The sequence below is a fragment of the Equus przewalskii genome, chromosome 8 (genome assembly GCF_037783145.1).
Source record: "Equus przewalskii isolate Varuska chromosome 8, EquPr2, whole genome shotgun sequence".
Classification (NCBI taxonomy): Eukaryota; Metazoa; Chordata; class Mammalia; order Perissodactyla; family Equidae; genus Equus; species Equus przewalskii.
In genome coordinates this window covers 54972255-55116433 of record NC_091838.1, presented here as the reverse complement: position 1 = coordinate 55116433, position 144179 = coordinate 54972255, and the positions used below count along the sequence as shown (strand labels likewise).

The 144179-nt window shown below is 38.5% G+C and overlaps 1 protein-coding gene and 1 long non-coding RNA gene across 2 annotated transcripts; one reads left to right on the top strand and one right to left on the bottom strand.

Moving 5' to 3' along the window:
- The first annotated feature begins 34314 nt into the window (after positions 1–34314).
- LOC139085330 (uncharacterized) lies at positions 34315–57276 on the top strand. The gene is made up of 3 exons (XR_011543613.1): positions 34315–34643; positions 35867–35922; positions 55456–57276. It is a non-coding gene; the product is annotated as an uncharacterized lncRNA (long non-coding RNA).
- A 15040-nt stretch (positions 57277–72316) lies between these two features.
- On the bottom strand, positions 72317–114466 carry TRHR (thyrotropin releasing hormone receptor). Its single transcript, XM_008519325.2, has 3 exons — positions 114221–114466; positions 112825–113698; positions 72317–79621 (listed from the first exon to the last, which is right to left on the bottom strand). Exons 2-3 carry the CDS (start codon positions 113611–113613, stop codon positions 79214–79216), a joined length of 1197 nt encoding a protein of 398 aa, XP_008517547.1. The 5' UTR covers positions 113614–113698; positions 114221–114466; the 3' UTR covers positions 72317–79213.
- Positions 114467–144179: the final 29713 nt, after the last annotated feature.

The following is a 144179-nucleotide window of genomic DNA, read 5'->3' as shown; positions in this document are numbered from 1 at the left end:
AGCCCACTTCAATGTGTGAAGCAGGCCACGTGGAAGCCAGATAAGCTGGACATAGGGATTTATTTTATGTAGATTTTCCCAATTTTAAGTGTTGGCAACTAATTTAATTTTAAAATGATACTGTGCAGCCCAGACAAAATATATTTTCAGGCCAGATTTGGACCACAAATTCCAGTTTGCCACCACTGAGCCGAAACCTTCACTGAGTGAGGGGAGTAACTGGGACTCTGGTATATGCATCACTGAGAAGGAGTAGCAGGTGATACAAGGCCACTTTGTGACAGGATGGATCAAGGAAAAAAACAAGAGCACCCTGTAATCATGTCTGAACACAGACAAAACATGGAAAATGATCAAACAGTCTCCTAGGCTAGCTAGTATGAATGATTACTACTTCTTTATTAATCACATATCTCGTCTTGCTTCATTCCTTCCAACTCATAGATAAGATTCATTAAGATACCCAATCACAGAACTACTTTTGCTTCCTGACAGCATCCATCCCAGAGCAAAGCCCTTCTTGCTTGGACATTCCCAACACATGCTCCAATACTTGCTTGAACGAACCTAACACAAGATCAAATTCTATAGGTCCTTTGTAAGTCCTGCTTACTGAGATGGCCCACAGTTCCACGTGGCATATAATCTCCCTCTTAGAATAAATCAATAAACTCAACTTTGTTCAACCACAGGTGTGTTCCTGGTGGTCTTTGGCCAGGGGGCACTAACATGACTGTCTTGCGTCTTATAAAATCTTTTCTCCCATTGCAACATTCAATTCTCCACTACTTCAACTACCAAAGGAGCTATACACCAAAACAGATTCACTGTCAAAAGAGATGGGAAGAATGAATTTCATATTCAGTATGGCCTTGGAAATATCACCTTAATTTCTATGTTTATGTGGGTGATGGTTTCAAATCTTATGACATATAGCACCAGTCTATGAAAAATGAAGAGTTTCCAGATGGATCCTCATTTGACTTGATTTTTTGGCACTAAGGATTTCATTGGAACTTCCCTATCTCTACCATTAATTGATTTGATGAATTTTTTAAAAATCAAAAAAATTCCGTGTGTCACTTAGGATAAAAGTAAGGGCAAAAGTTCTGAGACAAAATCAACTATAATTTGTCACCAATTGGCTCTGTCGGATAAGGAGACTCATTCCTTGCCTCATTCAACAGTATTTATTGTGTCTTTATCATGTGCACGGCATTTTTGCAGTTACTGGAGGTATAATGACAAACAAAGCAGATATCTTATAATCTCTTGAGGATGGGCATGAGTAATGAGAAGATGGATAAACATATATGCAAATAAATAATATATTTTCAGATGATAGTATGTACGACGAAAGACATAAAATGAATTAAGGAGCTAAAGAGAGATGGAGGCGAGCATGAGGAAAGCTGCTCTTGACAGGATGGTAAGGGAATTAATCTCTAAGGAGGTGACATTTGAATACAGATCTGAATAGTATGAATGAGCATAAGGGTCCTGATACACACATGAGTCTAACATTTTTGTAGCAGGAGAGTGGTGTCCAAGGGGTAGATGATGACGAGTGGCAGGTGACGAGGTAAGAGGTATGTAGGGAGCAGGACACGGAGGGCATTGGTGTACCATGTTAAGGATTGGGACTTTATCATGGGTGTGATGGGAAGATATTGGAGGGATTTAAGCAGGGGAAGAATGGGATCTGATATACATTTTAAAAGATCATTTTGGCCAGGTGTGGAGATTGGAGAGGCAAGAGGGAAGCAGGGTCGTCAATTAGGAGGTGATTGGAATATTCCAAGTTAGAGAGGATGGCGGTTGTACTATGTGAGGGAGCAGTGGAGTTGGTGAGAAATGGCCAGATTAGGAACTATTTGAAGGGAGAACTCATGTGACTTGCTGATATATTAGGGGCGAGGTTTGGAATGAAAAGAGGAATCAAGGCTGATTCCTAGGTTTTGACCTCAGTAATAGTGAATGTTTGCATTATCCGTTGAAATGGAGGAAAACTCAGGGCGAAGCGAGATTTGTGGGCAGATCAAGAGCTGTCTTGGGCTATCCTGTGTTTATAGGATGTTCCAGGGCTATGCCTAATGTTGGAACACAAAGGGGAAGAAATATTTATTTACTTTAGTATATAGAGTACGAAGCCACCTTCTGCTTGTACTTCAAAAACTCTAAGGAAAGTTAGTTACCTCATTCACAAAGACTTAAGCTTATTCATGAGAAGGCAGACCATGTCTACCCAGTCACTTCCAGCTAAGAAGTCTCTTCCAGGTTTTTAAGGAGAAGGGCTTATTATAACAGATCCTATTCCATAATATCTGAGTCCTTTCTCCATTCACCATGACCTCCCCATTATGCCTGGTTAATACGAATTTTGGGCATAATTGAAACTTCTCTAGGCGTGGGTAACCCATTGATTTGATAAGCATGGGCCCTTGGATTCATTTGTCCTGCAGACATTGTCCTCTGGCATCCTGCCTCCACCTGGAGGTTATTTATGTTTTGCTTCGGGAATGAGAGTTACGTACTATGACAGTAATGCTGTGAAGCAATGTTCTAAAAAATGAGGAACTTTGAGAACTGTGGATTTAGAAGTGGGAGCTATATGTCAGAGAAATTGAAGCAGAACAGACGAGACTAAGGCACAGTGAATGCAGACCTGAAAAAGTCTATTCCGGGAATTCAGGAGCTGCATTCTAGCAAACACAGGGCTCAGTAAGGGGTCATTTGACTAGGAGGGGACAGTTTATCTAAATTAAAGGACTAGATCTGGAGCTTAGAAAAGGAAGAACTCTACTCTTTTTAAAATTTGAGTTCATAATAGTTTACATCATTGTGAAATTTCAGTTGTACATTATTTCTTGTCTGTCACCACGTAAGTGCTCCCATTCACCCTGTGTGCCCACCCCCTGCTCCCCTTCCCCTGGTACCACTGAACTATTTTCTTTATCCATGTGCTTGTTTATATTCCACATATGAGTGAAATCATCTGGTTTGTCTTCGTCAGTCTGTAGAGCCCTACTTCTTTAAAGACCTAGCTTGCTGAGAAAGAGCTCAATTTGGGCTCGAAAGTAGAGAGAACCAATAAGAGTGGGGCCCAAAGGTGGGATCTTCTAAATGGAAGGGAGTGAAACAGAAACTATGTGAATGAGTTCATGTTTAAGCTAATTGAGTTCTATAAGACTGATAGCAAAACTAGTCATCCACATCTCAGAGAATACCATTCTTCCTTTTAAGGTCTAGAAAGATGAGTTTAAATGCCCATCACAGGACATGTGGAAAGTTTCACTGCTCCCTACATATTTCTGCAGTTTCTCAGGACACTTACATTCTCATAATCCTCTTTGATTCTAAGTTCTTACTTCTGCTGAAGAAGCAATTCAGTAAAGCAGTTGTAAAAGAGCAGGACTCTGGAGTCAGATTACCTGGGTTCAGATCTTCTTCTGCCACTAATGCTGTGTGTCCTTGGGCAAATTACTTAATTTCTCTGTGCCTCAGTTTACTTATTTGAAAAATGGGATCCTCACAGGATTGTAATGAAGACTAAAAAAATCAATATACATAGACGTCTTAAACCTGTGCCTTGTGTGTTATTACTTAGTTTGTGATGCCATCTCACTTGTGCTGTCCTTGATTTAATGCCTTTTTCTTATTTCTCATCAAAGCCCACTCACACAAAGGTCTTTGAGTATGTAGTGGGCTTTACTGGAGCAGTACTGTCCAACAGATGTAGGACTATAAGGTGAACTACATATATAATTTTAAATTTTGTAGTAGCCACATTTTTAAGAAGATAAAATTAACTTTAACAGTATGTTATATTTAACCCAATATGTCCAAAATACCAATATAACCAGTTTCAATCAATAAAATGTAATTATTAATGTGATCAATAAATATAATTATTAACATAGTAATTAATAAAATAATTTATTGAAATATAATTATTAAAATATAATTATAGTCAAATCGTATATATATAATTTTTTACTTTCTTCTTATTAATACAAAGTCTTCAAAATCCAGTGTAGATTTTACACTTAGATCACACCTCAATTCTTTCTAGTCAAGTTTCAAGTATTTAACGGCCACCAGTAGCTTAGTTGCTGCCATAATGGACAATGCAAGTCTAGAGTGCCAGACAACTTAAATTTAATTATTAGATTATTTTCGTTTCCAAAAGTCTTTTCCCTGAGGAATTTTTAAAGGCCCTGGCATTCTATGGGGCATCCTGGCCTCTTAATATCTGTTTAATTTCTTTCTCTTCTCTTCTCTCCCTGTGTTCTCAGGAGCAAAAGAGAAAGAAACCAGATGGAAACGAATCCATCCAAGTGGATTAGGTAGAGCAAGTCAGCTTTCTTTAACCCTGAGCTCAAATTCCAGCCTCTCCTTGAAATACAGGTAGTTCTTTATTTACAGAGCATTATGTCAACACAGACTTGTGCATATGGGAACTGGACACTTGCTTTGTATGTTTCTTTGGTAACTGAGCTAGGAATGCCTGTAGTGTTTTTAAGGTTTTGATTTCTTAGGCAAAGACCAACCTTCTTCTAGTCCCTATGGGATGAGTGGGTGGGGAGAAGGATTTTGTTCTTTTGCTTATATATTTATTACTCATAATCTGATGTTTCTGTGCACAGATTTAAAACTTCTTATTTCCATGTATTGATTTAGTGTGCTTTGTATGGCTGGAGAAGTACTAGAAAAAGAATTTCATTTCAGATGAAAAACTGTGAAGTTGTCCAAGTTTCAAAGAAATGTCACTTTTTTCCCTAGGGTGAAGGTGGCAGAAAGTTGCCCACCTAATAATGGGGAGTCTCATTTGGGCTTCCTTAGGCTTACCCATTTTATCCTTTCTCATTATCAAAGGAAACTTAAGATGGTAGGACTAATTAAAAGATCTCTATTTTTATACCCGAGATAAATTTTTAAATGTCATTAGATTGTAATCAATCATATTTGAATCGTTTTAAAAGATAATGCATGATCAATCAATCAATCAATCAAATTAACAATGAACTTTTACTAAGAGCTTTTGTATTTAATGGGATTCCAGAAGATGAAATTCTAATGATCATATTAAACAGATCCTTGACATAGCAAAAGCTAACTTCATTATAAATGCATTTCATTTCTAGAGGATTTATTATTGTACCTACTCAGGAAGTTCTTGTGGCCAGACTCATTTGTCTTCTTTGCTCAGGTACAGAATAAATTATGGGCTAGAATTTTTTATGTCAAAAAATCCAGTAAATTCCATGCTTTGACACATTCCTAGTCCAATAAAAATTTATGGTCTCGATGATGACCCTAAGGAATTCAAAATCCCCATGTGCTTTTTGAATTATTAAAGGGAAATTAAATGATACGCCTTATGCTTTCTTAAGAATTTGAGACTTTATAGTTCTTTAAAAATTATTAATCCAAGTATATAGTACATATTATATCTTTCTGAAATGTATAAATAACTAGATCATTCCATTCTGTTACCATAATATATAAAGTTTATTGTAAAAATAAGAGGACTAAAAATTAGAAAGGGTTTTCATACTGTCACTATTATAAAAGAAAGTAGAAATGTGCTTCAATATTTATAATTGAGACTTTTTGGAGAAAATATTTTTTAGGAGAAGCATTATCCTTTTTGTAATACTCATTATAATATCTGTCAACTCAGTCTTTTTTTTTTTCTTACACATTCATCTGAACCTCAAAAGTGAAAGAAACTAATTGAGATAGAGAGGATAACGAGGCCTTCTGTGCTGTGACATCTCACCTACTGGACATATAGAGTGAATCAGTTAGTGAACCGTTTTTTCTCTTAAAACCTCTTTCATTTTCTTTGTTTCTTTGATCTGCACTATGTAAACAATTCCTAATCAATAGCTAGCTCTGATCTCTCTCCTGGGCTCAGGTCCTTCATTTCCAACCACCCAATGGACATTTGCATTCGGGCCGCATCAAAGCTCAGCATGTCTACGGCAAGTCTACAGTTAAATTCCCATTCTCCCAACCCAACATTTCAATGGCATCATTCTCCAGCTTACTTTGACTTGAAACTGCAACTTTACCCCCAAATTCTTCATTTTCCTTCTCATCTCTATCCATTAGCCAGTTGACCCTGCTATTCCTTTGAAAAGTCTTTAGTAGCTTCCTGTTCACACTGTTTTCATTCTAGTTGCAACTCACATCTAGGTGTGAACCATGACAGTAATTTCCCATCTGGCCTCCTTGTATCATGTGTTTTTCTTCTCCAGCCCGTGCTATTACTTCCACCATAATTAAAATCCTAAAGTAGTCAGGGGGCAATGCAGGCAGTTTGAGACCAACCAGAAGAAACCAGGACCAGAAAGGGTCTGGCTGATCAATGTTGTAGGATGGCCAGGTGAGAGGTCAAGTTCAAAGAGGCACAGACTGGGTGGAAAAATCAGTGGTTTTTATAGGCTGAGTAGGGAAGAAGTTGAAGCTCAAAAGAATCTGCTGAGTCAGAAAGGATCAGGTGGCCAGGCCCAGTTAAGTTCTAGAAAAGGAGAATCTGGAGTCTCAAAGTCAGAAATGGTACAAGTGAACAGGAGGAATAGCTGTTGTATCCCAAATAGATGGCCAGCTCCCTCAAGGCTGGAACCGTTCGCTAAAGATCTTGGCACTGTCCCCTCTTGTCTAGAGCATGCCTCCCACGTGCACAGAGCTGTCATTCCATGGTAGAAGGTGCTCATCTCAGCCCTGTTTACTTCTCCCTGCTGCTGCTGGATTACCCTGGACCTACTGTTGCTAACCATCACCAGACAGCAGTGAGAGGACTGGGCCTGAACTTTGCCCGTAACAGACTAACTCTACTAGTTTTACCTGGAAGTCCCCCTAGAGGTGGTAATTCCTAATTAACACCTTTCAGTAGCTCCCTATTATCAACTGGATGAAGTTCAAACTTCTTATCTTGGCGTTCAAGGCTCTTCAGAATCTGACTCTGACTTAATTCTCTAGCTCTATCCTGCTATCACCTAGTCTTTCTACCTAAATGCTCTCCCACTCTACTTTGCCTGTCAAGGCTTATCATGTTGATCTGAAGTCAGACTGCATGGGTTGAGTCTTTACCATTATCTAGCTGTGTGATGTGAGAAAATTACTTAACCTGTCTAAATTGTAATTTCATCGTGTGTAAGAAAGTAATGATAATAGTATCTACTTCACAGGGTTTTCGTACACGTTAAATGAAATAATAAATGAAAAGCATTTAGTACATTTCCTGGGACTTATGATAATGTAAGTAATAAAATGTTAGGCTTATACTATTGCCTAAACCTCACTCATCTTTCAAAGTCCAGATCAAATACTACTAGCTAATATCCTGTGTGATTAGAAGTGTGGGCTCTGGATTTGCATCTTAGCTCTGCCACTTAAACTAGCTGTGTAACTGTGAAAATTTCCTTACCTCTGCAAATGGTGATAACAGTATTTCCTACTCCATGGGCTTATTACTGGGCTCTGACATAGGCGGAAGCCTGACCATGGAGCATGTTATGACTAGGTTGCCTAAATGCACATTATTATCTAGTGTTATATGAGCTGCTGAATCATAAAAATATTGGACAGGAACAACAACATTCTATTATAAAGTGGGAATAGCTGAGAGGTATTGGATCTAAGGAGATCCAGAGGCACAAAGAAACTGCATAAGCAGGTGATTCAGAGTCATGTTATCTGCTTCTATCGCTTTGCTGCCTCTCTCTCAAAATAGCTTTGGCCTTGCAGAGAATTCCTGTGACTAATTTATGGAGAAGGAAAAAAAATGTGGGCCTTACTGATCTATCTCCCTGATATACTGGCATCAGGCAGGAGTGGATGCTGTCGCACTGTGGTCTCACTTTAGGGAGACTCCACAGACAGTAATGAAAGTGTATGGGTACCACACCAATAGGCAGAACTTTAGGTGAGACTGGTTGCTCACTTTGTATGGAAAGGGAGAGCCTGAGTTATAGATCTAAACTGACTTGTGGGCAGGGGCTAATGGGCTGGCCAGGTGGTCAGTGCTTGGAGACACAATTGGAAAATTGAAGATAAGGAAAGATATGTATATGGACCTCTTGGAAGGGCTTCTTCCTCTTTCTGGAATGTTCTTCCCCATGATCTTCACATGACTACTCATCTTTCAGAAGGACAATGTTTAGAACCCAGGCGCTTCTCTTGGATGCTTGTTAGCACGCTAGTGTCTAATAGTTCTGCTCAATGGAAATAGCAACAACCCCCAAATGACAAGATGATCAAGTACTTGGATGCTACAGGTCACTCTACATAAAAATCCCTCTGTGATTGTGGTGTTTGCAGATGGTAAAGGACACATGAACTGGGTAGCGGAAAAAGGCAACTTAAGCCTCTTGATCAGCTATGGGAGTGGGGACTGAAGCAGCTATGTTTTATGTTAACAACTTATGGTCTGTCTTTTTCATCTTACTGACTAGTAGGAAAATATGTCTAATGTTTTAGATTTCAAGTGGTATGATAACCAAATTATTGGCTTATGATGAGAGTTTAGCTACCTGGGTTGAAGACAGGAACTCTTCAATTGGATGAAGGACAGGAGTAGATGCTTAAGAGCAAAAGCAGTGGACTTTGGTGGGTATTATCTATTTGTTCCTCCAAATCCACACCCTGCTGCCCCCTGGTCTATATCCTAAGAAGCTGACCTGATCTCTACTCAGATCCTCAGCCAGAGCAGTAAGGAACAGAGTCTAAAACCAGCGTTTTATCCAGAATATCATACATAGTTGCCTCCCTCTGAAGATGCCTTTGTTCTCTCAGCTCAAGGATAGGAGACCCAACTTAGCTGTTGGGGAGGGGCTGAGGTACCCCCTGGCAGAGGTCTGCAGTAATGGATGCAGCTAGTGGCAACGATGGCCAGGTACTGTAATGATATCCAGGGGCAGAACTGCTGTATAGCTGTGTCTGGTGGTGATGTCCTGGATTATTCCTCCTGATACTTCTCCCTCAGAGCCTTCTTGGTTCCAGCCTAATTTCCCAACCTGCTCCTCCAGCTTTCTATCAGCTAAGCTGAGCCACAAAGTATCTTTCAAACTGACTCCAATATATCCATTTTTGTTTTAAATTGCCAGATGCAGATTATATTCTAGTGGGTGGAAGGGCAGTGTCAATAAACAAACAAATAAGCAAAAGAAATATCACAAGGTGATAATTACATGTAGTAGATTGAAACATGTTTATTGAGAGGTTATTTTATATCAGGTATTCTGGGAAGACCTCAGTGTAGAGACGACATTTAGGATGAGATCTGAAAGGTAAGAAGGAACCAGTCATGTGAAGATTATGAGGAAGAACATTCCATAATGAGGAAGCAGCTACTGCAAAGGCCTCTTGGTGGGGAACAAACTCAGTGTATTCGAGGAACCAAAGATAGAGTAATAGGGTCAGAGAAATGAGAAACGGCAGGAAAGGCAGGATTATAGGACTTTATAGACCAGTGAGGAGTCATCCTAAGTGTGATGGGAAACAATTGGAGGGCTTTAAGAGGGAGGGTGATGTGATGGCATTTACATTTTAAGAATGATTTCTTGGGCTACTGTGTAGACAATGGATTAAAGAGAGAAAAGAGTGGAAACAAGGAAACTGTATGAATTAGGATCATAGCCTAATGATCTCTACTCAGAAGGTTCAAGAAATTTAATGAAGGAATTACTTATAGAAGAGTGAGGAGGTTCAAGGAAACCCACAAAGGATATTAAGGCACCCAAAGACCAGCAATGGCAGAAATGTTCAGGCCTCCTCCAGGCCTGAAGGAGAAATGGGAACAAATCATGTAACTAGCCCTATGAAAGCTGTGAGGCGGAGTTGCTCCACAGAGACTGTGGTCAGTGAGAGACATGCCTCCAGCCAGAGATGTGGTCCCAAGGAGGAAAAGGGGAAGAAATACCTTGACTTTTCTTTTCTTCCACTTCCTGATTTCCTGCTGGTGCCTCTCTTCTGCCAAACTCAACCAGAGTCTGGCCAGCAAGGGAGTCTAGATGATGCAGACTGTAGAGTCAGACTTCTGGGGCATAGAGCAGAACACAGAAAGATGGAGACTGGATCTGGAGGAGGTGGTGGGCATGGGACAATAACTAGCACAGAGACCAATTCGGAGGCCATTGTAGCAGTGCAAATGAGAACAACCGTAGATTCTTTTAGGGACTTTTAGTGTAAGTAAAGAGAAACAGATGAACTTAAGATATTCTCTGGAGACAGAAATAATGGGACCTGTTCACTGATCAGATACGGTGGAAGGGGAATGAGGGAAAGGAAGGAAGAAAGAAAAAAGTGATAAATCAATAGTGCTTTACTAAGAAACAAGGGGAAGGGTGTCTAGGGAAGATTTTCAGATAAGCTAAGACCAAAATGAGTTTCCCTGGATATCCCATAGCAGTTGGGCTCTCTGGGGGTTTTAGAGCACAAGCCCTTGACTTGGAAGCACCAACATCAAGTAATAACTTAAATATATTTCCCATGACAATTTATTAGGAAGGGTGTAAGCCCATATGGTAAATCAAGGTGGTACAGCTCCTTCCAGAGAATTAAAGATGACTTGGAGATGTCTGGCTCAAACCGGAGTATTAATTTAGCACATTTCATCATAATTGTATTAATATGTTTCTCTTACTAGCTGATTGAAGGAAGGCTGGGTCTTACTTATCGTTTTCTATCTAGTTCTTCACCCATTGTTAGTGTGAACATAAAGTAGGAATGGAATAAATGCTTGCTAAATGATCTTACATTGACTTTGAATAATAATAATAATAACGATAATAATAATAATAAGAAGAAAGTATTCCTATTTAGTTGCAAAGGCAAGTAGTAGAGACCATTTAACAACCACTTTCTCTTTTTCTTATTTGTGTTTTCTTTTTTTCCCTTACTTTCATTTTGTGTCATTTTATAGATGTAAAATGATTGAATATAGCAAGAGAGAAAGGAATCATGTATTAGGTGTTGGAGCAGAAGCTTGTTTTACCCTTTGCAGGACATTTTTGTTTGCTATTTTGCTTTCTTCTTTTGACTGAGAAGAAGATAAAGAGAGATCAAGATGAAGAAGAGGGAGAAAAGAGCAGTGGGGTTGAGGGAGAGTCAGAAGTGAAGATAGGCATATAGAGGAGAAAAGTGAGGAACAGAAAGGAGAGCTGGGACCAAGAGATGAGGATGAGCGTACAAGCAACCTGGGAGAAGCTGGGAAGGTACAGGAACGCCGGAGAATACGGACCTTCTCCTTTCCTGTCTTGCTCTTCCTATGGCCCCATTCCTGTGCTGCTAGTCTACATACGTACCCACCCACATACACAATTTAAACGTGAAATCCTTAACGGAACAAGAGACTCTTGGGTGCAGGTGGTATATCTGGATGAAATGGCTAAGTGAGAACTAATAGCCTTTCAATTTTGGTTTCATAGCTTCAATTTAAACACTCCTGCTGTGCTTTCTGAGGACTAAATATAGTCAGCATACCTGTTCCATCGCTTCTCAGTTATTAAATGTAAATTTGTCTCCATGAGGCCATGCTACCGGCTGTCTCCCCTGGGCACCCTGTGGAGAGAGATATATGTGGGAGTAGAGAGACCCATGCAAGATGTTGTGGAGGTGTGAAGGTCACACACAACTTGAACTCCTATGAGCTAGAGAGGAATCTTCTTTCTCCCCTTTTCCTCGTTTTTTCCATGTAAAAAATTAAAGCAAAAAGGATATTTACAATTCAGGTAACAATGTTAATGGCTGTATTGTTTGGCATTCAGTTGTGGAAAAGATTATCTACTCTAGCTGTATAGCTAGAAATCTACTCTAGCCAATTTATGTAAGGATGTATTTATTTTAGGGTCTCAAATCGCTTACGGAATTGTTGGGTGGGATGAGGCAAAAAATTCTACATTGAGCTTTCAGGAATGAATCCCAAAGCCATATGCAAAATTGAGCCTTTAGAAATGCTGCTGCCTTTTCTATGATCAAGAATCTGTTGATTTCAGTCCAAGTCACCTTGCCACAGTCAGGGTACCCGACAATCAGGAAGCTGTTGATACTGCTGCCAGGGCCAGACCCATACCACCTCTTACAATCCGTACCTGTACTTGTAAAATGGTTGCCCAATATGTTGCTTCTCAATACTCACGAAGGTAATGACTGGACTTTGGGACTTTTTCTAATATAGCCAATGGAAAAGCAAAGGTATCCACAATCTTGGTTGACAGCAAGAGCAAAAGCAACAGCAGAAGCAGAGGAGGAATAAAGAGTACGACATATCCCTCGTTTTTGACTTTCAAATTTTAGGCAAGTTCACCTTATTCCAAGACTAAATCACCTCCAGGTCTTGGCAGTGATTTCTTTGCTATGACACCAAAAGCGAAGGCAACAAAAGCAAAAACAGACAAGTGAGGGGTGGGAGGTGGGCACAAAGGGTGAAGTGGTGCACCTACAACTGATTGAAATTTCACAAGGTTGTAAACTATCATAATCTTAATACAAAGTAAAAAAAAATAGGCAAGTGGGGTTACATCAAATCAAAATCTTCAGCTCGGCAAAGGAAACAATCATCAGAGTAAAAGGACAAACTATGGAATGGAAGAAAAGATTTCCCAACCATATATAAGGGGTTAATATTCAAAGTATATAAGGAACTCCTAGAACTCAATAGTAAAACAAACAAACCCCAAACAAAAACCAAACAAACAAAAACCCCAAATAATCCAATTAAAAATAGGCAGAGGACTTAAATAGATATTTCTCCAAAGAAGACATACAAATATGTTTTTATGAAGCTTATCCTATATGCTAGGTACTGTGCTAGATGATAGATAACCAACAGGAAAACAAATAAAAACAAAAATGTGGTACCTGCCCTTGAAGGACTCAGTGTCCAGCAGAAAAAGATTAAAAAAAAAGAGCCAATAAAAAGGTGCAGTTATGTAGGATAAATAATTCTAGAGATCTAATATACAGCATGATGACTATAGTTAAAATTCCACTGAATACTGGAAATCTTCTAAGAGTAGATTTCAGGCGCTCTCACCCTACCCACACACACATAAGTGGTAAGTGAGGAGATGGCATGCTAATTACCTTGACTGAAGTAATCATTTCACTAAGTACGTGTATATCAAATCATGTTGTACACCTTTCACATATACAATTTTTATTTAAAAATAAAATTTAAAGAACAAAGCCAAATGAAATCTCACAGTTGGTAATGAAAAAAACAAAGAACTAAATCTCCTTCCGAATTCTGTACTCAAGGGATTGTGGGAAATAAAGATTTTAGCTTTCCAGCCTCTGTAGTAAATAAAGGAATAAAGGGAGCTGTGCTAAGAGGAGGCCGGAATGATACTTAAAACCAAATCACTGTCTCCACTACAGTGTTTCTGGTCTTCCCATTTGGCACAGATGTTATTACACATAGGACACAAAATGAATTTCCAAAAAGGTAATTCCGATGGCAATTTAGAGTGTGATGGAAAGGGAAATGCCTGGGACTTGGAATAAGACACACCTGGTACTCATTTTCTTTGTGATCCAGTGCAAGTTATTGAACTTCTCAGAGCCTCAGGTTCCCCATCTGTTAGAGATCATAAACCCTATCTTGCAGTACCAAAGAGAAAATTAAATGTCTGTCTGTTGGCATATTAGGAGTGTTCAATAAACAATTACTAGCTGTTGTTGTTTTAATAAACAAAGAGGGATGTTTAAGGTTAAGTTCAAAGCTCTTATATTTCTAAGTTCTAATGGAATCCCTGAAAACTGACAATTCTTTGTACAAGACATTCTTTCTTTAGAATCAGCTACTCTGATTGCTTGGTGCAAAAATGCAGTTCTAGCTCCTACATAAGGAGCGGGCTCTATCTATTCTCTCCTAAATCTGGGCTGGACTCGTGCCTTGTTCATATTAATAGACTGTGGCAGAAGTGATGTTGTGCCAATTCTCCAGAGGCTTCGAGAGCTTCCACTTGCTCTCTTGGAAACTTGCCCCACTGCCATGTGAAGGCCAGCCTGCTGGACAAAGAGAAACTGCCTGGAGCAAAGACTACCAGTTCCCGTGGAAGCCATCTTACCCCAGTGCCCAGTCAGTTCTGCAGCTGACACGTGAATGGGCCTGTCTGTGACCTGATGAGTCACCCAGCTGAATCTCACCTAAATTAGCCAGGCCATAGATTTCGAACTAAATACATGATTGTTGTTTTAAACCACTAAAATTTTGTGTTTTGTTATACGGCAAAAATTAACTGATTCAATAGGTTATTATTGTTATTACTTTAGAGGGAAGGATAATTGTCAAGGGAAGTTGCTCAAGGGGAAAGCCCTTTTTTAAGATTTTCGTATTCTTCGGCTCCCACCAAAACCAAATTGCACATCGTTAATGCTCCAAGACTTTGCCATTAACAGAGTCTCTCCTTCCCTTTGGTTTCCTTACTGCAATTGCCCCCAAGACTTCCATCACCATCTCCCACTTTCTTGGCACACCCTTGCTGCCTACTTCCCCAATATTTTGGCTTGCACATCTCCTTTTTTTTAAACACTACTTGGACCCAGAGAGAGGATAGAAAGACAGACAGTAGTGAAGAGTCAGTATGGGATTTAAGGCAAGTGATCTCCCCCGAAAAAAAATAGGCCTGAGGACTTCAACAAAATGGGGACTGGAAAATGGTTGCAGAGAGGCAGCATGTTTGTTGCACTAACAGTAAACTTTTATATGTATTCTTGGGGGTGTGTAGGGGCACTGGCCTGCGTGCCTTTTAAGAGCCATGTGTCCTTGAGGCACCTTGTCTGTGCTATGTGCTAGCACGCATGATGATAACAGTCCTGGGCTTGGCCAACCCAGCTGTTTCTAGTGGATAGTTAGCATAAAGACCACTGTGGTCAGAGGGAACATGGGGACCCCCTGGGGCGAGCTATGGTCCTTGGAATGTAGGTCATACAAGGACAATCCCCTTTGGCAAGCCTGCAGACCTTGTTCCCCTGCCTACCTAAGCAAGCTTCTCTCAGGGGACGGGAGCAGTGCCCAAACTGAGTCTACCCAGCCACCCTGGGACTCTCCCTGTACGTAAGTCCCAACAAATCTATATGTTTTGCCTGCCATCTCCAGTTCCTTTCTTCAGTCTCTCAGCATGATACCCACTGTCTTAGCCCAGCTGGGCGTGTGGCCAAAACAGTGTGACAAGCAAAGCATGGATGTAAATTTGAAGCTGTCTCCTATTCTGAACCTTCAAAATGTCATCATTTTCTGTATGAGAGATCACAGACAAGGTGAAAAGAAAATGTGCTTGGGCGTTTAACAGATGTGGGTTTAAATTTCAGCTCCAACACTTATTGGGACCTTAGATAACTTTACCTTCTCAGATCAGTTTCCTTATCTGCAGAATGAGTATACTGATAAACTTAAAATGCAAATAATAATAGTCTAAGGATAATATCTATCTTACATGTTTATAGTGAGTAGTCACCGTGATAAAGAACATAAAGGGCCTGGGGCGCAATGTGCTGGGCACTTAATAAAATAGTACTTGCCTTGTTTCCAAGCACCTACAATTTTTATTCTTTAGAAACTTAAAGCTTTTGCATTTATCACCTATTTGCACAAAATCTTTTGGTGCTTACCAATAGACATAGATCTATGTCTTGTTCACTGTTGAATTCTAGTTCTTGGTACAAACTATATGTTTCATAAACATTTATTGAATTGATGAATGAATTAAGAATTGAATGAACAAATGGTTTCAAGTTAGTTGTCCAAAGTACCAAATTGGCAGTGAAGCAAAAACAGGATTGAATTTCAATGACTTTTTTCACACAGACAACAATTATTTGATGTCTTGTAAACAGGCATGTATTTAAATGTTTGCGTTCTTCTACAAAAAATGAAAAAAAAAGATTTAAATAAATGAAAACAAATTATATGTGCCCTACAAAGGATTTGCAAGGAGAGTAATAAGATACCAGATGTAATTGAACGTTGAAAGCTTTAATGTCTAATGTAAGAGCAATCCACAATGTCACTATCAGTTTACAAGATAAGAATATAAATACTATTTTTATTATCTTCATAAATGTATTAGGATGAATATTGTTTGGGGGCAAAGTTGTTCACTTAACAAATATTTACCAAGTGCCAACTAGGCACTGTGCTTGTTGTTGCAGATAAAGAGCTTAAAGAGGTACAGTTTTTACCCTTGAAAACCTTACATGCTGGAAAGGGCGACAGACATAGAACCATGCAGAGGAAATTTCAGTATTTCAAATATTTCTGCAAGGCTCTCTTTCCACTTTGAATAACTTGTGGTGCCCTCACTATGCCTTCTTCTCCATATCCTGATTATAGGTGCCTTTGACCTCATCGATTTAATTTTCAGTCATTGGTGGATGGTTTTAAGAAGAGATGCTTGTTAGAGGTTGACCTCACAATCCTTAGTGGCTGTGAGGCTGGGCTTCTGACTCACACCTGGGTGCCCCTAAGGCTTGTCACCTAGAGTAGACTCAAGTTCCCTCAGATTGCTCATAGGGGTCGTGCTTGGTGTCAGAGACTCGACCCAAACTATGCACTGGAGAATAGCAAAGAATATTGAAAGGGTGGGGCTCTGACCTTGAGAAAGTTTGTGTGCGTGATGTTTCTTGATGAACATTTCACCTTGGTTTCTTGATCTTACCAATGTGAAACCTTGTCTCAGCTATGACTTTACTCATTAAACATTTACTCATAAACTTTTACTTGCAACTCCTGGATTTGACATGTCTGTTTATAACAACAACAATAGCAATAACGACTACTTTTATGTGCGTACTCTATGCCAGGTATTTAGCATACGTTATTTTAAGCCTCTCAAAAATTCTATTAAGAAATAACTTTTTAGGTGGGAAAACCGAGGCAGAGAAGTTAGGTCATTTGCCCTAATTAACACAGTTAGAAAGTAACAGAAGCAAGAACTCGTATTCTTAAAACATGTTTTCCCATGGATACTCAAAAAAATGTTTTTTGTCAAACTATGTATCTTCTGGCACATTTTTAGGTTTACATCTATTTTTAATTTAGTAATTAATTTTTAATAAAGATTATTTTTAAGAACAGTTTCATCTTTACAGAGAAACTGTGGAGATAGTACAGAGAGTTCCCATACTTCTGCAGCCAGTTTGTCTTGTTATTAGCATCTTACTGTTATTACGGTACATTGTTTACAATTAATGAACCAATATTGATGCATTATTATGCTTACCTTTTTCAGATGTCCTTGACTTTTGCGTATGTCCTCTTTGCGTTTTGGAATCCCATTCTGGATACCGCATCACATTTAGTCATCGCATCTCATCTCGGCTGTGGCAGGTTCTCAGATTTCCCTTGTTTCTGATGACCTTGACAGTTTTGAGGAGTACTGATCAGATGCTTTTCAAGATGCTCCTCTATTGAGATATGTTCATTGTCAGGATTAGACTGGGAGTAATTAACTTTTAAATATTATTTTTAGTTAATTTTTAATCATTAAAGAAATGCAAAAGATGTAATTTTTGAAATATTTTGATATTTATATTTTAAGCAAAACTAGAGAAGTGCTTTTTTAAATGTATATATCATCTAAAAACTCTAGCAATTTCATAGCCACCACCATTCATTTTAAAAATACAGGAGGGAACCAGCCCTGACGATCTGGTGGTTAAAGTTTGGCACGCTCCACTTTGGCTCCCCAGGCACCGTACCTGGGCTCGGAACCACAACGCTCACCTGTCGGTAGCCATATTGTGGTGGCGGCTCACAAAGAAGAACCAGAAGAACTTACAACTAGACAAAACTACGTACTGGGTCTTGGAAGAGGAGAAGAAAAAAAAGGAGGAAGATTGGCAACAGATATTAACTTAGGGTGAATCTTCCTCTGCAACAAAAAATTAAAAAGAAAAGAAAAATACAAAAGGAAGCTCTTTTTTATTTATTTATTTGTTTTCTTTCTCTTTTTTTGCTGAGGAAGATTCGCCCTGAGTTAACATCTATTGCCAATTCTCCTCTTTTTTTGCTTGAGGAAGATTAGCTCTGAGCTAACATCTGTGCCAGTTTTCCTCTATTTTGTATGTGGGTTGAGCCACAGCATGGCTGATAAATGGTGTAGGTCCATGCCCAGGATCCAAACCTGCGAACCTGGGCTGTTGAAGCGGAGAGTGCCAAACTTAACCACTATGCCATGGGGCCAGCCCTGGAAGGTCTTTTTCAATTGTGAGAGATGGAACATCACTTTCTTCTTTAGCTCTAAATTTTATTCCACTTCCTCCACAGTTTTATGTTAAGAGAAAATTTTTCTTTTTTGGTGAGGAAGACTGGCCCTGAGCTAACAAGTGTTGCCAATCTTCCTTTTTTTGCTTGAGGAAGATTGTTGCTGAGCTGACATCTCCTCCAATCTTCCTCTATTTTATGTGGGACACTGCCACAGCGTGGCTTGACAAGCAGTGCTAGGTCTGTGCCCAGGACCCTAACCTGTGAACCCTGGGCTGCTGAAGCAGAGTGTGTGAACTTAGCCACTACACCACTGCACAGCCCCAAGAAAAATTATTTTTATGCTTAAAATTCTTTCATTGATCTCCTATCAAAGCTTGTTTTTAACAAAGCTATAGTTATAAATTTAAATTAAAATGTTTTATTATATTGGAACATATGTTCTGGATCATGTTATCATTGCATTATGAGCATGCAATTTGGTTAAAATAATATACATGTGTTATAATTTTTGATAATCATTTAACAAAGACAATTTAATTAAGTACTTATGTGATGAACTGTACTTTTCCCCCCTAGTTAGTTACTGTAACCCTAGATGAATACTATTTATTGCTTGAGTGGCATATGGAGGGTTCAGCATCAATTCACATAGGTAAGTAGATGAGAATGAAATAGATTTTGTCATAGTGATTTCCCTTAATTCTTTAATACTTTCTGAATCTTGTGCCAAACATCTCAAAGTGGTTTAGCATCAAAACTAATTTTTAATGATCTATTAGCTGAACATTCTATTAAGTGTGCCTTCAATTTTGTTGAGAGCAAAGAATTAAAAATTAGCTCACTTGCAAAGATTTGTTACCCAGTTGTTGGAGTCATTCATTTTCTCAGTTTTTGGGAACTGTACCAAAAATGCTTTACCAATACTTTTTAAACGCCTATTTGTTATATCTTCTGTTTTTGCACTTAGAGGCATGTGGCACCAATACACTTAGAAAGAACTGAGACATGAAATAATAATAATTTCAATATACATTGTCAATATGATAGTTTGATAACTATAGCTTGTATCTCCCATAATCCATATGCTTTAAACATGTTTTTGTCAAAACCTTGGAGCTTCAGGTTTAGTACATTTAATTAATTGAAAATTTCTCCTCTGTAATCTAATCAGCAAAGCCTGTCTTTGTTGAGAACCCATCAATCAAATCAAGCTTACCTGTTGTTAGAAAAAGTCTGGCTTTATTTTTTAATTCAAGTAAATGAGTTAATGTATGTGCTTCAACAATTGTTATAAAAAGCACTGAAAAAAAAAAGGGGCTGGCCCCGTGGCCGAGTGGTTAAGTTCGTGCGCTCCGCTGCAGGCGGCCCGGTGTTTCGTTGGTTCGAATCCTGGGCGCGGACATGGCACTGCTCATCAGACCACGCTGAGGCAGCGTCCCACATGCCACAACTAGAAGAACCCACAATGAAGAATACACAACTATGTACCGGGGGGCTTTGGGGAGAAAAAGGAAAAAATAAAATCTTTAAAAAAAAAAAAAAAAAGCACTGAAAAAAAAATTATGGAATTCATGTTGTAAGATAGATCACCAAAAGCAGTCAAGTCTTATTTAAAATGTTATAGAATCTAATATAATTAATTTTTCTAAATCGTGAAATAAAATATACCTATATGTTACTATGTTTTAGTAGATTTTATTTTTTAGAGCAGTTCACAGCAAAATTGAGACTAAGGTACAAAGATTTCCCATATACCCTGTACTCCTATGCATGCATAGTCTCCCCCATTACCAATATCCCCCACCAGTGTGGTACATTTGTTACAATTGATGAACCCAATTGATACATTATCACTCAAAGTCCATAGTTTACATTCGGGTTCATTCTTGGAGTGTACATACTATAGTTTTGGAAAAATGTATAATGATATGTGTCTACTATTCTGGTATCATACATCACTGCCCTGAAAATCCTCTATACCTATTCATCCCTCCCTACCCACTAACCCCTGGCAACTGCTGATCTGTTTACTGTCTCCATAGTTTTGCCTTTTCCAAATGCTATACTGTTGGATTCATAACAGTATATAGCCTTTTCAGATTGGCTTCTTTCACTTAATAATATTCATTTAAGTTTCCTCCATGTCTTTTCACGGCTTGATAGCTCCTTTCTTTTTAGAGCTGAATAGTATTCCATTATTTTGATGTACCACAGTTTATTTATCTATTCCCCTATTGAAGGACATCTTGGTTGTTTCCAAGTTTTGGCAATTATGAATTAAGCTGCTATAAACGTCCGTGTGCAGGTTTCTGTATGAAATATTTTCAAATCCTTTCAGTAAATACAAAGAAGTATGATAGCTGGATTGAATGGTAAAAGTGTGTTTAGTTTTGTAAGTAACTGTCAAACTGTCCTCTAAAATGGCTGTACCGTTTTACATTCTCACCAGCAGTGAGTGAGAGTTCCTGTGGCTCTACAGCCTCACCAACACTTGGTGTTGTTAGTGTTTTGGATTTTGGCCATTCTAATAAATGTGAGGTGGTATCTTCTTTCAATTTTGTTTCCCTGATGACATATGATGTGGAGCATCTTTTCATATGCCTGTTTGCCATTTATATATCTTCTTTGGTGAGATGTCGATTAAAGTCTTTGGCTCATTTTTTAATTGACTTGTTTGTTTCCTCAGTGTTGAGTTTGTATGTTTTATATAACAGTCCTTGATTAGATACTTCTTTTGCAAACATTTCCTCCCAGTCTGTGATTTATCTTTTTATTCTCCTGGCAGTGTCTTTTGCAGAGAAGAAAATGTTTAATTTTAATGAAGTCCAGCTTATCAATCTTTTTTTCATGGATCATGACTTTGATGTTCTATTTAAAAAGTTATTACCAAACCCAAGGTCACCTAGATTTTCTCCTATGTTATCTTCTAGGAGTTTGTTTTGCACTTTACATTTTGGTCTATGATCCATTTTGAGCTAATTTCTGTGAAGGGTGTAAGGTCTGTGTCTTGATTCACTTTTTTGCACATGGATATCCAGGTGTTTCAGCATCATTTGCTAAAAGACTATCTTTTCACCATTGCGTTGCCTTTGCTCCTTCATCAAAGATCAGTTGACCATATATATGTGTGTCTATTTCTGGGTTCTTTCTTCTATTCCATTGATCTATTTGTCTATTTTTCATTAATACCACACTGCCTGATTATTGTAGCTTTATAGCAAGTCTTGAAGTCAGGCAGTGTCAGTCCTCCAACTTTGTTCTACTTCAAGGTTGTGTTGGCTATTCTGAGCCTTTTGCTGCTCTATATAAACTTTATTATCAGTTTGTCAATGTCCACAAAATAACTTGCTGAGATTTTTATTGGGATAGCATTTAATCTATAGATCATATTGGGAAGAACTTATATCTTGACAATATGGAGTCTTCCTATCCATGAACATGGAATATCCCTCCTTTTATTTAATTCCTCTTTGATTTCTTTTGTCAGTTTTATAGTTTTCCTTGTATAGATCTTGTGCATATTTTATTAGATTTATACATAAGTGTCTCATTTTTGGGGCTGCTAATGTAAATGGTATTGTGTTTGTAATCTCAAATCTCACTTGTTCATTGCTAGCATGTAGGAAAGCGATCGACTTTTGTGTATTAACCTTTTATCCTGAAACCTTGCTATACTCACATATTAATTAGTTCCAAAAGATTTTTTGTCAATTCATTTGGATTTAGACAATCATGTCATCTGTGAACAAAGACAATTTTGTCTCTTCCTTCCCAATCAATACACTTTTTATTTCCTTTTCGTGTTCTATTGCATTAGGTAGAACTTCTAGTATGATGTTGGAAAGGATTGGCGAGAGGGGACATCTTTGCCTTGTTCCTGACCTTAGTGGGAAAGTTTCTAGTTTTTAACCATTAAGTATCACAGTAGCTGTAGTTTTTTTGTAGATGTCCTCAAGTTAAGGAAGTAGTCCTCTATTCTTAGTTTACTGAGAGTTTTTTTTAAATTTTTATCATGAATGGTGCTGGATTTTGTCAAATGCTCTTTCTGCATCTGTTGATATGATTATGTGATTTTTCTTCTTTAGCTTGTTGATGTGATGTATCACATTAGTTGATTTTTGAATATTGAATCAGCTTTGCATACCTGGAATAAATTCTACTTGGTAGTGGTGTATAATTCTTTTTATGCATTATTGGATTTTATTTGCTAATATTTTATTGAGGATTTTTGCATTTATGTTCATGAGAGATATTGGTCTGTAGTTTTCTTTTCTTATAATGTCTTTGGTTTTGGAATTAGGGTAATACTGGTCTTATAGAATGGGTTAAAATTATTTCCTCTGTTTCTATCTTCTGAAAGAGATTGTAGATAATTGGTATAATTTCTTCCTTGAGTATTTTGTAGAATTCAGCAGTGAACCCATTTGGGCTTGGTGCATTCTGTTTTGGAAGTTTATTAATTATTGACTCAATTTTTTTAAATAGATATAGGCCTATTCCAATTCCTATTCCAATGTGCAAGTTTTGGCAGATTTTGTCTTGCAGGGAATTGGTCCATTTCATCAAGGTTATCAAATTTGTGGGCACAGAGTTGTTCACAGTAGTCCTTTATTATCTTTGTAATGTCCCTGGGATCTGCAGTGATGTACCCTCTTTCATTTCTCATATTAGTAATTTGTATCCTTTCTCTCTCTCTTTTGCTTAGTGAGCCTGGCTAGAGGCTTATCAATTTGATTGACCTTTTCAAAGATCTAGTTTGTGGTTTTGTTGATTTTCTTTATTGATTTCCTGTTTTCAATTACATTAATTTCTGCTCTAATATTTATTATTTCTTTTCTCCTGTTTATTTTTACTTTTATTTATTTATTTTTGGTGAGGAAGATTGGCCCTGAACTAACATGTGTGCCAATCTTCCTTTATTTTATATGTAGCATGTCACCACAGCATAGCTTGATGTGAGGTGTATAGGTCCATGTCCAGGATCCAAACCTGTGAACCGGGGCTGCCATAACAGATTGCACAAACTTAACCACTACTCCACCGGGCTGGCCTCTTTTCTTTTGTTTGTTTGTGATTTAATTTGCTCTTCTTCTTATAGTTTCCTAAAATAGAAACCCAGATGATTGATTTTAGATCTTTCTTTTTTTCTGATATATGCATTCAATGCTATAAATTTCCTCTGAGGACTGCTGCTTCTGTATCCCAGAATTTTTATGTTTGTACTTTAATTCAAAATACTTTTAGTTTGTTTTGAGATTTCTTTTTTGACACATAGATTATTTAGAAGTATGTGTGTGTGTGTGTTTTTTTTCAAGATTGGCACCTGAGCTAACAACTGTTGCCAATCTTTTCTTCTTCTTCTTCTCCCCAAACCCCCCCAACCCCCACCCCCAGTACATAGCTGTATATTCTAGTTGTGAGTGCCTCAGCTTGTACTATTTGGGATGCCACCTCAGCATGGCCTGATGTCTACGCCCAGGATCCGAACCAGTGAAATCCTGGGCTGCCGAAGTGGAGCCTGCAAACTTAACCACTCAGCCACAGGGCCGGCCCCAAAAGTGTGTTGTTTAATCTTCATGTTTAGGATTTTCCACTCATCTTCCTATTATTAATTTCTAGTTCAATTCCACTGTTGTCTGAAAGCAAGCATTGTATAATTCTTATTCTTTTAAATTTGTTAAGATGTGCTTCATGGCCTGGAAGGTGGTCTATCTTGGTGAATGTTCCAAGTAAGTCTGAGAAGAATGTGTATTCTGCTGTTGTTGCATGAAGTAGTCCATAGATGTCCATTATATCCAGTTGACTAATGTTGAGTTCAACTATGTTCTTACTGATTTTTTGCCTGCTAGATTTTTTCATTTCTGATAGAGCAGTGTTGAAGTCTCCAACTATAATAATGGATTCATCTACTTTTCCTTGCAGTTCTATCAGTTTTTGCCTTTTGTATGCTGATGCTGTTGTTAGGAATATTCATGTTAAGGATTATTATGTCTTCTTGGAGAATTGACTCCTTTATTATTATGTAATGCCCCTTTTTATCCCTGATAACTTTCCTTGCTTTGAAATCTGCTCTGTCTGAAATTAATATAGATACTTTTGCTTTCTTTTAATTAGTATATCTTTCTGTACCCATTTACTTTGAATCTATATGTGTCTTTATATTTAAAGTGGGTTATTGTAAACAATGTATAGTTTGGTCTTGTTTTTTCCATCCTGACAGTCTGTGTCTTTTGGCCGATGTATCTAGACCAGTGCCAGCCCAGGTGATCTAGTGGCTAAGATTCTGTGGCACCATGGCTATGGTTCATTTCCTGTTCAGGGAACCATATCACCTGTCTCTTGGTTGTCATACTGTGGCAGCTGCATGTTGCTGTGATGTGAAAGCTATGGCACCAGTATTTCAAATATCAGCAGGGTCATCCATGGTGGACAGGTTTCAGCAGAGCTTCCAGACTAAGACAGACTAAGAAAAAAAATCTGGCCACACAGTTCTGAAAAAATTGTCCATTAAAACCCTGTGAACAGCAATGGAGCATTGTCTGATAGAGCACTGGCAGGTAAGAGGATGGTGTGAAAAGAATGGGCAGGATCAAGCTCTGCTGTCCACAACGTTGCTAGGAGTCAGAACTGACTCCACGGCACTAACAACAAAATGTAGACCAGCGACATTTAAATTGATAATTGATATAGTTGGATTAATATCTATCATATTTCATTTTTCATTTGTAGACCTTGTTCTTTGTTCCTATTTTCATCTTTCACTCTTTTTCTGCATTTTTTGGTTTTAATTGAGCATTTTATATGATTTTATTTCCTTTCTTAGCACATCTGCTATAGCTTTCTTTTTTTTTTTTTTTACTTTTTTTAGTGGTTGCCCTAGAGTTTTCAACATACACTTACAGTGAATCCAAGTCCACTTTCAAATAACACTATGCCAATTTACAGGTAGTGTGAGTACCTTATAACAAGATAATCTTAATTTCTCCCTCCTATCCTTTGTATCATTGCTGTCATTCATTTCACTTATATAAAAATGTACGTAAACATATATATAAAATATATAGGTCTGAGTTTCTGATCTATGTTATTTTCCTTCTCACTAAAGAACATCTTCCAACATTTCTTGCAAGACACATCTACTGGCAACAAATTCTCTCAACTTTTGGATTTTTTTGAGAAATTCTTTATTTCTCCCTTACCTTTGAAGCATAATTTCACAGAGCACAGAATTCTAGGTTGGTGATTTTCTTAACACTTTAAAATATTTCATTCCACTCTTCTTTCTTGGTTTCTGAGCAGAAGTTGGATGAAATTTTTATCTTTGCTCCTCTATAAATAAGGTGTTTTTTCCCTTTGACTTCTTTAAGGATTTTTTCTTTATCTTTGTTTTTCTGTAGTTTGAAAATGATGTAACTAGGTGTAGTTTTCTTGGGCATTTTCCTCCTTAGTGTTCTCTGAGCTTCTTGAATCCATGGTTTGGTGTCTGACATTAATTTAGGGAGATTCTCAGGCATTATTCTTTCAAATATTTCTTTTGCTTCTTTTTCTTTTCCTTCTAGTATTCTCATTATGTGTATGTTACATCTTTTGTAGTTGTCCAACAGCTCTTGGATGTCCTATTCTGGTTTTTGTTTTTTTTCTCTTTGCTTTTCAGTTTTGGAGATTTTGATTGTGATATCTTCAAGCTCAGAGATTCTTTCCTCAGATGTGTCCTTTCTACTTATAAGTCTATCAAACGCATTCTTCATTGCTGTTACAGTTTTTGATCTCTAGCATTTCTTTTTGGTTCATTCTTAGGATTTCCATGTTTCTTCTTACATTGACCATCTGTTTTTTCATGCTGTCTGTTTTATCCGTTAGAACCCTTGGCACATTAACCATAGTTGTTTCATATTCACAGTCTGATAATCCCCGTATCCCTACCATGTCTGGTTCTGATGCTTGCTCTGTGTTTTCAAGTTGTGTTTTTGCCTTTTAGTATGCCTTGTAATTTTTTCTTGATACATGATGTACTTGGTAAAAGAAAGTTCTCTAAATAGGCCTTTAGTAATGTGCTGGTAAGGTGTCAGGGAAGGGAAACATTCTATAGTCCTAGGATTAGGTCTCAATCTCTTAGTGAACCTATGCCTCTGGACTGTGAACTTCATAAGTGCTTCCCATTCTACCCCCACCTCCTTAGGTGGAAGAGAATGGCTAGAGTGGGCTAGACGTGGTTATTTCCCTTCTCCCAGGTCAGTTATGCTCTGTTAAAACCCTAGCAGATTAGAATATGGATGAATGGTTTATCCTAAGGGCAGATGTTGTTATGAAGAACAGAGTTTTCTGGCATATTTAAAAATTTTTTTTTCTCCTCCCCCTGCTGGAAGCATGAGGGGAATCTCTCTCCAATATTTACTGTGAGAACTTGGCCAAACTCTTGCAAGTAAGACTCAAAAAATTGTGGGAGATCCCTTTATGACTTGGTCCCCCTGGAGATTTTAACTCTTGGAACTATCCATTCTGAGCTTCCAGCAGTTTGTCAATTACAGCTCTGCTTTTCCTACTGTGGTACTGGCTCCCAGGGAGGTTTCAACTCATTTGTTCCTGCTCAGTTGTCATTCTCTGTGTTTGCCTGTCAGTCTCTCTGATTTTGGAGGCAGTAGTTTGCCTTGTGACCCTACTTCTCTCATAGATCTAAGAAGAGTTGTTGATTTTTCTGTTTGCTCAGCATTTTACTTCTTGTTAGGAAGGAGTTGCAACTTCCAAGCTCCTTATATGTGGAACTAGAAACTGGAATCTATGTGTTATTTTTTATTATTTAATTTGTATTAGTGCAATGTGATAGATACCTAAAATAAGTAGTTGTGAGGAGTATAATAAATCAAATATAGTGTGATTTTCCCAAATGGGTTTTTAAGCATGCATTGAACTGTAGTATCAGTTTTTGGGAAGTGTTAAATGAAGAATCATACATAAATTTTCAGATTAACTCAATTTTTTGATATAATGATAATGTCTTTCTATGTACTTTATGAAAGGAAAATATTTTTATTGCTAAATTTACCTGACAACTAGCATATAATTGTATATTATGTAATAGGGGATAGAAAGTATGAACCACTTTATAAGATAGACTAATATATAATTGGAATAAGTATTTTACAGTCTGACTTAGATATACTTCGATGACTTTATTGAATAATGCACTTGAATCTAAAGAAAGCATGAAATCTTTATTTGTGGATACACTTTCCATTATGACTAGCAAAAATTGAATAGTCTTGGAAACTATTTCAGCTACTCTTAAAAGACTCAGTGTCACCAAGCTACACTGCTTTGACAAAAAGGTGCTTTTCTTTCATGAATACTATGAATATCTGAAAAAAATTGCTCATTTTATAAAAACAATTTTTTGATTTTAGTATTTTCTAACAATGTTCTTTTCACTTTGTTCTCCTCAGATCCTCTCTTAGGGAGCAATGCATAGAGTCTGGGTAAGGAAAGAGGTGAACACTGCCTACTCTATAATATATGTAATTTTAGAACATTCTCACAAGGGCAAACACACTCCATTTCTAACACCATATGCTTAAGTTTTATCAGAAATGTGTGTAAGGCAAAGGTAGACAGGAAGGTGGAATCTTGATTAATCAATAAAGGAGGTTTTCCTGCATACACTATTTAATTGTCTTTTGCTGGTGCCCTAGATGTTTTTCCACCCTAGAACAGTGACCATTAGAATCAGGATGAGTCATGGGGGTGTCTTTCTCATATAAAATGGGAGAAGAGGGTTTTTTTTTTTTTTGGTGAGGAAGATTGGTCCTGAGCTAACATCTGTAGCCAATCTTCCTCTTTTGCTTGAAGAGTGACCCTGAGCTAATATCTGCGCCAATCTTCCTCTATTTTGTATGTGGGATGCTACCACAGCATGGCTTGATGAGCAGTGTGTAGGTCTGTGCCTGGGATCCAAACCCACAAACACCAGGCCACCACAAGGGAGCACGTGAACTTAATGACTATGCCACCAGGCCAGGCTCCCCACCACACCCCCGCCACGCCTCAAGCTATTTTGAAAGGGGATGTGGGGGGAAGGGAATCTACTTGATGATAGGAGAGAAGGCCTGTGAAAGTTGAGGAATTGAAAATGGATTCCCTTAAAATCATACCCCCATACAAAGACCACATTTTAGACCTCTCCTGTCCCTGTCACAATCCCAGCTTGGTTTCTGCCACAAAAATTTTATCTTACCATTGCTCTCTCAGTATGATATTCCAATCTTGTTCTATTTCTTGCTTTGTATATTTTAGCTTCATCTTTGAAAAACAGAGAACAAAAGAGCCAGTTCTAGTCATATATTTCCTGGACAGATAATGCCCATTACCTCATATTCAGGGTCCCTAGCAACATTGCTATTCTTTATAGTTGTGCAACACCCTGGCCCTTCATGGGCACCATAGCAGCAACTAGAAATTCTAGTATGACCAAATCAGAGGGCTAAGCTAATGACTATAGATTGAGTACATCCTCTTTTTTAAAAAGAAATCATAAAATACATGCACTTAATAGCATGTATTTTAGAAATCAGAAATTAGAAAATGTAATAGGAAAGAAGATAAATACTGTCACTTAGAAATAACTGCTGTGAATATTTTGAAGCATATCTTTCTCTATCTTAATAAATCTATCTTTGAAATTATACAATGCAAACTGTTTTGAAATTTAAGTTTTAACTTGCCAGAACATTAAGAACATCTTTCCATATTAATAAGTGAACCTCTACAGCATAATATTTAATGGCTGCAGAATGTGTCATTGTGATTGAATCACAATTTAATCGATCAATCCAGTAGAGTTGAATGTTTAAGTTGTCTTCAGTTTTTCACAGCTCCAAACATTACATGATTAACATCTTTGTAGCTAAATATTCTCATTCTCCCTTAGCTATTTCCTTGGAAATTATTCCTAGAAGAGATAATTCTGTTTCAATATTTAAGTCTTTTGATACATAACCTCCAGAAAGGTTGTATCAACATATACTCCCACAAGCAGTATATAAAAGTCTTCTTCAAAAGATTATATGCCTCACTTGAGGAGAGTTAACATACCCAGCCTTAGTAAGGAGTTTGTGTTAGAGGTAAGAGAGTGTGTAAATTGTATAGTGATTCATGTACATGTAAATAATCTTTTCCTAGATGGAAAATTATAGAGACCTTTGATTTCCCTGCCTTGAAGTTTGGTTTATTTTCCTGTTTGAAGAAAGTTTGCTAACTTGAACATTAGAAAGCAGCAGAGGCAGATTTAGAGAGGAAAACTATTTACATAATGCAGAGGAAAACCTGGTTTTGTGTTCTTTATTTAAATAATTATGGGGCCAAAGCACCAGTGCTCCCAGTGAGTCCAATAAATAGTTGTCGCCTGAAAAATTTCCTGGTAATGATGGTGATAGAAATAGGATATTGAGACAGGTGGTAACATTCTCTTTCCTAAAAAGGAATTGAATGATGACTTGAACTGTCCATAACACAGAAATTGTTTTCTTCCACAGTTATAAGTATGTGAAAGGGACACTATGAAACAAACAATATGGATTGGTAAAAAGACTGTCTAATGACAGAATAAGACCAGGGAGATGTATGTGTCATAGAAGAAAGAGACTGGACATGTATTTGGCCTTGAGTTACTCATTTTTCCATCCATTTAACAAATCTTATTGAGTATTCGCTATATTCCAGAACTTGAACTAAGTGCTTGAATACAGCAGTGAGCACACTGACATAATCTCATCCTCATAGGCTCAGAGTTAGGCAGAAAAAGGACATTATAAAGTAAATATGTTTTTGGGTCCAACATGTAAAGAGGTTGAAAGTCTTCACTCTCATCATTACCAGAACTGAACAAACTGAACATTAATGACTTTTCTTGGATCCATCAGAGAAATGAGGTCACAGGGCTGGGTGTCAGGCTGAGATTTGGAGAGACAGGTAAATTTGGAGAGTCACAGCTGAGATCTGCTTACCTAAAGCAGAAGTTAAACTGGTATGAACATTTAAATGGTGATTTTGACAAACTTTTAGAAATCCTTTAGGAGGTCAGCAGACCATCGGATGGAATGCAAACTCTAACTGTATTATAAATGTATGAAACAGCCTCACTGAAGGGATTGAGGAAAAACTGGGGACCTAAGTAGCATTGGAAATGAGCGGAATCTGTAAGACTAAAGGCAAAAAGAACTGAACATAAGCACTGTACTATAGTTGATAAAGTTGTTTCCCACAGGGGTATGAGTTAATAATTCTGGCACCACTATACGTGTACATCGGAATTGAACAACTAAGTAAATGGATGGTAGATGGTGGGATCCTGGTTTCTCACTGTTGCAGTGGGGGGTTATAGATAAGCAAGGAGAGGAGGCTAGAATAATCCATGTGGTAATGGATTAGAGTTAGAGATATCAGTATGAACTCATGTTTAGTTTAATATAGATACAGATGGTTATATAAGTATGTATACATGTGTATGTGTTTGCGCATGTACATAGGCTAGTATACATACTAGTATATAAGCTTTTTCTTATTCTGTCAGCTGAGAGGGCCAAGAAGCAATGATACCCCAACAGCAATAAGCACACCTAGCACCCAGATGTTGGTTTCTAATACGATTTTCCAATAAAAGGAATTAGGACTCCTTGAAGAAATGGCTGATTCTAGGACTGGGGCAGGAAATATACAAGATAATCCTGGACTATCTTGTAGTGCCAGAAATAAGGAAGAAGTACCAAGAACAAAAATAAAAACAACTCCTCTCTACCCCCCAATACACTTTGAAAAATTGTTGAAGAGTTTTAACCAAGGCACTGACATCATGTTTTTGAAAGGATTTCTGGCTGAGGTATAGAATGTGAGTGAAAGGAGGGCAAGAATGTGTGTGGGCTAGAACAGTTAAGAGGCTGCTCCAGTGGTCCAGGTGAGAGACGATGGCAGCTTAGCCCAGAGATGCGGAGCAGGAGAGAGAGCAGATGGAGTTGGAATTCCAGCTCTAACACGAACTAGCAGTGAATCGCAGTTTGAACATGAGTAAGTCATTGACCTTTCCCGCCTCTAAATTTCTTCTCTTTTAAAAATGTGACATTCAGGGCAGAATCCAATTCATAGTTGTCTCTTAAAAAATATTAACTTTCTACAAAATACTATGTTTGACTGTTATTTCAAAAAATAACATTATAGTTTATGTCATAAAACTTGAGAAGTAATTTTCCTGCTTAATAAAGCATCATGTTCTGTTTCGATCGTCACATTTTTAAAGAAGTTTTTAGTGCTGAGATCTTAAACAGGACCAATGAAGACAGGTTAAAGGGGTTGAAATTATTTATTTTACATAAAAAGAGGATTAAGTGATGATTTGATGATATCAAACTATTTTCTGATAAGAGACAAGTTATAGAAAAGAAGGCAGCAAATTATTCTCTCTTTCACTCTTTCAGGAGTTTTAATGAGAAGAAATGGCTTAAATTGCTAGGAAGGAGTTGGGAAGTATTGTGGACTATTATCAGTGATAAATACTAGCGTGGTTTATAGAATTTCTGTGCCTAAAATCTATGAAACTAGGTCAGACAATGATTCGCGTTGTGTTTTGAATTTTCCTTTATAAAGACAGGTGGTTGGACCAGAAAGCCCCTGGAGGTCTCTTTCAACCCTTTCATTCCACGAAAGAAGGGATTAGTATCTACTGATTCTCACTTAGTGAGAGCTGTTTTCATCATGTTCCTTAATCCTTACGATAATCCTATGAATTTGAATAATTATTCCTGCTTTATAAACAGACATTTCTTGTCCTTCCTTCTTTCTTCATGCTTCAGAAAGATCATCTTTTTTGATGTCAAGGTAAGAATAACTGGGCCCTGAAATCTGCTTGTAAATCTTTTTATGTGTTAAAAGGTTTATAGTCACAGACCGAGGGTACAAAAATAAAACCTATTTCTCATTTCTGCTTGGTGGTGAAAAATGTACTTTTGCCTAGGTGAGGAAACTCACTCATTTGCATTTAGGGCTCAGTGTCTAGTCTGCCTCCTGCCCTTTCTTCCCCTTACCTCCTCTGGTGGCATCTGGGATTAGGGTCTATGTAACACCATGGGGTGAGGTGATGTGGGGGATGGATTCCGTGGTAGTCTTCTGTCCTTACTTGCCAGTCCTGATGGGTGCCTTGTTCTTGCAGTTCCTGTGGGGGTCAGCACCTGCTGGCCAGCTGTATCAGCTGACAGTGTCATTTCCACCATAGCCTTCAGTTATCTGGGCACCACAATCTGTATCAGCCTTATGTCAGCTATGAGTTTTCCTTTGGCCTACTGGTTAATTTCTATGCCTCTCTTGGGACCTAAGAACCTTTAGATACTTTGCCATGTGATTTTAGATCTGGAAGACCCTTGGGGGGATGTATCAGGCCCATTTTTTCTCTCTATCCTTCACCCATCGCTCCTCCACTCTCTGGTGTTTGGATGCAGAGCTTCTCTCAGAGGTTTGTAGTTTCTTTGTGCTAAACTATGAGAAGAAAGGCCGTATCATCAAGCCCCAGCATTCCTCTAACTGGTGGGCCAGTGGGATTAGAATGGGGTGGGGAACATGGCAGAGGCTCCTAGGCTCCAAATGCACATCTAACTCTTTTGCTTTTCTCTTTGAATTCTTCCTTAGTAGACCATAAAAGATTTTAATCACCTGTCTGGGTGTTAAGAAAGCTATTCTTGTGTCATCACATGTTCTTCTCTGCTCTATGTTTTGAGTTTTCTAGGCTTTGCTCCTAATCAATAACGCCAAGCATTTAGAATTCTCCCAAGTCCACTGGAAACTTCCTACAGAAAAATCAAGCCACATACAAGCCATTTTCTTTTAAATGCCTGGTTTTTGTAATGGAAAGCCACTGCTTTCAAGACTATTTTGGAACCAAAATCCAAAAATTTGACAGTTTTTTCTTACTGGATTGTTTTATATTCTCTCTTCTGGGGCAATAAACCCCAGCTTTATGGTCTACGGTTTTGTTTTTTGCTTTAAGTAATTTTGACAGTGAAACATCACCTACATATAGAAGAGTGCAAAAAAAAAGTGTATAATTTATTGGCATACTACAAAGTAAACATCAGTGATACCACCACCCACAGCAAGAAATAGAACATTACTAGCACCCCAGGAACTCCTCAGCCCCCTCCCAGATACTCTTCTTCCTTCAAAGGTAACCACTGATCCAACTTTTAATACTGTAGGTTAGTTTTGCCTGTTTTTGTATTTTAAACAAATAAAATCATGGAGGATGCATTATTTGTGTCTGACTCGTTTAGCTCAAATTTACATTTGTGAGAATCATTTCTATTGTTGGGAATAGCAGCAGTTGGTTAATTTTCACTGCTGAATATTCCATTACACGCATATTCCATAGTATATTTATCCATTTCATTGTTGATGGATATTGAAGTTGTTTCCAGTTTTGGACTATTGTGGACAATACTTCTAAAATCACGCTTGTAAATTTCATTTAGCACACAAGGTTTGCATTTCTGTCGGGTAAATTCTTTGAAGTGACAATCTTCATCTTTTAATTGGAGTGGTTAGTCTAGATACATTATCATTATTTTAATAGCTTCCTATCTTGTCTTCTTGCCTTTCTGTAATACCTTCTCTACACTAGAGAGTACTCTTTCTAAAAATCCAATCAGATCCCATCATTTATATTCTTAAATCCCTTCAACTGTGTCCTATCGCCCTGGGAATGAATTACAACCCGTTTACATGGCCCACTGGGCCTTCTACAATTTGGCTTCTGCTTGCTGCAGCTTTCAGTCTTTGCTCTAGCCAAACCTGTTCACCTCTCCTTCATGTGCTCTCTCACAAACTGCTTCCTCTGCTATAAACCCAGTTTTCTGTCACTTCTACCTCACTCCATGATTTTATCTGGCTAACTCCTACTTACCTCTTGAGTCACAGCTTGTCATTTCTGAGATAACACTGAAGGTTGAATTGTCAAATTCAGAGCACACAGACAATTGGAACACTCAAATGAATCACGAAAAAGTCTGAGCCCATCAACAAAGTAATCCAAGTCTGTTCTTGCCATATTAGGATGCATATTAGAACATATGAGGTTCTAAACGGTGCTTGAATAATCTTCACAAAGGGAACCATTTCCGTTATGGAGCATCTCCTTTATACACCCTGTTAATTACACAGCTTACATGACATTTTCTGATGAGCTATAATTTCAAGTTTGGTTATAATAAGCGAATTAGGTAGATCATAGTTAGACCATCTCATAGAAAGGACTCCCCGACTCTTGCCTGGAAAATACCATTAGGTCTCATGTTTACAAAGGGATTTGACTGTGGCATCTGTTCCTAGGCATCCCCCAGAGGAAGAAAATAGATTCCAGACCTGCTGCTAATCCTCTCCTTCCCAACTTCCTAAGGTAAGCATTTCTGACCCTCTAAATCTGGACAGGTGTCTCCATTAATATTTTCATATTTCCTTGTGTTTCTCCCATCCAAATGATTTCTGATATATTATAACTTCTTGGTTACTTGTTGCCTGTAGGCCCCTCAATACTGTGAACTCCATTAAAATGGGGATTATATATATTTTATTTACCATTGTACGTCTGATGCCCAGCACTGTTGCTAGAACATAGTAAGGATTCAATAACGTTTGTGAATTATTAAGTTGCCTAAATATATCTGTGCCTTTAAAATAAGGTCATTTGTTTACTCTGTATGACATTGTTGGTTTTTAAGCTTGTTTGAATAAAGCTTATATGTAGTTAACTTTGATGAATGATTCTAGCATAGCAGGAAGGAAAAGATTTATGGGTTTCCTGTACAAACCTTGTCATAATAATTAGATTTTATATTCTCATTGAATATAAGGCATAATATGTTTTTGACCTTTCCAGAAATGTATTATTTATACCCAGACTTATTTCCGCTGACTTTATCTGTTTCATTGTCCTCTTTTTTTGTCATTTTGTCACTCTTCTCCATTTCTCTCCTATTTTCCATCCACATCTATTTGCAGTGTGCATTTTCTTTCTTTCTTTAAAATCCAATCTCTTCCTTAGCTTTTGTCACTTCACAGAGATAATTTTAAAAATTAAATTTCCCTGCATTTGAATTTAAAGTAGAAACAGTGAGCTTCTTGTTTCCATAATTAGTGGCTTAGACCTACCTTTGTTCCACAAAGGCTGACCTCTAGTTTATCTATGAGGTTGATGGTAAGATTATGATAAGACTAAAAAGACTGAAAGATTATGGGCTTTGTCTGTTTCTAAGTCATGCCAAAACATCTCAATGAAAAGGGCTATATTCACTCTTTTATTTGGATTCAAACAATACCTCACTCCAATGCAGTTCATAATAATAATCAGTTGATGTGACAGCTGATGTTTTCCTTAAACTAAAGTACCATTCATGAAGAGATATGGTTCCAGCTGCTATTACATGAGTTCTTTTGAATTAGACGTGTGTATGCTTTCTTGTGGCCTGGAACGGTTCAATTGTACCAGTCCTTTTTCTTTAGCATGTTTCTCTATTCAAATTACTACTAAATCTCTATTCCAATAGCATGTACAATCTCATTTGGTCTTCACTAAGAATATGTCACTTACGTATTTATCTCCCTCTATTCTTATCCCATTAGCCATTCTTCTCAGTGACAATTCGAGTGCTACTGCTTGGTGTCACATCATTATAATCGTAAGTGCAAATGAAATTATCTAGCAAGTCAGCAATAAGTTGGTCATCTGGATGTTTTAGGATAAGTTGATAGTAATTTTTTTCAGATAATTATCAAAATAGATACACAAAATTTAAATTTTGGAAGTAGGGCCCAGAAATCTGTGTTTTAGCTTTTTAGTGATTCTGATGCACATAAATGAAAAGTAGGGTAATATGGCTAGGTGTATTCTAAAATATGCACATGACTTGATGTATATGGCATGAATCATTTAATAGGATTCAATCTCAGCTATATAATGGGGCAAGGTTCTTATCAGTTTAAAGATTTTATTTTTTTTTCCGTTTTCTCCCCAAAGCCCCCTGGTACATAGTTGTATATTTTTAGTTGTGGGTCCTTCTAGTTGTGGCATGTGGGATGCCGCCTCCGCATGGCTTGATGAGCGGTGCCACGTCCGCTCCCAGGATTCGAACTGGCGAAACCCTGGGATGCTGAAGCGGAGCCCGTGAACCTTACCACTCGGCCACAGGGCTGGCCCCTCTTATTAGTCTAAAACACCAGGAAGGCAGTAGTAAAATAAGGCTATTCTAAGACTGGAATACAGGGAGCCACGAGCTGGACACTAATTCTTATCTGTGAAGATAAAATTAAGCCAAGAGAGAGTGGGGGTCAGAGAGTGTGGACAGTGTGTGTCAGAGAGCAAAGAGTGAAATCCCAGGATTGGGAATTCAAATGCAGTGGCTATGGACAAACCAAACCTAGGTTCTAAACCAATGGGAGACAATAATTTGGTGACTTTCTGCTGCTGTGGAGAATTATTTGCACCAGATAAGATGCTGTTATTGTGAGAGGGTGTAACTCTATCACCTTTAAAGCTATCGTGTCTTGACAATTATGGTTTAAAGAGATATCTTGAGGGCTATTATATGACATCGCATTTGGGAATGTAACAGAATCTTAAGATGAATGACATCCATCTGGCCAGCACCTTCGCTCAGGATTTGGTGTGCGCTTCACTTCTCCAGGCAGATTTTCCTAACCATAAAAGGACAGGTGAAGTGTGCCTCCCCTGTGCTCCACGGTGCCCTGAAGTTCTCCTTTCACAGAAATCTCATTCTGTAACGTAAGGGCCTTTTTACCTACCTGTCTTCTCTAGTAGATTATAAATTTCGTGAGGGACTATGTCGAGTCCTCAGGACTCCCCCACTTTTGAAGATTCTCTAGGAATGCTCACGAGAGTCTTCATATAGATGTCCTCGTGAATAAGATACATTACAACTGTGTAATAAGGATACACAGCTAGATCAGAAGGGAAAAAGACAGGCAGAGTTTGTGGGAATCCGTGTGCAGGCTTTCTTATGTTCTTTCTATGCCATCAGGGGTCACACAGAATGTGCTCTTCCCTCAGCAATGAAAATGCAGGAAACTGCATGCGATGTTTCTACCCAGGGAAGCCCATTAGAGACACAGTGCCCAGGACGTTTACGGACCGTTGGTCCCATAGGCATCCTCTGCAGAGTACATAACAAAATTCTAGACTCCCAGAAGGAAAGCACGTGTACAGCACTGTCTGGCCAAATCTAGACCTTATCAGTTAACTGTTAACTGGGGACACTCCGAGTGCCAAGTTCCCAGACGCCAGGCAAGGCCCAGCTCTGCAAGCAGGCCCTTCTAAGGATGGCATGTCAAACTTACTATGCTAGCTCTTTTCCGCACAAGGACCATGTCTGTCATATTCCTTGCTATTTTCCCAGAACCTAGCCCATCGCCTGAGACACAGAAAATCTTTGGAAACACTTGCTAAAGGAATTTCCTAAGGCAAAGCTGATAGGAAATAAACAACATAGTTCTCGAAGCTTTGGCCTGAGCATGCTTGAGCATGCACACACACACACACATGGCAAACACTAAAAAATTGACTATAATCCTTTGTTAAGACTTACTTAAGTGCCATAGTACTATAGAAGATTGGGTTTCCAGATAATTTGCTATCTGTTTGAGGGTACAGATCACTGACTCACTGGAGCTCTTTTATGAACTGACAGGGGACCTAGGGCCTGGCTCAAGCCTCAGAGTACCCTTCAGTGCGGCCTGGGGTTAAGGGTGGGGATGGATATGTAAAAGCATAAGATGGAAGCCATCCTCTCTTTCAGCATATTTTTGAGGGCAATAAATCTCTTCTCTCCTTCCTTTCTTCCATCCCTCCTTCCCACTTGCCTGCTTTCTAATCTCTTGCTTCCTCTTGCTTTCTCTCCAATGCATGTGGACATGTCAGATGTGGGGTAAAATGAGTATCTATCCTTGTTGACCATTAACTCAAAAGGCATCCCCACCAATGCTCTCCAGCCAAACACCAGGAACACACCTGGAGTTCATCGAACTGGATTTATGACTTATTGACATGAGGGAGGGCACGCTTTAAGGGGTGTCTCGGTAAAAGGGTATTAGGTAAATTTATTAGAAAATTTGGGGAGGGTTTAAAGAAGCAGGATTTTGCTCTTGATTGGATGCTATCAGGAATCAGGAGTAACTCTATGATTTTTTATCTCAATAGATCTTACTTAGGAGAAGGAGTTTGTGTCTCAAAGAAAAGAAGCGCTGCCTTTGTGTCAGCAGCAAATAGTTTTCCTACAGTCACTTGGAAAAGCAGCTTCAAAGATGTTATATTGTCATGGGTGTGTGTCTATGTAAAAGGGAGGTCTAAGCACTGTTCTTGACTCTGCTCGTTGTTCTTGTCCCATCTTCGATATTCCAGGCACTGGAGTGGGGTTGATCAAGTACATAAAGAGCTGCTCTGTCCTGCCTTGGACGACAGTCACAGTGAAGACCCTTACATTGTCTGCCTCGTATAAGTTTACCAGTCAGCAGTGGAAGAACCAATCAGGGGAGTCTCAATGTACATTAAGAAAGCAACAAGACTTAAATCCTTTCTGTAATAATGCCTTTTCTTTATTTTCTGTTAGACACTGTACTAGGAAACTGGGAAAAAATGATGGGAATGATTTGGTCTCTGCCCTCAAGGAACTTAAACTTTAGTGAGAAAAACAGGAACGAAAAGAAACAGATTACAATATGATATGATAAATGCGAAAGGGAACTTGCAGTTATAGAAATAGCATACAGGAAGAACTTTCTTCTTTACATAGGAAGGCTTCAATATGAAGTTATTTCTAAACTGGGTTTTAAAGGATGAATAGAAGTTGTCCAAAACCAAGGGAAGGTGGAGGGTGGGAGGGAGGAGTTAAAACTAGGATCCTGGTCATACCTAAAACCACAGAATGAGGACTTCTCCTTTTCGCAGTATTGTGGGCTAAGGTGCTATTAGAGCTCTCTTCACCACAGCAAAACACTTCTAAAATGATGCGTTAAGCTCACAGAAAAGTATGTAAAATCTTGAAGGGCCAGAAAATAAGAGAGAATGCTGAAATGGATGAACAAAACAGCCATGGAAGCTGCCCTGGGGACAAAAGTCTTATCCATAAGTCAGAGTTTTATGTATCAATGACCACTAGGTGGAAAGACGAAGTCTGGGGTATATGACTCCAGTTAGATAATACTCACAGATTCAAAAATACTGACAAAAGCAGAAGACTAATTCTAGACATTATCTTTCTATGCAAATCTCTTTGCAAAAATGTAGGACAGAATAAGTTTATGGATAATCAACATAAAATGAAAATACTATGTGATTGATTATGAATGTGTACTCAAATTTCTGTCTTGTGTGATAGTCAATACTTTGAAATTATAATAGCAAGTATAAGAACTAGAAAATAGGAAAGAACATAACTAGGGGAGGATGAAAATTAGAAAGGGGTGCTAAAACTAGCCTAATAATTCTAGTCCTCTGTCACAGTCGGGGGCTTGGATAGTAATGAATTTGTACTTCCCAATGCCACAAACTTTTTTTAGGAATCAAAATTCTTCCCAAAGCTAAGATAAATAGTAGTTCCCAAGACAACTCTCTGAAGCTGTGCAAGCAAACCTTTTGAAGAATTCCCATAAAGAACAAACGATGACTGGAAAAATGAGTCATTTAGAGCCCACGCAGGAACATAAATGAGGATAAGTGAAATGCTGTCAAAAGTTACAGAAAGTAGCTGCAGGAGTTAAGTCATTAAAAGGGGGGAAAGAATAAAGTCTTTGAAGGATTTTCATATTGTAGCTGAATGTATGAATATCACAATTTGCTCTTTTTGAAAGAAAGATATTTATTCATTCATGCTTGAATTCATTCACTTAATAAACATTGAAAGCTAAGTATGTGCCAGATGCTGTGTCAAAAGATAGAGATACAAAAATGAATGGGACTCAGTGTGTGCTCTTCTGGAATTCTTAGACCTAAGGTAAGGCCTTCATGTAACAAATGATTATAAGACCATGAGATAAAGGCTCTACTCAGATATAGTGGTGACACTCACAGCCTGGGATGGGAGAGTGGGGAGGAAAGTATATCATCTCTTTATCTGAGAGAACTGTGTGAACTGAGCTCCCGCTCAACAAATATGTTTAAGCGTTTAGTATAGAATGATAACTCAAAAGACTCAAAAGTCTCCCTAAGGACTAAATTAAATGTATTGTTCCCTGTGATGAATATGTGCTTATTCCTATGATCTTCCTTTAATTTTTGGAGTGGGGTGCACCAAGTCAGTGAACAAAACTATTTAAGATTCCTAAGTCAAGGTTAAGAAGCGATCTTCTCCTTCAGTCACAGAGAGGCCGTGCGCACTCTGTACACATCGTCCATCTCAGAGAGAGTTTTGAAGGAGAGAACCTAGGGAAGAAATAGGTTTAGGGGCTTCTGAATCTCTTTCTAAGCATTATAAGTGAAATTTTATACAAGTTATATTGCTTTCTAGGTATACTCCAGCCGGTGTATACATAATACAAGAAGAAAATAAAAACATAAGAAAACAAAAACCAAAAAACAGTAAACAAAGATAAATTGAGATATACAATGGAAATAAATTAAATTATATGAATTTTTGTACATGAATCTATTTCCATTCATAGTATCTTTGTTTAGGACTGGGGTCACACAGATAATTATAAAGAAATTACTTACTCAAGAACCTGCCGTGTAGGGTGATGATTAAAAGTGTGAGATCTAGAATCTGCACGGTTGGGGCTTAATCCAGCGGGGACCTCTGACGATGCCTCAGGGACCTCAAGCACAGTGCTTAATTTAGCAAAGTCTTAGTTTGCTCATCTGAAAAATGGGGATGTAATCGCAATTTTTCCTTCATAATGTGATTTTGAGGATTACATATTGCTTGCAAAGAGCTTAATATGTGTGATGACAGTGATAATGATGAAAAGCCACTCAAGCTACAGGAGTGGGGTCTGGCCAGGGGAATACCTTGGTCCAATGGCTCTCAAAGTTTTCAGCATATTAGCATCCTGTGGGGCAGAGCCAGCTTCATGGGTCTGTGATCTGTGCAGTCAAATGCGACCTTTTCCAAGGAAGGGCTTCGCACTTGCTTTCATGCTCTGCTGTTGCCATCTGAATATTTTTAGTTTTTAAACAACAGTCTTACATCTTCATTTTGAAATGCGCCCTGCAAATTACATAGCTGGTCCTGCCTGGGGAACATTTAAAAATCCCAATGCCTGAGGCCCAAGCTGTATCAATTAAGTCGGAATCTCTGAGGCCAGGACCAGAGATTCTTGCTATCTTTTAAAGTTCCATACATGTGAGTCTTATAGACAGTCAAGGTGAGAACCAGGGCCTTGGTTTTCTGGTTGGCTGCTAGCAGTCCAGGGGACTTTTTTGCCTCGGTGGCCTATATAACCTTGGTGGGGAAACCTTGTTTTTAGGTATGAATTCCAGTCGCAAGAGAATTAAGGTATATTCTCCAACTTTGAATCATGTCTAGAACTAGGCTGCACATACTGGGAAGTCCACCAATATGACTGCATGATGACTGGCCCTGGAGTCAGAACGTAGGACACTTACTCTGCTTAATCTATAAAGTGGGGCTTAAAATAACACCTACATCTTATGGTTGTGTGAGAGTTAAATGAGATCATTCATAGTAAATGCTTAACAGAAAGCCTGACACATAAGTGTTCAGTAAATGTTCGCTATTATTAACATTATGCTTCCTACAGGTTGTTTTGGTTTGACTAGTAATGGGATCTTTTGATTACCTAACAGACTCGTATCACAGGAACATCAAGGTACTTATTTCAAAGCCCATATTTAGCTATTCTTTAGAGTACAGAAGTATAGAAGGCATTTAGTCAGAAGGGGAAGAAGCATAGAGGCTTGAGGCAAGCCACATGACAGCACAGGGGCAAGTTGTCAATAATTTACTCATCCTGACAAGCTGTCAAATTACTGAAGAGTTTCCCAAAGCAGCATCTGACTCAGTTTCTCAGACCCCCCTCTTTTAAGGAAGACAGGGCTAATTGGAGGAGAAAAAATATCTTCAGTCCTCATGCCCTGTACACATCAAAACAGGCCATCTGTCACTTCTCTCCTCTCAGTTACTACCCTGGCCAATTAAATCTCTCCGTCCTCAATTGATGTACTTATATTTGTTCCTTGATCATTATTGATCATTATTTTTTTTTGTTTAGCCCGATGCCTTTCATTTTTGATATTAAAATGATAGAATTGATGCTACAATTCACTTTGTTTAGAGCCTCAAATACTGCTATGATGTACATAGATAAATTTTAAGCTTAAGAGGAGGTTGAGGGCAAAATATAAATGTTGTTTTAAGGCATAAATAAGCCATAAACTTACCACCTTAATTTTTCACCTTGAAATTTTAATTTCCTATTTTCCTTCATTTGAGGGATTACTTGGCATTTTACTAATTCCACAGGGGGAAATAGTTATGAGTGCCTTTTTGTGGAGAATTACAAAGAACTACGCAAATGCTAGTTTAATTAGAATTCAGCAAGAAAGCCAAAAGCCAGAAATTATTTATAGGCCTGACACCTGGTTGACATGTTTACTTGGCATGGCGGTTCCTAACCTGGCAGCACTTCAGGATCGCTTGGTGAGCTTAAAGAAATTCACACTGAAGCCCTGGCCCACCCTTGACCAGTTAAAATGGAATCTTTGGGCATGGAGTCTGGGGCACCATTTTTTTTCCCTTTTAAATAAACATTTTTTTAGAGCATTTTCAGGTTCACAGCAAAATTGAGCAGAAAGTACAGACAGCTCCCATATATTTCCTGCTCCCCCAAAAAACAGCTTCCCCCACTGTCAACATCCCAGAATAGAGTGGTACCTTTGTTACAATTGACATACCTACATTGACGCAACATTATCGCTAAAAGTCCATAGTTTACATTACACTTCACTTTTGGGGTTGTACATTCTATGATTTGGACCAGTGTACAATGACATGTCTCCAAAATTGTAGACTCCTATATTTCTCTGCCCTAAGAATTCCTCTGTGCTCTGCCTATCCATATCTCTCTCCCCACCAACCCCTGGAAATCCCTGATCTTTTTATTATCTCCATAGTTTTGCCTTTTCCAAATGTCATATATTTGGACTCACACAGTGTGTAGCCTTTTCAGATTGGCTTATTTCATTTAGTAACATATATTGAAGATTCCTCCATGTCATTTAATAGCCTGATAGCTCTTTTCTTTTTAGCCCTGAATAACATATTCCATTGTCTGGATGTATCACAGTTTATTAATCCATTCACCTATTAAAAGACATCTTTGCTTCCAAGTTTTGGCAATTATGAATAAAGCTGCTATAAACATCTGTGTGTAGGCTTTTGTGTAGATGTAAGTTTTCAGTTCATTTAGGTAAATATCAAAGAGCACAATTGCTAGGTCATATGGTAAGAGTATGTTTAGCTTTGAAAGAAACAGCCAGATTGTCTTCTAAAGTGGCTGTACCAGTTTTCATTTCCACCATCAATAAATGAGAGTTCCTGTTTCTCTACAACCATGCCAGAATTTGGCATTGTTAGTGTTCTGAGTTTTGGCCATTCTGATAGGTGTGCAGCAGTATCTCATTGTTTTAATTTGCATTTACCTGATGACATATGATGTGGGGCATTTTTTCATATGCTTATTTGCTATCAGTATGTCTTTTTTGGTGAGGTGTCTGTTCACGTCTTCTGCCTATTTTTTAATCAGGTTGTTCATTTTCTTATTGTTGGATTTTAAGTGTTCTTTGTATATTTTGGATAACAATTCTTTATCAGATATGTCATTTACAAATATTTTCTCCAAGTCTGTGGCTTGTCTTCTCTTTCTTTTGATGAGGCATCACATTAAAAAAAATTTCCCAGGGTGATTCTAACATGTAGCAGGGTTGAAAACATGGAGCTCCTGCTGTAAGGGAGAGGGATTCTTGTAGAACTCTCAAGGGCTACATGCTTTAAGGTTTTGAGAAAGTGCAAAAGCAGTTAAAAAAAAAAAGCCCTATTTGATTCTGATTGAACTGTATCTGTAACCAAACGATAATGTTGATGTTTGGTTAAAAAAGCACTCACAAACATACCTTCAACCATGTAGGCCCAAGTAGACTCTTTGATAGTAGAAATTTCTCAGTGCTAAAAGCAACCTCAAGGCTTCTAGCTCCATGGCCCTGAGCAAATTTGGTGCAAAACACAGTGTGGCTTCTTTTTTCCATTGACTCTCACTTTTAGGCTCTCTGCATTTAGCTCAGATGTGTGGAATTCCCCTTGCACACCTCAGTTAGACGTGAGCTCCCCCGAAAGGCAGCCACATAAGCCTTCCTTCATTCCCCAACTGAACATGGGGAGTTTTTCTTCATTATTGTCTCTGCAATGCAACCGTACTCACTGCTGCCTTCAGGTTCCTGAGGGACCTGATACTGTCCCTGAAGAAGTGAATGCCTGTTTCCGAAAGAGACTTCTACCTTGAATCGCTACCTGTAGAGAACTGCCTGCATGATGTAGAAGGAAGTGCAAAGGTCTCCTTTACTCTAATTCCCAAAAGCCTACATCAGTCTAGAACCTGCTTACTTCCTCTCCGTGCACCATCCTGTCCTCTGTTAGATTCTGAAACAAAACAGTCCCCTTAACTACAAAGGCAGCTCTTGCAGGCCAACTCCATGTTGGGAGTGACTCTATGAAGGCAGAGTAGGAAGAGGAAGGGACAGAGGTAGAAAGCATTTAATTATTTAATAATTACTTAGAGTGAGTTACCCAGTGTAAATAATTTGGATTAACAAGGTATGAAGTCTCTTCTTCACCCAGTAGCTAGTCTTCGTTATGTAAGTCAGATCCTGTCACCCCTCTTCTCAGAAATCTCCAGTAGTCTCTCAACTCACTAGGAAGAAAGTTCAAAGTTTTTTCCAAGGCCCACAAGGCTCCATGGGAACCACACCCCATTGGGTTCTGCATCCCAGTCTCCTGCTGCTCACTGACCTTTGACTGCCTTGGCCTCCTGGCTGTTCCTAGGACACACCTAGCACTTCAGTATTAAATGCCATTTCCTGGGTCTGCAAGGCTTTTTCTCCAGAGGTCGGCATGACCCCTCCCTCTCTTCCTTATGGGAGAAGCAAGCTGCCTCTCCCTATTTAAACACCATCTCTACTCACCTCTCCCTCTCTCTCTCCCCTTACCCTGCTTTATATTTCTTCATAGCATTTATATCCACACACATCATGGGAATCCTTGGTTTACTGTCTGTCTTCTCCCACTAAAATGCAATCTCCACTATAGCAGAGGCCTTGTCTTTTCCCTGACTACGTTTCCAGTGCCTGGATCAGTGATTATTAAGCCTACGTTGGTCTCAAGTACCGTTTCAGAAACATATGTGCAGGGATCTTTCAAATGACACCTCTTAGCAGAGATCTCTCTCCAGAATGCTAAGGACAGCTGTCCGACATTTCCACTTGAATGTCTCAGTGTGTTAATAGATTGGAAGCCACAGCAAGGCAGAGACTGTATATATTGTTTTGTTCACCAATTTCTCCTCAGCACCCAAAACAGCGTGGGTCTATAGCCTGTGTTCAATACATATTTGTTGAATGAATGTTCAAAATGAACCATCCCATCCTCTAGCCCAACCATAAACCTGGGAGTCAACCCTGACTTTTTTCTCTTCTTCATCCTGTGCATCAAATCATGTATCAATCCTCATGGATTGCATCCCATGTATATCCATGAAACATATAGGACTCTTTCTAATCCTATGGCCATTACTCTAGTCTAGGCTTTGCATATCTACAATATTCCTAGTCAACAGGATTTCTGATACAAAAATATCAAAGATTATGCATTCTGGAAAGAGAACTAGGGAACCTCTATGGAGATGTCTCTAATGGAAATAGTCTTAATTTTCAATATTGGAGAATTTATGGTGTGAGTTTTAGCTATTTTAATGTAAGTCAAAGATTAAGACTTATTTCAGGGTGGTGGGGGTCAGGTAGATATTTTATAAACACTGCCTCAGAAGATGAATGTTGAGGAATGACCAGTGGATGTATTGTGCATGAACGTGGACAGAATGCAACATATCATTCTGATCTGTCAGCCTATTGAAAAAACTGGAAAAAAACCCCCAAACTTTCCACATAAAATGTGTATTGAATTTTCTGAAGCTCAACAAGAGAGAGAAAAGAAGCTGACTTCCCAAAAGGCTTTCTCTAAGTTTTGAGTAATAAGCCATTTGGAAAGAACATATACTGCATCTAAGAGTGGACTACGGGGAGCAAAAACATTCGCTGAAAAACAGAATTTGAACCTGTGTCAAAGGCAGTTTCACAAATAGTTTCTAAGACTAAAATAAAAAGAGAATTAGATTCAGATCTCATGGTTACTAAACCAGTGTTCTGTTGCATCATGCCAATTTTATTGTTTTTGTTCTATTATGAGTACTGATCTTTTAAGTTCTCCTGACAGAAACAATTAGAATGGAATTCTGAATGTCTTTCTCATTTGATTACATGTCACCCAAAACCCTGTTCCCTAAACCTGGCACACACATGTATTTGTTTTTCTGAACTGTAGTTACATTGAAAATTGGAAGACCACCTGTCTTAAACTGACTCTTAGTGGCATTATTATGTGATGAAAAGATAGTAGGCTTTGCAGTTGGGCCTAAATTGAATCCTGTTTCTGCTACTGATAAGCTGTGGGAATTTGGAGTTACTTCCCTTCAACCAAATGGAGTTGCCTCCCATGTAACATTGGGGACATGATATCTCCCTCCTAGATCTGATGTAAAGAATACGTGAGTATTTGATGTGCTCATTACAGAGTAGTTCTAAATGTTTTCCTTTCTAGCTTGACAAACTCCAGGCCAACTCTAATACAGTCTCCTCATAAATATGGTGGAAGGCAGGACAGGGACAAAAAGTGTTATTGATGGCAATGCATCTTGCAGTGGTCCTTGGACGGTGGGTCGCCACTGTCAAATTCTGTGTTCTGATGAATGGTGTTTCAGAAGGGATCTAGTGTACTTGTTAACCAGCTTAGAAGAAAAAAGCTCATTAACCTTTTGTTTGACATTTGATTGTTCATAAAAAAACCAAATAGGGGGCTGGCCCCGTGGCCGAGTGGTTAAGTTCGCGCGCTCTGGGGCAGGCGGCCCAGTGTTTCGGTGGTTCGAATCCTGGGTGTGGACACGGCACTGCTCATCAAACCACGCTGAGGCAGCATCCCACATGCCACAACTAGAAGGACCCGCAACGAAGAATATACAACTATGTACTGGGGGGCTTTGGGGAGAAAAAGGAAAAAAATAAAATCTTTAAAAAAAAACCAAATAATTAAGCACTAGTATGCTACTTACTTTCAGTAAGCACAACTCTGCATGTCAGGGCTTTCCTCTGTAAATTAGGGATGATAAAATACAACCTAAGTCTGGTTGTTTTGAAGTTTCAATGAAATATTGTATAAAAAGTGCTGGAATCATGGAAGTCATAGTCATAGGGAAACCCTCGGATGCAGACCTGTGCTTACGGAAACTAAGTGGCAGATTCAGTGTTTAAACCCAGACCTATCTGATTCTAGAACGGGGCACGTTGACTTCACCACTCTGCTTTCCTAATGCTTTTTTGAAGTGTATTAGTGTTTTGAGGCTACAGGATTATTTAACACACCCTAATTATCTTATTCATATTATAATTTTAAGAATTTACTTTTCTTTGCTCCTTTCTACATTCATTTCAACACCTACATATTCTTTTATTACTGTAAAAATTTGATTCCAACTTGATGTCTAAATAACCCAAACTCATACTTCTAAATCATACTCGTCTTTCCATTCCTTTGTCCCACCTTCCCTTCTCCTCTCCTTCTTTGGGTATTGAATATTATATACGCATGTACAAATACGTATGTATAGAAATGTATCAAAAAATTCCAGATGTCCAGGGAAGAAGTGACGCTAAGACAAACATAGCCTCCTTCCCAGTTTCACCTGTTACAGCTCTGGCCATGCACCATTCATCTTGTAAAATATGGCTGGTATCTCTGAGCTACAACAGCCTGGATCAATCCTTCTTCCATGTCCTCTCTGAGGTTGGGACATGTCTGGTCCAAGAAACGAGTCAAAAGCCCTTATAATTTTAGATGTATACCCTCTAAACAAAAGAAACAATATATAATAAGTTGACTGGCAGCTCTTTACTCTTTTTCCTTCTGCAGAAGCACATTTTATCTAATTTTCTTCTATTTGGAAACATTTCACTAGCCATTGAACTAGAGCCTTTGGGGTTTATTCATGACATACCACATGAAGAGCTGGAAAATACTCTGGCGTAAATCACCAGAAAAGGCACAAAGGTGGGGAGAATTGCTGAATGGAAAAGAATGAAGGGTCAACATATATAAAAACTAACTGCAATGAGGTGAAGTGAAATGAATTCCAATGAAAATGGATTCCCATGGATATATGTGTTCTGGTTCTGGACTAAGTTTTTTAGAAAAGGAAAATAAGCATTTTAAATGATAAATAATTAAGGAAACTTTTATATAAAAACTTTAAGAAATTAAGATATTAGTTAAAAGGAACTTTTTCTTGCCCTTTTCTGTGAGCATGTCTGCCTAAGGTGATTTACTTGGCTTACTGGTTCCAAGGCTTCTGTTTATTTGTGTGTTTGCTTAGAAATCTTTCATTCACATAATTATCACCTGTGGGATAATTTAATGAGGTTATGCAGAGTAAACAATCACATCTGAGCTTCTTTATGCTGCTGCTGATGTCCTAAATGTATATGCTAAAGAATAGATATGCAGGGCCAGCCCCATGGCGGAGTGGTTAAGTTTGCGCGCTCTGCTTCGGCGGCCCAGGGTTTTGCCAGTTCGAATCCTTGGCGCGGACATGGCACCGCTCATCAGGCCATGCTGAGGTGGCGTCCCAAATGCCACAACTAGAAGGACCCATAACTAAAAATATACAACTATGTACCGGGGGGCTTTGGGGAGAAAAATAAAATCTTTAAAAAATAAAAAGAATAGATACGTTATAAAAGTATGTACCTAAAAGAGTACATTAAAGAATATGCTAAAGGCTAGGTACGTGGTAAGGGTGATGCTCTAGTTGGTAGCATCAACTCACCCTAAAAATGATGGAGGCATATATGTTACTAGAGTAAAATCCTCAAAAACTGTGACAAACGTGCAATAATTACATGCCCTATATTTCCAACACAGTCTTTGTTCTCATATCTTCTGCTCCCATATCGGATACCATGTATATGTTATGGCAGATGTCTTAGGTTTCAGATTAGGAAATACTATCACAGTACATATGGATAAAATAACAATAAAACAAACAAAAACCCACAAAAGTATCCAGCTATTTCCTGTTTACACGAGACCTATGCAAAGGAAAGAAAATCAGGACACAGAAAGGCTAGAAATGATAAGATGAAAAAAAATGTACTAGGAAAATATGAACAAAGTAGAAGAGAGTGTGGCAATATTAACAGAGGAAAAGTACATTTCTGTGAATTACTATAATGCATCTTTCTGGGATGAGAGTATTAAATGAGACAGAGATATTGCATATTTTAGAGGACAAAGAGATTTTATATCAAACAAGTAGATATGGTCTGTATACATCTAAATGTATAGCTATGGAATATGTAAGGCACAAATATTAGAAATATAAGAAGAAATGGGCACACCTACAGTTGTTGCAGAAAAATTTAACATTTTTCTCGGAAATTGATTGATAAAGAATAAAAAAGAATATAGCAGATTTAAATAATTAGCAAACTATATCTAATAAACGCATAAAGAACTTTGTATCCATGAACTGAGAATATGCAGTCATTTTTCATATACACGGATATGGAAAGTCTCACTAAGAAAAGATATTACATATTAGTTCACTAAATATAAAAATTATTTAAAAACATAGATGTAAGAAGGAGTATGTTATTTCATCATAAAGAGATCAAATTAAAAAAGATCTTTATAGCAAAAATCTAATCACTTAGAAATTGAATCCTTTCTAAATAAATTTTGGGTTGAAAAGGAAATCAAGAGAAATCAAAATTTATATTATAAGCAAACACAAGTGAAAACGTGATTTGAGCACAACCCTGACATCGAAACCAGGTAAGAAGAACACATAGGTGCATACACATCCAAAGACTGTTAGACCACTAACACAGAAGATATAACTGTATTTATTTGAATGTAAGATTGGAAAAGCCAAAAAATAATAATGAAAGATGTTAGTGGTCTAGATTCAAAGTCAACATACAAAATTGGTGTCATTTTCTATACATCCAGAATAACCAATTTAAGAAGTCAATGGAAAAGAATCTCATCTACACTAATATAAAAAAATCTATAAGTTCTTAGAAAATAACAAATAACAAGTGTTCAAATCCTATCTGAAGAAAACTATACTACTTCAGTGAAAGACGGAAAGGGAGACTGGTATAAATGGAAAAACACACTGTATCTCTGTATGGGGAGATTTAGTACTGTACAAGTTCACAAACAAATTTATAATTTGATTCTTTGTCAATTAAAATCACAATAGAAGTTTTTGTGGAATTTGATAACTGGATTCTAAATTTTTCTGTAGGAGAACATGTACAGGAAATTTAGTAAAAGAAAAACAAGAGGGAAATAGCACCCCCAAATTTCAAAACAAGGTATAAAGCTAAGGTAATTAAAATAAAATGGTTTTGGGGCAAGAAAGAGAGAGGTTAATTCAGATGAGGACTCAAGAATCCTGTACGTGTGTGTGCATATATATATATCTCCTGTATATATACCTCTCTCTCTCTCTATATATATATAAAATCCAGAACCTAACCTATCCTATACACACACACACACACACACACACACACGTCTTGTATATATACATCCATATATGTGTGTGTGTATACATATATATTATTTGGGGAAGTTTTAAATATTAAGGTGTGAGCCCAAATGAATTGTCTCCCAAACAGCTGCAGGAGAAGAGTTGTCTGATTTTCTGAAGGCTGATATCAGAGGACTTCACCTAGGGGGAGATGTAACCAAGAGTATGAATAGTGTATATGATAAGTTAGCATTTCCAATCACTAGAGAAATAACAAATTATTTCATTAATATGTTACAACAACTGACTTTCTGTTGGAAAAATTATTAAATCTCATTTCTCTTACCATATTCTGGACATGTCAAAATGCAACATTAAAAAAATAGCACTAGAGAAAAACACAGGGAAATATTTTGACTGCCTTGACATAGGCAAGACTTTCTCAAGCAAGGCAGAAAACACAGAAATTATAATAGAAAAGATTAACAAGTTTTACAACTAAAGAATTAAAAACTTTTGTACAATAAAAGATACCATAAAGCATAATTGACCAAAGGGAAGAAAAGACAAATGATCAAATGGGAGAAAATATTTACTATGAATATAACAAGAATAAATATTAAAAATATACAAAGAGCTCCTATAAGGCAGTTAGAAAACTCAATCAATCCAAAAAAAATGGACAAAGACCATGAAAAAGCAATTTGCAGGAAAAAATAATAAAAGCTCCAGAGAGAGAGAGAGAGCGCATAGCGTTATTAGTAATAAGGAAATTGCAATTTAAAATAACGCGATTTTTTTTGCCCATCAGTTTAGGAAAACCTTAAAAGATTGACATATTCAGTGTAGGTGAAAGTGTGGAGGAAGCATTACTCTCGTGCATTGTTGGTTGAAGTGTGAATACGTATAGTCTTTTTGGAGGTCAATTTAGCATTATACACCAAAATTTATAGTGCGTATGCCCTTTGACTCAGTAATTCTTTTTTTAGGCATATATCCTATAAGATTGCTGGGAAATGTGTGTAAAAATATCTTCATGGTGATGCTCATTGAAGCATTGTTTTTGACAGTAAAATGCTAGGAACAGCTCAGCTGTCATTGCTAGAAGAATGTAATTAAATCATGGTGCAGCCACACAATGGAATAGTATGTCATTGATCAGTGTTCTCCAATTTGCATAATGTATGGATCTTCTCTAACGGGATTTTTAAAAATTAATTCCCAAGGAGGCAAGAGGAATATCTATAAGTACAGACTTTAAAGATATAAAGTTATCTTAAACAAAAAAAATCAGGTTAGAGAATTTCATAGTTAATAAAACGTTTTTTAAGAAAACCAACAAGCTATATATTTGTTCTCTTTTTCTCTGTGAATGCATAGAAAAGACTGATAATACATATCCAGTCATTAATAGTGGTTACCGTTAGGGTTTGGATAGAGATAAAGAAACATGGAGCAAGCCTTTTCTTTTTGGTTTTTACTCTATATAAGTCTTCTTTGTTTTATTTATGTTTCAATAAGATTGTGGTTTTTAGTTAATTTAAAAAAATAAAAATAATTTTAGAAAAAGAAAAAACCTTATTACTCTAGAATTTATTTTAATCTCAAAAAATTTGCTCTGGGATGGGAGTTATGAGATTGAAGAAGCAGATTAAGCCATACTTAATTCCAATATATCAATGTAAAATGAATTTTTCATTAGGGATCTCTGGAACCAAGTATTCAAATCATTATAGGCATGAGAAAGTTCGGCATTCTTTGTTAGCTTTTTGAAGCGTTGTTTGTCACTGTAGCTTGCTCTAAAATATTCAATTACTTCACTGTTTCATTCCATGTGGTGCTGTGAACAGAAAAAGTTCAGCATTCGTTTTGTCACATATGAAAAGTGCTCCATGAGAAAGCTTAATAGTATGAGCCAAGGTACCTCAAAACTCACTACAGTTTGGGGGCCCAGGAACAAATCAGAGATGACAAGGCGGGTCAAATTCCATGCAAGCCTACCTTTTGCTCCTGACATAAAAATTAAAATATACAAATTCCTAATTTGGAGGGTAGGAATTAATGTCTTCATTTTACAGATGAAACTGGAAATTAGAGGACTTCAGTGAATGAAAAATCTGAGTAGCTTACCCTGCCAAGTGGCATTTATGGTTTCTTATTGGTTACAAAACTCACCAAAACACCAGGAATCGGGGGAAGGAGTGAAATGTACTGAAGAAGGATGCTTGTAGTGGTCTGAAAAAAAGTAAGGTCAAATTAGTTGAGTAACAAATCACATCGTAAGAACAAGGTTATATCAAGAATTTAGTCAATTTTTCAGGGCGGGCAGGGTTAGCATGGGGTAGTGATGGGGTAGGCAGCTATCAACATGCTGTGATGAAAGGGGGAGCAAAAATCCGCCTGCCCAAAGAGGTTTCTTGCAACTTTTCTGAAAGTCCTCTTGGAGCCATTTGTATTGTCATTGTCTCCAAGTGGATCAGGAAAATGAATCAGTGGCTCAGTGGATGGCATGATCCTTGAATCTCCTTTATAAAATGACTGTTATTTGGATATGAGTATCGGTGTCTGGTGGACCTGGGGTGGGGGCTCTACGAGCTGCAGCATGGTCAAGGACCATCTCAGGAAGTGACTCAGGCAGGTTAACATTCGTAATCTACTGATGATTAATAATTGAGTGACGGAATAAGGATTCAAACCTATGACTTTAGAATCTCAATTCTGTTCTTTATCGATTTCTACGCCATCTATCCATTCCTTTTCTTCCTTTTCTTTCCTGAAATCATCTTAACAATTTTTCTGCCCATTAGCATTCTTTGACATTGTCATGCTTTTTCATATTTTGTGCTTTTGCCCATAAAATTCCCTTTTCCTGAAAATGCATTTTTCAGCTTTTTTCTCTATCTCAAGATTTTACCTATTTTAAGGACCTTTCTTAAATGTTACCGTCTTTGTAAAGCTTGTTCTGATATCTTCAGGAAGAATTTACCACTTAGTCGGTGTGATTCCAAAGCATTTTGAAGATCTCTAGGCTAAAAAGCATATTTCATTGTGCCTATACGTATGTCAATCCACAATTGAGGATAGGGATGGCCTTGACCCAGCACAGTGCAGGGCACATTGTAATAAACTGTTACTTATATTAATAAATTATTAATTATATTAATAAATTATTACTTAATAAATGAGCTTTCATTATTCATACATTCACTGACTCCAATAGGCATGGGTCTATGAATTGGAGAATGTAATCCAAGCTAACTCTCAGAAGCTCATATTTACAGGAGCTGATATCTGATGGATTTATAATCTCAAATCATTGCCTTAGATCACAAAGTCTGATTTAAAAAACAGCCTTTGGGGCCTAACAGGCTATGCTTTAAAAAATTCATATCAATTCTTCCATTAAGTGAAATGGATTTTAGCTTGAACAATCATTTATTCAACTCTCTGCAGAGTACAGCTTAGACTTGGATATATGCAGACTCTTCAATCGTTCCGGGTTAATTCTACTTTTAATGCTGGAGGCTGCTGACATAGTGGGGTCTCAGAGGGGGACCTATGCTACGTACCCATAGTGGGTTCAGGTTCAGGCATGTCCAGCTGTGTCTGAATGGCTGACAGGGTAGGGTCACCAGCAATTGATTTTCTGGAGATGATCTAAAAGCCTCATTATAAGGAGCTCACCTACAATGAAGGAAAAGTTAAGGAATGAAATCTCGGTGTGAGTACAATGAGGTATTTTGAATTTAGCAGGAGTGTGACTTCTGGACCAACCCTACCGGCATCAATTAAATAATCTGTGAACTCAGACCATAACCATTTTTCCTTTTCATATTACTTGCATATTGATGATGGAATTATTTTTAGACTTTTAGAAAGTAGCTCTCTCAAGTTGTTCAAAATATAGAGGTGCCCCTGTAATTTTGTGTGTAAGCTACTCCCAGCTGATTCTTGGTCCACAGCTTCTCTCTTTCCTATACCCATTTCCCCAGAGAAATAATCTCCCCACAAGACTACTAAGCCAAGGCCTGCTGGCTAGTTCCCTGACATTCATGGCTCCTGCCTCCTTGCTACCCAAATCCTGATTTTACTCAGGTATCCATCCTTGAACCACACCATCTACATGACTAAGAGAAAACTGGCACAAATCCCAGTACCAAAGGTGGCTAATAGTCAGCCTAAAAGACTCAGAGCATGGCATTCTCTTGGCAACCGTTACTGATGCAGGAGTGGGATTTTGACTTTAGCTGGCTCAATCAGACTAAAGTGAAAGACTTATATTCCAGCCTTGGGCAGTAATTTTTTTTCTCTCTCTCTCCTTCTAGATGTGAACAAGACCTCATGATGCTATAGTTGCTGCTGGCAGCCATCTTGTGACCAAAACAAGAAGGGCTTTTAGGATAAAGGAAACACTCTAGACAGCAGAGGAGAAAGACAAAAACATCTGTATCCCTGATGTCATAGCTTGAGCCATGGAATCAAATCACCCTGCAGTTGGCTGTTGTACTTCTTGCTATGTGAAATAATACAGTTCCTTATTGTTTAAGCCTGATGAGTCACGGCTTCTGTTATTGCAAGTGAAACCATACCAACTGATTTGTCATAGGGACTGCTAATTATGAAGACTGAGAACACAAAATATTGTGTTGTACTCAAACAAAACCTAAAGTTAACCTGACTCATTTAGTGATTTATATAATTGTCATGCCACATTAATTAGATATAAATTATAAACAATGCACACAAATGACTCATTTTCCAGGGAGATGGTGGTAGAAGGTGACATGGAACAATGAAAAGCAGACGAGGTTCCAAATTGTGAATAGAACTCTTCTACTCTGCTAATGTCTGAGAAAAGGAGCTCCACATAAATTTGTTATCAATAATCAGTTTCCAGTTAGAAAGGGACTGCTGTTTATTGAGTACTTACTGGAAACCAGGCTCTATCCTGGGCACTTTTTACACAACTGGAATCAAGCAGTCATTGAGCAGTAGACGTGGAGTCTCTCAGAACTGGGTCCATTGGTGCCTGTGCTGGAGCCAGCCAGTTCTGAATTGAAAGAGCAGAGAGCGTGCATGTCTTCCTTACTCTGCTTCATCCAAATTCCACACTCGGATTCCCACGATTAGTGTTTTCTTAGTTAAGTCACTGTTTCTCAGTGCACAACCACTATGCCCCAAGGGGCTGGTTTCAGAGGAATTTCCAAAATCAGCCAGAGGCAGTGTCAGAATCAGCCCTTCCACACAAACTCTTAGGTTCCGATGTTAAGGTTTGATCTGAAGCCTAGATAGCTACCCTTTTCATCAAGATAAATGGATTTCGGGTGCCCCATTGCGATTTCTTGCCCATGAAACCTGATTGGAGTAATTCTAGAAAGCCCCAGCAGCTCTCCCTAAATTCTCATTCAGGGAACAGAGTTGGGGCTGCGATCTTTGTCTTCCAGAAGTCCTCTGGGTCCCTAGGTAGTTCTTCTGAGATCATGATCTGATCAAGTTGGAAAGGTTTGGTTTTACACTAACTCAAGCGTGCTTTTCCCACACTGGAACAAACAAGGGGGCTGCTCAAGTGATTCTTTGCATGATAAAGATAAAGGATTGCTACAATTTATATATATTCAAATTATATATATGCATGTAAAATCAGATCATTACGCAATGTTGATCTATATCTTTTTGATGGTCCCATGGAATTCCATCTATAAGAATACCATAATTTACTTAATTTTCTAATGTTGAATTTTTAGATTATTTCTAATTTTTCTCTATTATAAATATTTCCTTACAATAAACCCAAGATGCATAAGTTTAATGTTTCTGTACTATTTTAAAAGGTCTTTTTACAATTGTGTATCATTCTTCTTACATGAAGTTCCTGGAAAAGGCCAATTCACAGAAACAGAAAGTAGAATGGAGGTTACCAGGGGCTGACGGGGAGGAGGAAATAGGAGTTAGGTTTTAATGGAGTTAGATTTGTACAGAGTTTGCTCAGGATGAAAAAGTTCTGGAATTGGATAGTGGGGATGGTTGTACAACATTATGAATGTTCTTCATGCCACTAAATTGTACACTGAAAAATGGTTAAAATGATAAATTTTATGTTATGTGTATTTTGCAACAAAAAATTTCAAATATGAAAAATAAATAAATAAAAGGCTTTTTCAAACTGAAAGACTGAACTCGGGGAAATCTGGGATCATTGTAGAATGAATTTGGGGGCTGCTTTGGAAAGTGGCACTAAGTCTACCGATGAGATTATGAGTGAGAACCATATAGCTGTTTCTTTTCAGTGCAAGTACTCCCCAAAGAATGGACCTTAACTCCTCTTCCTTGACTGTTTCTTTGCCCCATCATGTTGGACTCCATTTGCCCCCCACATTAACTTCCTCAGTCTTTTGTGTCTGTCTCCTCCTTGCTTTCCCCAAGGTGACCCTTGACCAAGGCCTTGCTCAGTTTCTGTCGACCAGGCACTGGGGTGCTTCTAAGAGCCCAGCCCAGTGCCCTTCTGCTTCCTTCCTCAGCCTTCTTTAGAACTGACAGCTTGCACCAGCCCTGTTCTCTGGTGAAGCATAAAGAGGTGAACACACGAGGCCTTTAAAGTGTTCAGAGTAGGGCAGGAGTTACGGGAAGGATGAAGAGCAGTGCTGAGGCCTGGAATGTGAAAACTTAGGGAAAACCCACTTTCAGAGCACAGATCCCACTTTTTTCTTAAGTGCATTTAGCCATGACATTCTACTTCCCCTTTCCGACCCAGACTAATGTTTCAGTGACTGCACCTGAGCTGCAAGGTTCACTCATTTTTTTTTTTTTGGAAGATTAGCCCTGAGCTAACATCTGCTGCCAATTCTCCTCTTTTTTTGCTGAGGAAGACTGGCCCTGAGCTAACATCCGTGCCCATCTTCCTCTACTTTTTTTTTATATGTGGGATGCTTACCACAGCATGGCGTGCCAAGTGGTGCCATGTCCATACCCAGTATCCGAACTGGTGAAACCCGGGCCGCTGAAGCGGAACGTGCACACTTAACCACTGCACCACCAGGCTGGCCCCGAGGTTCACTCATTTTTATCTTCTACTTGCAAGCATCTGGGCTTCTACATTTTACTGAGATGCTCTAGCTTCGGACTCTATTCCTCCTTCCATCCCTTCTTGGATCTCCTGGAGACCCAGGTGCCTCTCCTGCATCCAGCTCTCTTGGTAACGAAGAGGCTGTGTTGCTCTGTCATATATTCAGTCATTCATATTCATAAAAAAGCATGAAGACAATTTTCTTAATTACAGTACTTGATGCTGCGATGTGTCTCCCAATTTTCTGTGTGTGGTTTCATCTGTGTAACAGGCACTCTGCATGAATTCAACACTTTTAATTGCTGGGGAACTTTCTCTAGGAGAGTTAATGTGCAAAAAGGGAAATGACTTCCAGGATTTCATTTAAAGAATGCTTATTTGACTCTAGTCTTATTGGGTTCCTGGGGACTGGCTGAGCTGTTGCTTTGTGATTTGCATGGACAAACCAAAATTAAGCTTCTGGTTTGCATTCTTCATTTGCTAATGAAAGTTCTGTTTTGTATTTACCTGCGGGTGAAGATTTAGACCTCACTCCCCCTGAGATCACTGTGAAAGGAGGGGATGAATAATTTGATGGTCTCTAGAACATGAAGAAAGGCTGCAGCCTTTCACCATAAAATTGAATTCTGTGAATCCATCAGTTAACAGTTAATGGATTGTGGGAAAATTACAGCGTAGACTCTGTGGCCTCCCTCCTAATTCACTGAAGAAATTGAACCTGTCTAGGTTTGTTGGGCTGAATGCCTTGTGAGCTCAGTCCAGTCTATAGGATTTCAGAAGAACAGCTGGAAGGAGAGTAAATACCACTGAAGATATTTGCTTTTATCATCTTAACAGCCAAATCTCCTTGTTTGATTTCAAAATTCCACTTTTCCCAGATATCAGCTGGTCAAACTAAGCAGATTTTTTTCTTTCTAGTCATTTACAGTTTAATGACAGCCAAATACATTTCATTCTGGCTCTGCCCCTCACTGATGCCATCTGAATGCTTGAGGCTACCGCTGATTGCGAGTCTGAAGCCCTGAATGATCATGTCTGATGTTGGTATTAGTTCCTGCTGGGGTGGGGTAGAACTCAGATTAGAAGTAAGCTAGGGATCCTTTGAGGTTTTTTTGCCTTTAACATTTGCTTTTTCCAAGTCCCAGAAAGAAGTAAACTAGCATGTTTAATTTGTTCCTCACTTAATCTGTCTTCATACAACTGTAATTTTCACTGAACCAGAACTGGAATTCAGTCTTCTGCTCTGGTGGCCCAGCGCCCTTCATTATCTGCATTCATGAATTGATTTATATTAAAGGAGAAAAAGATCTCAGAGGCTGAAGTTCTGTGATGAGTGTCTGAGAGCAGAGATGAGGGGAGGCAGAGGACAGTATGATGTTTTTCCTCAGCCTTGCACCAGGCTGGATCTGATCTTCTAGCAAGAGAACATTTGCAGGTGGAAGCTGAGAGCCCATTTTCATAGGAATCATTGCCACACACAGAACATTAGCAGTGGTGTGAACCAAGATTATTACAAAAGATCATGCAAAGTAAAGGAGAGAGGGGTATTTTACATGGACCAGGGAAAGAGATGCAGTTCTTTTTGGCAACTCAAAGCTTTGCACCTTTTGAAGTCAAAAGAGATAGTTCCTTGGCAAAGCTACATTATCATGATGAGAGCCGGCAGCCACGGCAGTTAGGAGATGCCATCCTCTGGTAGTTTCACACCAACGAGGCGGCTGAGGATGAAGACCAAGACAAAACAGGTCCTGAGCAATGTGATACATTTGCCAAGTTTTCAGGAAATAACTGAGGGGGAGGCCGATGCCCTCTGGTTACGCTGGTAGGTTGACCAGCTGGTGAAATTGTGTACTCATGTTTATGTGACTTCATTTGTGTCCGCAGACTGGTGAAGCCAGAATGCAGAATATATTTGCTTCTATTTTAGACAGCACAAAAACCTATTTGAGACCTTGGATTTCAATCCATTTGGAAACAGAGACATTGCACTCTTGCCTGAGGGCACTTTGAGTTAATGTCAAATTATTAGCAGAGATCATCCTTTTTGCTGCATTTCCATTATTTTAGCATACTTGCACCTGATGTCTTTTTCTAAAATCTGATGAGAAAGACTTTTCTATTCTTTCTGTGTTGTATCAAAAATAGGAGGTTGTGGAAAGCGGTATCTTCCTTGAGTTGATACAAACAAATGTAAAAACTGCCTCTTGGCAGAGGATACTGTGTAGAGTGACTTAGTTGCCTTTTTAACAGAGAGGTGAGAATGAGGATGAGGGATGTAAGAAGGGCGACCCATAGAAGGAGTTTTGATGAGACTTCTAGAAAGTGAACTTGCAATAAGAATAGTAGGAGGAAGAACTGTGCCAAGAGTAACCATTAAAGAAAGCATTTAAATAAAGAATTTAAGTAATCTTTTAGCAATTTAAATATTCACATAGCTGCCTATCTGTCTGTCTGGGACATCTGTCTATCTATGTATGCAGCTTTGTATCTATGTATGTGTCTATGTATCTATGTATGTATGTATCTATCATATATGTCAATCTTTAATAGAATAAGCATCTTTTCTTCAATTTATAGTGCCAGAAAAAGAAATTGTAGCTTTACATTTACATGTTTTGATGTTAAAAATTGTATATTTAATTTCTGGGTTATATTGCTTTTTTGGGGGTCAAAGCAGTGGTAAATTGAATAAACTTTTAGGATCTTTTCTGGGAAATAACCCTAATCAGAGTAAGAAGAGTCTCTAACAATGAACTCCTTTGCTCCGTGCTGATGTTTTAGCAGCCTGATCTTAATAATGCTCCTGGAAGGACCAGGAGGAGAATGAATAGAGAAAATGAGACTGAAGAAGAGAAAGAGATGGTAGAAAAGGATGTAGAGAAGAAGGAGGAGAAAGATGATGAGAAGGAAGATTGCAAACTATTTTGAAGCTTCCTCGAGGCAATCGTTTTAAACAGGCTTATAGATCCTGGGGTATTTTGATGTAGCAGCTTGTCCCAGTGGTTTTGAGCAGTCACATTTTGACTCAGTCTGAGGCAGGAAAAAAAATCATTAAATAACCAGTAATTTTTATTACCAAGCAATGTATGAAACAAACGTCCTGGCCCCCATCTTTGAGTTTCATCTCATGAGTTGTGTATTGGGCGTGAGGAGAGGGTTGGGATGGTTTGCAAGAGGAGAGTGAAACTCAGGGCCGAGGAAAGGAAGAAGGTGGACGTTAGCCACCACCTCTAGACAAGGCACATAACACCAAGAGAGAAATGCTTTCTGATTTGCTATTCTCAGAATGCGTCATCAATCGTTCCAAGCAAAGATGCTGCTCAGCCACAGAAAATTTGTTGTAATCATAAATGGTCTCTATGTCAAAATGCTTTATTGTGACAAGAAATTTTCACATGTTGAGGTATATGGGGTAGGTACTCTGGTTTAAAACTGATTCGGCTTGAACTGAAGAAGCCTGACTTATGGCCTATCAAACATACATTGTACATCTGCTTTAACCATTAAAGATAAGGATGCATTAAACATTATCTCAAAGTAAAAGAACATGCTCTTTGAAGATAAGAATGCATACTTCCCTTCTTACAACGCTGCCAGTATGGGTAAGCCCGTATCAGTACTCCTGAAGATAAGTCCCTTTTCCCAGACATCAGGGTCATGTTGGCCTGCTAATTTGCAACTGAATACTTATCTGAAACTTTGATGAGTATGTACCCTGGGCATGTTTGATGTATGTTCTTTGTTCTGAAAAGGTACGAAACTGTACTGAAAACCATGCTTCTCTGGAATGCTTTCTTCCTTTGTGGAGACTGCCTTCCCAGATTATAGTCTTCGCCCTGGCTCAAGGGGAGGTCACCTTATCTCTCTTATCTATAGAATAGTTATTGGCTATTTACGTCAACAATGGTTGTACTGGTCATACTCATTTACTTACAACCAATGAAAAGATTAGTAGTAACCAGAATTTTAAATTTTGTATTTGATAATCTAGTTAGATGGTGGAGACAATCCTACTATTTGTAGGCTTTTTAGTTATGCTAATCTTAAGTTACTGGTCATATATTAGACACTGAGAGAGGAGGGTGGGAGAAAGAAAGATACTGGACTTCAATATAGCTCTTTTTATTATTTCTAAACTATATGGGAAATCATCAACTAAATATCTTAACAATTCTTAAATAATGTGCATGCATTATATTTCTTATTCTAGTGCTCTATCCTTACTAGTTGATGGGAGAGGTGAGGTAATCATTACCAGCATCTACCAACATCTAGATGAGTTTATAAGAGTTCTTGACATCATATTAAAATTGTATCTTCTAATCCATATGTAGTCTACAAAGGTATGAGGATTTCAAGTGTGGTTTCTCTTTGTCATCACCCAGTTTCAAAAGGGCATGAGTCATTTGATCTCAGCTCTTGGGATATCACGATTATCCTTCTTGGGTGCACTAAAGAACCGAAACTACCTCCCCATTTTGAAAATACTATACTCTTGTCAACCATTCAGTTCCTTTTGTCTTTTCTTTTTCTCAGCCCCCAGTTCCACTGTGGATGTGCTGCCTCAAAGGGGGACAAGGTGGAAGGCTTGATCTCACTAGAGGTTGACCTGCAAGGCAATCAGACTTAAATGTTGTGAAGATAAACGTTTTATTCACATATCTCCTGGTGATATGAGGCTGAATATTTTTTGTTGTCTTGCTCTGTCTTGAGTAATGTTATCAGATGGCCTGTTTTGTGACCTTTGCCTCAATAAAGTGTCACACCAAAAGACTGGGATGGGTGTTTATCAGGCAATGAGAGATGGACAGGTAGGCGATAGGAAGAAAGCCTCATCTCACTACATATTTAATATCATTAGAACATTTCATAATGGTTATTTTGTGGAAAAAAATGTACTCTTACAGATTAATATACTTTTGAAGATTGATTTTTTTATTTCTTTTGATGAGGAAAATTAATATAATCCAACGAAAAGTTCCAATAATACAGACGTTTTTAAAAATATGAGGATTGAAAATTCTGTGGTTGTGAAATTGGGGTCGGGGCTTTCTTTTATGCATGTTACACAGTAGTAGAAGAATAGTAGTAGTAGAAGTAGTAGAAATGGTGGGAGTAGTGGTTGCTGTTGTTGCGTACTAATACAGCAGTAATGTTGTGTTATGGGAGAGTCCTTTTCTTGCGGATGCAGTCAAAGCAGAAGCCATGTCACGATGACTGTGTTAAAGGGTACCTCAAGATGTTCCGTGGAGGGGAGCAGGAACCAATAGACGATGGGAAGGGTTAGCTGGATCGTGCTAAAGAAGTGAGACAGATAACTGTTAGACCCGTGTGGGACTTCAAACTAAGTTAGTTAAGCATGTGCTCAAACATAAAAAAAAGTTTATTTTATACACCCCGAAATAGGTTTTTGACATGGGAAATGTAGGAAGAAATTATTTTAACTTCAGCATACATGTAGATTTGATTTTATAATTAAGAGTAGTTTTAATTTTGAGTGACATATGTGTACACGTGGGGGAAACTATATACTTTAGTGCTCAGAGTTGCTAAAGGTTGCAATGTGACCCTGGAGTCTGGAGTCCCGTTAGGCTTGGTTAGGTCTCCCTCTCTACTTGTGTCCCCAGAGCCCTTGGGTGCATGGCAGCATGGCATGGGCTCCTGAACAGGATTCTGAAGTCAGACTGTCTGGATGTAAGCGATAGTGAGCTCTCCGCAAGCTGTGTGACTTAAGAAATGTATCCATCTCTCTGAGCCTCAATTCCCTCACCTATAAATGAGGGATAATTATAAGACTTCATGGAATGGTATGGAGATCAAATGAGACAATCGGTACAAAGCTCTAAGCACAGGGCCTGGCACATGATATTTTCTCAATTCTTCCTATGGTGGAATTTCTTCATTTATAAAAGGAAATATACAGTTCATATCTCTTGGGGATCTCGTGAGAATTATATGAGATAATGCATATAAAACACTTGGTATGATGCCTGGGATATAATAGATACTCAGTAGATGTTATTGATTCTTATTACCGCACGTTCTTAAAACAGGGAAGCCTCTTTTGGGTAGTATGCCTGTAGAAGGCAAACAAAGATTTTCACAAATTTCTGATTTGGAAAAAAGAGATGATCTAATTCATGAAAACGTTGTTGGTGAAAGAAAGTTTCCAAATGAATATCAATGAATTTTCATTTGAGAGCCATCTTGAAGCGCCTCATATCTGTTCATCCAATTCCTCTTCCCCTGAAGTAATGACCATTTTCCACCAATGAGTGCTGCCCGCCTTATCTGACCAGCTATGTAAATCTCCCCAAAAGGTCAGGAGATCCTTAAAAACCAGGAAAAGCAGAAAGCAATGGGAGAGATGACTGCTCATTTTATTTACAAATGTTAATTGTAACAATGATGGTGATGACAATGATGGCCTACCTTGTACCAGGTACTTTATATAGATTATCTCCACTCTTCACAGCAACTCTGAAGAATAAATATTATAATCGGCCTTTTATAAATAAGAAAACTGAGCTCAGTAAATTACCAAGGACTCTTACTGTAATAGGTGACAGAGGGGAAATTCAAACCAAAGTCTGACTGTAACTCTGCTATAGATTGAATGTTTGTGTTTCCCCCAAATTCCCATGTTGAAATCTTAACCCCTAAGGTGATGATATTAGAAGGTGGGGGCTTTGGTCGTGAGGGTGGAGCCCTCGTGAATGGAATTACTGCCCTTATAAAAGAGGTCCCAGGGAGATCCTTTGTTCCCTCTGCCATGTGAGGACCCTGTTGTCTATGAACCAGGAAGTGGGCTCTCATCACTGGATCTGCTGGTGCCTTGATTTTGGACTTCCCAGCCTCCAGAACTGTGAGAAATAAATATTCGTTGTTAATAAGCCATCCAGTCGTATTGTATGTATTTTGTCATAGCATCCCGAAGGGACTAAGACAAATGCCCAGACGCTTTGCACATGTGTGCTCTATGTCCCTCTTATGTCTATAGTTTGTCATTGTCCCCTTTAAATGCTGGTATCAGTCAGGATAGGTGAGGTTATCTTGCAGTCCTGAACAACCTAACATCTCACTGGCCTAACACACAGAAGTCAGTTGCTCATTTATAGTCTCCTGCAAGTCTGGGTGACTCTCTAGGGTAGTTGTCATCCCTCTAATGGGTCAGTGAGCCAAGCTTTTTGATTTGTGTCACCTCTGTCAAAATATGTATGTTACCATTTTGCCAGCAGGGAGAATCATGCAGTGTATCTTAAATACTTCAACCTAGAAGTGACACGGGTTAGCTTGCATATTTTCTCATTTAGCCACAACTGGTCACATGACACCACCCAATTGCAGAGGAGCTGGGACATGTGGTCTTCCTTGTGTCCATGTTGAGGAAGAGCTAGAAATGTAAATGCTTTATACAATGCTCAGATAACTTTTTTTTTTTTAGGAAGATTAGCCCTGAGCTAACGTCTGCTGCCAATCCTCCTCTTTTTGCTGAGATCGACTGGCCCCAACATCTGTGCCCATCTTCCTCTACTTTATATGTGGGACACCTGCCACAGCATGGCTTGACCGGCGTTGCGTAGGTCCGCACCGGGATCTGAACCGGTGAACCCCAGGCCACTGAAGCGGAACGTGTGAACTTTGCTGCACCACCAGGCCCACCCCTCAGATAACTTTATGAGACATGATGGCTCCAATTCCCTTGCAATTCTTCAAAATTTCTCACAACTGTGTCTCTTATTATCTGTCCTTATTTAGTGCCTAATGTGTGTATCACTGTGTCAGACACTTTGCACCCATTTCTCCCCCATCCTTACCTAACTCTTTGTTTGGTCATTTTATAGATGCTCAAGGAAATTATATAGCCACTCTGAGATCACTTAGCTAATAGATGTAGAGCTGGGATTTCAGCCTAGATCTGCTTCACTCTAAAGTCTCAAAATCTTCAGAGAAATTTCCCGTTATGATTTGGTATTTACCAAAATTGAAATGATCATTTTCTATAGCAACTGATGAAATTGAGACAGCTTCCTTTGAGTTGATTCCTTTCTCCCACTGACTGGGATTCTAAACGACTGGAGAGTCATTTCCTGGAGAGTTAGATTCCTGACACACTCCTCTGTTGGAGGACTATATTAGAGGCCTGGGTTGTTCTCTATCACCATAATGACCAAAACATTTTTTTCTTTTGAAAACTCTGTATAAATCTCAGCATATAAAATGTCCTGAAACAGGGGCTGGCCCAGTGCGTAGTGGTTAAATTCACTCACTCTGCTTCCAGTGGCCTGGGGTTTGCAGGTTTGGATCCCAGGTGTGGACCTACACACCGCTGGTCAAACCATGCTGTGGTGGTGTCTCACATACAAAATAGAGGAAGATTGGCACAGATATTAGTTCATGGCTAGTCTTCCTCAAACAAAAAGAGGAAGATTGGCAATGGATGTTAGCTCAGGGCCAATCTTCCTCACCAAAAAAAAAAAAAAAAAGAAGAAGAAAAAAAGGAAAAATGTTCTGAAACAAAGTAATCCTTTTGGTTATTCTTAACTGCATAGGGCACTACTGTGATCCCACATACTGAAATCTAGACTACTACTTGGGATAGATTTTGGTATGAAAGTACACGCGCACACACACACACACACACACACATACATGAGATCTTAATAACTCTTATTGCTTTCTGGAACATTCTTCATTCCTAGTTTGGTGGTTAATCAGAGTTTTAAAACCAGTAACAGATTCTTTCTCTTCACAATAAAAGCTTTTTATTTAAAATGTCTAACACGTTGATCATCAAATTCTTCATACATGTACCTGCTTTTCTCTGGCAAATACATAAGCAATAGTGGGGGAAGCAAGTGTTTCTGCTCATCCCATCCCTGAAAAAACAGACTGAAATTGTCCTTCGTCTGAATAGTAATCACAGTGTTCAAATAGGTGAGAAAATAGGAGCCTAACTTTGGTCAAGGTTGCCTGGTCTTTGGGTCTCTGCAGTCTCCATTCCAGGGCTGGGGTCACTTGCCCTCACCTTGCAGGCCCAGTCCCATTCCAGGCTTTCAAATAAGCTATGACCTCATTTGGGTCTATGTAAGCAGTTATAGCTTGTTACTGCTCTGCACAGCATCGTCACCCACCCTTTACATTGATATCTGCCTAGTTAGGTCTCTGAATATCACTAATTTCTTTCAGGTGCTCTACTTGGCTTTTAAGTCAATAAACAATTCCTACATTGGACTTCCCAACATCTAGTCTATGTAGGGTATGTTGTATGCTACCAGTCGTAGTGTTGGCACATTGTAGATGCTTGCTACCCATTGGTTGCCTTAAATTGAATTATGTGGATGCCGTTTTTCCTAATGGACTGGATTCCCTCTCTGATTCCATAGATAGATGGACTCTCACCTCAGCTTCCTTCTCAGAGCTTGCTATACACAGGGAGCGGTTTTAATGCTGGGTCCCAATCCCTCTGGGTCTTCTAAGTGTCACTCTATTTGACTATATCATGCTAGTCATAAGACATGGTAATATTAATTTTTATAAAAATTCCAAACAAATGTAACTGACATAAGAAATTACAGGACAGTAATTCATACTAGTCATGTCCATTGCTATTTTTGATCAGCAAGCAGAGGTACAGTATGAGGGATAGCCTAGATGAACAATATCTGATGTGGGTAAACTTAGCAAATACTCGAGTGGAAAATGTAGTTTTCATATGGCCGTAGAAATCAGTGTTTCCACATCCTTTGCATCTTGGCATTAAGAAGAGTGTGTTCAATGTTCCGAGCAAGGGCGCTGATTCTTTCAGCAGTCTCCAATTCTTCTGGTAGCTAGTTACATTCTTCCCAGAGAAAATGACTGACTGTGAATCAAATAACAGTGCTCATATTAAAAATTGAATGCTAAACTCTGAAAGAATTTTTTCTCCAATAAATCTAACACAGAATATGCTATTTAGAAGAGTTATTTCATTAATCCTTTTTTTTTTATTCTTGTTGCTTCCCTTCATTTGATGGTTAGGATAACGTCTCAAGATATTTCTGAGCACTTCTGTCCAATCATAGCTAACAGGACTAAGAAGATAAGCAAACAAACAAATACTCTAATTGTTGCTATTGTCACCTACTTTTTAGGGACTTCTTTCTTTAGCCTAAGTTATTCTTTCCTAGACTTTGGAAGTTGCCACAACCATGTCACCTGCCATAATAGCCGCAGACACAAGACTTGTGATATTCAAGGTCTAGAGTGTGTGGGGGGAGTTGAAACACCATTTTAATCATGAATGCTGGAGTTTTTCTGAGGGTAACTTGGCAAAGGCAGAGTCATTGAAAACTCCTTGGAGTCAACTAGGGTCCATTTTATGATACCTGAGAACAACCGAAGTCATACAGTGGATGCATAGTATATTTTAGCTGATGAATAGTTATGCAGATGAAGTGAAGAGAGAAAGATGTCTGTGGTCACTCTGGGCTTCCTATTATTTCATACTTCTGCAAATTCTGTAATCTGGGAGTGTGTTTGTGTGTGTGTATGTGTGTTTATTTGGAGTTAAATTCCAGCCTTTCTGTCTTATGCTGCTATACAACAAAATATGAAGCTAACTGACTGAAGTGAGAGATATTTAAAAAGCTCCTTGTGAAAAATCCCTACTATTCTTGAATTATAATTTGACAGTCATGAACTTTGCTAGAGATTTTTGTATGAAAGTTTGCCTAATTTTGCCATCTGAGTAATTTTTTTAAAAAAACTATCTTAATGTCAAAATAATTCTGGGGTTTATAGGGGAAACGTACTAGATAAAACTGCTTTCCTCCTGGACTTTCAATACCAACATTTATCATTTTTTTTAGTAAACCTACTATTTTGGAATAATTTAGATTTACAGACAGAAGCAAAGATACTACTACCATTTGACTTACATTTCATTTATTATAAAACAGAAACAAGCTAAGCAAAATGGTATTTGTCTTAGTCTGTTTGGGTGCTATAGCAAAATTGGGTGGCTTATAAAAAAGAAATTTATTTCATACAGTTCTAGAGTCAGGAAAGTCCAAGATCAAGGTGCCAACAGATTCAGTGTCTGGTGTATACGGGACAGTCTTCTTGCTGTGTCCTCACATGACAGAAAAAGCAAGGGAGCTTCTGGGGTCTGTTTTTACAAGGGGACTAATCCCATTTATGAGGGCTCTGCTCTTATGACCTAATAACCTCCCACAGGCCCACTTTGGGGGTTAGGATTTCAACATGCGAATTTCAAGGGGACACAAACGTTCAATCCATAATGGCAGTGTTATCTTTCATGCTTGACATTTTCAGGAAAAATTTATTACTTTGAAAGTAAAACAGAGCCCAACTCAATTCCCTTGGAATGAGCCCTACCCACCTTTAGACTGCTATTCTGCTCTGATATTCTATTGTAAACAAGCTAATTTTCCATAGTTTCTATCACACTCCTCCATCTCCACATCAACTTATTCCTTCTCATTTGCTGAGGCATTTTTAAAATGCCCCCCTTTCTGTCTACTCTACCCCACACCTTCTCTGCTCTTTCATATCTTACTACCATTCAGCTCATATCCCATGGTTTCTTCAAGGTCTCCTCTTGCTAGCATAGCCTGCAGTAATTTCTCTCTTTTCTGAACTTTCCTGGCAATTGTTGTCTGTGTTAATAATTGAGGAATTCACCATGTACATCCTTTTTTATTCTCTTGGCATCTTGAACTGCTAGTTAAGTCATGTACAGTTACCTAAATTTTAAATGTTTGCATTTTGTATCTTCAGCCAGATAGTAAGGTTCTTGAGGGCAATTCTTGTTGTCTTCTGTCTTATCCCAGCAACCTAGGAAAGTGTCTTGTACACAGCATTTCTCAGTGAATATTTGCGACTTGATATGTTTACAATTCCTTGTCTTGTGTCTGATTAGTAATAGTTAGGAAATTTTGAGTGCATACCATGGACCATATATCTTATAACTACTTTTATGCGTAATTTAATTTAATTGTCACAGTTAATGTGTGAATTAGATGTTTCTTTCTCCATTTTACAGATGCAATGATTATATGCTGAGCCAAATACTATAAATTACATAAGAGAGATTGAAGGGAACAAAGATAAATTAAAATGACAAGATCCTTTATGGTTCAACAGTATAGAAAAACAACTTTTTTCCCTGTGATTCATAAAATTTGTGCTACATTTGAAGTGTAATGACTGATATACATAGGCAATGTCAGCTCTTCAAGATTTTAGAGGGCAATCTTTGGTTGGAAATATAATGAGATCTATTCTCAGTGTCACTTTATGATGATGACATTTCTGATCCACTACTCATTAGACATCCACTTAAAAAACTGTAGCACTGATGGAACCCTAAAGCAGAGCCTCAAACAGGGATTTGGGTGCAAATGTTACATTTTGGAGGTGACCTCAGGAAGCAGAAGTGAGCAGGTAGGGAGAGTGTGACAAGGAAGGAAAAAAAGACAATGAAGGCTGTGTTTTTGATCTTGTTACTAATATGGAGAGTGGGGGCTCAATCATGTTGAAGACCTTTTAAACAACCACTTTAAAGATGCCTCAGAAATGTTTCACTAGAAAATGAGAGGAAGGAGCATTGTCCATCTGTTTTCATCCCTTGCTGTTTCAGTGTTGTCCTCAGGGGATTTCAATCCTTTGAAATCTTTGGCTACCTATGCTGAAGGTGAGTGGCTTTCCATAGCTTTGGAGAAAGCTAAAAAGCAGAGTCACCTTGGTTTGCTGGAAATGGGAGAGTGGCAATGTGTGTGGAACTGTCTACCACAGCCGTGCTGAAATCATGGGCTCCAAAGAGGAGATGTGACACAAGGCTTCACAAGCGGCTGCCACCACTGGTTTATTTGCATGGACTTATCTACATTATCTCACCTTTTATAACAAATAGCAGAGTTGGCAGTTTTGTGGAGTGAATGGAGTGATCACATTTAGTGGATTATCATGTCAGAGGAAACTGTATTGAATCATTAAGCTGAACATATTTTAAGGTTATGAATAAGTGGATGGTGTTTGAGACCGAGAACACTTGAGACTTTTAGTATCTCCATGCAATCTATACTCTTAGTAGTTATTATCTGTGGTATAGGATGCATCCTGTTTATTAAGTTTAATTCTTTAATAAACACCTTCATTTACAACCATTAACAGATATTTCTGGATGGTACACTATGTGCCAGATATTGAGCTAGTCACTGTACTTTACTGATCATGATGAGCAAAAACGAGTCTTTGTTGGTTTTTATAGCATTTTCAGGAGATCTGGGAAAGAGGAATATGCTAATTGGGTAAAATCCCACTAAACTAATTACCTTGGGGAATTGAAGAAAATTTACAAAGGTGGAGGTGCTACATGTCACAATATAGGAAAAAATGCTTTGAAAGGAATTGAAGGAATCCTTTCTTCTTCACTGAATGCTACAGTGTTTCCAATGTATTTTTAATTTTATTTTTCCCATGTTCTCCAAGTGTGAAAGAATGAGGTCGTTCGAGCACAGCTTGAGATTCATTTAAGCAAGCATTTCCTTTTACATACCAAAAGGAATTTTATCAAATGGAGTCTGTTTTCTAGAACAGTGGCCCCAGAGACTAGCCAAACCCACTTCTACACAGAGCTAAACTTTATAGTTCATGTATTTTTGCCCTGCCTATTCTAGTAAGTTGGAGATGGAATTACAAAGGTAATAGAGCAATCTGCTTTATAATAATACACAAATATTTGAGTTTACTTGGCTATTGTTCAAAAAGGGACGCTTAGAGACCTTTGAAACAATTACTTCAGCGTTACTCAAACTTCAGCCACTTGTTCAACCCTCATGGTTTTTATCTTATTTAATATCAACATTAAGTGAGCTCATTAACATCATTGACATCATGAATTTGATGAGCTAGTTGTATTTTCTCCAATACATATTAAATTTATTATTAAAATGGAAAATGTCTAAGTGTGCATTACTTATAATCATCTCAAAAAATTAGAGTGGTACCTGTTGGGTGTCACTGGATTAAAATGAAATTCTTCTGGGAAAGTGGTTTAGGGTCAAGTTACACTAAGAATGAAACAATTTAGAAGAAAAAGAAAGCTAAAAAGCCAGATCTTTCAGTTTGAAGCTTTATTGTTCACAAAACAAAAAAATGTTGGAACACACACACCGTTTCCCACAGCAGAACACATAACACCGTACTTTCTTAAAGAAGAGTCTTTGTCCTACAAGGACACAACAATTAATTCCAAGTGATGAAGTAAGTCAGCATAAAACTTTCTGAAACTGATAGAAGGAAGCCAACACATTCAGAAGCACATCATAAGCAACATGCAAGTCCACGATGTTGTCACGAGTAGTCTTAAGCTAATCACTACGTGCTTTTCAATTTCATGTTTAGTCTTGAAGCTTAAGTTCATGAAAGGCCTAGGTCCCTGAGCTAGCTCTGATCTGTAAATTTAGCATAATTGGAAAATCCACAGTTGTTAAGGACCCTTGAATAATATACACAGGTATAAATATTTTTAAATATATGGTGACAATATAATATAGAAACAAAGATATATATATGTATATATATATACATACATATTTTTCACTTGGAAAATTAAGACCATAAGAATACTTTTAGAATTATAGCACTTGTAAGACAAATAATGTACTACATTTTCTATATATAATAAATGAAATTCACAACTTTAGAAAAGAAACATAGTTGGCCTATGCGTTTTTGACTCTATATTCTAGTGTATGGGTGAATATTTCCTTATCGAACAAAAGTACAGATAGGACCTTGACTTCCTTTACTTGAAGCTTTATTGGTGATGGCAAATACTAAAAGACTAGATACCTTCCTCAATCAACCCCTCGTGAAGTGGACTTGATTGGGCACATGTCTTTAATGCCCAGAGCCTTGCCCTAAGGTTTATTTGTGTCTCCTTGCCCTCACTTGTCTTATTTTTCCTACATGGATCGTCTTTCCTTTAACTATCTGAATCAAAGCTATCCATGAAAGAAGTCCTATCTTGTCTACAAAGTCCTCCTTATTGACTCCAGGTCGTACTGACTCCAATTTTCTTCTGAAAAGCTCAGTTTGTAGTCTGAAATCACACTATTTGGCTTCCAATTATGTATGTTGTATTTCTTATATGTTTCCGTGTTAGTATGTTGTCACTAAATTGTAATCTCCTTGAGGGCTGATCGACAATGTATTAGTCTTCTTTATTTCTCATTATTAAATTAAGTGGATTATTAAATTAGGATGTGAAAGTGCAATTGAAATTGTCAAGCATTATGCATACATAAGGGATTGTTCTGACTGTGATCTAGATACTTAATGCAGTGCCTTTCTCTGAGCCAGGAGAACTGTTTAAAAGATAAAAAAGCAAATAAAAGTAGTTAACTTATTGTGAGGACATATCTACAGGCAAATTGGGCACTATCAGAAGATTTCAAAATGTATTCCTTACTTTAGGATTTGTTGATTTATTCATTCATATAACAGATATTTAGGGACATCATCCAAGTTCAGATAATTTGTGGTATACAAAGATGAAATAGTCTTACCCTCAAGGAGTTTTCCGTGTAGTTTGTTTTTTAAAAATTATGCAACAAATAAGAGACTTGAAGGTTCCACATAGGGGACCAGTACTCAGTAGTTTTCAAGGTGTGGTCAGAGGACTACAGGCATTAAAATTACCTAATAAATGAGAATCTCTTGGGGCGGGGCCAAATAAAGTGCATTTTAAGATTAGCTCCCAGATAATTCTTATGCATACCAAAGTGGGAGTGGTTTATTGTTCCTGGCTAGGGAGTAGACATTTAGCCTCCTGACTGAGGCATTTTGTGCCATTTTAGGAATACAGAGAATGTTCTTATTGACTTCTGAGTTAGGTTAGGTGGAGTCTTATTCTACTGCTATGTTGTACTTGTTTTTCTTTTCTGGAAAGTCTCCATCTTTATCAATATCAGTCTATAACCTTCTTGAGAAAGTTCATACTCTCTCTTTTTTACAAGCCAGAGAAAGCCAAATGTAAAAAAATTAAGTCCGTTATTTTGTGAGGAATGCAATAATCACTCATGATTGTTGCTTCAGGGCTCAAAGAAGTTGTAGGAGCTCTAGCCAACTCCATTGTTTATCCCATCCTTTTTAACTTTTATAATTTTCAAAGTGCTTTCATTTCCAACACTCCAGTTGAGAGCTTGTAGTAAGGACTTGACCCAGATGCTGCTTCTCTGTGAGGACATACAGGCAGTCATTATGTGGATTTGCTGTTTATTGGCCATAAAACTGTCTTTTGTTCTTGCTGGATCCACATTTGACAATTCTGACAATCTGCTGTCCCAGCTGTACTATTTAATCCAGCGCCTTTATTTTTCTAGATGTAATTTCTAAAGCATAAATCAATCACCTCATATTGGATTTACCACGAATGTGCTTGGTGTAGAAAAATGGAAACAGGCCTGACAATGTATACAAACGTTCATGGCCATTCTGTTCAAATGAAATTATTTGACTATTAAAATTAGAACCACATATATCTAGTTTACATCACCATAGTACATTTGGCGTTAATCATCTCAGTAACAAAACTATTCTCCAATGGGCAACTCTTGTAAATGAGATTTTCTGCTGAGTGATTTGAGACTATACTTATAGACCAAACATATAAACAAAAATATTACAGGATCCTATTTGACCATTCTTTTCTCCCTGTGTAATCAATGAAGGTCAGAATTAAACTAATTGATATTTCTTATTATAGTTCATAAAATAGAATCACAAACTGCAAATGATCTTTATATTAAAAGCCATCTTAAGGCATTTCCAAATAGACTTTTAACAATGGCTTCTTTGAAACATTTCTCACATGTCTAATTTGTATTCTAAATATTGCCAAACAGTTATGTCTTGAGATGATACCATATTGTCTTGCTTTTCTTCATTGGACTGTGAGCTCCTTAAGAATGGGGAGAACCTCCGTTTTCTGCAGTGGTTTTTCACATATGGAGTGTTCTTTTATTGATTTCTCACTGAAGCCTCTGAAATCCCAAACCTCTTCTTTATTCTGTGAGGAAAAAAGCCGTATTGAGCAGCTCTGCTCTAGACAAGACTCCCACCATGAAACTGGGGACAAAAGTTAAACAGAAATTATAGAAGCATCCATTTTTCCATAATTTAAACATGATTTTATGAAAGCATGAAAATGTTCAGAACAAGACATTTTCTTATAAATACACATATTTGGAAGAATGTTTATACTTTTGCTTAAGATATTTCCTGTCCGGGTTAAGTCTTTATTGTAGTCAGATGAAACTGCCCGCTCTGAGGCCGGAAATGTTTGTGGAGGGATAAGAGTTCAATAGCAGAGGAGGTGAAGGAGCAAAAAATATATTTGTCACTACAGAGCTCTGTAGAACTTCTTCGTGTGTATAGCTCTAAAAAGTTATATTTGCTCAGCCAAATCTTGGTTTTGATGGTTAGTTCCTGGAGACAGCTAAAGATAAACAGAAAACAAATTGCTGGAGATTTTCATCCTCTGCTTAGTCCAAGGGGAACAAGTGATTCCAAACTTTTGAAAAAAATTGTTTTTGAACCTGGGACTGACTAGTTTTTTCTGGATGCTCTCTCATTTACATCTAATCTCCTTATTCCACACACAAATATTCCAATCCTTTTGTGAGTTGCAGTTGAGAGGCAAAAATAATATTGAATAGAATATCTGTAGAATTCATAGAATCATGGTGAATTACTTAAAATCTCCCTTTCCTCCAAAAAAGGTTAATATTTTCTCTCTTCCATAATGTTTACAGATTTAACATAGTTTAGAATGAGGTCACTCTTTTATTCTTTAAGAGAAGACCAAAACCGTGTGGACCCAGCTTTATCAACATATATTGTCCTTATAATTCCAACACATTCTTCTGACAATGAAACAATTCAGGTATCCACCAAAGACCTAGTTATGCTAACCTAAGTTTTATGGCTATAGTTTTCCTTTGACTTTACACATTATTTAGCTCAAACCAGCCATTTGTTTTGAAATATTATCAAAGCATATTGTTCTGTACATCTAACCTGTTTAAGAATGAATATAATTTGGACTTTTCCCATTTCTCTTTAGCATTTAGAATACCTGTGTTAGAGTAAAGCTCTAGAAATAAACTCACAATGCTGATGGAGAAGTCTTAAGAGGGAATTAATGTTTGCTTGTTTTACTCATAATCTGTGCCCTTTACCTAATTACCTCAGGTGCAAGATCTAACCAAAGACACTCAGCAATTAATGAAAACGGAAGTAATAAAATAACTCGATAAATTTTATTAAGGGAGGCCCTTAGTAATATTACTTCACTCCATCAGCAATTTTTAATCTAGTTCTTTATCTTTCATTTGATAGTATATTAAGTTTTGATTATTTGTGGAAATATTTTATGAGTTAGTACAGTGTGATAAAGAATACTTTATGTCTCTTCTGTGTGAACCCAAATATCTACTGGACATTGAATGAGAACATTTAATTTCATAACGGCATTTGCTTTAGAGTTGAAACACTATGAACTGTGCTCTTCTGAATTTCCCTTGTGGTCTAAAACTAACAGATTCTTAGCAAATAACTTTTAAAAATTAAAATGGAAAAACTGAGCCCATATATTAAATTTCCAAAGGTGGGAAGAGTGTATTATGTTCTGTGTAAAACACGTAAAACTGATTGTAATTTTTTTCTATATCTGATATTACCACTCTGCAATCTATATATATTTTTAATTATTTAGGCCATCATGTCACAAGATGTCACCAGCATGTTGGCTTAAAAAAAAGGTCCCAGGTCATCAGCATACTGGCTTAAAAAAAAGAAAAAGACAAAAGAAAGACATATTTTCTCTCTCCAGCATCTACACAATTTAGGGAAGCTGCATTGATCCCTGATTCCTGGTCTTATCTTCAGAGAACTCCAGCTATAATAAGACTATGAGGAAGACAGTGTTGATTAAGTACCTACCAGCGTGCCTGAGACATGGTAGATGTTCAATGATACGGGTTCTTTTTCCTAATGAAAACATCCAATATATTCCAGTCCCCTTCATTAAGCAATTTGTGCACATGTGGGTACGTGTTTGTATGCACTTGCACATGTGCTTGTGTGATTTGGGATTAGATCAATCTGATGCTCTATCTATATGATTGTAACATTAATATTTAATCCAGGATGAAAAGTCAGTTAAAATAGATTTCCTAGTGTCATGCAGATAGACTTTTAGGATATTTCCTATAAATATTTGCTTACATTTGTTTACTGATACAGAGACAGGATAAGAATGTCTTCCTGGAGTAGACGATGCCAGTTTTCACAAAAGCATATTCTGGTCTGAGGTTCTAGATGGTAAAGTCTCCATGAAACAGCATTTTAAGACTGGAGTTTTCAAAATAGAATGATACATTCTTCATAAAGGAGGTGAGGAGGGGTAATTACCATTAGCAAAAGTTTCAGAAAAATCCACAAAATAGGAATATAGGCTGGCGAGGGAAAATGCCAGTCTATGGGACCCCTAAAGGTATCCAGTACTTTTTGACTCTTTCATTAAAAGTCAGCTAATACTGAGCCATCACCAAGGGCAATTTATACACTTGGAGATACTGACTGGTCAAATCTCAGGAGATGAGTCATTTGAAAGGGATTGACAAAGGACCTGACATTAGTCCTGGGCAGACTCACATTCATACCTCTTTAGTAATCACTGAAATAGATTTTACAGCAGGTCTAAGTCATAACTATAAAGAGACATTGATAGCGAGATGAAATCAGTTTTAGCTCTATTGAAAATAAAGCCAAAGGAATTTTGCTTTGCTTTGATTTAGAATCTGTAAACGAAAATATCACTAGCATTTGAAAAAAAAATGAGAGCCTACAAATGACAAGCAGGCAAGGAGGAAAGACAATTGTAGACAAGTGAAAATCCGTAGACTACAATGCTCAGTGGGGAGTCTTCATCTGAAAGTGTAATAGTCAGGCTTTGGCTGCCTTACAACAGTAACTAAGCTTTTGAGACATTCAGACTTTTAAGCTAGATTCAGCTAGAAGGATTCGCTTGACATGGCTCAGTAGTTTATACACAAGAGTGCTCAAAAAAGATTTTCTTCTTTAAAAGTTTCAGAGAAAAAGTAAAATCTCATTTTAATACTTGGTCTTGTCTTGGCTATACTTTTCAGTATTAATTATATGTTAGTTTGTATCTTCACAGTTATTTAATCTGGATATTTCTCCCGCCTCACCCATCATTAAGGAGGTTCAAAGTGTTGACAAGAGCCAGCTTTATGTAAAAATCAAATCTATGTCTTTACAATTTATAATTTTGACTATTTTGAGGTTTATTTTACATTAAAATTGAATAGTGATCATCTATTTTGTAAGATATAAAAGTCACCTTAGAATTTTATAAGCATTGTGATGCCTTTGTTTGTTTTTAATACAGTGAACATATTTGTTTGAAATCTCATTTTACTCAATAAATGAAATGTTTTTTCTATTTTTCCCTCTGGTTTCAGATGTTCATGAAACAGCACTATAACTTTGTTAAAATGAAATACTAAATGCAAACATTTAAACATTTGCAAAGTGCAAAATTATCAAATGTATAAATAATTTTGGAGGGAAGGGTTGAGAAATCACATTTGATAAAGTTATTATGAACAATGTAATTGATGTCTCATTTCATCTAAACTTCAAAGCCCCAGAAAATATGGTGAATTTCTCAAATTTAATGGAAAGGGCTACATTTTCAGTTTCCACTGTTTGGCTAGTTCACAGATCTGCTCCATTTTTGTGATAGTAGAAGGGAAATTTGAGTCATTCTCATGGGTTAAGGTATTTTGGGCAAGGATTTGTTGGAGCATTGGTGAAGACTTTATGGGCTCTGTCGTCACATACGAATCTTGGCTGTTTCCTCTCTTGGGTTGATCACCGCACAGATTCTCATTTACTCTGTGGTCCATTTTCTTCTAATTCATGAATCAGCTTTGGCTAAAGGTTATTTCAGAAGCCAAGCAGGTGTCATTAAAAGACACTTTCGCGGCAGACAAATAAGTGTCAGTGACAGTGATATCATCGAGCTCTGTGCTGAAGTGATCGGACTCTTTGATGACGCTGTAATTCAGGGCCACACTGTAGTTAGCGGGTTTCTCTGTCGGCTTCTGCTTGCAATTGCAGAGTTTTCTGAAGGCTGCACGGAATTTCTGGGACATGAGATTGTAAATCACTGGGTTGATGGCACTGTTGAGATAAATGCAAATTCTGCAAAAGAGCAAGAACCAATTTTCTTGGAAAGGGCTGGAGAGAAATGAGTTGACAACCACAAGAGTTCTGTAGGGCATCCATAAAAGGGCAAACAGAACTACAACCACTGCCAGCATCTTGGTGACCTGTGGAGAAATAGAGAGAAATGCAGTGCAGACACAGATAAAAACAGAACAATGAAATCAAAACACTTCCCTCCCTAGCACCTTCCAATCTTTAGTTCCCAAGAGGTAGTCGGAGACATGGACTTAAGCGCAGCCAGTTTATTTGGGAAATGATCCTAGGAAGCAGGATGAAGTGTACAGAGGAGAGTGCACCGTAGGAGGAAGAGCCCAAATAGGTGTATTACTGAGATGGCTCTCATTGTGGGCAACTACACTCAGGCTTATCTGTCCAGAGGAAGAGAGGATGGGGCATTTACCCACTGGCTGCCATCTCCTTTTGTTGAAGGTGCCCTTAGGGGCTTTAAGGGCCCTGCACTTCCAGAATTCTCCTGCCTGGAAACTCCTGGGGGCTTCAGAGAGAACCTCGCGGCAGAGAAGAGGAGAGACAGCAGGGGACAGTGGATGCCTGAAGTGATATGTTCTTTGCAATCAGGAACCATCCATCATAGCCATGGCTGAAATCAGAGTCAGGTTAAGAGTATGTGACACAGGGCACCAAAAGTGTCTGTGACAGCATTAGGAGACCTAGAGTCTAATCTCATCTTTACTCACCTTGTGTGTGGCCTTGATAAATGATCTTAATCTTTCTAAAAGCTTGTCTGTAAAATTGAGCCGATATTGCTCCACTAAATCAAATGTGTTGACATAGTTTGAAAAGGATATAGCATCTTAAGCTAAAAAGCCAATGGTTATTGAACGTCTACTGCATGTCAGACTCTATACTAGGTGTTTTACATATGTTATCACATTTAAACAAGTTAAAATCCTCCAAAATAGGTATTGTATCCTCCATTTTTCAAATTAGAAAACTGATATATGGATGCTGCTAAGTACGGTGGTGGCAGTTGTAGAGTCTTAGAGCTGAGATTGTCACCTGAATCCAAAGCTTTTGCCCTTCCCAACGCACAGCTTTCCTTCAGGGTAAAGGGAGATGGAGGACAGGGAAAACAAACTCTGGAATTTTACGCAGAGCTGACCCTACTCCTAAGTACAAGCAATGTACAGGAGGCGGGAGAATAGGTAGGATGAAATTAATACCCAAGATTGTCCAGGGACAAGATTATCAATGAGCATAACCTAGCCAATTCTTCTCTCACTCATCTCTGTGCTCGGTAGGATGCTGGGGATTGACTTGAACTCAGTTCTATCATCCAGCTTTGACTCTATAAGTGGCTTTAAGGCCATGATGAAGTCATTCATCTATACTTTTGTTTCTACATCTGAAAATACTCCTGATCATAATAAAGATACTGAGAAAATAAACTGAAATAACAAATGTAATAAGGACTTTGAAACATTAAAGCATTATGGAAATATTACACTTTGATTATGACAATATAAACAGACCATAATATTTCAGCTATTTGAACGGTGTGTTAAAATTGTAGCAGTGATTATCTTTGGCTTGGGGACATAATAAGTGATTGCTTCTCTTCAAAGCAACACTTTACACATTTTAAAATAAGTTTTCAGTTATCTTTAGTCTCTCACAGAGTTTGGGAAATCTGTTTCCTCAGCCTAGACTTTCTAAATGTTCTGAGCTTGAAAACCACCCAAAACATAAGGAACTGATTCTTCCTCTCTCATCCCTCTTAACCTCCCAGCTGTTTCACTGAAGTCCCCACCAGCAGTCTCTATCTTGTTCTGGCATCGAAGGGGATCCTGTTTTTAGAGAGAGCTTTTTAATGTTGTTTAGTATAGAAATAAAGATGCCACATCTAGACACCTACTCTGTCATTAGTATTTACTATAAATTCAGCTCCCAACCTTCTACTTGATTCTGGTAATAGAATGCGTCTTGGTCTCCTGTGCTAGAATACTTCCCTTTTTTCCTTAGCTCTCCTAGTCTTCTGATCCTAGAGCTCTGTTTTATGCTTAATCACATCTCTTCCACCCCAACTAGGAACTCCCCATGACTTCCGCATTGTGGGAATGATGCTAACCTCTTGCTATCTATAGTAATTGCCTCCTTCCTTGGCTTTCCAAATATCATGTGCTTTAAGACTTCTCATCTATCTTTGAGCCACTACTATGTCTTTTTAAATGACCCCATTACTTCCTTGCAGTGGCACATCTGAGCAATCCACCTACTCTCCAGTTACTGGTTTCCTCTGCTCCCAGGGCCATTTTATCACGTGCTTGAAGCTCTCTCTGCCCTCCAAGAATGTGCCCCAAGCCCTCCTGTGTGCCTCACTCACTGTTCCCTGAACTTCTCTTCTAACTCAGTGCATGTAGGATTAGTTACACTTCGTATTTTGCTCCCTGGGGGTAGAGAAGTTGTTCAGTGGGAAGGTGTGATTTTCACATTGGTTCATGCAATACTAGGTGGAACATTCCAGAGATTCTGATTTCTTTCAGAGATAAGGAGGATCTACTCAGTTGAGATGTTAGCTGAAGTCTGATTTTTCCTAAGCAGACTCTAATTGGTACTAGGAAATCAAAGGCTTAATTCAGTGATAAATATTCTGAGCTTTGGAAGGAGCTATAGTAATTATCATCTTTATCGTCATCATCATCACTCATATCCTTGCCTTCGTCCCCTGCCTAGTACTCCAGGTTCTCTGACGTCAGGTTACTGCTTCATACTTGCCAACATCCTCCCACTCCCTGCCAAGGACTAAGCATCCTACAATGAATCCCTGGCTTGATTTACAATTAGGTCATTACCATCACATCTGAGTCCTTTATGATGGCCCATCACGAAGATATGTCAACATTATCTTATTTAACGATCATAAGAGCCCCATGTGTAAGCTAGTTATGGTCTGTTTTGCACATGAAGAAATTGGGGTTTAGAGAGTGTACTTGATTTGTATAAAAGACACGTAGGTAGTCAGTGACAGAGCCATGATTCAACTTAAGGCTACTTAAGGCTACTTTGCTCTCTATGAAAGTCTTTTGCATTTTCAAGGATGAGATTTCTACTGCATTATCCCCATTATGGTCACCAAAAAATTTAACTCCTTCTGAGTATAAATCCAACACACTTATCACTGCTAAATTTCTGAACTTAAGGTTGAATTTCATCTATCTTTATGTTTTTCTCTACAACTGTCACATGAAACATTGAATCCACATTTAATATCTACATACCTCTTTCACTTAATGTCAGTGAGGGAGCAGCTTTCATTGCCTTAAAGAAAAGCAACTTGTTTCAAGGTTACTGTTTGGAGGTTACTATCTCTGCCATGTACTTCCACAGCCCCTGGGCATACTTTGACATCACTCCCAAAGCTTTTTATTGCAATAAGCTGCATTTGTCCACTTCTCCAATAGATGGTGAGCTTCTTCAGGGCATGTGCAAGTTTGTCCATTTCTCTGTCATCAGGTGTTTAGTACAGAATGTGACATAAGATAGCCCTCAATAAATGTTGAATAAATTCAGGAATGGGAAGAATTATTTCCAAATATGTAACCATGATCCTTTTCTGGATTTTAATACTCCAATCTACTGTTTGAGTATTTCTGCAAACATTTTGTTTTTTAATACTAAAAAATTCTTTTTAAATTAAGGTTGGTTAATTAGTGAAGTGAATCCTTAACACATTTCAGCTTTTTGTTTGAAGTATATTTTAAAAATTTGAAGGAGGAGTGAAATGAAAGAAATATAATGCTGTTTCTAAGACTGACCTAGAGGAAAATATATCTCTAGTGGGATGATAGAGAATACATTTAATCCCACTCATAATTATTTTTGGTAAATTCCAAATATCTTTGATGGAGCTTAATCACTTTCTAAAATGTTCACAAATTTTTAGTGTAGCCATAGCTTGGATTTTAACAACTCTTAATATAGGAGCAAACACCTAGAAAGGAAACGTCCTGGAGACTGTCTTTCATACCCAATTAATTTCACTGTGGTTGCCGATGTTTTATTTCTGTTATTTCTATCCCAAATAAAATGATAAAAATGCAAACTTGAAAATATCTTTGGGCCATTGTTTTTAAGCACTGGCATTTTTGCTGAGGCAATGCGTGGGATATGAAATGAGATGAAAGATTGCTTCTTTGCAGAAGCCTCTGCCCCAGGTTGTAAACGTCCTTAAAAAACAGCCTGACACAATCTTCAGGAGAAAATGATCTCACAATATATTTTTGATTGGGAAAGAATCTATTCATTCATTCTAGGAGATTCATTTGCAATCCTACTGTGCACCAGTCAATGGCCTGGCTCTTGAGTATTTGGCACTGATCCAGAGAGACATCGCCAATGTCTTCATGTATCTTAGAATCTGATGGGAAGTTATAATACAATGTGATAAATGCTAAGACAGAGTAAAGTTTTGGTTCTATGAGAGCACCTGAACTGGACTTGGTATTGAGGGTGAGTTAGTGAGGACTTTTTGGTCTCTGTGACATCTAAGTGAAAATCTGACGGTAGAGAGGCAGGATGTGTACTCCTGCAGAGATTAGGTGTGTGTGATGATCTAGAGGCACGAGATAGTGGGGCATATCATGGGGACCAGAAGTATGCAAGTTCTAGTTGCGGACCATGTAGAGAAGTGGAGTGATCTCTTTCTCTAGGAAGCTTGTGAGAACCATTTTATAAAAGTCATCATTTTTGTATGACTATGACGAGGTGATGTCATACTCTGTGAGGTGCTTGGTTTGCCATTGCTAGGACAGAAGGAGGGATGGAGCTGCCAAAGGAGATACAGAGTGTTGAGTTCTGAAAACGTCAGTTCCGTGGAGCCGTTTTAGTCAATGAGGAAGTAGGCAGCCATTTTTGCATTGAGGGCAAGGAAAGGAGGCTGTAAAAATCAGTTGATTAAAATTTAGTGTTTAAAGAGAATTCATGCAGAGATGGTTTGAGGGGAAGAGCAGGGTTGGAACAGCAGGGTCTAAGCTCTGCCTTTGGCCACCATGGTGAAAGGTTATCTTTTTCATGAAGATCAGCTTAAACTTTTTAAATCATGCCCCACCATATATATTTTAGTCTTCACTGCATTTAATTATGTGGAACAAGTGGCATATAGCTCTCATAAGAGAGTTTGGATTCAGTCCTTCTCAACACCTCCTTTCATAATCTTTGTGAAACCTCTAGACAAAGACCCTATTCAGGGATTTCTTTTCTTCCCCCCTTTTTAAAATGTGAACTGGATAGATTTCTATGTGATTGTTAAAGTTGAGATTATGGTTCCTTGAATGAGTGCAAGCTCAGCTCTGCCTGTGTGTGCTGCATGTGAAAAAAGAGAGGTTAATTAGGTTCTCTATTCTGGCCTGCTGAGGAACCTTGTACCACTAACTATTATCGGTGTTACTAGCACTATGACTTTTACTACAAGTTCTAAAACTAACTAATGTTTGTACATTGCTTTTTAAAAAAAATAGTGTTAGATTTATAGAAAAGTTGCAAAGATAACACCAAAAGTTTCTATCTACCCAATACCAAAGTCCCCGTTATTAACATCTTACATTAGTATGGTGCATTTGTCCTGATTAATGAACCAATATTGATAATTTTTATAGAGAGTTAGTTAACTCCATTCTTTATTCAGATTTCATTAGTTTTTCCCTAATTTCCTTTTTCTGTTCCAGGGTCCCAGCCAAAGTACCACATTATATTTAGTAATCACATCTTGCTATATTTCTCTGGGCTGTGAGAATTTCTCTAACTTTCCTTATTTTTTGACGGCCTTGATAGATTTGAGGAGTACTGGTTAGATATTTTATAGAATATCCCTTAATTTGAATGTAGGTGATGCTTTTCTCATGGTTAGAATGAAGCTGTGGATTTAGGGGAGAAAGGCCTCAGAGGTGAATGTCATTCTCAAAACAATCTATTAAGAGTGCATTCTATCAACTTGACTTATGACTAATGATGTTAACCTCGTATATTGCTTTATTGAGATATAATTTACATATAATTAAATTCATCCACTTAAAGTATACAGTTCAAGGGTTTTAATATATTCACAGAGTTGTGCAACCCTTATCACAACTTAATTTTAGAACATTTTCATCATCCTGAAAAGAAACTCCATGCCCATTAATAGTCACTTTCTCCCTTCTCCCCACCTTCCCTAGCCCTAGGCAACCACTAGTCTACTTTATGTCTCCATAGATCTGTCTGTTCTGAACACCTCATATGAATGGAATCATGCATTCTTTTGTGTATGACTGGCTTCTTTCACTTAGCATAATGTTTTTAAGCTTCATCCATGTTGTGGCATGTATCAGTACTTCATTTCTTTTTATTGCTGAGTAATATTTCATCCTATGTACATACCATATTTTATTTATCTATTCATTTGAGTGGCTTCCACTTTTTGCCTATAATGAATAATACTGCTCTGAACATTTATGTGAATGCATGTTTTTATTTTTCTTGAGTATACACCTGGGAATGGAATTGCTGAGTTGCATATTGCTTTTTAAGTTACAAAGCATTCAAGAATATTAAGCATTTAATCTGGAACAATTTGGAGAGACAATTATTACTATAATACCTAGTAAAAAGTGCCAACTGATTTTATAGGCATATTAGGACTCAAGAAAGATACAGAATAAAGACAAAACTAAAACAGTTGAAACACATTCTTAGGCTGCTCTTGAAAACTGGAGAATAACTACAAGGCTGAAAAACATAAGTAAGAGGAAACAGGCATTTTGGGGGAAAATTATTATTTATTTGTACCAATAAAACTTTCGTTTATTGGGAAAGCCTCTTTGGAATGAATGTAAGAGAAATAGAAGTGGATAGCAATTACAGATATGTCTTTTGAGAGTTTGGCTGGAAAAGGAAGTAGTAAGATAGAAGGATTGCCAGATGGGGATGAAGAGTCAATTTATTTTTTTTAAAGATGGAAGATATAACAGCATCTTTGTTTGCTTAGAAAATAATCCTATCGAGAGGGGAAAATTTATGATCCAGGAGAGACAGGAAGGAGACAATTGGAGGAACTATGTTCTTGGCTAGGGAACAGCATCCAGTGCACAAGTGGGCGAGTTGGCCTCTTCATAAGCGTATGCACAGAATTACTTTTTCAATATCTGCCCCTTTTTTCTTAGCCATACTTGATCTAAGAGCTCAAGACAATGCAGGAGAAAAATGTCTCTTTTTGGGTCAATATCCTGAATCCTGAATGGAGTCCCAATAGCAGGTAATTGCTTAATTCCTTGGACTTTCATTGCATTGGTACTTTCATTGTCATCAAATCATTTTGTGTTCATAGCCATGTGACATCTGTGGGACAGGTATTATTCTTCTTTCCATTTCATTGATGAGGAAATGGAAACTGAGCTCAGAGAAGCAGAGAAATAAAGTCATACAGCTCGTATGTTACTAGCAAAGTAGTTATTGAACTAAGGTCATTTGACTCTAAATCTAGTTTTCTTTCTGGATAATTACAAAACTCAACATACATAGTGAGTTAAAGACTTCTAATTGCTATAAATAATGTTTATGAAATATTTGGAAAGGATAATATTGTTGGCAGGAAACATTGGTAACCCTGGAATCACATGTGGTATTTTTTGCCCCAAATTGGAGTGCTACATTTAGAAAGTACTGTCTAGGGAGAAGAAAGTTGTCATAACAAGGCAGATAGGAATCCTTCACACCAATCTATTTGCTAGGGAAAAATAAAGAAAATTAAAAATGCGAAAGTAATAAAATGGAATAAAAAGAGACAATGGAAACTTCTGTTTTTTGGATCATAGCCCAGTGAATAGCATGTCATTTATGAATATCTGGTTACATGAGATCTGGGGACATTTTGATTAATTATCACAAATTAGTTTATTAGTCTGCCTAGCAGGTCGTAGGGAGTTGATTGATATCTCAGTTCTCTGAGAGACTTAGTTGGAGTTCTTGTACTGATTCAGAAGAAAATTCTGATTTTTGATTTTATGTATGATTCAGAAAAAATTCTGTGCACCATCATGTGTCTTGCTATTTTCTGGGCATTCTTCCTTGGGAAATAAAAATTGTGGCATAGAGCTTCTGTATGTCAGTGAATGGCAAAGTGTAGCGGCTAGAGAAGAAAGAGCTGGAATTGGTGTCCAGCCTCGTGGTTTCACAATCCATCTCTGACTCTGAGCAAATTGGGCAGGTCACATGACTTATGTCTGAACCTCATTTTCCTTAGTTAGTAAATGCACCATCTGGATTCCTCTCAAAAGTCTCTTCAGTTTGAGCATTCTAAGAACATCTAACTTGTATGTTACTAATGGTAACACAATATTCAGACATGTTTGTGATCATTTTCACATAAGTGGATTTTGTTACTTGGGGGTTACAAGGCCAGGCAAAGAGAAATAGTACCTGCAGAATATGTATCGCTCAAGGTGCTCATAAACTAGAGAAATAGATTTGGTTCCTAATCACAGTGATTGTCAGTAATTATCTTAATTTCTGCATTCACAGAGGGGATGCATTTTTCTGAAGTGCTGAAGAAATTACTAGAATTCAGTTTAATTTTCTGTATCTAACTAAGAACATGGTCCATCTCTAGACCCAGGACCTGGCTTCTCGACCTGCTATTATTTTCTCTTTTAAAGTTCATTATAACTGAAATATTGTTTTGAAGAAATGGAGTTATAGAAAGCTATAGAGGTATCATTTAGAGAAGAAAGCAAATATTTGAATCCTTTTTAAGGAACACTGTCAATTTAAAGACTGAATCTACAGAAGTTTTAAAAGGAATGGTCAGACAAAAATTATTTAATAAAATATACCAGGGCTCATTCAAATGTATGGCTGTCATTTAATAGCAGAATATCTAAATTTCAGGGCAATCTTAAATACTGAAAAAGCTTTCTTAGGACTAGAAAGGCAAAGCCATAAAACAGGAGGTGACAGACTCATCAGTAAACTGGTATTTGAAGAACATCTACCACTTTTATAATGAATGGTCTTCAAGAGCATCCTAGTGAGTAACTTTAACTTGTGAATAGGCTCTTGGGCAATTTTGGATCTCACATTCTATAATGCCAAAGCTCTGTGTTTGGCTTCACGAGCAACGTACATCAACAATCAACTTTTATTGGACCTCTACTGCACAGTAAGTTGGGAAAAATCCTTAGTACATATCCTGCCATGTAATAAATGCTCAATGCGCAGTTGAATTATTATTGAATAAATACTTATTTTTTGCAAGTGTTAAAATATAATTGTGGGGGTATGTGTGGGTTTAGGGCCATTTAAATTAGCAAAGTGCTCTAGTTCTTGTACTTCTTGGCTGAAATATTCCCATTTTCAGAAGTGTACTTCCTTCTGGGCACTTTTTCTTGGTTAATGAATATAAAACAGTTATCCTTTAATATTCAAACACGATTCTTTGAAGGGTAACAGTACGTTCTGTTTGGAGCCTGTTCATGTTCTCCTGCCTTGCAGCAAATTAACAAAGTGTTCTGTTACTGAAAATATTTTGCTCTCAGATGGCCTTCGGCAAAGTTATCAATGATCCTTTGCATTTTGTTACATTGATTGAGCCAATTGAAGGATAAACTTGACTAGACAATTCTATAAATCTGAATTTAGCTGAGCTTCTACACTGACTGGGGGCTCTGGGATTTTCCTCTTGCAGATTGTTCTGCTTTATTTTGACTAAGTGTCTGGACATACTCTTATTAAAAGACAGTTATAATCAAGGTGAGGTGCTTTATATCTTGGAGTGAGATCATTGGTGGGATTTAAATTGAAAGATGGGGCTGGAAAAGGGCTTGGAATCAACTCAAAGTCAGTTAAAGTATATTAAAAGTGAATAAAGTCTGAGTGGTGATTCATGGTGAAGAGATCACGAGCTGTCACAGCTTGCCTGGTGGATTGCTTATAAATTTCTTGACAAGAGGCCACCTAGGGATACTAATAGATGGGCTCTTGACTCCACCTGTGAAGTACTATATCTAAATGTTCCTTTCAGAATAGCCATTCCAGCAAGAATTACTGAGTGTTTTCGGGGCTCCACTCTAATTAAAAATGTCCATGAAAATATTAGCAGAGACTCACAGTAGAGAAGCTTTTGTTGTATTTGATGATACTTGAGAGAGAAGTAGTCATTAAGAGAAAAGTAGGGATTAAGAGAAACAACAGTGAGAAAAGATTTTGTAAGTGTAAACTTTTAAGTGTGGTGTATCCAGTGAAATTGCCAAAAAACTTTTCTCCACAATTCTCCACAAGTCTGAGGAAGATAGACTTGCCAAGCAAAGCAGTTTCCTGAGTGAGATATTTGTGGGGACAAGAAACTGGACTCTACATCCCAAGAGGGCTGCATGTGCCAGTAGAATCACAAGTTGGCATTGCTGTTGGTAACATACAAGAGCAGAGATGAGAGCTGGAGTTACAGGATGACACATCTGTGTAGAACACGATGTGACCCTTCCTCTGTGATGCCTCTAGTAAAATTACTCCAGTAAATTATTCCAGTAAAATTACTAAGCATCACCAAATACTAAATGTGAGGCACTTCTTGTGGAAAATGGACAGAGCTCTGCCTCCAAGTCTGATCTGGGATGAGCCCTCAAAGCCTGTACTTTCTTTCAAGGGTAAAGTTAGAGAGAGTCACAAACACATGAAGAGTGAAAAAAAATGATGGAACAGTGAACTCTCCTGGTTAGTGGAACTAGAGATCAGGGATCAATATACCAAAACCTCCCAAAGTAGGAGAGGCTCTGAGTGGTTGTAAGTCTCTGAGAGTCTATGTTAGATGGGGACTGTGCAGTATTTCATAATGTGTTTCAATATAGAATGAGGAAAACGGGATGCAAATGGAATGTATTCCAATCTAGCAATCAGAATTAACAGGTGAAAGAGAGGAAGAGAATTAAGATGGATATATGAACTGTCTACTATGCACTAGGCAATGCACTTTGTATTTTCTTCATGACAGCCCTACTTTATCTACATTTTATGAGGCTAAGACTGAGGCTGAGAAAAGTCATATGCTAATAAATGAAATCCTCGCTTAAAGGATGTATATACTTGTCTCCAAAGTCTTCTTATGCTCTTTACTATAATAAATGAATTTGGGGAAGAAATATTTTTTCTGAAGTTTGCAAAACCAAAAAACAAAACTTGGGTTTAAAGGTTGGAATTGGTGAAGGCTGTTTTTGAGAGTGGAGCAGGGATAATGAAAAAACAATTCTTGTTTCTACCCAAGGGTTTCTGCCTCCGCACCTAGCAAAGATATTCCTGTTCACACTCTGATACTAAGTCCTGATGGAACAAATCTTTTGAATGTTTCTGATTTCAGGGTTGTTCTGCTAAGAGTGCAAAACAATTGTGTGCTGGGTAATATTTGCAGCTAGACTTGAGGATTAGATGCAAAACTTTCCACAACACTGGAAACTATTGTGGTGTGGAGTTTTCTGTATTGATCGCAGAGTCTGATAATGCTGCCTGATGAAAGGCTGGCTTCCTCCTGTTGCTTGGATGATGTTTTCTTGTTCACAGGAGGAGAATATTTGGAAACATGCTGGGAAGGGAAAAACTCAGCTGGCAGAATTGGGATTCAAATTCTAACAACATCTCAATTTAGAAAACAAAATGTCATTCTAAATTCTTTCATGAGCCATGCTGGAACAATGCTACAGTTCATCTGCCGTGGGTTGAGTGAGCTATTTAGCCTTTTCTTAGTGTTCTCTCTTCCAGGTAAACTATTGGTGAATAGCCAAGCATGTGGAAAAGCTTACCTAACACTTCTGGCTTTAGTTTTATTATCTTTGCTTTCTAGGTTATGTTTACTTCTCCTGGTCGTTTTTCTATCTAGAACCAGGCTTTGGAAATTGTGAATGAAGCATCTTGGCTGGGAATCCAGTTGCTAGCTGTAACACTTGTATGAAGACCTTGATCCTTTCTGAGGGAGGTGTTCCCCAATCTCCTCTCTCCACTGTGCTTCTCTGGCTACACAGCTCGGTAAGGGTGACGTTGTAGACTGTCATACAGATGAGTGATCCCTCAGCTGCTCACGCAGCAGGAGATGGGAAATCAATGAGAATATTTTAAAATGTAAAATGTGAATGATGGCGGGGTGGGGAGGTCATCTCTAAATAGAAGTCCAAGCTCTCAGGGCTGCCAAACTTTTCCTTGGCATTTAGTTGTCTTGCTTCTAAATGTCTTGGACAAATTCCCTTCTCATGGGGCTGAGAGCACCTGAGATGCAGCCAACTCCTTCCTGACCTGTGTCTCTCCCAGGAGAGATGGCCTGTTCCACGCTGGGGTCTGTCTGGAGTTACAGAGCTGATTTTCTAGCTGTCCCCAAAGAACTCACAGAGACAGCCCAAATGGAGAAGATATGTTTCTTTCCTTCAGCAAGCCATAAATTCAGCATCTTTCACTGATTTAAGCTTTCCAATGTGCTAAACATGGGACTCAGAATCAGAAGACTTGATTTGAAATCTCAATTTTACCACTCATTACCACTCAAAGCCTTCTGAGCCTTGATGTCTGTGTGTAATATAGGAAAAAAATATGTTTGAAGATTAATTGAAAGGAAGACGTTGAAAGCATGTTGTAACACACGCTATACATTTCTAATATAAGGGGATGTTTTATTCCTTATCCTGTCTTGAAATCTGCATCCTTGGTAAGAAGTGTTTATATCCCTGTGTTAATCCAACAGATTGAATCAAGCTTCTTTGCATTTATCTGCTTTTTTTTCTCGGTGAGGAAGATTGGCCCCAAGCTAACATGTGTTACTCATCTTCCTCTTTTTGCTTGAGGAAGATTGTTGCTGAGCTAACATCTGTGCCAGTTCTCTTCTACTTTGTATGCGGGAGACTGCCACAGCATGACTTGATGAGTGGTGTGTAGATCCATGCCTGGGATTCGAAACTGTGAACCCCGGGCCGCCAAAGCAGAGCACACAAACTTAACCCCTATGTCACTGGGCTGGTCCCCACATTTATCTGTTTTTCACCTGTTTGACTAGAAACCTATATGAATCTACAAGGTGTGCGATGCAAACCATGGAATGCTGGCCCTTTGCCATGAGGCCTGTGATTTCACCACAGATTATTAAGTCCCAGAGTCTCTTTTTGATGATACTGTCCAGGTTGCTTTGTAGTATTAGTATAGCGGATAAGGGAACAGACTATGGAGCCAGACATAGCTGGATTCTAATGTTGATGCTGCCTCTTACTAGCTGCATGGCATTGGGCAAGACATCTCGCCCTTCTAAGTCTCAGTATATTCATCTGTGAAGTAGGAGCAAGCATAAAAAATAAATGGGGTAAGTTATGTAAAGCACCAGCATAGAGTATAGTCTTCAATAAATGACAGCTGATTTTACATTTAGAGTGGTAAGGTTTCCCATCCTGTGGGAAAATGTGGAGGATTTAACCAAATGACAGGGAAGCCTTTGACAATAATAATAATAATACCTTACTGAACACTTCATATGTCTTAAACATAGTACTAGGGACTTTATTGAATTATTTAATTTTTACAGTATTTATGAAGTAGGTATGTTCTTCGTTTAATAGGCTAAGAGAAAGATCCCCAGAGGAGTTAACATTCTAGAGAGAGTGATGGGTACTAACTCTTCCCCAAGTTACTTTCTCTCATGTCTCTCTGTATGTTTTGTTTGTACTAATGGTCACATTCTGAAAGGATCTTGTTGCTTCATTTGTTTACCTGTTATTGTCTCTCTTTCATCCCTACAATGATGACTCCTTGAGGATCCTTGCCCTACTCTGCGTGCAAGGAGCAACATGTAGGCCTGACATCTGGTGGGTGCAATGAATATTCACAAAATGCATAAATGAATGAATGATTGAATAAAGAAACCATTCAATAATGGTGTTCTAAATTTTGCTTCCGCTGCGTAGTTCCATGTGCTTGCTTGATACTTCCAACCCTAATCACAAATGCCATTGTTATTTTGGGTCTGATTTCTTTTCTGATATGTAAGACCTTGATGGCAGGAGTAATGTGTATTGCATACTTTTATCACTAGCCCCTGAAACAGAGTTTGGCATCAAAAAATACCTCAAGTTAAAAATTAAAATCAGTGTGTTAAGATTCAATCTTAAAAAGGGGCATGATAGATCAGACTGGAATTATGGTGAAGAAAACTTTCTGGGGAACAGTCTGTTATTCTGTAGAAGTAAAGAATTCTTTCATATATTCTTACGAAGAACTTAGGAAACGCAAAGAGCTAAGAAGATGCTAATTCAATATAGTTTATGCTGAGTTCATTTCCCAGTGCTGGATGTTGATTGACACTATGTTAATATACACCGACGTAAGGTCGGGTTAGCATCCAACAGACACAAACCTCACTTTTGACAGGCATCCTTCCTATCTGTCTGCTGTCACATTTAATTATCTGTGGCTTCTCTATGACTCATGGCACTGCAGAAAACCGTTTCTCTAGATGTTGCTCTGCATCTTAAATTTGTACTTTCGGAGCCCACTGAAATCAAAGATTCTCTCATATAATTTTCTTTAGGGGATATAGAGTCAAGATGAAGGCAGGGACTACACTAGCTATTAGTTTAGGTTGCTTGTGATAAGCTTGAACTTTCTTGCTTTTGGTAATTTCTTCCAATTTACCAATGTCAGAGACTCGTCTTTACAGCAGTCACTCTGTGTGGTATCCTGGTTCCAGCACTTACCAGCTGTTGGACTTTGGACCAGTTACTATTTCTGAGTCTCAGTTTCCTCTTCAGTACAATGGTAAAAGGAATTCTACCTATCTTCCAGGGTGGCTGTGTGGATAAATGAGATGATGTATATGAAGTGCTTATGCAAGTGCTTGGAGTATAGTGAGTTCTAGAAAAGCGAAAGCTATTTTCAAACTAATAATAGAAAACACTCATTGCTCACTGTGCACCAAGCCCTGTTCTAAGTGCTTCATTTACATATTAGCTCAGTTTATCTCGACAATAACTTCGTGAGGAAGGTACTATCGATATTGCCATTTTACACTTGAAGGAACCCATATGCCACCTCCAAGCAGTAAAATGGATTTGATCCAGGCAGTTTGCCCCAGTCTGTGCTTTAAGCACTCTGGCTGCCACTGAAAAGATGGAAGTCTCTTGTCTCATCTGTCCCTAAAAAAGGAAGTGTTTCTTATTCCCCAGGAGAGAAGACCCAGGGAGAGATGGCCATGCTTTCTCTTACAAAATGAAGAGAGCTAACTCTGTATTTGGGTAAGGGAACATTTGTCACAATCCTCTCTCAATCTCTGACCTACCTCGAGGTCCCTATTCCTGCCACTGGGAAAGGTTTCAGCTCTGAATTAGAACGTAGAGTGCATTTTCTTTTAGAATAAGTCTTATAAACTTTTATGAAATATAATTGAATTTTGACACTAATGCTATACTTCCTGTGTTGAAAGCCAAATGACTTATGTAGGCCAGCCTGATGTTTTAACATTTCATCAATGGGAAAAATCCTGTTGTGTTACGCATTGACTTACAAATGACGTTTGCTAGTGCCTGCATATAGAATCAAAATACCTCTGCACTCGGAAAATGGGCTATTTATTTGATATTTCTGACTACTCTATTTAAAATTGTACTCATCCTACCCCAGCATTTCACATCCTTCTTATTGCTTAATTTTTCTCCACAATCTGACAAGTCACAACCTGATCTACTATGTGTATCTGTTCATGTACTGTGTGTATTTATTCCCTGTTTCTGCCTCCTCCTTAGAATGTAAGCTCCACAGGGCAGGGGTTTTTGTCATATTTGTTCATGACTGTGTTCCCAGGGTCTAAAGCAGTGCTCAGAACACTCAAGCAGGTGTTCAACACATTTTGTGGAATGAACGAATCTATTTGATTGTCACATACACAGGAAGAAGTTCCCTTTTTCTTAGTCAGATACAACCACTCTGAGATAATATCGTACCTCATCTCCGAGATACGAGTACCATGGTCAAGTGTATGAGGATGTAGAGTGTCGTGTTACTGTCAGAGGCTTTGCATTAGATGCTAGGATTAGACTCCTTGCTCTTCCATTTTTTGATTGGGTGACCTTGAGCTTAATGTTGCTAAATCTCAAACTCCTCATCTTTAAAACTGAGATGACAAAGCATTCCTATGTCATCGGTGCAAATGAGATGATATGTGAAAATCCCAGAGCACTATGCCTGGCGCATAGTAAGAGCTCAATAAGATTACCTATCAGAAAGGTTAATACACGACTGACACCTGTGCAAGTGGGACAGACAATTTTCCAGGTTGCATTGGTGGGATGAAAACCAGACAAGCAGCCTGACTGGTGCATGATATCAACTGAAGGATCTAAGTTAGAATATTTCAACAGTGACTTGAACTGGGAAGGGGGGCAGGGGCTTTGAAGAGGGTTGTAAGAATCTCCTGGAATTTTCAAAACTCTCCATACTTCTGGAGAATGGGCAGTGTTGCCTCCCCTGTAGAATTTGTGTTGGAATGTGCTTCTGCTACTCAAGGGGAAATGTTTCACTCCTCAGGGAGTTTGGAGTGAAATGAAAGTTGATAAATTCACATTACATTACTAAGATATAATATGTTAAGCCTTTATGATGACCATAAATGTGGCATCTATACGAAATACTGGCTAGTTAGTGTATAAGGAAATCATGACTTGTTCCAGAGGCTCTGCCGCAGAGCTTTTCCCCTCGCGCTACTGTACAACAGTTACCAAGATGCTTTACTTCCGAAAGCAGACACTTCTGTTTCTCTTTAGGGAAAAATGGTTTTGTGAATTTTATCCTTGTTAATCATTATACTTCAAGTTATCTTTATGATAAATTATTGGTGGTATTTTTGAGAGAATACTTTGTATTCCTCAGTGTTACTGAATACCTTGATTCTATCCTTAATATTGAGACCACATTGGGTCAGTTTAGCTGAAGCAGAAAAGGTGACCTTACCAAATAAATAAGATTCTAATTATAATAGCTTTACTCTGTAACTCTTTAAAAGACAGCAGCATTGTCTGAATGTGGGCTTATGTTTAGGTATCAATTTGTAAAAATTAGTGTACCTTCCTTAAATTCTACCAAGAACTCTTAATGACTATTCAAAATCATTTGAGAAAATAATTCATGCTGTCACAGCCAAGAAGTTTCTGTCTTTTGACTAACTGGGGGTAATAGGAACATGAGTTTTTTTTTTTTTGGTTCCTCTGTCTTCATGATTTTAAAAAAAAATTCAAGACTGCTTTTTCTACTTGTGGTAAGTGCCTGGATAACTGTCTATTTTAAATGATTTTGAAACATGTTTAAGATGGGGACAATAAGCCTGATGTGCTTTAATAAGCTCTCTTGATTAGCTATTCCGAGGAAATGGGTGGAGTTGGGGAGGGGCCAACAACAGAAATTGTTATTCATTAGCTTAAAAGCCATGCTCAATAATAGCTGTTTTCCACCTGTCTGAATTTTGGGTCTGCATTGGATTTTAAGTGCCTGGCACAGACTCCTTGAGTTGGGAGAGCTCCCTAAAGAATAAACAAACATTTTGTGTGATGCTGAAGGGTGAAGAGTGGTGCACTGATAAGAAAATGTTATTACGTGGAGCCTCTCTGGCTTTTGCCTTTATTTCTCAAGGGTCTTGGGGAGGCACAAAACCCCAGTATGCTTGTATACGAATGAGAAGAGTCAAGCACCCTTGACTGTGTCAATCCCTGTTTGTTAATAATATTTCTATCTCATGATACCATTTTTCTTTGAGATAGTCAGTAGCAAAGTCAACTCAAGAACTGCGTACAAAAAGGAGTGTGTTGCTTTTGTCACAAGACTAATTGCTTTCATGTGTGTTTCCAGAATCTTTCAAAGATAAAGTGGAAAAAGCCAAGATGTTTGGGGGAAGGAAAAACAGACTGTTAACACCAAGCATATCAACTGGAAATGCTGAAAAAAGAGAGGCTGGGCTCAAGATGGTGAGGACAGAGTGATTGCCCGTAAGCTGGTCCAGTTCACAATGTTTTTGAGTAAGGAATTTACTGAGGCACCTGGCTTCATTGCTTTGGAGGCAGGGTTCAGAGGGAACTTTTTGGCAAATGTAGAAATCTCTGCCCTGTGGTAATGCATCAAATTGGATCCAGTCTGGCCTTTTATCGTAAGATCCTTGACTCAGAGAAGGAGAAAGAAGTGCTAAATGTGAAATTGTACTGTTTATGGGTGTGTCAGTTGCTGCAAGAGAAAAAGAAACAAGCTTGAGGACAATGCAATGGCTCGTCTAAATAGGACACCATGTGTAAAGACCTTCGGGATCAGTCCTCCTGATTCTTCAAACAAAGGGATGCATTTTCCTAATTGGTTTGAAAAGATGTTTATTGGGAATAAGTCCCAGAACAAGCCCACTGCAAAGTGTTTAGACGTCACTAAGAAATTCAGATCACTTGTAATACTGCACCAGTTCATCTTTTCTAAACATGAATGGGACTTAATCCTGCTATCATTCTACCGTCATCTACCTTTCCCATTTCCCATAATGAACTGTCATGCTTCTATTTGTGTCCCTTCTCTCTGCCATGGCCTCCTCATTCTCATTCTATGACTTTCCATTCTATTTCACTGAGAAAATAGAGACCAGCTTGTGAGAGCTCACTGCTTCCTGCCTCATAACCTAAAATTGGTCTGCAACCGTGATCATCCTTATCTCTTTTCCTTGTATCTTACTCCTTCTTTAATTCATTTATTTATCCATTTATTTATTTGACCTTTATTGGATACTTTTATGTGCCAGTTACAGTGCCAGGTGCTGCAAATGGATCAGTGAAACACACAACCCCTGCTGGCAAGAAAAGAAAGATGCTCCTTTTCCTTTCCAAGGTCCTCACTTTGCCTATGCTCATGATGGTATTGCTTCTTGCCTCCTCGGGAACAGTACCCTATCAGTACTGAGTCTTGCTTGTGTATCTACTAGTAATTCCTCCCACTCTCCTAGCTCTTTCCCATCAGGATTTAAACAGGCTTGGGTTTCTTCTGTCTTAAGAAGTAAAACAAAATAAAACAACAAAAATACTCTGCTTTATTTCTCCCTGTCATTACTGTTCTCTCTCTCTCATAATCAAGTTTGTAGAAACAACTTTCTACTCTTACTTGCTTTCCAGTATTCCCCCCATCAATTTATCCTCCAGCTCCATAAAATCCAATCTATTCCCTCCAACACTTCAGGGAAACTGCACTCAAGGTTACCAATGCCTGTTTGGGGTGCTTTTTCAGTTCTTATCTTTACCTCTTTCTATTGACCACTATTGAAAGTTTTCCTTTGGTTTTTGTGTCTCTACTCTCTCCTAGTTTCCCCCCTCCCTCTCTGGCAGTTCTTTCTGTTTATTTTGCAAGCTCTTCATCCCATTCTCCCCAGAATTATACCTACTTCAGTGTTTCTTTTCTATGCCACAAAATTTCCTTCAATAATCAGTCTACTCCAGAGTCTTCAACAAACCATTTGTATACTGACTGCTCCCACATCTGTTTCTCCAGGCCAGATGTTTCTTCTGAGCTCGAATTCTATATTTCTAACTGTACCCTTGTGTTCTATAGACACTTCAGATACAACATGGGCAAAACTGACCTTAACATGCTCACCCTACTGAAATGTCTTCCTCCACTAATTGTCCCCATTTAGGCAAATTACACTATCCAATAATAATAAAAATAGCTAACATTGATTATTTCCATGTTCCAGGCACCATGCACAGTACTCTGTATGGATTTTTGTTTTAAATCCTAATAACCACCTTGAGAGATTGATACTATTATTAGCATCCTTTTTACAGCATCCTTTTTGCAAACTGAGTCAAATTAACGTGCTCACATCACATATTCAGTGGCCAACACTGGCTCTCACCTCAGGGCATGAGATTCCAGAATGCAGGCTCTCAATTCTCACACCACTATCTCAATGGTTCTAGTGAGTTACCTTTGACTCCTTTCTCTCCCCCTTTCTGCACATCCATCTACTCACACCAAGTCTATTGATTCTATCCCAAACTTATCTATTTCTTTCTATTCTTATTGCTATTTACCTTATCATGTTAGGCCTTTGCAGAATTATTCAGATTATCTTGCCCATATTGTTGCATCACTCTCCTAACTAAAGTCCTTGACTTTGGTCCAATCCTTTGCCTACATTGAAAACAGTCATCTTCCTCAAGCATAAATCTGATTACGATATACCTTGCCTTGCAATCTACTAATGACTTCCATAGCCTTTAGAATATTGTCCAAATCCCACGATATCCTAGATTAAGACTTTCTTTCCTCGTCCCTGCTTACCTCCTTCGTCTCATCTTTTGTTGCTCAGCCTTACTGAGCCACTTGCAGGTCTCTGGACTGATCGTGTTCTTTCTGGACTCCTGGCCTTCACCTGTATAGTTCCCACTGCACAAACCCTCTTCCTTTCCTTCCTCACCTACAAAACTTCTATTAATTTGCAAGGCTTAGTTTAGGAGTCCTCTTTTCCAGAAGGCCTTTCTGGTCCCCACCTCTTCCCAAGCCATCTAGGTCAGGTAACACTAATCTGTGCTTTTTCCCACAATAACTCATTTCTTTACAGCTTTAATTATTAGCTTATTTTCCTGTTTTTCTGATTAGACTGTAATCAGTCTAATTTGTGAGCAAGTACTTTGTCTTGTTCATTTGTGTGTCCTACTGTCTAACGCAGTGCCTCATATATAGAGGTTTCCAATGAAAACATAGATGAGTAGGTGCAAATCCATCCTTACTTTCACTATTTTCCCATTCCATATGATAATGCACTGGAATGGACTGTAATAACTTAGCAAGGCCATCTTTAATTCCATGATAGCAACTGCAATGTGCACAGCAGTTGTTTATACAAAAGTATTGACTTGGTTGCTCTTAACTTATTCAGAGAGCTGTCTAATCGATTCATAAACAAATGCCTGGAGGTCCATCCTAGCATTTTATAATCTCTAGTTAAATATTTCTCCTGTAGATTCACTCTGAACCTGAGGCTATTCCTATTTTTCCTGGTAGAGCAGAAAACATCTCAGTGCACTCTTTTCTCCCACCCTCTCCCACCCAGATTTTCTGTGTGCATAATCTTTCAAATGTTTGCCAAGTTCGAATCAGTCACAAATCCCAACTCGTATCAGAGGAAACATCACGAGGTGTCAGTCCTGCACGTTGCTGGGGGCTTGAGTCACTTGACTTTATAAATGATCTTTAAAAATTCACGGAGTACTCTGCATTTACCCTGCCTCTGTCCTCTCTCGCTCCCCCGATGTTGCCACCTCAGTCACTGAGTCATTTTTTTATTTTCTAAGCTAAGAGCTGCTGCCTGCAGAAAATATGCTGAATTCTTCCACAGTCATAAATCCCCATAAAACTCAAACAACAAAGGTACAGCATGGAGAGGCATAAGATGCTTTACTTACTTACAGCTACTATACAATTATGTTCAGGCAATCTATCCAAGGGGTATGGTCAAAAGTCCCCAGTGTTATTTATGAAAGGTCGCAGTATTTTCTTTTCCAAAAGGATATTACCTACTTTTATTTCAACTAAATATGACTGTCATATATTTTACATTATTCATCCTATTTCATGTGCGCATGTATTCAGCCTCATTTAATTTTCAGAGCTAATTTAATTTTTAGTTTGTCCAAGTTCTCCTGTGCCCCCCATGCAGCTCTGAAGAGCTGTTTCACTCTAGAGGCAAGGCTATGTCTTCTCAGTTTTACATAAACCCACTTATTATTTTTTTCACTTTGAAAAGAAAACAGATTTTAGTGGCTTACATATAAGCATTTTTGCTTTTTTCATATTTTCTGTTCGTAGAGTTATTCACTGTTTAGAGTTTAACACAAAATGTATTTGTTGAATGATGGATGAATATACTCATCAAGGAATATATTCAATCCACTTATTCTTTTAACTGAGCCTTCTCTCTCTCCTTGCTCATTCTTCTTTCTTTACTTTCCCTTCCAACTGGGAGCATTCACTGAAACTCTGTCTTTGGCCCTCTGGCCATGTTCCAAGAGAGGTAAATAGGTCTTTATCTCTAGCAAAGACTCCAGTCTTCTTCTAGCCTGCTAAATGTAAAGATTCCTCCAGAACTCAGTATTTACTGGTCTGTCCTTCCCTCTTTTTAAATTCAACCTTGTTCACACCTTTCTATTATTTTAATGATTCCCAGATTCACATATCTGATCGGGACCACTCACTTACCATCTAAAATTTCCAAATCCTCTTCTTAACTGAAGATTTCTGACAGTGTTTTTAAGATCTCTCCCTCAACATGTCTTTGAACAATTCCACCATTTTCAATCTCCTGAAAAAAACTTTAGAGTCATATTTGATCCTTTCCTCCTGCCTCTTCCTTTGTATCCTGTCTTTATTAGTTTGGTCATTTATCAACATGTCCCTAGGCACCATGACACTTTGGACACAAAAATGAGCAGGATAACGTTTCTGCCATTGTGGGATGCACCATCTGATAGGAGAGACATTTGCACAATGTCTACGTGTGACTACAGCAACATGGTATGCTGTACAGATGCAAGAACAAAGTGCTACAAAGGGAAGGGAGAAACACCACACCCTGCCAGTGGAGGTCAGGAAGGCCTGCTCTCAGGGGTGACCCAGACAGGGTAGATTAGAAGTAACACGTCAAATGAGGGTCTGCAGACTGCTTAAGGCTGGGGGAGCATGCCCGCTGGCTTGGAGGTGTGATAGGATGTGGCCAGTTTAGGAAACTGCTTGTAGAATGGTATGTTGGGGACAGGGAGAAGATGAGTTTGGGAAAGTAAGCAGGGGGCAGATCATAAATGTCCCAGTATGCATGAATATGATTTTGTCTACAGTGCAGAGACGAAAGGATGAGACTGGAGCAGAAGAAATAGAATGGAAGGAGAGGTTGGATGTGGGAGGGATTTCAGAGGAAAAACATTTCAGGTATAGAGACTTGAGAGTAGGGAGTTTCGAAAAAGGCACTTAAGGCATGAAAAGGGAGAAGTGATTATGGTCCTGTAAATGGATAGACAGATGTCGTTGAGGGCCCATTGGAATGGAAACTCCAAGGGTGAAGTAGGTGCTCTCTATGGCATGTGACTTTTCCCTGGCTTTGCTCAATAGCATGATGAGGGACCTGAGAAGACAGGTGGTAGTGGTGATCCTGTGCTTGGTTTCCCAGCCTCATTGATCCAGCCCCAGCCTGTATGTCCTTCAGATTTATTTCCCATGTCTCCCTCCTATGAACCTTCGGCTCACATCTGGCTAATCTCATCACTGTTCCTCAGACGGAACATGGACTTTTAAACCCTGGCCTTTTTTCTCATGTTGATAATTCTGTTGTATCCTTCCCTTCACCCTCCTTTATCTAGAATGAGCTGTCTTCTCTCATTCTCTAACTAACCCTCCCCAAACATCTAGACCTCTTCATCTTACCAGCTCCAGGAAACTTACTTTAACCTCCACCAATTTCACCTTTATTTGATTTTCTCTTGCTCTTGTGGTTGATATTATATAAACTGTGGAGCAGGAGTGTTGAGTTCAAATCCTCTTTTTGTTACACCTAACTGTGTGACACAGAGGAGGTCACTTAGCATCCCTAAGTTTCCAAATTCTCTTCTAAATTAGTTCCTACTTCCTGTGAATGTTGTGAGGGTTTATTGAATTAGTTCATGTAAAACGCTTAGAACAGTACAGACCACATAATAAAAAGTCAATAACACTTAGCTTCTGTTATGTGTGTGATTTTGTTTCGTACTTATGGTATTTTTCTCGAGCTCATAGTATGAGCTCAAGAAGTATTTACTAACTCGATCTTACAAATAGGCTTTTAGATGACCCTGGAAGATCTACCTCTATTATAACCTCTAAACTTTGTCTTCTTCAGCAAAGAATTACTATTCTGTGTTTCTGCTATTTCATGCATAAGGAGGGAAAAAATGACATTTTAAATATAATGTATAATTTTTTCTTTTGAGGAAGATTAGCCCTGAGCTAACTACTGCCAGTTCTCCTCTTTTTGCTGAGGAAGCCTGGCCCTGAGCTAACATCCATCCCCATCTTTCTCTACTTTATATGTGGGACACCTACCACAGCATGGCGTGCCAAGCAGTGCCATATCCACACCCGGGATCCGAACCAGTGCACCCGGGGCCTCAGAGAAGCAGAACTTGCTAACTTAACGACTGTGCCACCGGGCCAGCCCCTAATATATAATTTAAATATAGTAAATAAGAATTATTGAGTACTTATTATATAGTAGGCATTCCCTCACGGCAACCCTATGAGTGGGTATCATTAGTATCCCATTTTACATATGAACAAATGGAAGTATCAAGAAGTAAAATAACTTATCCAGAGTTATAGAGATAATAAGTAGAAGAGCTGGGATTTGAACTTATGTTTTCTCGACTCTAGAGCTCATGCTCATCTGCCTTCCAGCATATGTTCAACATATGGGACCTCTTGATCTAACTGCAGCCTGAATTGGGAGTTTGAGCTTTGCTTGTTGGTGGAGAAGTGTCAAGAGTGACGAGGGTTTTACATGTGGGAAAAAATTGCATAAGCAGGGTTGCAAAGTATAAATGAGCTTGGTATGTGTGGGAGAATCTGGTGCAAAACACCTGAATCTATGGACCAGGAATAAATATAGATGAGACTGCTCTTCCTCTTGTATTCTGTGCCATGCTTAATAACACCACTGCCTGTCCAGTCACCCCAGCTCAGAGTCTGAGACTCCCTTTAGGAACTTCTCTCTTCTTTATCTGCCAAAGTAGTAGTTAAATCTCACTGATTTAACTCATATGTATATCCCTTCCCAGTCTTCCCTCCTGTTATCTCCTAACTCAAGCCATCTCTGCTTCTTACCTGGGTCGCAGTGGACTCATTTCTGTTTCCCTGGTTCTGGGCTGGCTTCATTGTGGAATTTTATGAGCAAAGTTCCCAAAGTCAAACCCTATTTGCCACTCTCATTGTTAGAAACCTTCAATGGTTTTCTGGTGCCTCAGAATCAAGTTCAGATGCCCTCAGATGACATGCAGGGCCTTCCATGGTCTTGCCCTGGGTTCGACTTGGTTACATAAATGACTACCTGTTTTTCATGATGGCCTGGTGAATGCCTACTCATTGTTTAAGAGTGGAAGTGACTCTTACTCTGCTGGGGACTTGATCTCCAGCCTTAAGTACAGTGTTTACTCTTTCCTTGTTGCCTCTTCTGCACAATGTACAGTCTAACCTTGGATTTTCCAATTGCTTTTTAATAGCCATCTGTTGTATTTTACTGAACGTTCCATAAGATAGTGGCTATTGTTGGTTCTCCAGAGCAATGCCTGGCATGAAATTGGTGCTGAATAATTGTTTATTGAATTAAAGAAATAATGGATGAGCAAAGCCAGAAAAATGATGAAAAGGTCAGATTTTAGAGGGTTTTGAAAACCAGTAAGAGGAGATTGGAGATACTTCTTTTTGAAAGAAGACGCTGTGTGCAAATTGTTTTAGGAAAATTGGTCACATAGGAGCACTCAGATACATTTATTCTCATCTCTTCTCACATTGTTTTCCTTCCCTGAATTGCCATCTCTGCCCGTTCTGTCTAACGAAGTTCTCTCATTGTGGATGGCATTTTAAAGGCTCGTTGGAGAGCCAACAGGATTTTGTATAAAAGCAAATTGTTATTTGAGTCTGCCATTGTTTTTAAGTCAGCCTGTCCCATCAGGAAGGAAGAAATCTTCCTAAAAAGTCTCATCTACTAACAAACTTACCATCATACTAGCTAGTGGCTGGTTTGGCTACTTAGGAATTCAAAAGAGATCCAATAAAAGACAAGGAAATTTTAATTAAAATTGGAGAAGGATATGGCATAAATAAACAATAATTTTTCAAGGAGCAAAATAGAGTGTTGGAATTGACTGAGCCCCTGAAGTGTGCATGCATGTATTATTTTAGACTTCCATTTTTTATGTGTAAAATTATATATGATACACACACACACATACACAGAAGTGTGCTGATAAATATTTAACAGTTGGCTCTCCACGAAAATGGTGGAAGGACTGAATTGTCATATTTGCTGATTTCTGTGGCGTCAGAAACTCCAACCATGCCAATTTTAAGCAACCAATGTGATGTCACTGAATGCAGAATTGGGAAGAGATTCTAATAACCTGCTCTTGCAAAGCCTGTACCATTTGGCTCTAACACGTGACTGCATACACACACTTTTGGGAGGCTGCTATATGCTAGAGGCGGTGCTGAGGGCACTGGGCATACAGGGCCCTACTCTTAAGGATGTTGGTGGTAGTGGGAAGGCAGACAGGCTAGCAATCACGATACTTAAGAACGACTAAACCAGACGTATATGCAAAGTACTATGGAAACATAGATAGAACACCTAACATACATAGTTATAGGTAGGCATTCAGCTATATGAATCTGCCTGAGAAGTTCAGGGAAGGCTTGATGCAGTTTGTGGGAGCATCATTTGTTCTCAGACTTGGAAGATAATTGGGAGTTTGCCAAATGAAGGGTGCTCCAGCTGAGACAACACAGCAAGTTCAGAGAACTACACATAATTCAGTATTACTGGAGCATCAAGTGTAATTTAGGAGAGCCACAAGAGATGAGCTGAAAACATAGGAAGGAGCCAGGATCTTGTTTGTTATGCCAAAGAGTTTGAATGCTAGGCCTCAGGGAACTATAAACATCACTTTGACAACATATCTGTGAGTTAGAGAGATCTCTTACTAAGCAATGTACAGAATGATTTGGGGGCGAGTGCAATGGGAGTTGGAGCAGTTGGTGAGCTGTGTACTCAAATAGAGCAGGTGAGCAATGGTGAACAAGGACAATGTGGTGTGAGTGGAGTAGGTCAGATATGAGAGTTATGAGCTAGAAGCACTAGGATTTGGCTAATGCTGAGGTTTTGGGGGTGGGTGTGTAGTACAGCAAGGCACTTAGAAGGCCCCTCAGATTTCCGGTTTGGGAACCTAAAATAGGAGGGAAAAATGAGGTAGAGGTTTATGAGGGAAAATATGGGGTTTAATTGTACACATATCGGATTTGATGTTCTTATATGATGTCCGAACTCAACTAAGTCTATGGATAAGGAGATGTCTTAGCTAGAGCTGTGTACTGGAGACTCACAGGTGGTAGCTGTAACCAAGGGTATGGATAAAAGTAGATAGAATGACAAAGGGCAGGGCTGAGGAGGAGAGACAGGAGTTAGAGGTAGTAGGACTACAGTCACTTGACAGTTTCCTTCCGTCACCCGACATCTGCAATGCTAGACTCTTCTCTCCCTGTTTGTGCCGAGTCATCTCCTATCCTCTCTTTGTGTTGAACTGTCTTTCTTCCTTTTCTCCCTGTGTTCTTATTGTGGCTCTTAGACATTATGCCCACATTTACAGGCCCATGTACTCCACAAAGCCTTCCTTCATCTCCCCCATTTTGCTTCTCTCCTCACTGATGCTATGTCCTCTATATAGAACATAATGGTCTGCTCAGGATTGTTTGTGTACATGGCCGACAGTGAGTTCCTTGAAGACACAGAGTTTATCTTTATATATCCCTGTAGCCCCACACCTAGGACAGTGCTAGCTGTTTTTGGACTACGAGTGAATGTTTCATTAAATCGAGGAGGATATTGATTATAAAATGACTGACTGCAAAATTTTGTCTAATGTTGACCTAGCTCTAGCTTTATACCTTGCACTTTACCCCAAACTTATAAAAAAAGAATAAAGGTGACTGAAAGCATAGTTACAGCCCAGCCTTCACCTGTCTGCAACTTGGAATATCTGTTTGCAGTTTGAAGAATTCAGAAGAGGCACTATGAAAAAGTATAAAATAGTTTGTCATTCAAGCTGAAGTGACTTTAAGGTCTTTTTTTGTGTGGCCAAACTGAGAATTCTATAGGAGTGGAGACATATAAAAACTTTATTTTTCTCTACTGGCAAAATTATGGCTCAAAGCTGAAAGTATAAAATTGAAAATGAACAATGTGTGTTCATCTAACTAAAGGACACAAAGCACTTAACTGCAGAGGATTGTCACTTAGTCAATTTATGGGATGTGTAGTCTTTCCTTATACAGGATGCAGATTGGAAAATGGAAAGCTATTCTTTAATGATAAAAATATGATGGTGCACTTAGATATCTGTGTGCTAAGTGACAAAAATTGTACTTTTTTTCCAACTTAGAGGACTTCATACTATTAAGGATATCATTGAACCCAGACAAGTATAACAAATAAAACAATTAGAAATGGAAGATGGGCCTGTGAGAACACTATGAAAACAGTCCCAGTAAACTCGAGAAACCTCTGATTTAGGTCTAATGCTGAAAAGTTTAGTATCATTAATTTGCCTTGTAAGGTTAATCACTGATTCAGCTACCCACACAACTTAAGGGACTTATGCCCCTAAATATCAGCCCTACTGTCTGACATTCCACCATTATGCCTCCTTTCCTTTGTGTCTTAAAGGTTTTTCCTTGTTCACCATTTCTTCATTGCAAAGTAAATAGCATTTGAAGCAGGAGTTGGAGGGAGGCAGGAGGAGAAGAGAAAAGACACATTTAAGCCTTTTCTTTATCCATGTTCTTGATTTTCATGAGCACGTCATATTACCAGAGATTGCTTAAGAGAGAGATAGGAGGTGGCCTAGGGGGATGGAGATCTCTGAGAAGGATAGGAGTGAGGGTAGCGCAGCTGATGGAACAGGTGGGAGGAGAGAAAAGATGAATTTTGTCTAGTGTGTCTCATTCGATTTGAACAACAACTCTATGTGTAATTGTTATTCCCATTTTATTGATGAGAAAACTGAGGGTGAGAGAAACTCACTCACAATCTTATCCATTTTCTTTTGGTCTGTGCTATTCTTCTCGAGAATATTAATTTCAACATTTTGTCTGAAAGCAGGATATAAAATTACATATATATTTGACTATAATTATATACAAAAGATTAAGTGAAAACATAAGAAAAAGAATATAACTAAATGATAATAAATTGTGATTTTGACAGGTGGGGTAAGGGATGCCTTTTTTCTTATTCCTAGTTTTCTGTGTTTTCCATAATACGCATGATTACTTTCATATTGTCAATAGCAACAGCAACAAAAGGCGTGTATGGCTTTAAAAAGGAAAACTGCTATTGTTTCCTGGGCTGCCAACATTCCTCTAGTAAGGTAGAAGGCTTTTAGACGTTTATGGAAACAAAGACTGTTTGGTATTTTAAAGGCTTGTTTGGTCAAATAAAACCCATAATGAAAATTTTGCCATAAACTTTTGGTGCTTTGATTTGGACTATGTCACACAATTTTGCCACCAGTTATACTGTAAGAAAAGAAAAGTACATTAGAGTGTGACTCAACTGAAAGCAAAACTGGTAGCCTGATCTGTAAAATATTTTGCATACCCTGCATCCTGCGGAAAGCAAATATTTGAATTGAATGTGTTTGTTCACATTCTAGTCTTTTACCAAGATGTTTCTGCGCCCCCAAAATACCAAAAAATCCAATCAATTCCTTTGAAATCTACAATCAATAGTAGAGAGATTTTATCTACACAATGCTGAACACCTGAATTGATGGAACTGAGAGAATCTTTTGGCACTGTGTAGACAGAGCTGAAATGTGACAAAGGTGACAATTTAAATGGTGTCTCCTCAATATCAAAATAATCAATTGTAAAGCAAAAGATTCAGTCAATCAGATAATTCTTTTGTCTACACAATTCCAAGCCGTTAGTTTGAGTAATTTATTTCATTGAATTTACCAAATATTTAGTTGGCTTCCTAAAATACAATTGAATCTCTGAATCATAGGAAGAAAAAGATTCTGGCCTGGATTTTCTGAAAAGGGGATAAAAGTTAAAAACAAACAAACAAAAAAGGGACAAAAATAATTTGTCCCTTACATACAAATGCTCTTGTATTTCCTTTTTAAATGTAGTTCTTTTAGGCTATGCACACTTGACTTTAAAAACTTGGTTAGAAAGTCCTGGCTCAGACAGAATATTTATTAAAATGTAAATTAAACTTGCCTGAAAGAAAAAGAATGCAGAGAAAACATTAACAGAGAAGTCTTTGGGTTATAGGAAGTGGAAGTTTGAACCTTTAGAAGATTTAAGAAAAGAACTATCTCAGAAGAGGAAAAAGCCAGATCTAGCGCCTCTGATTTGGGATGAGCTTGGCTCCCCTTTATGTCTATAATTCCCATTCATCAGGGGCACTACTGTTCTTCTAGACTGAGAACACATGTGCCACGCTGAATTGTCCTCTCTTCATCCTTTGTCTCGAATCTGTTCATATCTCACCCTTTATTTGAAACATCTCTTTGATTCACACCTTACTTTAAATTCTCCTGCTAGGAATGTTAATACCTTATGTCTGAATCACTACCAACAACTTCCAAAGTGGTCTTTCTGCCACCAGTCCCTCACCCTCCAAATCTGCCTTCTCCACAACTGTCGGATTTGTTACCGAAACACCACATTGCTCATTGCTGCTCCCTGCTCACCACTCACTGTCTCTGTTGCTTCCACACTAAGTTCTGTCTCATAGTTGGATTCCTCCACGGCCCTTTCTCTATTTCTCTCTCTCTCTTTCTCTTTCTCTCTCTCTCTCTCTCTCTCTCTCTCACACACACACACACACACACACACACACTTCTATCAATCCAATCTTACTTTTTACTGCTCCCTCAAATACATCATTCGTTTTAGTCAACCAAGTCATTCCATACCATAAAAACCCCACTCTACGTGCCCCTCCTTGCCTTCTCTACAACCCCTTACCATTCTCATTCCAGCCACATCTTTTCTGTGTGAAGTTCTGTCCCTCTTGACTTTTACTTTCCAAATTATCCCCATCTTTCCAGAGCCTTCTCAAATACCACCTCTTCCACGAAGCCTTCTTTGATCCCTCTAGCCCCATAATGTCCTTTCTTTTCTCTGAAGTCTCATTCTATCTATAATCAAGACTGAATTACATGACATATTACTTAAATGCACTCTTACTGAATTATGTGTCATCTCATGTTTCTCGATGAGGGTGTTATTGGCATTTGTAACAGGGCATTTATTGTGCAGGACTGTCTTGCACATTTCAGGACATTTGGCATCCCTGGTTCCTGCTGCTAACTGACAGTGATGGCCCCAAATGCTCTGAATACATTTACAATTGCCCTAATGATTAAAAAGTTCCTTAGAGAAGTTGCTATACCATATACACACCTGTTCAGCAAATAATCTTTGTTTATATGGTGAACGTATATTTTAAAGATAAATCTGTATTTCCCTTACACTTGTCGACATATTAAAAAACTAAGAAAGAGACTAATTAACACTCAAGTGTTAATCACCACGCCATTTTAGGTGTCTTTCATGAGATATTTCATTGAACCTTCACACCAACCCTGGATTTGATATTTATCTTCATATAGATGGGGAAACTGAGGCTCAGAGAGTTCTGCTTATCCAAAGCTTGATTTGAACCCAGGCATTTAAAAGCCCAGGGTTGTTTGGAGCCAAATCTTTGGCTTTTTCTTTTACTACACAGCCTCTATAAAGACAGCCTATCTGTAACAGCTTTGAAATGACTGTGAACATGTAACACAATTAGCAGTCTAAAGCACATTATTAATGCTGATAGGTAGTAATGATTGTAATTGAAAGGAAGCACGTTAGACCAGACAAACAAGTTTGTAGAATTTATCACAAGAATTTATATTGGAGTCTAATGAATGAATTTACTTGCTGACCTTTGCTGCAGACATTAACTCATGTTTGGGCTCTAATTGAGATCTATACATTCTTTACTCTCTTATTGTACTTGTTAATGTTTGTCTTGGCAAATGGCCAATAGATCTCTCTAAATTTCCTTTAGCCAAGTTCTGGGTAATAGATGGCCAAATATGCCTTGTATTAGGTAGCACTGCCAGATCCACAGAAATCTAAGAGCTGGCAATACTTGCTCAGACCTTCCCTTTCTATCATCCAGGCATCTTTAGTAGAAAACCTTATATAAATCAAGTATCACAGTATCATTTAAAATGAGGTATGTATTTCTTTTTCATTGCAGTCCATTATTCATTTCATGCATAGCTAAAATGCCTACATTGATTAGTAGCTTATTTCACTGTGTGGCTAAATGTCCAATTACAATTCTTCACATATCAGCTACCTAGAGTTTAGGAAGGGACAGCGTGGATGGTCCATATGCATAATTTAAAAAGTAGACTCAGTTTCTACTTATGCACATAGGAATAACTGTATTCCCTGTAGTAAAAAAAAAGAAAAGAAATTTCAACTCATTTGAAAGAGCCAGTATTGTTGATTTCAAGTTTTCTTTTTCAGCTTTGAGAATAAATGTTTACCGTGTGTTTATTCTGTTTAGCAAAGAAGGAAAAGGAACTGAAAGTTAAGTTCATAAGTAACTTAGATCAACTTAGATTGTATAAATATCGACAATTTATATTGATATAAAAATATTTTGTTCCTATATTGTCTTATACACCATATCTACTGTATCAAAGCTGCACTTCATTTACTAGTAAAACCATTGTTTAACTGTAACCGCATGGATATTCAGGTGACCTGAAAGCATAAAGAGATGTTTTAGTTATGCTTAGCGGGAAAAACAGGCATTTTAAAAAATCAATCATTTCTTGTAAGAAATTGAGCTTGCTGTTAGCCTTTTTGTCAAAACATTTCCTGAGCACAGTGCATTTTTAGCTTCTGCATGCAGGGCACTGTGTAGAGAGCTGGGGGAGAGGGTGGTGGAATCTTTCTCCACTAAGTTTAAAAACTAAGTCCAGGAACGCCTCTCAGTTAGGTGTCTCAGTTGTGAGCAACTATAGAATGAATGGTAAGAAAAGTTTCATTATTGTTTTGACTCATCTTTTCTCAAACTACCTTGTTAAATCTTTTTCATGCAATATAACTCTTAAAGATACCCAGCTGCTCCCTACAGAAGCCAGAAATGGTCTAAATATTTTGGTAGTATTTTCTAGAGAAGCACAAACATTATAAAAGTGAACTTCTAGAGTTTCTGCTTCTATTTCCTTATATCTTAACAGCACCTGAACCGGGACCTGCCCATGATGTGACATCAAATTTTCCCCAGCTATTTTTAGATCTTCAGTTGCTTTAGAGATGAATTTAATATGTAAAGCAGAAGCTGACACTGTGAAACATTTGCACGATTGTATTTTGGTTTTGACATCAGCTAAGCAGGGCAAAGCTGATCCCATCTCACAAGGAGCTCTATCCCACATTTCCTCTGTGGACTTGGAGGTTCAGATTTGCTTACCTGCTTCCTTGAAGATACTGTGCTGTTGAAACCTCTATTAGAGGTTTTTGAATTCAAATTCTTGTTCTTATGGGTTGAGTCATTTTTCCATGTCTTAGAGTTTTCTTTAGGATCTGAAGGAATAGGATTTAAGAAGAGGATCCTAGCTATGAACCCATAGAGGACAGTGGCCAGGATCATCGGCACAACATAAAAGACACCAAAATCCATTAGGTAAATAGGTGAGTAGTAATTCCTGGAGATCTTGTAGCCACAGGACACCACAATAGCATCTTTGTAGGTGCTAATATTGAGATCCAGCAAGAAGAACCAGAGCATACAGTAAATGGATGTGAAAGCCCAGACAAAGATGATGATCTTTTTGGCTCTGGAAAATGTGCAGAGAAACTGGGCTTTGATGGGGTGACAGATCGCTATGTACCTCTCAATGGTAAAGGCTGTGATTGAACAAGAGGATGCATTGATGCCCAAGTACTGGAGGTAAGTAATGCAGAGGCATCCAACATAGCCATAGACCCAGGAACCGTAGATACTGTCTGTTATGTTGGGGAGGCCTGCAGCCACCAGGACCATGAGATCGGCTACTGCCAGACTCACCAGGTAGCAGTTTGTGGGTGTCCTCATGTGCTTGGTTCTCATGACCACCAGGACCACCATGATGTTGCCCACGATGCCCAGACCACAAATAATGAGCACAAGTAGGATGGTGACCACTTGGTATTCTAGGGCCACGACTGCTCGTGGCTGGAGCTGGGTTTGGTTCAGTTCACTTACTGTCTCGTTTTCCATCTTCAGGGGCTTGAAGTTTCTCTAAAACACTTCTTAGAACATCTTCTTTCCAGTGCCCTGCCTTTATCACAGTGCTTCTCTCTCCCTGTGAAGAGGTACAGTCCACGTTCATTCACAGTGTCACCATTTCAGATCAAGTCACAGTCACTTACAGGTAATTCTCACATCCTCTCCTTTCACCTCCCAGTTTTCTGCAGTACTAGGGCTCACAAGTACTTCTGAAAACTCCTTTTATTGCAGTTCTAGTGTGGGATGGAGTAACTGTTTCGACTAGCTTATGATAAGAGGGACCCGTTTCCTCTTAATGGAGAAAAATGCTTAAGAAAAGAGAAACAGAAAAAGCTCCCTGTTTTGAAAGAGTGTCCAATGGGAAAAACTAAACCATAACTGCTAACTGAAAAATAAATACAAAGAAATCTCTCAGATGCTTGGGAAAAGTATGATAAAGAAGAAAAAGGCACCAGTGGAAAAGCCAAGAGGCTCAAAGATCCAGCTGGGTAGGCATTTAGCCTTTGCCACCTTTGTTTCCAGAGGGGGAGATCCCTTTGCTGCCTCTCCCCGTGCCCCCTGCCCTACAAGCTCTATAGAGAGCCATTTCGCCTCTTACCTTTCCTCTGTAGCGCTGCCTGCTTTTCCGGGTAGATGAAGCAGTAATAAGTCCAAGTTTCCAATCCTGGAGAAAACCTCCTCCACTTAACTTAAGAGCGAGGCCACTGAGCAGTGCTCAGTCTTCAGAGCTGCAGTTCCTCTAAACCCTCGCAGCCCTTTGCAACTGATGACAGACCATACAGCCGCAGCAGCAGCAGCAGGAGCAGCAGCCGTGAGGCTGTCAAATCATAGATCGTCCCCTAATGAGAACACGCGCGCTCTGGCTCGCTCGCTCTCTCACACACAGACACATATTCACGCACGCTCACACTCACAAATGCCAGTCAGTCTTCACTGATGCTTAATTCTCTCCCCTTGAAGGATTGACTTTTAAAGGTGCTGATGATACAGCCCTCAATCTGGAAGGCTGAAAATCACAAGCAAGAGGTCCAGAGGCAGCTGGTCTTGCAGGTGCTTATAGTGTAAGTTCTGCAGGAACCCCAGTACTTGAGGGACCCTGAAATATAGGTTCACTCCCTGTTTAATAGGACTTTGGGGAGAGTAAATCCTTCTCAGTCCAGACTTCCAGTCCCTTGAAGCTTGAAATATCTGTCTGAGCTTAAATCAACTTCTTTCTCTACTATCGAAACCCCGAGCCACTTCTCCAGCAAATCAGTAAAAGTGGCTCCCTCTTCTCATATTACATGAAGAGAAAATGAGTTAAAATTGATTTTAAACTATTTCAGCTGCAATCTTCTGAGGCTTATAAAGATATTATTATTATTATTATTTTTAAAAAACTGTTTGAGCTAAGAACATCAGTTTAAACCTGCGTATGATCTGTTAAGTTTGCTTTTCAGCTCTGGCTCTGCACCACTTTATAGAGCTTCTCCGGCTGCTCTGGGCGCCTCTTCCCTCTTCGTCCATCTTCTGGACCACCAACCACACGTACCGCCCAGCAATTGTTCGTGTCGATTTATTTCTAGGTGAAAACTCATCCAGTGGAAATCTAGGCCAGTGCCGTTCTGGTACCACATCTCCAAAACAAAACTTTATAGACCCATCTTTTTTTTTTTTTAGAAAAGTGCACTTCAGCTTGATTTTTAATTCTCTAAAGGAGCCTGTAGGCAAATCTTTATACTTTTTTATGGAAACTCAGAAAACATGTCTCCTTTCTCCAGACGCTAACCGACTCCACTGAATGTTAATGTTTGTCCACTTGTATTTTACTAAATGACAAAGAAAACCAGCCCTTCACTGAATTCCCTATAAGGTGAACTGGTTACTTCTCTATTTTAAGAAAGTTAGATGTTCATCCTTCTACCAGATGTCAGTGAAAGAATAGATTTTGAGAAGTTACAGGACCTTGGAGGTATCAAAACCATGTTCAAGGCTGGATAACAATGAGACGAAGGCAAAGTTCTGGATCATATTGGAGAACTCTACCCTCTGAACCATGGAGGGCTAATTGAATATCTACTTCTTCCAAATCATCTGAAGTTAGAAATTGATGAGCTATGACCCAGATTCAGCTTTCAGACATGTATTGTTTGATCTGCACAGTGTAGGCTCAAGTGTGATTTAAAACAGTTTGATTATTGTCTACCTTTCAAAATTGAGAAATTGTATACTAAACCTGGATTTCTCCCTCTCATAAAAATTAGAAAGGTCTGGCAATCATGGACCCATATTCCTGCCTAGAAATTACCATCCGAAGCTGAGTAGTGGTTGTAGGTAGCAGTTTGTGAGGGTCCTTGATACAGGATGGGCCCTCTCTTACTTTCCTCACTCCATGTTACCTCCCTCTCATCTGTCACACGTGCCAAGTTCACTCAGTAATTGTACATACCTGGCCTCTGTAGCCATTTGAGTTTTGACCTCTGTATCACACGAGAGTTCCTGAGAGAGACAATGGAGGGTAGCAGCGAAGTGCAAATTCTTTTACCCTGAGTAGGATTTCTGCCCCTGTTCTAGTTTGTTCTCCCAAATGGTTTAGCAGACTGGGCAATCAATGCCCACTTTACATCTCTTGCTGGCCTACATGACAGAGATTACTCTGAACACCTCATTTCTTGCCTAGTTTTCTTTATTTTGGAATGAAAAATGCTTTCTAAGGTAAAGGCATTGCCTCCCTACTCCATCTCAACCCCACCACCTCCAACCAAAAATACCTCTTGAAAAGTCATACTTCATAACGGCCCTTTAACCTCTAATTCTCTCCAGGATTTTAGCTTTCAGGCCTCCTAAAAAGACGTTACTTCAAGTCTTCTACTTGGGTAGTAAAGATGAGGGGAGAGAACATCTAGAATGTTATCTGCTCTGGCAATTCCACCTCCATGACAAATGTTTTCTTATCACCTTCTTCAGCATTACTATGTGAGGTCATCATCCTTAGTCTCCTTTTTGTGTCTCTATGCATTCTTTTAGCACATAATTGTTAAGCTTCTACTATGTACCAGGCACCTAGTATATACAATTTCATTTTTATCTTCACATAGGTTATGATCTATTGGGAGAAGCAGTTATAAACAGTTACATGGAGATATGCACTAAAAATGTATGTTGAGAGGCTGTAGGTTGTGGAGGGGAAGGCATTCATGGGTGGTGGGGGCAATGGACTGAGGGACCAGGGAGGACTTCAGAGGCAAGGTGACCTCTTAGAATAGTCTTGAAGAAAAGTACAGTTTCCTTTTGGTACGTGGCAAGAGTGAATATATTCTGACTGGAGATGATAGGATATATAAAGCCCAACTGTGTAAAATGGCAAGGATTTTGGGGGGCAAGCGAGCAATTTTATGGTCCTGCTTTGGCCACGAGGAGTTTGAGCTGTTGAGACAACTACTGATGACCACCAGGCAGCTTTTCTAGTAAGGAGCCCTCCCTTCTGCTCTGACTCAGACCATCCTTGATTCCTCCTCCTCTCCCCCGGGGGAGTCCCAACTTCTGACTTCATTATCTCAGACTTGCCTGTTCACTATGGTCTTATCTGTTCTCAGTCAAATTCATGCGTTTTGCAAAATTATGTTTTCAAAATAACTATGATTTCATAAGGTAAGGTTTTTTTTTAACTTGTAAGCCTCAATCAGATAATATCTAATAAATGCTCCCTATGTGTAAAGAACTGCACAAAAATAGAGTATAATTAGAATAAACGTTTACATTTGAGTTGAGATTTTTTTTCTCACAGTATCTTAAGTTCTAACCAACTGCAGCTTTTATATCTTTTGACTACCTTTCACTGGGACAAATGCAGCCTTTGCAAAAGTCCAGTGGCATCCGTTTTGAAAAAAGGTTGGTAAGTCATGGCCACGGCAGTGTAGACGGCAAACCCCAAACGCTGCACACACTTCTCTTGCCCACCTTCGGTCTTGCCCTGTTTCCTCTGACTTTATGCCTACAGCCAGGCCTTCTCACTATGTGCCACTTGGCTAGCATCAATAAAAACGAGCATCAGACTTCACAGGCTCCTTTATAAGAATGTCCTTGGACTCTTAGCTGAGACTGTTTTTTTGGGTCTGGCCTCAGATTTGCCCCTTGAGCTGGTGGGAAGATTTGGCACTTCTGCTTCCCTGCCTTTGCATTCCCAGTCAGATGGCGTGCTCTCAGTATCTGGCTTTCCCTTCCCTGGCTACCCCAGGAAACCATGCGCTTGGCCAAGTCTCTGTCACTGGGACACAGTGGCTGACATGATAGCCACCTGCTGGGCCTGCCTGTCTCTACACAAGAGGAATTCAGGCAAGCCCTACCCTTATCTCTAGAGAATCTTAGCTACTAGGTAGTAGGTGGCTGTCCAGTGGTTTTCATGGACACAGTAGACAGATGATTATTTATGCTATCAGCATTTCTCAAACTTTAGCATGCATCTAATTCTCCTGGAGAGCTTGTTAAAACCTTGATAAAACTGTCCTCAAATTGCTGTTTTGGTAGCACTAGGATGGACCTGAGTCTATGCATTTCCTATAAACTCCTGGCAGTGCTGATGCTCCTGGCTTGTGGACAATGCTTTGAGTAACACTATACGATATGATCTAGTTCAATGGTTTTGGTGTGGGAGGTGGGGAGCAATGATGAATCACCTAGAGAGAGTTTCAAAAATGTACATGCTAGTTTAGCCCTTCTAGATATTTTGGGTTTCAGTGTGTTTCCTAGGATTGGACTAGGGCTTGAGAAAGAAATTGGGACCCTCGATAAAAGCAATTGACTTGTTCTTCTCCTAAGTGTATATCACTCTCTATCTTGTGCTGTCATAACTGGAGCTTGGCTTGGCAGCTGGGGCATTGTTGGGAAAGAGAATATCTATGCTCCCTACAGGCAAGCAGCACTAGGGTCAGAGAAAGTGTAGAGCATCCAGCTAGGATGCAGTGGTTTGCAGGATCCAGACCAGGGTGAGGAGAGGGCAAAATTTAAGGAGGCACCAAAAAACCTCAGCAATTAATGTAATCAATATATAATGCAGTATTTTTAAAAAATTAAAGTTAATGCAAAAAGTCTTTGATGAATAAAATATCAAAATTTTAAATAAAGACAATAGCAATATTATGAATTTTCCATTTTCTCAGGCTCCAAGTACTGATCCTTTATTTAAAATTTTGATATTTTGCTTATTATGGATTATTTTGCATTCGATTTGATTTTTTAAAAATAGTACATTAATGTTGTGTCTTGATTACTGGTTTTTTGGAGTCCCCTTAAATTTTGTAGCCTCCCTTGCCTCACCCTATTCCCTGCCTTCTCATCCCTGGCTGAATTTCAGAATCATCCAGAGAGATTCTAAAAATACAGATACTTAGGTCTCTCTCCCAGGTATTCTTATTTAATTAGTCAAGAAGTGAAGCCTAAGCTTTGGTAGGTACGATGATGGTCAAGAACCACTGAGCTACAGCAACAAATGTTGGTCTCTAGAAATGAGGGATTGGTGATATGTGGTAGCCCAGGCAGCAGAAAGGCCAAGGAGGTGAAATAAACTGGATGCAAGTAACCTGGAAAGATTCAGAAAGGTGACAACATCAGAAAACTTTGGCAACCGAAAGCTGGCATAAGACTCTGTTGTTGAGAGAAGTTGTATAACTATGCAGGTTTCTAGGTTTTGAATTGCTGAGTGTGGTGTCATCTATCAGTTAAGATTCAGACTCAGAAACTATGGCGAAGACTTGGTCACTGCAATTGGGATATATGGTCTGGGTTCTGGAAGAAGAAAACAAAGTCAATGCATTTGATGCTGAGTCACCAAGATACTGAGCTCAAGATCCTTCAATTTCCTCTGTTCAGGTGTAAATTTCATCACAGAGCCTGGAGTAGAATGCGGCATTTGGCAAACTTTATAGAAAAAATGTCAAAGTCCATTTTTGCTGTAATTTACAGCTACAGAAAATTGTTGGCTGTTGATCAACAAAGGAAAATACTTTATGTAATGGGATTATGAAGTTGTGTTTGTGCTTATTGGAAAAGGCATGAAATCTTGTTTACTCTGAAAGGTAAAATAAGCCATACAGTAATATTGTGTATTTTGGGTACAAGCTGCCCTTCCTTCCTATTTCTCTACTGTATATCCTTTTATATTTCCTGGTGTCCACTTTTGTGGAGAAAATAGGATCTTAGATTTAAAAACAAAGTGCAGTAGAACTCTACCTCAAAGTATTTAAAAATGAAAAAGTATAAACACACACACGCAGCTCCTCCCCCTCTGCAGTTGGTACCGTTTGTTATCTGGTCAGGTGAAACACGTCCCACAAGGGTTAACACCGTTTACAAAAGTTTCCCCAAAGTGTAACTGGACAAGATCTACACAAAAGATGAAAGAGCAGGAATTTTAATCAAAACGTCTCACTTCTGAGCTTGGGTTTATCTTGATTTATTGCATGTTTTAGGAAACACTGTCTAAACTTATTTTTAAAAAATCATATAATCCAAAAATGTTACTGTAATTAAGTTATTCTAAAATTTAATTTTGTAAGCTGATCATGTATATGTTTTCTTGTTTTTTTTAGGAAGATTGGCCCTGAGCTAATATCCGTTGCCAATCTTCCTCTGTTTTATGGGGGATGCTGCCACAGCATGGCTTGACGAGTGGTGCTATGTCCACACCTGGGATCTGAACCTGTGAACACTGGGCCGATGCAATGTAGTACTCAAACTCAACCACTATGCCACCAGGCCAGCCCCCAAAACTGATCATGTTTTATTCTTTACTCTGGATGCTAGGAATCTCAAATCCAAATATGTATACTTACGTGAACAGTTGTGCAAGGCCTTACCAACAAAATGTTTTTTTTGCTTACTAAATCTATCAACTTAGTGTTTGACCTTCAGTTCCTCTTCTGTTCTTATTTTTTTTTATTGTGTCATACACACAAATGCAGACAAATAACACTGCTTCCCAGGGGCTGGCCTGTTGGAGCAGCAAAGTGCACACATTCTGCTTCAGCAGCCCATGGTCCGCTGGTTCGGATCCGGGTGCAGACATAGCACCACTTGGCAAGCCATGCTGTGGTAGGTGTCCCACATATAAAGTAGAGGAAGGTGGGCATGGATGTTAGCTCAGGGCCAGACTTCCTCAGCAAAAAAAAAAGAGGAGGATTGGCAGCAGATGTTAGCTCAGGGCTAATCTTCCTTAAAAAACAAACAAACAAACAAAAGCACTGCTTCCCGGATATGTATATATCATCTTTTTAAAAATTAATTTTATTGAGGTACCACTCATGTGAATTAAAAAGATTTCACTTAAGTGTAGAGTTTTACGAATTTTTACAAATACATAAAACTTTGTAGCCACCAGGACAATTAAGATACAGACAACTTCCGTCATCTTCAAATGTTCCCTATGTTCCTTTCCAGTCAATTCTCTATCCCCCAACAATTCTATGTTCGGGTAAATGCTGTCGAGCTCTCCTTCTCTAGATTATGTTTATCTTGTGAAGAGTTTCATAGAAGTGGAATCATACCGTATGTGCTCTTACATGTCTGGCTTCTTTAAATCAGCACAATGTTTTTTATATTTATCCATTTTGCTACATGAATCAGTAGTCTGTTCTCTTTCATTGCTGCATAGTATTCCACTGCATAGATATATGGATAGATCATATTTTGTTTATATACATTCACCTATTGGTGGACATTTCAATTATTTTCAGGTTTTGGCTATTATGAATAAAACTTCTGTTAATATGCATGCAAATACAATGTTTGTGGAACTATTTTCTCATTTTTCTTGGGGTAAGAATTACTAAATCACCTAAGAGTGAAATTATTGGGACATAAATTTAGTATACACATATTTAAGAAACTGCAAAATGTTTTCCAAAATGATTGCACCATTTTCATACAAATCTACATAATATTTTGTTTTCATACAAATCTACATAATGCCTACATACAGAAAATTCAAAGCAGAAAGTAACCGCATATGTTTTGGGTGAACTCTACTTTAAGAATTTTTGTGTTCCCCAGCAGGCAGCAGACAGAATACAGAGTACACAGAGAAGGCAGTTTGTGTAGTTTGTGTAAAATACAAATTTGTTCTAGAAATGTGTGAGTTAATTTCCCCAAATGATTGACTGGAAATATAATTCATAGGATAGATGTGATGGGTAAGTGACACAATACAGATCAAGCTCTCAGTTCAGTGCTTGGCACATAATAAAAGTTTATCTTCACTATTCTCCAAACAAAATGTGTTTATCAAATATAAAACTGATATTATTAAACTTGCTAAAACTCCGTGTAACTACCTTTAAATATCTAAGTTATGAAATATGTCTTGCTGTATCCAATGGAGTTATTTAGTGGTTTGGAGATATATCTTTATGAAGATCCTAGTGCCATATCACTCTTCTAGAACTGAGTATAACATTAAATGTTTCCATGCCTCAGTCATTTTATTAACTAATTAACAAAAATGCAAGCATTTGTTCATTTACCATAATTGTGTACATAACAAATTCTCTCAGTGGAGAGTAGCACTAGGTGCCTCTTCTCTCTCTGAGGTTGCCCCGTGGTGACCATTGCTCCATAACCCACGCAGCGCCTGACTCCCCCATCCTTGGATGAGGGGCCCTATTGCAAAGGCATATCCTAAACCCGTGGTCCTTGACTCTGACTGACAGGTCTTCAGTCCCAGCTCACCTACTGCCTGTGTGACTTTGGCAAGTTGTTTAACTTTTCTGCACCTCAATATCTTCGTTTGTAAAGTAGGAATAATAATAGTAGCTATCTCATAGGGTTGTGAGTCTTTTTTTAGGATTAAATGAAATAATATGTTAAAATTATTAGATTTATGTCCCCACAAAGCTTGGACTGAAAAAATGTTAACAGTTACCATACTTAGAGTAGAAGAAAAGATTGTTTTCTAATTCTGCTGATTTTTGAGGCATGGGCTTCTGAGGTTGTACCAAGCTAACTGCTTACCCGTTTCAAGAAGTGGCAGGGCCATCTCTGGAAGCTGGATGCTCATCGGTATTGCAGAGAATTAACAGAGAGAAGACAGGATTCAAATCTATTTAATGATGAAAGGAATGGATAGTGTAGGTCTTTTTTTGCTGAATAAATTCTTGCAGTGCGTTAGGCAGACTGGAGTGCCCGTTCTTACGACTTCTTCTGATTGAAGCTTTCTAGTCCTTCCGCCTGTTTTATAGGGATTTCCAAAAGCAACTGGTATTTATCAAACTCCAGTAAAGGAATATTTCAAAAAGAGAATGAAAGCTAAGCATTGTTATTTTCCAACTGCAGATTCAGACCCAATATTGGGTTTTGAAATCAAATTAAAATTTCATGACAAATGCTTTTTTAGATTGCAGATAATATGGGTAAGTATTATTTCATAAATTCCCAGTTTCATTTAACTCTTATAAGTAACAATATAAGGGCTGACATTGCTGTGGTGCCTTACACTGTCCTAAGAACTTTATGTGTAGTAACTCAGCTAACTCTCACAACAATCCTAGGAGATAGAGCTTATTACCAGCTCCATCTTGCAGATGAGGAAACCCAGGGGTTAAACAGCTTACAAGGACAGAGTTGATCTATTGTAGAGCCAGGGTGCACACCTGGAAGTCTGGCTCTAGAAGCTATGACATATGTGGTTATAATATAAAGTGTGCATTTTACTATGGGTCTGGGTCAAAAGAATTTGAAAGCCACTTTGATGAAGAGAAGATGTGCAACTCCCACCATCCCAACATCCCTAAGCAAGTGAACTTTCTTTGCAGACATTCCACTGTGTTGGCAATCACAGCTGTGTTAATGTTCAAGTTACTTCTGAGTTTTCGCCAAGTGACTTAATCAATTTAAGAATAAAAGAGGAATGAAAGTGTATGTGAAAGAGTAAGATGTCAAAGTCTTCAAGGGCATGCTTTTAGGAAGAGAAAATGGTGAACTCCTGGAATGTACAGTTCATAAAAACTTCAGCTAGTATCACTCACAAAACATCATTTCAGAAAATAAACACTGTGCACCTACATATTCCAAGTATTGTGAGGAGCAAAGATAAAACAGGATCCCTTGTTCTCAGATAGCTAACAGTCCAATGGGAGAAACAAGCAAACACAAACTATGAGTTACAATATGACCTCATAGGTTCAATGATAGAAATGTGAAGACATGCAGTGAGCTCCTCAGTTGTAAGTAAGAGTGGCCACCAACTTGGCCTAGAGGATCAAAAAAACTCGAGGAGGAGCTAGTCCTTGACCTGAATCTTGAGAGTAGAGAGAGGAGCAGGTATTTCAGGCTGAGGGAAGAATGCATGTAATAAAGTGAAGGAGTGGGAGGGTGAGCATGTTTATGGATCTATGGGTTGTTCCAACTTACTCACTGCCACATTTCCTAGTAATGGGAATATCTTTGGAAATAAACATTCTGTATTTCTCTACAACATCTTAATAACTGAAGAAATGCTGAACCTTGCCAAAATAGCTGCATTCTCCTAGGCTCTATTGAGTACGTGTAATTGAATACTAGTGCAGCTGGAAAAAGAAAATTTCTACAATCTTATGCCTGTCCCTAATAAATTCTGGTGGAATCGGCTTACCTAAGGGGTTACTGTACTTCAAAGATCAAAACACTTTCTATTGATGGATTGACTGCTTTTCAGGGGAGATGCTGCACGCAGCAACTTTAAACTTTCCTTGCTTGTCTCAATTAGATTATGTCAAGTTCAAGTGTTCACCACCTCTCCAGGGCAGAGCAAGCCATGAGAATATCTTCTCCTCATTCTAGACACATGCTTTTAACAACGTGTTTCAACAAGCAACATTAGCTTTTGACAACCCAGAGTTCAGTATAATGTGTAGTGATCTAGTGTTATTTTTTTTAGTATGCTTTTCTTTTTGGTGAGGAAGATTGGCCCTGAGCTAACATCTGTTGCCAATCTTCCTCTTGTGTTTTTTTTTTCCTCCCCCAAATCCCAGTACATAGTTTTATATCCTATATATCCTAGTTGTAAGTCCTTCTAGTTCTTCTATGTGGGATGCCACCACAGCAAGGCTTGATGAGGTCCTCACCCAGGATCTGAACTGGTGAACCCTGGACCGCAGAAGCAGAACTCACGAACTTAATCACTACACCACTGGGCTGTCCCCGAGTGTCATTTTTTAAAATAATTAGTTCCATTCTTGGAAGAGCATGGAGCCAATGTGTATGTGACATATAAAAGACTTGAATATCCCATAAATTAGCTGGATGACCTTGGGCAAGAACTTGCTTCAATTCTCTGAGCCTCAGTTTCCTCATCTATAAAATGAGAGTGTTGGGATAATTGACATGTTCTGGTTTTAAATGTTTGATTTTGAGAGTATTTTAGGCTCTTCTTGAGAAACAAGAGAAAAGGTGTTTAAGATTCAGGTAGTACAGAGCCATGCCATAGCATCTCTCCTACCCCAGCATCTCGAGGGAACCAACATTGAAGAAGTCTGTTTCCTCTCTGAAGCTGAACAAAACTGTCTTCTGGACCTGGGGTGGGAATGGGACCCTCTGGTTATACCTCTGGGATTTCATCACACCTGTGAAACCGCACCGCCTACACTTACTGACAGCCCACAAGGCTGCTCTTTCGCTCTCCTGTGTTGGTTTACCTGCAGCGTGGAAAAGGCCCAAAGCTCTTGCGCATCACAGACTTAATACCATTAGCTCCCAGAGCCTGTGGAGGCTAAGAGCTGCGTAAGGGAACAGAGCAGAGAAACCCACATGATGTCAAAGAATCATGCTCTCGAGGGCCTTTAAACCCACTGTACATATGCAGATGAGTCTCCTTGAGAGAGCAGGGTATTATCTCCTCTTTGGAGATAATTGTATTTCCCTTCTTGCTTTCTGTTCTTATGGAAGGCATATTAATGCAAGGGAAAACCAGAGTCCTACCGGTCTAATGATGTATCTTCTATGGTTCTTTTGTTCTTTCATTGGTTACGTCCTTACCTGTGGTTAAGGAAATGACAAATCCTGCTCCTGTGCTGTTGCTATAGCGATTCCTGAGTGATAAAAGCCAGGCATGAAGCATTCAGGTGAAATTTTTATCAAACTAATGTTTAAATTAAAAGTGGATTTTAATTCATTTATTAAAATATTTGAAATCCAGTGATAAGGGAGGCTGAAGCACTACTTTCCCAATTACCTTTGCCTTTTCCTTGTTGTTTGCTGTTTCCACCCTTCAGCAAGGGTGACTCACTTGCATTTTCTTATTCTCGGGTGAGAATTGCCGAGCCACGCACTGAAGGCAGTTAAGTGACTGGATCCGCTGAAGAGACTGGGCAACAGCTTAACCTTCTCTTCTTTGATGGGAGCAGTCTAATTAAAAAGAGATTTTAAACACTTCTTTCCCCTCCCACTTAAACACTGCTCCAAATATATATGTAATTTTTTAGTCAGGAAGATTGGCCCTGAGCTAACATCTGTGTGAATCTTCCTCTATTTATATGTTGGATGCTGCTACAACATGGCTTACTGAGCGATGGGTAGGTCCACGCCCAGGATCTGAACCCACAAATCCGGGGCTGCCATAGCAGAGCATGTGAACTTAACCACTGTGCCACCAGGCCGGCCTCCCAAATATTTTAAAAATCACAATAACTATACTTTGGAAATTTGGTTTTGTTTCTAGTTCCATTTTGTAGAATGCCCTTATCCACATTTGCTGGTCTAGCATACTTAAATTTTGATCCACCCCTTTCAAGACAAAATAACTAACCTATTGGTGGTAGGTCAGAAATTTGCTACTGTGTCACGTTCACACACAGGAGCAAAGATATGAGAATGAAAATGGTGGGGGTGGGTGGAATGGAAGGTTTGCCTGGACAACAGTGTAAGGACAGATCATCACTGGGGTGCAGCAAATTTGGAGAACCTTCCTCAGCTCTTGCTCAGTATTGCATGGACCAGACACCAGGAAACGTTTCCGTAATAAGCCAAAGAAGAAATCTTCTTGGCTTTCAGGCCACACCACCTCTGTTGTAACTGCTCCCTCTCACCGTTGCAGCTCAAAAGCAGTCATAGACAATATGGAAACGAATAAAGCATGGCTGGGTTCCAGTCACACTTTGTTTATAAGCAATGAAATCTGAATCTCATGTCATTTTCATGTGTCACAAAATATTACTCTTCTTTTGATTTTTTTTTCCCCAACCATTTAAAAATGTAAAAACTATTCTTGGTTCATGAGCCATTAAATTAACAGTCAGTGGGCTGGTCTGGACAGCAGGCTGCTGTTTGCTGACCTCTGGCAGAGAATGTTAAGAGGATGGAATCTGTGCTGAGATTGTCTCCCTGAATTCTGGATTCTTCCTTTCTATCTGTTTTACCCTGGGCAGTTAATTTCTCCGTGACTTGATTTCCTCATGTGTACAGCGAAGTTTGTAATAGTACCTACTCAGGGAGTTTTTAAGGTTTAAATAGTAAGTACTCACTAATAGGAGTAATTACCATCCACAGAGGGCCTCAGAGCACTACGGGAGATGCTCTGTAGTCATGGGACCGGACTACGGTAGCAAGATTTGATATCCATGGAAAAAGCCAGTGTGACTTAGAGTGAATATACCCTGCTTCCTTCCTTCTGCAGTCACCAAAGCAAGAGGCTGCCTTTCGCCCACCTGCCTCTGGCTTCCTGCTCCCGACCACCACCTATGTTCCGCTTATGACAAATGTTTCCCCACGGAAATGGTACTTGTGCTCTGTGCGCTGCCACCTTCTGTCATACAAAACTTAATCATTTTTATTTGCCTTCCACTGCACTTTCTAAGTGTTGACACAGTGGTTTCAGGACTGGTCTCATCATTTTCACATCTTATGATGGCCATTTTTTATACCTCATAAATCCAGAGAGGCAAATTTTTGCTGAACATTACGCAGCTGTTGGGCAGCAGAGAACTGCCCTCCCAGAGCTGTCTGCGAAAATGCAAAGCTCTTTATGATGCTTGTTGTTTTCTCTCCTCATTTAACTGTTCCCATTTATCTCTGGTTCCTGGTCATTTAGGGGAGATTAGAGCTGAGGAGCATTTTTTTGAGGGAAAGTGTGGAGGATACAGAATACATGTGCTTCCTTGGAGGAATTTTGAAAATATCTAGAGGCTATCTTCTTGATAATTTGCTTGCTTTTTTGATGATTGATTTCAAATCTTTCAAATCAGTTTTCTCAAGGGAGGCCAAATCAAAATCTTAATCCATTTTATTTTGAGGATACAAACCACAAGAAGGAATGCTGTACCTAATATTCTGTCTAACTTAGGGAAAGCCAGGTGTCAAATTGGAGAATTTCGTAATGAAGCCCACTGACAACACTTTTATTACTCCTTAAAAATGGTGTTAGACAGTTTCTGAGATTAGTGCTTTTCATAGTTGTGTGATTCCTACGAAAAAAAATTTAGGTGTGTGGTTCTCCACTGAGTTGTGTTGTAACTAGTTCAGTGTTTAAAAACTTAGTTAAATTTATTTATTCATTCAAAGCATAAAAACCTGAATTCTGGAGTCCGTTCTAATCCTGGCCCCATCATTTACTAACTTTGTGACTTTGAATAAGATATTTAAACTCTCTTTGCCTAATTTCCTTTTCTGAAAAAAACAGAGAGGTAATAATCAGACCCATATCATAGAATTGGTGTAAAGAAGAAAAGTCATAATTCATATAAAGTTCTTAGAATGGTGCCTAGCACAGAATAAGAATTCGGTAAACCTTGGTACTTTTTATTCATTTATTATTCAGCAGGGAGTTCATTTGTCCCTACTATGCTCAGGCTTTGGCCCCTTTTGTTTACTCACTGTGTGTGACCTTGGGTAAGTTGCTTAACTTCTCTGAGCCTCGGGCTTCTCATATGTAACATAAAGATAATAATAGTGATCACCTCATGATGTTGGTGAGAGGAGAAAATGAGTTAGTACATTTAAAGCATCTAAATCAAGGCCTGACACAAAGTAACTGCTCAATGTGTTAGATATTATTGTATTTGTAATATTCCAAGGCCCTGTGGTAGATTCTGGATTTTTTGAGACAAATGACAGAGCCATGCACAAACAGGTAAAGGAGACCACGAGTAAGCCAATAATTGTAACACTGTGTGATAATGGTGATGAAGAGATGTGTACAGAGGGTGCTTAGTTTAGAGTAACAGTGCACAGTCAATTTTCTTCCTTTAAAATCAGTAGGATCCGTGTGCTTTTATTTTGGATGTGGGCACAGGATATTCTGCCTAGAAGCAGGAGGCAGGTAAGCTCACCGTAGAGGCAGCCTGTGTGGTCCAGAGGAAGGCAGTTGGAGTCAGACAGACCAGGGTTCAGTCTTTCACTCTGCTATTTACTTGTAAAGTTCCTCAGCATCCTTAGAAGCTCCATTTTCTTCTCAATAAAATGGATGCTCTTACCTAATTGCATGATTGCTGGGAGATAATTTTCACTCCGTACCTGGCACTTGGGAAACACGTGGAAGCTGCTGTGGTTATTAGCTGGGACTGTAAGAAGCAAACACTACTGCCAACTAGTAATCGGATGAGGAAAGGAATTAGTTATTGGTTTAAATTAGGTCTTGTCTCCTGGCTTCAATAGATGAAACTTAACATTCCAGTGTTCTAAATTTATGGAGGTTCAAACAACATAAATGACTATTGTAGAGATAAAACAGTTTAGTTCATGGGAAAAATATGATTAAAATTGATGGGAGAATTATTAAAAAAAATTAATGCGTTTGCCAATCCTTAATATAGGCTGTAACTGGTGATTATTGAGAAAATGTTTTCCAAAGTGTTTCACTGAAAACACAAGTCCTACTAATCCCAAATGATAAGGATTCTGTGGTTCAAACACGAGGAAATTCTGGGTTAAACAGACTTCTTCACTGTAGAACATTTCATACCTTTTAAGATAATAAAGTATACTGGATGTATCTATTCAGGGACAGAGTACGTAGCATTTCCCCAACTTATTTGACCATGAAATTCTTTCTTCTTCCCCGCCCCACGTGTGTGTGTGTGTGTGTGTGTGTGTGTGTGTGTGTATTTCATGTCCTAGTCCTGTAGAACTCAGTTTGGAAAATGGTGCTTTACCTTTTCATATGCCCAGATAACACCTATATGCATCTGCTGGCTAGCCTCTTAGTGACTTTTCTGCTGGTGTTCTGAAAGTCAAAATAGAATATCAGGGGCTGGCCCCGTGGCCGAGTGGTTAAGTTCGTGCACTCCGCTGCAGGCGGCCCAGTGTTTCGTTGGTTCGAATCCTGGGCACGGACATGGCACTGCTCATCAAACCACGCTGAGGCAGCGTCCCACATGCCACAACTAGAAGGACCCACAACGAAGAATATACAACTATGTACTGGGGGGCTTTGGGGAGAAAAAGGAAAAAAAAAAAAAAAAAAAAAAAAAAAAAAAAAAAAAAAAAATAGAATATCATGACAGACACAAAAGTGTTCATGTCTCCTTGAACTTACAGGAATCCTAGAGATTTTCCTTTGAACTGCCTACAGTGAGTTCATAATGAGCATCTTAAAATCTTTTTAAGGAAACTTTCTCAAAGCATCAGATTAACAGTTTGAAATAGGAAAAAAAAAAGCAAATAATAGAAAAAAGGAAAAGCGATAGCTGAAATCCATTGCAAATGTGTACTCTGAAAACAGTCTTTCATCTTGGATTTGAAAGAATTCTGTTTTGTGCATTAATAGAGGTTTCCCTCTGTCTGACTCAAGCTCCTGGTATAAATTACTTTCAGGTACTGCTTGTACATGCTCACAACCAGAAAGAGGGGCTCTACATGTTGCACAGGCAGGGAGTTGCTGCCTGAAAGCAGATGTATCCTATTGAAGAAGAATGAAGGAAACAGCAATGGCCAAGACCAGCCACTGGAACATTCTACTCATGGCCATGAGTTGCAAGGTGCCTAAACAGGCAATCAAGGACCCATGTAAATTCTTCAAATCTGGGTCTACCTTGGAATAAAGAAACATACCTTTGGTCAAAACTATTGGTTCCATAGCCACCCACAAGTCTGAATTCACAGAGTCGTGTAAAACCCTCAATGCAAATTAACATTTCTGGAGCATGTGAACTGTTTTGTGGCAAAACCCATTCAGTGCTGACAGGCCTGCTTGCTTGGTCTGCTGACTTGGCCTCTGAGTGAGTCATGGAGCCCCAGGGATCCATCTGCACCAGGGCTTTGCAGCTATGCAGATGGCGGTCCTGCTTTCACATGGCGGTTTAGAGATAACCACTCAGTTCTTAATGGGGAATAAAAAGGGATTTAATAAATTCAGGAAAGGCTATAATTAAACAATTTGAAGAGCTTTAAAACTATCCAATAACTGATTCTGCTTTTCCAATTTGTTCCCTCAAACTCATTTTTTTTTTTTTTTCAAACTCAATTTGACCTGTCAGGCTGCCACAGCTCCACACATGCTGGATTGTTGAAAGGAGGCAGCAGACCTTTCCAGAGCACACAGCTTAGCCTGCACGGGCTCGAAGGCAAGTGAAATGAAGAGCTGGAGACTGCCCTTGAATTTCTCATTAACTTTTGCTTTGTCTTCAAAACAAGAAGGCTAATTTAGAAACACCTTGCTCTGCTCTTTCTTTACATCATTGAGAATCTGTTATTTTTAAAAGATTTAAGGCATTAATTACAAAGGTGCTCCATTTTTATTTTTTTAACAAACAGTAGGCCCTGCGTTTTCAGATTTAACTTAATTGCTTAGGAATATTTTGTGAGGAAGAAATAGTTAGAAGTTTAATGTTCGTACTTATTTGTTCAGCAATACCATATTCCTCTTCTGCTTGCTCCCAGAGACCCCATCCTCATGGCTAAAATGACTGAAACTCCACCCGAAGCCTTAGCCCCGGCTCGCCCTGCGATGTAGCGCTATTTTTAGTATCACTGCTTTGCAGGTGAGCAAATGGAGACAAGCAGGTGGTAGGAAACTCACCAGGTGGCCCAGCTTGTGTGGAACAGAGCTGGGATTTGAAGTTCAGGGTCTGTCCTTGGAGCCTATGCTCTGGACCACCTGCTCTGGGCCTCCTCACTGCCTATCACAGGAAACGGACCCATTCTCTAGGTCCTCCCGTACTCAAGCAGAATGGAAAAAAAAAAGCCACAATCCCCCTTGAATTCTAAAACACAAGCTCCCACAGTGTCCGGAACTATAGCAACCAATGTAACTGTGTCTTCTTCCCCCATGATGCTTTGAAGGCAGTGGCATTCACTAGGATGCATAAAACCCACCTCATTTGTAAGACATTAGTCTCATTACACCATAGTCACGCTTCATATACAGTAATCAACGTGGCTAAGTCACAAACAAATTTTGAAAAACCATCTTCCTTTTTTTTTTTTAATGCTAAAGGGGGAAGGCAATAAAAGCAAAGGTAGAACACTACCGCAATTTCATTAAGGTTATGTTTTGTCTGGCATAACATTCTTTTTTTTTTTTTTAAAGATTTTTTTATTTTTTCCTTTTTCTCCCCAAAGCCCCCCAGTACATAGTTGTGTATTCTTCGTTGTGGGTTCTTCTAGTTGTGGCATGTGGGACGCTGCCTCAGCATGGTCTGATGAGCAGTGCCATGTCCGCACCCAGGATTCGAACCAACGAAACACTGGGCCGCCTGCAGCGGAGCGCGCGAACTTAACCACTCGGCCACGGGGCCAGCCCCTGGCATAACATTCTTAATTATGAAGACAGGAAAGTGTTTTGATGGTAGTAGGATCAGGTGGATGAATAACTACCTTTAAAGTAAGGCCTGCAGGGGAATTTTGGGTAGTTCAGACTCACATGCTGTGATATTAAACAGACACCAACTCCAGGGCCAAAGTCAATTCTGCATAGCTTCCTCCACTTGTGCAGATCCTTGGGATTCTTATTAAGTTTTTCTTCTAGGGGCCCCTTCCTTCCCTCAATGGGAAAAATACCCTCTGGTAAACTAACGAATGCCTGTCTGATTGACGCCCGCACTCTCCACGACCTGGTTCAAATCATGATGGTTTCACATGGACCTCCATGTGCCAGCCTGTGCCCCATCCACTCCTCCCTTTGAATCTGTTGCCAGTTCCCATGGCTATCACTCCCAGTGGACAAGCATCCAGGGTCTCACTGAGCTCTGCATGTTTTTACTGGAATTATCACTTCACACCTTTGACTGCAAAATTTGGGTTTCCATATTGTCTCCACTGCTTCAGCTTAAGAGTTTGAGTATTTTCTTTGTAACACGCACACGGTGCAGAATTTCAAAAGAGTCTGTTGATAATGTTGAACAAAGTCACCTACAACAAAATTAACTGTTTTAAAGCCCACCAGTATATTTGATAATATTCTCATCCTTAGGGAAGAAAGCAATATCTCATCTTGGTAAGTATGGTTTATGTAGGGAGTATTTCTTCTTAGGAATTGTGGCAGATATTGCTATTTGCTTCACATTATTCATTTTCCCCTGAGCAATGTATACAGCTCTGGCTATAATTCTCAGCTTCTCTTGAAGCTCTGAGATACAAATGGAAGTTTCTCTTCAGGATTTCCAGGAAAGCTTCAAGAAAGTTGTAAAGGATCTGGAAGGCAGCTCTTTGCATTTTCTCTCTTCCTGGAAGGTAAGTATGATGGTTGGAGATCTAGCAGCCTTCATGGACCATAAAGGAGCTTAGAAGATGCTAAGTCTTATCTTATTGATAGAAAAGCCTGGGTTTCTGATAATTGTGGACAGACCAGCTCTAGACTTCCCATTTCTTTTATGTGAGAAAGAAATAAATTTTTATTTTGCTTAGGGCATTATTTGTATTTGTTTGTTTGATTTAACATTATTTAGAGAGAAATGCAATTCTAACCGAGAGAGAAGTTAATTTAAGTGAATATCCAATTAAATTTTAAGTAGCATGGTACAGGCAAGATGTTAATAAGAATTCAGTAATACTATCAAGGACTTTATAAAAAAACAAAACATTGTTCCTCGTTTCGAGTCAAAATTAGGGTGAATCACTAATAACTGACAGAATAGAAATGCAACTCAAAATTGTCATGCCCAATTATTTGGAAGATATGAGAAGCAGTTTTGTAAAGCATCCACTTGGCTAAGCTGAACTACTTTGCTCAGTATTCCCCTTCCTGTGTGTTTCCAGATAGAGTGGGCCAGAAGAGAGATCTCTCTAGAATATTTGGAAGACAGGAGTGAAGCTGCAGCCATTTTGCGGCTTATATCACATTTTGCACACCTGCTAGGTCACTTTACTAGTGTGAGGCAGCAGCCAGGCCTTCAACTATATCACCTTCCTCTGGAGTCTCCTCAGTGTCTCTGAATCCTGGGCCAGGGGTGTATACTTAACTCCATGATGAAAGATCCAGATTTCTGCAGACACTTGCACCGTCGAGGTCAGAGGCAATAGGCAATGGCACAGGTTTTAGTCCTTCTTTACAGACACCAGATCATGTTTACGGCCTCCAATTTTTTCTCCTCCTCCTCTCTTTCCTCCATCTTCTCTTCCTGTCTGCCTAATGAGTGGACTTTAAGCTCTAACATCAGAAGCAAAGACAATAACCTTACAGAGGTCACTTAGCCAGCTCCTACAATTGCAAAAGGTCAAATCCCTTCATATTATAGGTTCCCCTAGTGGTTCCGCTTTTGTGATTGAGTCCTGGCTTAGACAATGTACCCTTCCAAAATAGTTTGAAATTAAAGAGGAAATACAAGGTGGGCTAATTAGAGATGAAATGCCAAAAATAAAATATAATTAGATAGAAGTAGAAAAGAGGGAGATTTTTGTGTGTCATTATTGATCTCATTAATTAATTCAACAAATATTTATTGGGTGAGACATAAATGCAAGATACCGTGCTACATACTAAAGTAAAATGATGGGCAACAGATTTGATTTTGCCAACCTGGTACCAGTTCTAGGTACTGGTGATAAGACAACGAACAAAACAAATACCCCTGTTCTCATGGAGCTTATATTCTAGTGGTTGAGGCAACCATTAAGCATCTAAATAAATAAATTAAATATATAAAGAGACAATCACACTAAATGAAATAGAGAAAAACCAAGTGGAGGTGATAATCTGCTCATTGCACAGCAGTGGCAAGGATTTAGAGGCAATGCATACAAAGTACCTGGCCCATGGTGGACCATCCATAAACCGTAGTTACTATTGTTGTTCTTATTAGGATTGTGGCATGGGGATAAAAAAGAAGAGGGAAGATATGCTGCAAATCCACGGAAGAGGAATCATTAGAACTCCATAACTGATTACTCTTGCTAGTTAAGGAAGGATGGATAATGAGATTTGAATTCTGGCCTCCAGAATATAAGGAACTTAAAAAAAACAGAAAAAACAAAAACCAAAGAAATAGTTCTCTACATTGGTAATATAGTGAAAGAAAAACTTTATTCATTAGGAGAACCAAACAAGATAAAGTAGTCTGGAATGTGGCAGGGAAAAGCGTAAATGAACATAAGGAAGAATGTGAGAGCATCCAGAAGATAAAAGTCTGAGTGTATTGCTGAGCCTGAAGCTCTGAAGAGCCCTAGTGAGAAATTTAAACAAAGTAAAAGCTGAGTGATTGAGTCACCCTTGTTTGGAGGGACCCAACTCCAAGATTATATAACTCCATGATCTTCTAATTCTTGGATGATGCTTTTGCTGGTACCTGGACTGGACCATGAAGGAAAGTGAGAAGGCAACCTAAGTTGTGTGGAGCTCAGCTGAATCATGGGCCACTGTGGCTAATGGTACAAACTTGCGGGACTAGAGATGGGCACCAAGTATTGCATCTGCCATGCAAGCTTTCCTGCAGCCACTACGTACTCCTTACATGCCAGCCCCATTTTCCCTCAATGATTAAACACACAATACAAGGTAGAAGAAAGTGAAAAGATCTGGTAACCATCTTTAAGACTATTTTTCCAGTGAAGAAAGCTGAGTAGTAGATGCCATGTTGTTGAGAGAGAGAGAAAGTTCGGTAATTAATTAAACCAAATGAGGTCTGATGGGCTTCATTTCAGCAGGAGATACTGTAAATAATAACTGCAGTTTCAATAATTGTACAGAGCAGCAAGTCGCTGATCATCTCCCCTTGCGTGGTGGAAGGTGACCTGCACTGTGCAATTAGTGACGGACTAAGGAGAGGGTGGGGATGCGGTGACAGCAGAGACTGGGTGGAGGTAGGGGGTGCTGTGCCAGACCATATGGTCACCATGACCTCAGATGACTAGGGAGGATGTTGAGAGCTTAGCTGGCTGAGTAAGACATCCTCAATTATACCCATTCTTTTAATGAATTATGTCAAAACCAATTCTTCAGCTTTCTAATGGAGAAAATATTGATGTTCTGGCAGCATTTCACTGAAGAAGACAACCTATGAAAAAGTTGGGATGAAAAAAAGAATCTTTTAGTTTGGAGCACTGAGGAAGCAAATCATTAACAGAAACCTTCAGAATAGAAGGTAATGAGATACAGACAGAAGCTATTTTTGTTGCCCCTGGTATGTACCTGAAATGTCAAAAGTCCTCATGTCCTATTTGGGAAGGGAAGTTATTGAAGACTAAACTCGTTCAGAACCTAGAAATGATTTGGGATTAAGGTTTTCAACAGGAGATTCTATGAAGCTTATAAGAAAGAGATGCATAGAAAGTTTAGGCCCCTCTCCCCACTTAAAGGGAGAGACTGAGCACAGTCCTCTTTAGGATAGCCTTGCTTGACACCATGAGTTCGGATCACATCCCCCAGAGCATTTATAATGCATATTGACTGCTCCTTGAGGGCAGGAACCAAACTTATTCAATATCTTGTTCTCAGCATTTAGGGCAGTGATAGGCTCAATGTAATAAGAATGATAAACTACTTTTTAGAATACTTGGCTTGTACCAGGTATTGTTCTAGACTCTTCTCCTGTATCTATCCATGTAGTCCTCATAACCATCCTTTGTGGTAGGTGCTATCATTATTTCCATTTTACAGATGCAGAGATATAGGCATTCTGAGGCTACACAACTTGTTCAAGGTCACACAGCTCATAAAGGGATGACCAGACGTCTGTTTTCAGAAGCTAGGTGCATACTAGCATGTCAGACAGCTTGTGAAGAAATGGTTATCCTAGAAAAACAGGATCTGTACAACTATCTGTGAAAATGCTCGCTGGTGAGAGCAATACTTAAAATGATATTTTCTTGCTTATCTCTTTTGGACTGAGAAGACATTTGTACTACAAATGTTGAAGGGAGTGTTTTGGGACTCTATGTGACAGAGAATATTGCAATACCAGAAGAGATGTACTTTTTTTTTTTTTTTTTTTTTTTGGTGAGGACTTTTTGCAGGTTTTTTTTTTACAGGCACTGAGCTAACACCTGTTGCCAATCTTCCTCTTTTTATTTTTTTCCTCCTCAAAGTCCCAGTACATAGTTGTATATTCTAGTTATTAGTCCTTCTAGTTCTGCTATGTGGGATGCCACCACAGCAGGGATTGATGAGTGGTGTGTAGGTCTGCACCCGGGCTCCAAACTGGTGAAGCTGGGCTGCCGAAGCGGAGTGCACAAACTCAACCACTATGCCGCTGGGCCAGCCCCGGACATGTAAATTTTTATTATTGATTAAGCTTAAAGTTGCTTGTGGATATGGTTGGAGATAAAATATCTGTACAAAAGAACAAAAACTTCATGTATAATACTTCATTTTAACTTCTGAATGTCAGTAAGCACCATGAACTGATAGGAAAACCACTGAGCAACTTTTGTCCTAAATTTTAAGATTAGATAAGATAACATAAATGAAAATTTTTCTTCATCAAGATTCTCTATGCTTGACTATTATTACATCTGACTTTCACAGCAGCCCTAGTGTAATAAAGACCAATATTCCAATATCATTTTATAATTGAGAACCTTGAGTGTTTGACTGGCTTGCTGGAATCACACAGAGAGTGGAAGGTAAAACCAGGGTGTTATTTGAAACCAACAATCGTGAGTCCAAAGTCTAATGCCATTTTCACTAAACTTCATTTTCTAATGGTTTGAGATATTTTAAAGACAGTTGCACTACATTTATCCAATATAAAAGTTGTAGAAAAATCAAATGTTTCAGTTTTTCTGGGATCAAAGGAGTTCACTGGAAATGAGACTTTTAATGCTTAAATCTTGAAAGTCCCTGGAAACACGGACTAATGGATCACCTTCTGTTAATCCAATTGTTTACATGATTTAAAAGAAATCAAAACAACAGTTGTTGGTTTTAACAGCCATTGGTATATATAGGAAAAAAAAACATGAAAAGATCAGCATGTCATTGTGTGGGTTGTAACTGAGAGTAAATTAATAAATAAGAAAATTTATTATTCACATTAAAAGCTGGATAAAATAAACATGCCAAAGCGTGAATGCTCCTGTTTCAACTCATTAAAACTAATAATCATCAAGTGTAGGAGCCTGGAAAAGCTTTGAGGAGAGGGAATTTAGTGACTGGTGAGGTTTGAAATATTGTTTGGAGACAGATGGGATATTTTCCCCTGAGTATTTAATGAGAGTCTGATGAAACTTGGAACAAAAACACTGTTTTTCACACTTAAATTGAAAGTATAAATGGAACTTTTATAATTACATATATTGGTATGGAGTTGGAGAATTAAACATACAAATGCTTCAAAATATTGACAAGAGTTAACATTAACTGAAAACCTACTCTGATCCAGACACTGTTGTAAATGTTTCACATTTAATTCTCATCACAACTGTGTGAAGGAGATACTGTTATTATCCTCATTTACTGTTATTATCCTCATCCGAGATATGCCTAAATCCATGACAAAACTGGAACACAAACCCAAGCCAAATGGTTCCAGATTTCGTGTGTTGTATCTAGGTAAGGGTGTGGCAGAAAGTGGAGTACTTCTATTTACTTATAGATCTCACTTTGAAATCATTTCCAAACGTGTGAGAAATGGAATAGCTGAGAAGAACCATAAGGAAGAAGAACTATTGGAGGGGTACGGGTGGAGTTTGGGAAGAAATGTTGACTGGTGCATTACCAATGGAACTCTTAGAAGCGTTATTCTCCCATTCTCCTTGGGTTCTCCTCAAACAGTCTTCCCTTAAGTGAAAGTCTCTGAGTTTCCTTAGCTCTTGTGTTGTTCAAATATCTAAAAGAGATCAGAAGAAAAGAAAGTGTCAATTCTGTGCAGCAATTCCACTATCCACACCCTACCCTCTGCCCAAGTTTTCCGAGGAAAATTGTAGATCATTCTGTACCTTATTTCTTTTTTAAATGGAATTTTGGTGAGGTATATTTTCCATAATTGGAAGATGGGAGAGAACTAGTAGTTAATTTATTATAGCAATGGCTCTATTCCTGTAGAAAGGTTCTTTTTAATGTTTGATATTCAAGATGGAGGTGAGAGAATGTTTTCTGCCTTTGTGATGATATTAAGAGTCAGAGTCAAATTTTTTTACGTAAAATTATATTTCAGTGTGGGTCATAGTAAACAGAACAAATATTTTCATTTGGGATCTCTTCTGTTCAAAGTACTTTACATAGGTTTTTCTACGGGAAGTGGGTTATTTCATACATTTTCCCATGATGATGAAGTATCTCCTTTATTCTGAAGGAAAGAAAAGTACTGATATATGAGTACTAGGAGTCAAGTTGCTACATATTCCAAGCCACTGATTTCATGTTTTAAAAAGCTTATGTAGGATTGGCACTTTGTGGGAATGTAAGAAAAAGCAGAGGCTTTGGACTTAGACAGACTTGGATGCAAATCCTGCTTGCTCCTCTTTTTTGGCTGCATCAATGGTCAAATTTGTAATCTTGATAGATGATAAAACCAACCTTCCTAACTCATAGCAGCATGAGAATTAAATAGCCAGAACCCTTGAATTTTAATAGCTTCTTAAGGGCTAGTCAGCAAATAGTCTCACATGTGTGCCACACAAACCCAGAGCTGGCAGAGCTAATGTCCTAGTAATTAAGACGTAAGGCTGAGAAATTTAAAAATTTTTTACAGTTAAAATATGAGCTCATAGGTCAAAATGAATAAATGTTGACCCTTGATAATTCATCTTGCAACTTTTTCACAAGTATTCCTGAACAAGGAAATAGGGATTTAAGGGCAATAGGGAAGGATTAACCCTTCTTTTCCTAGTGTACTTTAAAATTAATATTATTATCCATAACTACTCAGGTGGATATGCATGACCTCATATACAGCTGTTTTCTCATTTATGTGAACCACCTGGAAAAACTCCCAAAGTGCAATTGTTACATACATTATATAAAATTCAGATTTCCTTCTTTTAAGGGAGATGGTGAAATCTGAGGGCAATTACAAGCAACTGAATAATGGTTGCCCTTTAGAATGTATCTCTCCAGTGTTTCCATTCCTTCTCTTTTATTCCTGTCCTTTTATATGTTCATTAGAGGCATTTATTATAATTGGACATTTCTAGTTGAAATGAAGCCCTCAGAAGCTATTGATGCAAGCACAAGAAAGAAAATGTTAATTTTCAGACTCATTAAGAGTTTTTTAAAAATTACAGAATGATTTTATGAGCTTCCCAACCATGACAACCCACATAAAGTTACTAAGGTCGGGGAAAACTTAAAATATGTTATACACTTTAAACCATTGTGTTTGCTTGTATTCAGAATGATAAATCTGTTTATTGTGATACTCCCATAAATCCAAAACGACATATAGAAGGTGGTTTTGTGTTTTCTTAACCAGATATTATGACATGCTAGAGAATGCCTACCTAGTCTATGGAAAGGAAAACAATTTATTCAACAAGTTCTTGATGCCAAATGATTGAATTGACCAGTGATCTGACTCAGAATTAGATCTCTAGCTTTAATCCTTTATTTTCAACTCTTGCTAGACTGTTCTATTTTCAGTTCCTGGAACTTGCCATACTCTCACTTGCATTTTTCTTTTCATATGCTTTTGCATATGCTGTTCTCTCTGCTTGAAACCTTCTTTCCCACCCACTGAAATGTCGACATTCCCTGGCTAATACTTTTGTGCATCTATCATTCAATCATCCATTCGTTCATTGGATATTCAAGTACAATCCAGAACTAGTGTGTGTTTGGGTGGGAGAGGGGTATAGTTATGAACAAGACACTCCTGGCTCCTGTGCTCAGGGGATTTACAGCTCTGGCAGGAGGAGGTTTCTCCATCCCCTTCCCTTCCTTCATTTCTTCTCAGCTTTGCCCCTGATGAGTCGAGTCTGTTAGCCTAATAACTTTGACATTCAAAGGAAAAATAGTCAATAGTCACAGACACAGTTTTGTTTGCCTTATAGATTAATTTATCTGAGATCGATAATGAGCCAACAACTCTAAGAGTCTGCCATCATCTTCCCAAAAAGGAGCCAGGAACAAGGCCATTCCTGCCTTGAACTTCATTGCACCACCACCTTTGTGGAGCCGGAAACCTGAGCTGGTGGCCGAGAAGTAAAAAGCTAATGTGGGACGGAGAAAGGATAGAGACAAATCCCAGATACTCATCTGGTCTCTGAGTTAGAAGTCTCTCCTGAGTGTTACCGTGCCATTCTGCTCTCTCTAGAATATGTTGTCATTACCTGTTCCTCTGCCCATTTTCCCCACTCAACTCTAACATCCTTATTAATCTTTGTATCCCTAGAAACAGAGCTTAGCACATAGCAGACACTCAGTAAACATTTGTTTAATGAATGAATGAATTGGAGCAGCCACAAGTGTGGCTGTGAAGGTGACCTGCTGCACAACTTCTTGGGAAGCTTTCATATAGACTATAGTGTGAATAGTGCTGACTGGAGCTCTCCATTGTACAACCATAGGCCATGACTCTGGAAAAGAACTAATAATCTTACTGTCTGGTAAATAATTATGGTAGTGTGTTTAACTTCACATACTAAAAGTATTCCACTTTCATTTTTCAGTGCTTGATCCTACACTTAAGGGTAAGGGAAAATAGAAGGAAAAATTTTTCTGTCCATACCACCTCATAGTACACAATCTTCTTATTTATTTCTGGCATATTGAAAACAAAATGGAATTTAGACTCAGACAGATTTGGGTTTGAGTTGAGAACCTGTCATTTAATGGGTGGATGGCCACTAGAACATTAATTCTCCACTCTGAGTCCCTCTTTCTTTCTCTGTGATATGAGGACAAAAATATCTAGCTGTCATATTTGTGGCCTAGCAGTTTATCCACTTTACTTTTCGCTACGAACAATCCGCTTTTGGTTTTATTAATATTCTGTATTAATTTTTCTGTTTTTGATTTCTACTCTTATCTTTATAATTTTTCTCCTTCTGCTTGATTTGGGTTTAATTTGCTCTTCTTTTTCTATTTCTTACTGTGGAAATAGATCTTAGATCATTGTCTTTAGACCATTCTTATTTGATGAAATAAGCATTCAAAGCTCAAAATTCCCTTTAAGTGCTGCTTTAGCCACGCCCCACAAATTTTTTTATGCTGTGTTTTCATTTTCATTCAATTCAAAATATATTCTAATTTCACTTGTGATTTCTTCTTTGACCTGTTTGCTATTTGGAGAAGTTGATTTCTAGTTAAATTCTGTTGTGTTCAGAGAGCATACTTTGCAAGAATTCAGTTTTATTTTAATAATACTTGAGACTTGTTTTGTAACCCACAACATGTTCTATTTTGGCAAATGTTTCCCGAACATTTGAAGACAATATGTAGTCTGCAGCTGTTCAGTTGAGGGGGCGGTGAGAATGACATAAATGTCAAGTAGGTTAAGTTGGATGTTAGCGTTGTTCAAATCTTTTATAACTGTACTGATTTTCTTTCTACTTGTTTTATCAACTACGAATAAAGGACTGTTGAAATCTCCAACTGTAATTGGTAGATGTAGCTATTTCTTTTTTCAGTTTTATCAGTTTTTTGCTTTATTAGTAAGTTATTAAATTCTTAAGGTTGCTGTAAGTAAGTTCTTTGTCATTATTAAACGTGCCTCTGTATATCTGGTAGTATATGGTATTCTTAAATGTACTTGGAGAAGAATACACTCATTTCAACTTTTTTCTTTTTAGTGTTTGCATGGTTTAACTTTTTTCATCCTTTTACTTTTAATCTGTGTGTGTCTTTAAAGTCAGGTTTTTGTAGGTAGCATATCCCGCTTATCCACAGGGGATACGTTCCAGGACCCTCAGTGGATGCTTGAAACCACTGATAACAACAACCTTATATATACTATGCTTTTTCCTATGCATACATATTTGAGGTGAGACAGCAAAACTAACACAAATTTCTTTTTTCTTATTTACAATTTTAAGGATAGAAGATTTGTTCTCACCATAGATCTTAGCAACCTCAGTGTGCAATTTTACTTCTTTCCATATTAAGTCAAGAACTTTCACCTTTTCACTTACAGGAAATACTTTACAGCTTCTTTTTGGCATATTTGAAGCGTCAGCATGCCTACTTTTGTGCCTTGGAGCCATTAGTAAGTAAAATAAGGGTTATTTGAACACAATCGCTACAATACTGTGACAGTCGATCTGATGACTGAGATGGCTACTAAGTGACTAACGGGTGGGTAGCATACACAGTATGGATATGCTGGACAAACGGATGATTCACATCCTGGGAGAAAGAGCAGGATGGCAAGGGATTTCATTACTCTACTCAGAACAGCATGCAAATTTAAATTTATGAATTGTTTATTTCTGAAATTTTCCACTTAATATTTTTGAACCATGGTTGACTGCAGGTAACTGAAACTGCGGAAGGCAAAACCATGGATAAGGGAGGACGATTGTAGTTGGCTTCCACTTTTTAAAATCAAGTCTGATAGCATATGCCTTTTATTTGGGATCTTTAGACCATTTATAGTTAGTGTAATTATTGATGTGGTTGGGTTTTAAATTACAGTCTTGGTATTTATTTTTAATTTGTACAGTCTCCTGCAATCTCCTCTTTGTTTCCTTTTTTCACTCTATTCTTGTCTTCTTTTGGATTAATTGAAGTTTTTGTTTTACTTTGATTTTGTCTTCAACATTGGTTTATTAACTATATGTATTTTAAAATTTTAAGTGTATTCTCCAGGGTTTATACTTCTTTCACTTGTCACACTCTACCTTTAAAGAATATCATACCACTTCATGTATAGCATAAGAATCTTAATTGGTATATTTGCCTTACTTCTTTCTTGTTCTTTATGCTATTGTCATACATTTTAATTCTACATATACCAAAAACTCTACAATACATTGTTATTATTTTTGCTTTAAACCATCAATTATTTTTAAAAGGATAAAAGAAAGTAGGCAATGTATTTCATATTTACCTATCTACTTATTTTTTTCTAGTGGTCATTCTTTTAAAAAAGGTGGTACCTGGTTTGGCCCTGTGGCCAAGTGGTTAAGTTCACGTGCTCTGTTTTGGCAGCCCAGGGTTTTGCTGGTTTGGATCTTGGATGTAGACATGGCACAGCTTCTCAGGCCATGCTGAGGTGGCATCTCACATACCACAACCAGAGGCACTCACAACAAGAATATACAACTATGTACTAGGGGGCTTTGAGGAGAAGAAGAAGAAGAAAAAAGAA

Coding starts and splice junctions, on each gene's coding strand:
- TRHR (XM_008519325.2), bottom strand. CDS start 113,613: ATGGAAAACGAGACAGTAAGTGAACTGAACCAAACCCAGCTCCAGCCA. Junction 79,622..112,824: donor CAGTATCTTCAAGGAAGCAG/GTAAGCAAATCT, acceptor ATTTCTCCACAG/GTCACCAAGATGCTGGCAGT.